The sequence below is a fragment of the Hibiscus syriacus genome, unplaced genomic scaffold, assembly GCF_006381635.1.
Source record: "Hibiscus syriacus cultivar Baekdansim isolate YM2019G1 unplaced genomic scaffold, ASM638163v2 tig00110163_pilon, whole genome shotgun sequence".
Lineage (NCBI taxonomy): Eukaryota > Viridiplantae > Streptophyta > Magnoliopsida > Malvales > Malvaceae > Hibiscus > Hibiscus syriacus.
The window spans coordinates 1,372,826-1,515,680 of NW_024062610.1; the positions used below are offsets into that span (position 1 = coordinate 1,372,826).

The 142,855-nt window shown below is 34.4% G+C and overlaps 14 protein-coding genes, 3 long non-coding RNA genes and 2 pseudogenes across 20 annotated transcripts; 9 read left to right on the top strand and 10 right to left on the bottom strand.

The window, feature by feature from the left end:
- Positions 1-7,268: 7,268 nt before the first annotated feature.
- On the top strand, positions 7,269-9,165 carry LOC120216694 (AP-2 complex subunit sigma). 2 transcript variants are annotated; one of them, XM_039214045.1, is made up of 6 exons: positions 7,269-7,397; positions 7,529-7,627; positions 7,748-7,798; positions 8,045-8,218; positions 8,534-8,593; positions 8,912-9,165. In XM_039214045.1, the coding sequence occupies exons 1-6, from the start codon at positions 7,395-7,397 to the stop codon at positions 8,951-8,953; spliced, it is 429 nt and encodes a 142-aa protein (XP_039069976.1). In that variant the 5' UTR covers positions 7,269-7,394; the 3' UTR covers positions 8,954-9,165. The 2 variants fall into 2 exon arrangements, with proteins under 2 accessions (XP_039069976.1, XP_039069977.1); XM_039214046.1 differs by lacking the exon at positions 7,748-7,798.
- A 189-nt stretch (positions 9,166-9,354) lies between these two features.
- On the bottom strand, positions 9,355-10,996 carry LOC120216779. The gene is made up of 5 exons (XM_039214111.1): positions 10,937-10,996; positions 10,718-10,828; positions 10,506-10,633; positions 10,278-10,452; positions 9,355-9,977 (listed from the first exon to the last, which is right to left on the bottom strand). The coding sequence occupies exons 1-5, from the start codon at positions 10,994-10,996 to the stop codon at positions 9,564-9,566; spliced, it is 888 nt and encodes a 295-aa protein (XP_039070042.1). The 3' UTR covers positions 9,355-9,563.
- A 12-nt stretch (positions 10,997-11,008) lies between these two features.
- Positions 11,009-11,457, bottom strand: LOC120216625. Its single transcript, XR_005525069.1, has 3 exons — positions 11,335-11,457; positions 11,182-11,236; positions 11,009-11,101 (listed from the first exon to the last, which is right to left on the bottom strand). It is a non-coding gene; the product is annotated as an uncharacterized LOC120216625 (long non-coding RNA).
- On the bottom strand, positions 11,458-12,907 carry LOC120216781. The gene is made up of 4 exons (XM_039214112.1): positions 12,641-12,907; positions 12,222-12,490; positions 12,067-12,124; positions 11,458-11,504 (listed from the first exon to the last, which is right to left on the bottom strand). Exons 1-4 carry the CDS (start codon positions 12,744-12,746, stop codon positions 11,458-11,460), a joined length of 480 nt encoding a protein of 159 aa, XP_039070043.1. The 5' UTR covers positions 12,747-12,907.
- A 10,975-nt stretch (positions 12,908-23,882) lies between these two features.
- Positions 23,883-44,134, top strand: LOC120216697 (ferredoxin--NADP reductase, leaf-type isozyme, chloroplastic-like). Its single transcript, XM_039214049.1, has 11 exons — positions 23,883-23,901; positions 41,830-41,952; positions 42,031-42,265; positions 42,355-42,488; positions 42,585-42,663; positions 43,089-43,180; positions 43,305-43,382; positions 43,459-43,521; positions 43,594-43,828; positions 43,896-43,962; positions 44,055-44,134. Coding segments are annotated over exons 2-11 (1,089 nt in total). The 5' UTR covers positions 23,883-23,901; positions 41,830-41,847; the 3' UTR covers positions 44,056-44,134.
- Positions 27,797-28,114, top strand: LOC120216699 (annotated as a pseudogene).
- Positions 36,064-40,436, top strand: LOC120216696 (protein PSK SIMULATOR 2-like). Its single transcript, XM_039214048.1, has 13 exons — positions 36,064-36,246; positions 36,559-36,856; positions 37,136-37,461; positions 37,558-37,650; positions 37,739-37,829; positions 38,097-38,190; positions 38,449-38,546; positions 38,845-38,908; positions 39,011-39,114; positions 39,202-39,318; positions 39,426-39,502; positions 39,605-39,649; positions 39,780-40,436. Exons 2-13 carry the CDS (start codon positions 36,605-36,607, stop codon positions 40,270-40,272), a joined length of 1,854 nt encoding a protein of 617 aa, XP_039069979.1. The 5' UTR covers positions 36,064-36,246; positions 36,559-36,604; the 3' UTR covers positions 40,273-40,436.
- On the bottom strand, positions 41,673-61,280 carry LOC120216701. Its single transcript, XR_005525075.1, has 3 exons — positions 61,270-61,280; positions 59,428-59,434; positions 41,673-41,807 (listed from the first exon to the last, which is right to left on the bottom strand). It is a non-coding gene; the product is annotated as an uncharacterized LOC120216701 (long non-coding RNA).
- Positions 49,543-50,838, bottom strand: LOC120216700. Its single transcript, XR_005525074.1, has 4 exons — positions 50,598-50,838; positions 50,453-50,490; positions 50,238-50,325; positions 49,543-49,877 (listed from the first exon to the last, which is right to left on the bottom strand). It is a non-coding gene; the product is annotated as an uncharacterized LOC120216700 (long non-coding RNA).
- On the top strand, positions 51,798-53,692 carry LOC120216698 (pathogenesis-related thaumatin-like protein 3.5). The gene is made up of 3 exons (XM_039214050.1): positions 51,798-51,982; positions 52,089-52,782; positions 53,420-53,692. The coding sequence occupies exons 1-3, from the start codon at positions 51,919-51,921 to the stop codon at positions 53,589-53,591; spliced, it is 930 nt and encodes a 309-aa protein (XP_039069981.1). The 5' UTR covers positions 51,798-51,918; the 3' UTR covers positions 53,592-53,692.
- An 8,600-nt stretch (positions 61,281-69,880) lies between the features above and the next one.
- On the bottom strand, positions 69,881-70,524 carry LOC120216782 (GDSL esterase/lipase At1g54790-like). The gene is made up of 2 exons (XM_039214113.1): positions 70,200-70,524; positions 69,881-70,119 (listed from the first exon to the last, which is right to left on the bottom strand). Exons 1-2 carry the CDS (start codon positions 70,522-70,524, stop codon positions 69,881-69,883), a joined length of 564 nt encoding a protein of 187 aa, XP_039070044.1.
- Positions 70,525-73,459: 2,935 nt separating this feature from the next.
- Positions 73,460-77,910, bottom strand: LOC120216695 (endoplasmin homolog). Its single transcript, XM_039214047.1, has 15 exons — positions 77,844-77,910; positions 77,651-77,762; positions 77,390-77,543; positions 77,228-77,308; positions 76,954-77,065; positions 76,728-76,854; positions 76,503-76,641; positions 76,192-76,309; positions 75,909-76,090; positions 75,597-75,812; positions 75,312-75,477; positions 75,037-75,178; positions 74,762-74,912; positions 74,223-74,627; positions 73,460-73,924 (listed from the first exon to the last, which is right to left on the bottom strand). The coding sequence occupies exons 1-15, from the start codon at positions 77,908-77,910 to the stop codon at positions 73,658-73,660; spliced, it is 2,439 nt and encodes an 812-aa protein (XP_039069978.1). The 3' UTR covers positions 73,460-73,657.
- A 4,614-nt stretch (positions 77,911-82,524) lies between these two features.
- On the top strand, positions 82,525-88,620 carry LOC120216702 (DEAD-box ATP-dependent RNA helicase 28-like). Its single transcript, XM_039214051.1, is given in 20 exon segments — positions 82,525-82,815; positions 82,898-83,077; positions 83,160-83,228; positions 83,325-83,431; positions 83,721-83,799; positions 84,172-84,345; positions 84,737-84,885; positions 84,975-85,070; positions 85,328-85,430; positions 85,572-85,634; positions 85,880-85,941; positions 86,083-86,093; positions 86,096-86,178; positions 86,510-86,628; positions 86,707-86,749; positions 86,957-87,058; positions 87,172-87,270; positions 87,354-87,437; positions 87,589-87,863; positions 88,305-88,620. Coding segments are annotated over 20 exon segments (2,205 nt in total). The 3' UTR covers positions 88,321-88,620.
- A 577-nt stretch (positions 88,621-89,197) lies between these two features.
- Positions 89,198-92,222, bottom strand: LOC120216783. The gene is made up of 2 exons (XM_039214114.1): positions 91,487-92,222; positions 89,198-91,452 (listed from the first exon to the last, which is right to left on the bottom strand). Exons 1-2 carry the CDS (start codon positions 92,220-92,222, stop codon positions 89,198-89,200), a joined length of 2,991 nt encoding a protein of 996 aa, XP_039070045.1.
- A 19,549-nt stretch (positions 92,223-111,771) lies between these two features.
- Positions 111,772-114,030, top strand: LOC120216628 (rac-like GTP-binding protein RAC1). Its single transcript, XM_039213983.1, has 7 exons — positions 111,772-112,175; positions 112,665-112,752; positions 112,843-112,952; positions 113,067-113,130; positions 113,315-113,379; positions 113,482-113,547; positions 113,634-114,030. Exons 1-7 carry the CDS (start codon positions 112,077-112,079, stop codon positions 113,727-113,729), a joined length of 588 nt encoding a protein of 195 aa, XP_039069914.1. The 5' UTR covers positions 111,772-112,076; the 3' UTR covers positions 113,730-114,030.
- A 4,444-nt stretch (positions 114,031-118,474) lies between these two features.
- LOC120216703 lies at positions 118,475-125,754 on the top strand (annotated as a pseudogene).
- A 6,053-nt stretch (positions 125,755-131,807) lies between these two features.
- Positions 131,808-132,920, top strand: LOC120216706 (SKP1-like protein 1A). The gene is made up of 2 exons (XM_039214056.1): positions 131,808-132,187; positions 132,280-132,920. The coding sequence occupies exons 1-2, from the start codon at positions 131,885-131,887 to the stop codon at positions 132,463-132,465; spliced, it is 489 nt and encodes a 162-aa protein (XP_039069987.1). The 5' UTR covers positions 131,808-131,884; the 3' UTR covers positions 132,466-132,920.
- Positions 132,657-135,998, bottom strand: LOC120216705 (CO(2)-response secreted protease-like). 3 transcript variants are annotated; one of them, XM_039214054.1, is made up of 9 exons: positions 135,727-135,998; positions 135,341-135,600; positions 135,087-135,198; positions 134,503-134,998; positions 134,330-134,430; positions 133,999-134,232; positions 133,805-133,913; positions 133,513-133,723; positions 132,657-133,432 (listed from the first exon to the last, which is right to left on the bottom strand). In XM_039214054.1, exons 1-9 carry the CDS (start codon positions 135,912-135,914, stop codon positions 132,852-132,854), a joined length of 2,292 nt encoding a protein of 763 aa, XP_039069985.1. In that variant the 5' UTR covers positions 135,915-135,998; the 3' UTR covers positions 132,657-132,851. The 3 variants fall into 3 exon arrangements, with proteins under 3 accessions (XP_039069985.1, XP_039069984.1, XP_039069983.1); XM_039214053.1 differs by having other exon boundaries at positions 133,999-134,241; positions 135,727-135,997; XM_039214052.1 differs by having other exon boundaries at positions 133,999-134,241; positions 134,330-134,998.
- A 3,488-nt stretch (positions 135,999-139,486) lies between these two features.
- LOC120216742 (protein FD-like) lies at positions 139,487-140,437 on the bottom strand. Its single transcript, XM_039214088.1, has 3 exons — positions 139,869-140,437; positions 139,664-139,741; positions 139,487-139,555 (listed from the first exon to the last, which is right to left on the bottom strand). Exons 1-3 carry the CDS (start codon positions 140,349-140,351, stop codon positions 139,487-139,489), a joined length of 630 nt encoding a protein of 209 aa, XP_039070019.1. The 5' UTR covers positions 140,352-140,437.
- Between the last annotated feature and the right edge of the window lie 2,418 nt (positions 140,438-142,855).

Here is a 142,855-nt window from a genome sequence, read left to right on the forward strand (position 1 = left end):
TAACACTTTTCGATGAATCCTTGCTGTAAGAATTGGCATTGTTGACTTCATTCTCCTTTTTCTGGTACGTAGGTCTTTTGGAACTAGACCCTTCATTTGATTCAATCTTGCCACTTTTCAAGACATTTTCAATGAGTTCTCCAGAAATGACCAAATCTGCAAAATTTCTGGTTGCATTCCCCATTAGATGATTTAAATAAGGAGCCTTCAAGGTATGAACAAATATTACTGTAGCCTCTTTTTCTGACAAAGGTGGTTGAACTTGGGCCGCAGTGTCACGCCATCTCTGGGCATACTGTCTGAATGTTTCGTTGTTCTTTTTCTCCAAATTTTGGAGAGTCCATCTATCAGGGACCATGTCTGTTACATGGCGATACTGCTCTAAAAATGCTTTAGCCAAATCTTTCCAGGATCTAATGTTGGCTTTGGTCAATTGAGTATACCATTTTAAAGCCGGTCCTGTCAAACTATCCTGGAAGCAATGAATTAACAATTTCTCGTCCTTCACATATCCTTCCATTCTTCGACAAAACATAGTAATGTGGGATGAAGGGCATGTAGTACCATCATATTTATCAAATTCGGGAGCCTTGAACTTAATGGGAAGGATTAAGTCTGGAACCAAACTCAACTCACTAGCATCAAACCCATAGAATGATTCAGTTATTTCTACAGATTTTATTCGTTCTTCTAAGCTCTTGATCTGTCTGGTCATTTTCACATCGGATATAATCGGATTTTGCTTGAAGATGCAGGATCCACTTGTTGATCCTCATGTGGTTTGACTTCTTGTAACGCAGATGTACAGCATTGATTGTATAGGGGTAGTACCAGAGTGATAAATTGGTTCTGGTGGAAAACCTAGAGGGTATATGGGTTCTTGGTCAAAAGATACAGGATTTTCATGCACTTTTCCACTGATAGCCTGCCTTTTAAACATGTCCTCTATCTTCTTCATCATACTGTCTTGTGAATTTGCAATGCTGGCTTCAATTTTTTCCAACTTCATTCTCATTTCTTCTTGTTCTTTATGATGATGTTCCTCAATACGCTGTATTTTATCCTCCATAATTCTCTTAGTAGCTTGTCTAGTACCGTAGTGATGTAGTATTTCTCTTTGGCCAGAGTAACTGCGATTGAAAAATCTTTAATATTATTTTTCAAATTTAATTAATGAATTTTAACTTATAAATAAAATAATATTCATAGCGAAATTATGAAATGAATGATGAATGTATGCAAAATGCTGTATGTAAAAACATTGATCCCAAAAAGTTAACTGTCATAGAACAACTTTCATCGGCATACAAAGTTTCTTTAATAGTTCATAACTACAGATAGGGCATAGCTTTCCTATTAAGCTCTATAATTTCTTTCATTAACCATGACACCTTCTTTCCACATCTAGAAACTGGATCAACTTGATGCTCAATTATTTGGCTTAACAGCTAGTTCCCCAACATATCTGGCAACTCGCTCATTTGAACCATGGCCTCGAACACCATATTGCTTCTTTCTTCACTTCTTTCAACTAAAACTCAGTTGACTTTTGCCACTGTTCATTATTTCTCCAAGAGTCTGCTCTAACTCAGTGATCCTGACTTGACATTGTGCAGAATTTTTCAAGATCTCTAATGCGTCTTCGCAGTGAAGCATTTTCTTCATTACTTTTTTGAGATCATTAGGCCCACGACCTTTTCTTGAAACAACGATTCCTCAGTTGCAAAATGTAAGCATTAAACTCTGAGTTTTCTTCCATCTTTTGGCCTTGACTTCAAGTTAGCAATCAACTGGTTCATTTCAGATTCAAATCCTTGAACATGATATTTTTCTCATCTTCAAACTTATTAAAGATGTTATTCTTCATCTCTTCTAAACTCTTTGGCTCGATCTCTTTCTCTTTGCATTTCATTCATGATCTCGCGGTGCTGCCCTTGTGTTTTATAATTCGCTCTCTCTGTCGACCTCAAATCTTCCATTTTGCTTTCCTTTTTCCAGGCTTTTGAGTAGACGGCTATTCTTTCCTTTCAGATCTTCAACTCGTCTTTTCTCGATGTTCAATCTGGTCATCTGTACCGTCGATTGGCTGGGTCCTGACGCTTTTCGGGATTTATATAACTCCTGGTAATTTTCTGTAAGGCTCTGTACTCATCCTCACCTTTTTCTTATCTTTTCTCAACATTGCACATTGTGATGAATGAAAGTCAATATCAACCCCCAACATAGCTTTATCTTGTCTCATTTGCTCTAACTCTTTCGACCAACCTCTCTTTCTGCTTCAAACTCTCAAGATTTCAATCTCTGATGGAACCACCTTAATGCGATCTTCCATAGAAATATCCTCGTTTTGATCTGGTAGAGGATATTTTCGTTTTTTCTGACAGATCTCCAATCTTCAAAGGAGGAGTAGCATTTCTTTTGCTGCTTTAGCTCGGATACAAAAAGTTGTTTCCAAGCTGTAACGGCTTCCATGATATTTTTTTATAATTTTTGCTGTGGAATGCGAACTCAGATGACTGTAATCCAGCAGTGACAGGTACAAATTGACGACCTTCATACTGTCTTATAACCAGAAGTGGTGCATATCCAATTCCTCCCCATAATTCGAGCAGCATTATCCAGTTGTAATCACCACACTGTAAAAGAATTCTTTGTATTTGCCACGGGGCTCGCCAAACAACGTCATTGCTTTGCAGATTTCGAAAGGCATTAATCCACATATCTTTCTTAATTTCTTTCGGCCATTCCTGCTCCAGAAATTCCTAATGGTGAATAATCCGTATTAAAGCGTCGGTATGAAACCTTTTCGTTCCCAGAAATGACTACGGATCCAAACATATAACAACTGGTACACCCTGAGAATCGTCCTCCTCCTAGCCTTCTGCAAGCATTTAACGATTGAAGGTCTCGCTAGAATTGAGAAGCAGGATTAATCTTTTTCGGTAGCTGTTCAAACAAATCTACCACTGCAGCTTCAACATATCCCAATACTTTTGGGAAGATGACCATACCATATATACCCAGAGCAAATAGATCAAATCGTACTTTAATATCTGGATGGCTTTGAATAAGTTCTCTGATGTTGGTCCAAGCTATGCCTTCGCTTTCGCCTTTTTGTTTGTACGGGATACTAATACTTTTGGGAAGATGACCATACCATATACCCAGAGCAAATAGATCAAATCGTACTTTAATATCTGGATGGCTTTGAATAAGTTCTCTGATGTTGGTCCAAGCTATGCCTTCGCTTTCGCCTTTTTGTTTTGTACGGGATACTACCCATTCTTCTCGTACCCCGGCAATCTTTGCTAATTTAACTCGAAAGGGTTGAGTTTTAATTGACTTTGAATATATTCGATTCTCCAAAGCACCTTCAAGATGTAACAAAGTTGTATATTCTTCAATAGTAGGGACCAAGTCCTCCTTATTGAAAGTGAAGCAATTGTACCCTGGATTCCAGAATTGAACTAGGGCTCTGAGTAATTCATCATCAACTTCAACATAGAGCAAATATGGGATGTCTCCGTAAGTCTGATAAAACTGCAATTTTTTGTTTGAATCCCAACTTTCCCAAATGCTTCGCAAATCTTGCATATCATTTCTTTTTAGTGAAACTGAAGCATAACTGGCCAAGTCAGATACATAATCATCCTGCAGACTGTCTCCTTCTTGTCTTTGTAAATCCTCAGCCCACTGTCTTACTTCCGAGTTTAGAATTATTTGACTTGAACACTTTTTATCCATAGATGAAGGCTTTCCAATGAGACAATTAACACAAGGATCAATGTCTTTTATCCTGTATGATGTAATGCAAACAGAAAAATAAAGAACACACAAAAAGAAAATAAATTAGTTTACATAATAAAGAAATTTAATAATAATATTTACATAAATATTCTTTATTTAAACATGCTTTTCTGAATTTAAATAATTTAAATAAACATGTAATTTAAACACTAAATAAATTAACAGGAAAGACAGAATTCATTTCTCCTGTGTGTACACCTATTTTGGACAAAATTTTGGCATGACTTCGGATCGGAAGAGTTTCTAAGGTTTTTTATATGCAAGGTTTCAGATCTAGGAGTAAAGGTACTCGAATTGTCCATGTTAGTGCCCCCTTAGGCTGCTAACCCTCAATCCTAGTCCATTACAGACTAAAGTAGATTGAGTTCAATTCGAGGGGATACATTTCTCTATGCCTGACACGGAGAATAAATTCTCACATAGAGCATATGAACCCCGAAAGTTACTTGCTAGGTCTGACACGGAGAATAAATTCTCACGAAGACGTCGCTTTCACTCCCACTTAAAAGGGACAACTCAATTATAGAGCTTTATGTTATGCAATGCAAGTATTGTGTGTGAGGAGAAATGTTCAAACCTATGACAAAATAAATAATGAAATAAAATACTTACAAATAAAATAAAACATGTAAATATTATGAAAATAATAAATAAAAAATTTGAAAAGAGATAATTAAAAATATAAATTTTAATTTTTAATTAATAGAGACAATTTATAATTGATTTTTAAAAATTTAACGATCCCCAGCGGAGTCGCCAAGCTGTCGTAACCGGTTTTCGTCCGGGCACGAATTTATTTGTTTGGCGGGAAAATTGATGTTAATAAATGGTTTTGAAAATAATTTGGGAGTCGCCATCGGCCTTTTGGGTCAGGTAGGTCGAATACCTAAAAAATATCTTTTAAAAGAGTTTTTAAGAAAACATTCGTTCTTTTTAATAATAAAAGGATTCGTAGTCGGTTACGTTTAGGGAAGGATAGCACCCCTACAACGCCCAAAATTGGTACTTTTTTTTATTTATAAATTGTCTCTATTATTAAAATTTAAAAATTTAAAATATATTTAATTTTTAATCTTTTATTTCAAAATATATTTATTTAAAATATCAGAAAAGAACTTCTAGGTGCCTTAAGACAGCTCTTTTCTTTGATATTGATAAATATTAATTTATATAATATTGTTTAATTTTTAATTTTAAAATATCAGATAGGACATCCAGTTGTATTAAGACTGTCCTTTTCTTCGATATTAAAATAAATATTTAAAGTTATTATTTATTATATATATTTATGAATATATATATAATATTTAAATATAATAAAAGAAAAATTCTACTAAAACATTTTTTAAAAATAATAAAATAAATTAAAACATATAAAATAATGACTAAATTATAGTAAAAATAAAATTAAAAATCTAATTCATAATTAATCAGAACTATAGGGATTAAATATGTTATTTTTTTTATTTTATTTAGTGACTAAAATAAAACTATCTAAAATTCAGATATTAGAATAAGATAAATTAAAAATATGAACCAGGGATTAAAATATTATTATTAAAAATAAGGACTAATCTGTCATTTATCCTAAATATTATTTTAATAAAAAAGACTAAAATGAATAAAATTAAATTCAAATACTGAATTAAATTATCATAAATTCAGTTTAATGACCAAAATAAAATTTACAAGTTGGGAGGACTACGGACGGGATTTAACTATTTTATATTTACGCGCATAGTCCTTCCCGAAACGACGTCGTTCGGGAAGGACTATATATGGTCCAAACCGGCTGGCCCGAAGGGCCAGCCATTTCATTTCTTTTCTTCCTTCTCTCTCTTCTCTGAGAGAGAGAGTTTCTCTCGCTTCTCTCTAAAATAGAGAGAAGCCCAGCCGGCCGGCAGCCGTTAGCCGGCGTTCATCCGCCGTCAACCGCCGCCGCCGGCCACCGTCTTCGGTGGCCGGAAAAAAAATTTTCACCCTAAATGTAGATCGGACCGTCCTAATGACGGTTCCGATGTTTTTTCGTTAAACGGCTCCCAATCGGAGCAGATCTAAAATAATACCTTCGGCTTTTCGAAATTTTTGGTGAGATCCGCGACGGTTGTGGTTCTCCGTTGACAGGGTAAGTCTTTCCTCTCTTTCTTTTTTTTTTCCTTGCTGCGTTGATGTTGACTGAGATCGTTGGTATATTTGTTTTTTTTTCCTTTCTCTGTTTTTTTTTTCTCCGTCTCTGTCTCTAGTTTCTGTCTCTCTCTGGTTTTTTCTTGCAGATGGGGTGGTGGCTTTTATAGCCACCACGTTGTAGCCGTCGGACGGTCCGAAGAAGGGCTCTCGGTGAGTCACCGGACTACCAGTGGTGACTCACCGAGTAGCCATGGCATGGACGGCTGGTATTCTGTCTTCTGGAGTCTTCGGTTGGGACGTGGCAGCGGCGGAGGCGGCGAGATAGCAACGGCGGCCGCGTGTCCTAGGGTATCAGACCCTAGGGTTTCCATCTGGGACAATCTGGTCCGTTGGATCTTGCCAGATCCAACGGCTGTGAGCTGAGGCGGCTGGGTAAATTAGGGTTAGGAAACCCTAACTGGAAACCCAAATATTTAGGGTTTCTGGTTGGATTTGGACCGGCTCTGGTTGGTTTGTAACTGGGCCGGTCCAGTTGTAATTGGGCCTGTAATTATATTTTTTTTATTATTTATTTATTTTTAATAATATTTATATGTATTTAATATATTTAATAATAATAATAATAATAGTAATAATAATAATAGTAATAATAATAATGATAATAGTAATAATAATAATAATAATAATAATAATATTAATAATAATAATAATATTAATAATAATAATATGGATAAAAAAAATTAGTATCTTCAAACTGAATTAATAAAAGTTGCTGCGCTTAGAATTCTCTAGTGCATGCTTTTCACATTGATAAGATTCCTTTTGTTTAATTTTATGCAACTAAATGAAGAAGTTTATACGTAGAGGGACAAAAAGAAAATGTAGGTGCTTAATAACAAAGCAAAGCAAAGGAGATGGGCTGGGGGAATAGTCCCTGCTCCTAACTTTTTTTTTAATTAATTTTGAATAAGTAGAAGATAATATTTGTTTAAAAATAATTTTTAATCATCTGACATTAAATGCTTAAACTTCTAGCGTTCTTGATGCTCAAATCTAAAACCTCAGAAAAATAACAATTATTTTACAAGTAAATTCGCTGGCTTGTATAATCTGCAAAAACCTACTTTTGTGAGCCGATTAATTAAAAGTTTATATACTCTCCAATAAATCTAAAACATGGAGCGGAAACCCCGTCTGTCTTTTAAGGCAGTAATGAACCCTGTTGTTTTGTTCTCAAACGTACGCCTTAGTAAAACGTATCGAACGCTGTAATCACAAGGCAACATACTAATCTACGTGTGCGTGACCACATCGTAGTTTCTCTCAGCATCTTGTTCGCGATCAACAGCCGATAAACGATAAAAAAAAAACTTGAAAATAGAACATCTTTTTGTACCATTTTGGAGCTCTAGATTTTCGATCTTTGCCTGTCAACTCCTCAGAATTCCTTGGCTCCAACAATGGTACGTACTTTACTGTTTAGTTTTTTTCTTGTTCATTCCCTAATTTGTCATTTGTTTACCTGATAGAAAAAAGCTGGAAATTCTTTGATCTAAGTCTCATATTGTTTTGGCCTTGGCCATGGTCATGGCAGATCCGATTTATTTTGTTGCAAAATAGGCAAGGCAAGACTCGTCTGGCCAAATACTATGTTCCCCTCGAGGATTCCGAGAAGCACAAAGTCGAATACGAGGTATTACAATTTTAATTTTTTATTGATTGTTTGGAAACCCCTATTTGCACCACCTAAGGTTTTGGTATTGGGTGAATTTCTTAGCTAGAGTAGTTGAATATTTTGATTATTCGTTTACAGGTTCATCGATTGGTGGTTAACAGAGACCCCAAATTTACTAATTTCGTGGAGGTTGGTAAAATCCCCTATTCTTTGTTTCTGTTTATCGTTTTTGGTTAATTCCTAATACTTCAATTCTTACTATGGGAATTTTCTAGTGAGGAAAGGAAAAGTTACATTTTAAATCAGGGTTTTGGAGAATACCCCGGAAGAACTTAACCAGAAAATTGAAGAAATACAAAAGTAGGGCAAGGCTTATACTTTAAGCAAGTAATTGCTGAATGTTTGATCGATTGTATGCATTTTTTTTTTTTGCAGTTCCGTACGCACAAGGTAATCTACAGGCGGTATGCTGGATTGTTTTTCTCATTGTGTGTTGACATAACAGATAATGAGTTGGCATATTTGGAGTCAATTCATTTATTTGTGGAGATATTGGACCACTTTTTCAGCAATGTTTGCGAGCTCGACTTAGTTTTTAATTTTCACAAGGTATGTTATTAGCAACTTTTGCATGAACATTGCTTGCTGGATTCAAGTTTTCTATCTAATTCCCATGAACCTGTAAATTCCATTAACCAAAAAGTTTTATTTCCCCCCTTTCATTTTGCTTTATTTCTACTTGAAATCGTGAATTTGTGATCTCAAGTCAACAATTGCTTATCTGCCATTTCCAATTACCTTTCACAATCTTTATCTAACTTGTGAATTGCTTTAATTCCATTCATTGGTCTAAACACGTGTATTGCCGTTGATTGTCATATTCCGCTGAGTTCACTTAACCTTTTTCCTTTGAAATTCATGAAGGTTTATCTGATACTCGATGAATTCATTCTTGCTGGAGAGCTTCAAGAAACAAGTAAAAAGGTTTGCTCCCCCCACCTTTTTCTAGAGATCATTTAGTTACTATTTCAAGTTGATGGTTTTTATTGGCATTGCAGCTTTTCTTCTCTTCCCATTTATCTTTTTTTACCCTTGGAATTGTTAGTTTTAGCAATGGTACTGTTATGTTTCTTCTTTTGGTGTAAAATATTAGCTGATACTATTGCTTTTTGCATGTCATTAGCACAATGGTCGTTACAGTCGTACTCTTTGAGAACATAATCATTCTTGTTATAAAGTGGCAATACAAATATTTGATGGCTTGGAAACCAGAACTGAGATTGTTATTGTTGCACGTTGCAGGCTATAATAGAGAGAATGGGGGAGCTGGAGAAACTAGATTAAATATGACTGCATGAAAGACAGATGGTGCAATTTGTGTCAAGTATTTCTCATATATATTTTTTTACCTTTTTTGCGCAGCCAAATCTTTATTGTGTTATTTGAAAACTGAAACACAAAGCATCCCCTTAAACCCTTCTCCCTTTTCCGAATGTAGTCGTTGTCATTGAACTTTGTTAAATTGGATAAATTTCTATTTGTTTTCCATTGGGTAAGTTTTGTTTAGAGGGAATGGATTTGCATGTTATTTTAACGTTTTAATCGAAAACATCAGCAGAGTGACAAAGCATAGATTTGACAAACCCTACAAAATTGAAGAATTAAGCAATATAATTCATGTTTATGTAGGGGGAAATTTGGACTAAAGATGCATTTGGGTTGGAAAAATAAAAGAGAAAACAAGGTGATAATGGACAATGGGCATTAAAATATCTTCTTGCTAAATATTAGTGTCTCATTATATTTCAAGCCCGAATCCGTAGGTCATTTAGATAAGCCTATCTCTTTCATCGTGCCAACCATGAGCACGGTCTATGATCTGCAGTTGAAAGAGCAAAACAATGTTTGCTGTGCGTCGCAAGTGGAAGGGACCTAATTCAAACTTCAGAGGCGTTCATAGCAGAGTAACTGCAAAGACTGTTCCACCATTGCGTATTCTACCATTCATTTTTTCGTACATGGATGGAAGATTGTGTTCTGAACTTTTTGCTCTGGTTGGGGGCAAATATGAAGAAATGGCCATTTTCAGCAGTTGATTCTGTGCTATATTATTCTTGGGACTCGGAACATCTAGACTTGAAAAGGGAGGAATGACCTTTTGAGCATAAGGAATCAATGTAAAAGACTCGGGTCTTCCATTTTGCCTGCTCTGAAATTGGGTCAAGACCGTGGAGGTTCCACCAGGCTTGTACTGAGCTTCTAGGTGAGCTGCCCAAAGTCGCTGATGTTGTTTTGTAATTCCGGAATGACTCATGTAAGGAGGGACACAAAAAGGTTTACTGGGATATTGAGGTATCTGCGGTTGGACCTGCAGTAAAGTACCACAAAATGAACATATAACTTCCATGACAAGAAGTCCCGACTAGCACAATATCCCTAAACAACCACAAGAAGATTCAACTGGGTGCTTGTTAAGAAATCATATTGATGGACCCGTACTGGTACTGGAACCTAAAAATGCAGCAACTTTATGGATGGCCTGACTTATTGGATGCAATTATGGGTAATAATGATCACACAAACAATGTTTTCATTTATTAGCATTAACATATTTTTGCAAGATGGGAAGGGAAAAAAAGGGGGTTGGGAGCAAAATAAAGAATTAAACCTGCTGTGTAGCTGTTTCCGTTGAAAGGTGATCTGTGTAACAAGTAGCGGGTATTGAGAAAGGCACAAGTGACCGGTGTTGTAATGAATGTCGATAAGGAACTTTTCCTTCAAATTGTGGTAGTGATTGAATAGCATTTCCAACTTTAATAGAGTGGTTATTATTAACTTCCATGCTAATGCCCCCCCGTCGACAAAGACAAAATCAAAAGTCTGCAGTAAACAGTACTGGATCAGGATAGTGAGAAGGAAATCACCACAAGCAATCCCAGTAGGTGACCTTACCTGCAGCTTATTTGAAGTGTTCTTACCAGATGCTGAAGCAACCTGTGGCTGTTCCTGATAGACCATCTTTGGCTGTAAAATACCATTTCTCGTTTAGTATTCATTTCTACTGGGAGCAGAGTTGCCAGAACAACTACTAGGTATATTTCCATTTACATCATTTCTCGAGTTACCGCTATCATTAGGATACAAGAGAGCTGTTTGCTTTAATCCTGTATGGGGTTTCAACTGAAGGAGCCGTTGAAGAATGCTGTCTTTGTTGTGCATCTGTAAATTACGAATGAGACAACTGATGTAGACATGGGTAACACACCTCTTCGTTGACTTCCTATTCATGGTGACTTTTGAACCTATAAATCTCATCATTTACCATACACTTGTTTTAGATGCTTTTAAGTGCAGAGAGATATTCCTGAATGCAGTGATAACAGGCATTTAAACATGCATACCTTTTCAGTCAAAGAACCACTTTCTAATGAACATGTCCTGGGGCCATAGATTGCAGCATCCAATGAAGCAGGAAACTTATTAGCAGATGATCTGATATATAGTAAAAACCCTAAAGGATGCCATAAACATGGTAATGAAAACAGATATTTATGCTGATAAAAGAGAATTACTTTGAAGATCCAAGGGTAATAGGACCAAGGGCCGAGCTTTGCCACAATGCAAGACCTATAGGACCAATATTATGTCGGCGTAAGGATATTAGCATCCAAACAGCAAAGAAACTAGCTATATACAGCAATGCAAGCTCCCAAGCTGGTATTTACCATTTTTTCTGAGCTCCTTGAGAATATGTTGCTGTGCCACTTGGCTTTCTGCAGCAGTAACCTACAAATGATCCAAAGCAACCATACGAGTTTAAGATTGACCAATGAAAGCAGCATTTGATTCTAACGTGTAATTGAAGAAATAGATTCGCGACTGCGCTTCTTCATGGCTGTGAATAAAATTCCAATACGTAAACATTAATACCATCAAACGCCTTCTTCTTTTTTATTCCTCTACAAGGATTCAAGTTTCAAATTCATTAAAAGCTGGCCGGTACCACCTTTGGAAAAGTAAATTTCAGTATGTACAAAGACGCAGAAACTCGATATAGTATAATTACTTGTAAAGAAGCAATGCACACCATAAAAGTGACAGCATCAATGATATTAAAGAATTAAGAAGCAAGAGAGCGAAAAGGATCTTGCGTCCATAGAAAGAAAAGAAAAGGCAAAAGGCCTTGGTCTCGCTTCAGTTCCAAACTTCTAATCCAAAAGCAAAAAACAAAAATGGAGAAACTTCCCACCAACTCCCCCATCAAATGCAAACTTAATTTAAAACGACAGGACAACTAGTTCATTAACCCTGAAAAAAACCAAAAGCAAAAGAAAGAAAGAGATAATTTCACAAAAAGGAAAAAAGAAAAAGAAAACCCTTTCCTTTTTCTTTTTTCAGAATAAATTATATTCACTGCAACAATCAATCTTCCTGTTATTCATTCGCAAGTTACACACCTGACCGTAGCTTCCGTGGAACATAGGCGTGATTAACGACATTGCAGTCATAAAAGAACTGCAGAGAAAAATAAATAAAATTTAGATCTTTCAAATTCAAAGACAGAAAAAAACTTCATTTTAGCTGGGAGTGATAGAAAAAAGAGAAGGCATGCCTTTTTGGGTATCTTAAACATATTGTTGGCAGAACTAGTGTTTGGAGAAGAAAAGGGTAGTGAATGTGAAGGGCAGTGATTTTCTCTATTATCAGAAGACAAATCACAGCAACAAGAGCTACCGATTTCAGTCTCACAGTGTGGGCAGCTATTGGGACCGGATCTTGGACTTTCTCTATGACCACTAAAGCAACTCAATCTTCTAATTTTCTCTTTCTTCGCTTTCTCTAAAGAAACGTAGTCTCCAGCACCAGCTACGCCAACGCCACCTTCAAAATCAATGGACAAAACACGACATTTATCAGTTACTTAGCTCTTCTTATCCAAAAAAAAAATGATAACAGTAATAAAAGGAAGAATATAATTATGGAATGATATGAAAAGGACAAGAGAAGGGATGGGTTTGGGAGTAAATTTACCAAAGGAAGTGTTGGGTCGAGATTGTTGTTGCTTCTTGTTGGTATTATTAATCTGTTGTTGCGAGAACCGAGTCATTCCACGCCTCACGTCTCGACTCTTGTCCATTTCTGTTGATACCAAATTAATGAAAACATTACGGAGATATAGCTATATCCCGTGGCGGCTCCTTCTCCAGAAAACGGCATTCACGGTTTCAAAATAAACGACTCAAAATCCAAACAAACTCATAAAAAGCTTCAAACCAGATCTTTCTTCTTCTCCTCCAGTACAAGTAAAGCTTCAAATCCAAATACGAGTAGCATAAAACAAAGCAAAGAGAAATACAAAATTTTATTTATTCTTTCACTTGGTATCTTTACACACAAATATATATTCGAACTAGATACAAGCAATCATCAATCATGATAATATCACGCCAACCAAAGAAAGAAAGAAAGGAAATCAAGTCATTAACTAATGACTTTAGCTTTACATATAGATAGGGACGTTCTTTTATTTATTCTCACATCATGCATGCATTAATTTAGGATAGAGTTCTACTATTCTTTAAACTCCTAAAGATAAGATCTATAAGCATTATAAATAGTCATTGTAACTCACTATTATAACACATTCGGAGAAGGATATACGAAATACCATGTAAAAAATTAACAACTCGTAGCCATTTTTCGAAGTATTTATATTTTGAAAGGTAAAGTTCATACCTTCACATGTTATTTTTCCTTACCCTTGTTGTGTTTTGATTCGAAAGAAAACTGAGAGAAGTGTTTTTGGCCGATGAACGGGGGCGTTTTCGAGATCTATTTTTGTAGATCTATTCCCCGAGGCTTGTGTTTTTGAAAAACTATTCGGATTTTTATAAACGGGTCATGTGGATCCGTGTGTTTTGTCGTTTTTTTTTTCTTCGATTGGCTTTTAGTTTTGACCCCTAATTCATTTTTTATTTTAATTTAACCCTTATTATTTATATGTATATATATATTTAATTATATTTTATTTATTTATTTATTATAATTTTTTTTCATTTTTCTTTGCGTTATATTATATTATTTTCCTATTATATATATATATATATATATTATATTATTTTTTATCTATGTTTACTTATTTACTATTTTTTTGCTATATTTCCTAACGTTATATATATATATTCTTACTTCATTTTATTTTATATTTCTATGATTACTATTTTTTAGTTAATATTATATGTATATTTATTTTTCATTTATTTATTAATATTGTTACTATTTAGTATTTTATTATATTATACATACATTTTTATATTTTTATATATATATTTTTTATTTTTTTATTTTATTTATACTATTTTTTTATTTTCATTATGTTTTTAGTTTCTTTGCTCTTATTATTATTTTTCTTTTTTTTAAAAACACTTTACATTTTTTATTCTTTTTTGTATATATATTTTTTTCTTCATTTATTTTATTTTAATCAATTTCATTTTTTTATATTTGTTTCATCCAATTATTTTATGTTTTATTATTATTGGTTTCATTTATTTCATTGGTTTACTCTTTAGTTTTGTTACTTTCTTTTATTATTATTATTTTATTTTAACATCTTATTTTAATTTTTAAGGGTATTTTCGTAAATTCATTAAGGGTAAGTAATTCGGATCAAATTTTACCTTTTAATTTAACTTGCAATTTTCTTAATCAAAGACAACTGGAAATTACGTAGTACCGAAAGGGCGGTTCAAGGGTGTTAATCTTTCCTTGACCGTAACCGACTCCCGAACCCGACACATCTTTGGAAAGACGCAGATCAGGTAAGAAATAGGGTATCCGATCAACCCATTTGTTTTAAATAAATGATCGGTGGTGACTCCCAATCTATATTTTTCAAGTCGAAACCCAATTTCGGGGCCTAACCGAAAGACGGTTACGACAGCTTGGCGACTCCGCTGGGGACACAAGTAAGTGAGTCAAGCTAAGGTAATTTCCAGTTGTCTTTTTAATGAAAAGGGTAAGTTTAAATTTTAAGGTAACATTTCGATCCTTATTACTTAATTTTGATTATATTTTCGAGTAAATAGTTGTATTGACCGTTTTTTAATGATTTCAGCCCTTAAAGATTTTTCATCCAAAGGCTCTATACCCGAGCTCCGAACCCGTTTTAAGTGGGGGTGAAAGCGACGCCTTCGTGTGAATTTATTCATCGTATGGGCCTAGCAAGTAACCTTCGGGATTCATGTACCTTATGCCTTCGTGTGAATTTATTCTCCGTATGGGCATAAGGGAATGTTTCTTCACGAGTTTAACTTAGTCCACACAAGCCTGTGATAGGTTTAGGACTAAGGGTCTGATAAGCCCAAGGGGGCACCGGCAATAAGAACTCGAGTACCTTTTTTTAGAACCTAAACCCGGAGACTACAAGGAGTTAGGGCCCACCCCAAAACCTCGTTTTAAACCCTAGAATGCCAAAATTATTTTTTGCTTTACTTTCTGTTCAAAACATGTGAACTAGAAATTTATGCGGTTAGGACTTGTTCAAAATCAACTTGCGGGATAGAGATCATGTCCGGGTAGGAATAATAAGTATGTGGGGTAGATATCATGTGGGGTAGGACTTTTATTTTCATGATTGCTTTGATTATTATCTTTACCTTACTAACTCTTTTCATTTTTTTCCTCTCTTTTATTTTATTTCCATCATCTGTATCATTCAAAAGAGGTGTTGATTCACCAAAAAAACGTGTTTGTTAACCATAAATAATCTGCATTAATGGACAAAGGTGTTGTAATACAGGAGATTAAAAACCCCGAGGTATGACTATGGTCCGAGAAGACTCAGAAAGAAAAGGGAGACAGTCTTCATGGAAGTTGTGTGTCAGAGCTTGTTAGTTATGCCTCTATCAGCCTAAAACAGAACAATATGCAAGAACTTCGAGACATCTGGGACAGTTGGAAGAATGATCGAAAACAGAAGTTCAGTCAGCGGTATGGTGACATTGCACTTTTGCTTCATGTTAAGACCAGTGAGCCCTTAATCAGAGCCTTGGTTCAATTCTGGAACCCATGATACAGTTGTTTCACTTTTAACCAAAAGGACATGGTACCTACCATCGAGGAGTATACTACATTATTGCACTGTGAAAGTATTAAACTAGAGCAAGCCTACATTAAACACATCAAGAGTCAGCCTTTCAAGAACAGACTGGCTAAGATTGCAGGAGTTGATGAAAAGTGGGTGACTGACCAACTCCGAAACAAAGGTAACGGGCAAGGAATTCAGTGGATCCACATAAGGAAACTAATGAATGACCACCCTGATGAATGGAAGACTATAGACCTTTTTTGCACTAGGTCTGTATGGCTTGATCATCTTTCCGAAGATTTTGGGATGCATTGACACAGCCGTGTGGAACTGTTTGAGGAACTTCCAAAACGAGTCAACCCAGCACCAACCATCTTAGTCGAGACCTTTCGATCTCTCAACCATTGCCGAAGAGCTAACGGAGGTAGATTCATTGGATGTGTTCAGCTCCTTCAAGTCTGGATTCACAGCCACTTCTGAAAGACTAATTGGGTTGTCTACCGCCGATTTAGCACTACGTATTCACCTTTGAGAGAGTTCATCACCATGAAATGGCATGAAGGAACTTCAAAAAAGAAGTGGATGAAAGTCTTCACTCATCTATCAAGACCGAGATATTACTTGGAGAGCCCCCTGGTTGTTCCTCAGTGACGTTCTTTTCCAATGTGGGGACTCTGACACTATGACCTTACCTGAACTTTGGGATCTAGTTGGGTATGTTCCATTGTTAACACTTAGACATTATGGGGCACGTCAGTTTGTCCCAGCAACATGCGGACTAGCTAAATCAGAGTTTGAGTATCACGGTGACAACTATAAGAAGATGATCAAGGAAACAGTCGATTCATGGAAGAAAGTATTCTGGATGGATGTGGTAACTACCAGAAACATGTTTGCTCCGGACTATGTGGAGTGGCAAAGATTGAGGAAAAATGACAATATTCCGGTGCCAGACTGTGAGGACACACGGACCATAGAGGAACATCTCAGGCCCGTCCCTTCTGGACTTAAGATAGCCAAAACAGAGTTTGAAGCTGTGAACAATGAGCTGGGGAAGAGGATAAAGGAACTTGAGGCTGAGCGCTATCAGTGGAATCTAGATGCTGACTCTCAGAAAGATCGAGCAGATAAACTTGAAAAAGAACAGAAAAAAGTCTGTTTTGAGCTCAAAGACTTGAGAAATGGGTATCAAGATAAAGTCAAGGATAACTCCAAGTTGAAAGTGGCTTCTGAATACTGGAAAGACGAAGCTCATAGCCTGAAAAGAAAGTTCGAAGGGCCTGATGAGAGAGCTTGGAAGGAACAGATGAAGACTGCCAAAAGGCGCTTAGCAGACAGTCAGCATCAAAAACCAATGCTTGAGAATCCAGATGGCTAATCAGGAGAAACAACATGAGAGAGATGACAAAACAATAGCTGAGTTAGAAGCTATTGTAGATAGGTTCAAGAAGAAAGTGAGTGAGCTTCAGATAGTGCTCTTCGACGGAGGTTTACAGTGGCGTTTCCGTTGGGAGCAAGCACAACAAAGGGTGAAGGCCAGAGACGCAGTCATCCGAGACTTCCTGGATCAAGTACAGAAGACAGTTCATCATCTACACGGCCTGGAAAGGGAAGCTGGAATGGTCCGACAAGGCATACAACCAGTGACAGATGAAGACAGAAGACTTGTTAATCTACTAGAAGTTGTTCAGGGTCTAGAGGATTTAGTCCGAATGTACCTTTGATCGTTTTTATGTCTCTTACAAGATAAAACATTTTTGTCTAAGTAAAGATTATTTATAATAATGGACACTTTTCTGGATCAATGCCTCGAACATTTCATGCATTTTGCATTTTTGCCTTTTTGCATCTTCATCTACATTTTCAAGCATTTTCACAAACATGAAATTAAGTCATGAAGGACTCGATGACTCTTACAAGATAAAACATTTTTGTCTAAGTAAAGATTATTTATAATAATGGACACTTTTCTAGATCAATGCCTCGAACATTTCATGCATTCTTGTATTTTGTATTTTTGCCTTTTTGCATCTTCATCTACATTTTCAAGCATTTTCACAAACATGAAATTAAGTCATGAAGGACTCGATGAAGTAGATTTAACCACATGGAAGCAAGATTGTAACATTAAAGAGCCTGATCAACTGATGGTAGGACAAAGTCGGCCAGAATAATCTAAGAAAAGAATCCCCATATCCTAAGGACTACGATGTTAAAGCTATTAAGTGTTACCACATAAGAAGCCCCAAACATTCCTCTGAGAACTATAGGCGCTGAAGCGCAAGATCTAAAACCTGATGGATTCAGGGGCATAAACGGCCGAAGAAGGGGGCATGGCATATACCATTTGCACTTAGAGGATTGTTTTGTTTAAATACGTCTCTAATCTTTCATCGATTGCTTAATCTTTTAAAGGATTGAATTTATGCTACTTTCTAAGGTGGAGCAATTGAACAAATTCTAATCTTTAGTTCTTCGAATATTAAATGAATTAAGGATTCTTTTAATTCTTCAAGAATTATAGATTTTTGACATATGGCAAGGTTAGACTTTTCTTATCCTGTCTCAAACCCCAAAACAAAATACCTTGATTCTTTACCCAAAATAACTCATGGTTATTACCAAAAAGACCAAATTTTGACATTACCTCCATTTGAAATTCTTGAACATTACCTTTATCTTTTTGATACACCCACACCTTTCTTTGAGTCAATAAGATCACACCACTGCCTTTTTTAGACTCAAAAATAACATTTCTTACCATTAAAACCCAAGGCATTGAGTTGTTCATTTTAACATGAGCATTCTTCTAAAGAACCAACTTGGGGTATCTCGCGGGGAGCCTAAACATTGAGACATCTGGAAAAAAAAAAGAAGAAAAATTCATTCGAAATAATTCTATCATGCATTAATTACACTATTTTCATGTGAATAGAATTAATCTTGAAAATCTATCCCCTTGGGGATACCTCTTCTGTGAAGATTTACATGTATGAAATGATGAACGGCTTTCTTTCTTTATCCCTTCACAACAGGAGAAAAAATATATCCCTTGTGCCCCCTTTTGAGCCTGTAGTATTTTTCTTCTGATTCAACCCTAACCAAGGATCACCCTCCACACTGGGGGGCAAGGTGGATGAAATATGCTCACATGAGTGAAGACATTGATTCAGATGAGATACCAAAAGGTGGATCAAATGGCAAGTGCGAATATCCAATCAAGAACAAAAAAGAAAAGAAGCAAAAAAGCAAAAAAAAACAAAGAAAAAATAGAAACAATAACAAAAAGAAAAAAGAAAAAGGGACAAAAAACACATGCAAAGATTCCCTAAAAAATGGCACATCAAGCTTCAAACTATGAGATTGATCAAGCACAATCATTCCCGAATCACTGAATCACTTCACTCGAAGATCATAGAGCATCAAGAGAGAGAAACATTTTGAGCAGGATTAAAGACACCATAATGAATTGATCCTTGGTTCAACACCCTAAAACACTTGTTTGAAATGGCACATCAAGCTTCAAACTATGAGATTGATCAAGCACAATCATTCCTGAATCACTGAATCACTTCACTCAAAGATCATAGAGCATCAAGAGAGAGACATTTTGAGCAGGACATGATTGAAGGCATCAGAATGAATTGATCCTTGGTTCAACACCCTGAAACACTTGTTTGGGCCTATTTATCCTTTTCTTTTATAACCATGAACCCTGACCTACATTACGTGCCTTAAAAGTCCCTTCTAATCATACATGGATTTCTAAACATAAGAGATTATCTTCAGATTTCATCCCGCCCATCAGGATTAATCTTTGTTTGCAAAAAACAATGTAATTAATACATGGTAGAGAAAAATAACAAAGGGGGTTCAAGACGTAAATCCTGAATAACGTCTTGAAACCAAATGAGGGTTCGAGTTGAAAACCTGAAAAGGCGGCTCGAATATAAAAATTGTGCAACTGAGGCGATCACACAAATTCCTTGATACGGCATCACACAACCCGAGTGTGACCATGAAGGTTGGGAGTCAAAGAACACTTCCAGTAGAGGAGCATGCAAGCTACCCCATCAAACCGTTGAGCATCAAATGCCAAACCTATGAGCATCAAATGCCAAACCTTTGAGCATCAAATGCTAAACCTTTGAGCATCAAATGCCAAACCTTTGGCCAAACATAATAACCTGAGATTTTTTTATCTTTTCCTTACTTAACCACTTCCCAAAAATAGCTTTGATCTTGGCACTTGTCAAATATCTATAATTCATTGAAGGATTAACAATATAATTAATTCTTTGATATCCGATGAACTCTAGTTTATGATTCGTCTCAATTGTAAAACCGTGAAAGTGACAATATTTTCAAAACTTTGGATCAAACATTTTTCAAAACTCTTTTAATTGATATTTTCATAACTTTGAAAATAAAAGAGAAAGAAAAACATTTTTTTCAAACAAGACAGTCTCTCTAGAGTGGATCTTGGTAAATGACATGTGACTTTTAGACACAAAACTCATGCTCAGAATCAATACTGAAGCAAGAAATGAGGAACATTTGGGGCATCTTTGAAGATTCAACATCAAATATTGGCGCATTCAACATCCTAATGCAAATTATCAGACCTTTTTCAAGAGATAAAATATAACCAATTCATGTTACATGCATCTTATGCATACATTTTAGAGCATCATATTTATCATTTTCCACATACATAATTTTTTGCAGCTTTTAGAGTCAAGTTTTTACTTAAAGACAAAGTATACTCGATTCAAAAGCACCTTTAAAGATTCATGTTGGTTGCTTAACTCAGCAGCAAGAAGCTACACTTCGACCAACTCGATAGATTGAAAGTTTCTCTCGAACTCACAATTTTCTCGAGAGTAGATTTTAACTTCACAACGAAGGATATCTAGCTCGAAGCCAAACAACCACGATATCGTGCCACTCAAGACAACACAAGTTCAACTTCACAATGAAGGGACCGCTGGTTGTCAACAAACAACTTCTCAATTTCAGAGTCAATTTCAACTTCACAACGAAGGATATTGGACTCCAGACAACGCAAGTTCAATTTCACGACGAAGGGACCGCTGGTTGTCAATAAACAATTTCTCAATTTCAGAGCCAATTTCAACTTCACAGCGAAGGATATTGGACTCCAGACAACGCAAGTTCAACTTCACAACGAAGGGACCGCTGGTTGTCAACAAACGACTTCTCAATTTCAGAGCCACTTTCAACTTCACAACGAAAGATATTGGACTCCAGACAACGCAAGTTCAACTTCACGACGAAGGAACCGCTGGTTGTCAATAAATAATTTCCCAATTTCAGAGCCAATTTCAACTTCACAGCGAAGGATATTGGACTCAAGACAACGCAAGTTCAACTTCACGACGAAGGGACCGCTGGTTGTCAATAAACAACTTCCCAATTTAAGAGTCAATTTTAACTTCACAGCGAAGTATATTGGACTCCAGACAACGCAAGTTCAACTTCACGACGAAGGGACCGCTGGTTGTCAACAAACAACTTCTCAATTTCAGAGCCAATTTCAACTTTACAACGAAGGATATTGGACTCCAGACAACGCAAGTTCAACTTCACGACGAAGGGACCGCTGGTTGTCAATAAACAATTTCCCAATTTCAGAGCCAATTTCAACTTCACATCGTAGGATATTGGACTCAAGACAACGCAAGTTCAACTTCACGACGAAGGGACCGCTGGTTGTCAATAAATAACTTCCCAATTTCAGAGCCAATTTCAACTTCACAACGAAGGATATTGGACTCCAGACAACGCAAGTTCAACTTCACGACGAAGGGACTGCTGGTTGTCAACAAACAACTTCTCAATTTCAGAGCCAATTTCAACTTCACAACGAAAGATATTGGACTCCAGACAACGCAAGTTCAACTTCACGATGAAGGGATCGCTGGTTGTCAACAAACAATTTCCCAATTTCAGAGCCAATTTCAACTTCACAGCGAAGGATATTGGACTCAAGACAACGCAAGTTCAACTTCACGACGAAGGGACTGCTGGTTGTCAATAAACAACTTCCCAATTTCAGAGCCAATTTCAAATTCACAGCGAAGGATATTGGACTCCAGACAATTCAAGTTCAACTTCACGACGAAGGGACCGCTGGTTGTCAACAAACAACTTCTCAATTTTAGAGCTAATTTCAATTTCACAATGAAGGATATTGGACTCCAGACAACGCAAGTTCAACTTCACGACGAAGGGACCACTGGTTGTCAATAAACAATTTCCCAATTTCAGAGTCAATTTCAACTTCACAGCGTAGGATATTGGACTCAAGACAACGCAAGTTCAATTTCACGACGAAGGGACCGCTGGTTGTCAACAAATAATTTCCCAATTTCGGAGCCAATTTCAACTTCACAACAAAGGATATTGGACTCGAGACAACACAAGTTCAACTTCACAACGAAGGGATGGCTGGTTGTCAACAAACAATTTCCCGATTCCAGAGCCAATTTTAACTTCACGACGGAGGATATTGGACTCGGAACAATGCTACTTACTTGGATTTTAACTTCACGACGAAGGATATCCAATTCAAGGCTCAACTTCACGACGAAGGGGTCACTCGCGGTTTCAAGTTCACGACGAAGGGAATCGTGCACACAAGCATCATCCATCTTTAGATTAGATTTCAACTTCACGACGAGTGATATCCAACTCAAAGAAGGATTATCTGTCAACAAAGACCTTCGAGTTCGACTATGCTCAGCTCCAAGGCACATCATTTACAGCATAACTCAAGTCTAGAAGGGTTATCTGCCATCAAAATTGTCGAGTTCGATTCCATTCAGCTCGATGACACATCAATCGCACTACTTTTTGGTTGTAGTCGAGGTTTTCAAGTCGAGAAGAGGATCTGGGTTAGTCGTGCCTGAGTGACAAGCAACCATTTTCAAGCAGCATAGCTTAAGTCAAGAAAAAGCTATCTGTCAATGAATATTTTTTAGTTCGATTCCGATCCAAGGTCTTTAAACCGAGAAGAAGACCGAAGGGCAACGGGAAGCCACGTACTGATTCAAATTCCGAACTACGGCTTCAATTTCATATCATTTCAAGATGAACTCGACTTCACGATGGAGGAGTCATCCGTAACTCAATTCGACAGGGAGTTATTGAAACATCAGAGTCAATTTTTAACTCCACTGAACGAAAAGTGTGTCTTTTAATCTTTGCCCTATCCCCGTTACACGACTATGGGCAAAGAGGGGCAGCTGTCAACACACCTTTTCGTCCTACTAGGATTCAAACTCCTAAAAATAGGATAGAATTTTGCTAGGATTCAAACTCCTAAAAATAGGATAGAGTTCTACTATTATTTAAACTCCTAAAGATAAGATCCACAAGCATTATAAATAGTCATTGTAACTCACTATTGTAACACATTCGGAGAAGGATATACGAAATACCAAGCAAAAAATTACAAGCAACTCGTAGCCATTTTTCGAAGCATTTATATTTTGAAAGGTAAAGTTCATACCTTCACATGTTATTTTTCCTTACCCTTGTTGTGTTTTGATTCGAAAGAAAACTGAGAGAAGTGTTTTTGGCCGATGAACGGGGGCGTTTTCGAGATCTAGTCCCCGAGGCTTGTGTTTTTGAAAAACTATTCGGATTTTTATAAACGGGTCATGTGGATCCGCGTGTTTTGTCGTTTTTTTTCTTCGATTAGATTTTAGTTTTGACCCCTAATTCATTTTTTATTTTAATTTAACCCTTATTATTTATATGTATATATATATTTAATTATATTTTATTTATTTATTTATTATAATTTTTTTCATTTTTCTTTGCGTTATATTATATTATTTTCCTATTATATATATATATATATATTGTTTTTTATCTTTGTTTACTTATTTACTATATTTTTTTACTATATTTTCCTAACGTTATATATATATATTCTTACTTCATTTTATTTTATATTTCTATGATTACTATTTTTTTAGTTAATATTATATGTATATTTATTTTTCATTTATTTATTATTATTGTTACTATTTAGTATTTTATTATATTATACATACATTTTTATATTTTTATATATATATATATATATATTTATTTTTTTATTTTATTTATACTATTTATTTATTTTCATTATGTTTTTAGTTTCTTTGCTCTTATTATTATTTTTCTTTTTTTAAAAAAATACTTTACCTTTTTTATTCTTTTTTGTATATATATTTTTTCTTCATTTATTTTATTTTAATCAATTTCATTTTTTTTATATTTGTTTCATCCAATTATTTTATGTTTATTATTATTGGTTTCATTTATTTCCTTGGTTTACTCTTTAGTTTTGTTACTTTCTTTTATTATTATTATTTTATTTTAACATCTTATTTTAATTTTTTAAGGGTATTTCCGTAAACTCATTAAGGGTAAGTAATTCGGATCAAATTTTACATTTTAATTTAACTTGCAATTTTCTTAATCAAAGACAACTGGAAATTACGTAGTACCGAAAGGGCGGTTCAAGGGTGTTAATCATTCCTTGACCGTAACTGACTCCCGAACCCGACACATCTTTGGAAAGACGCAGATCAGGTAAGAAATAGGGTATCTGATCAACCCATTTGTTTTAAATAAATGATCGATGGCAACTCCCAATCTACATTTTTCAAGTCGAAACCCAATTCCGGGGTCTAACCGAAAGACGGTTACGACAACCACAACTCATTAGTTATCATCAAATAAAGGAGAGATTGATTTCAACAAGTTGATATTAACTCGAGGGCACTTGCGTTTGCCACCGTGGGTGGTCAAGCTAGCATAGCAGGAGGCACATTTCTTGGTTTCCGGCAGTTCCTGGATGTACACAGTTGCAACGTGCGCAACATGTCCCGCATTCCCTCTTTCATAGATGTGGCCCCGATAATAACCGGCACCTGGCTGCACAAGCTCCACCACAGTCCGGAAAAGAAAACAAACAAACATTTATCAAAAAGGGTTTCAGCTACAAACAAGTAGTTTCGTATCTCCATATCATATTTAAAGTCGGTTTGCTTGGCTGAGTCTGAGAAACTTTACTGTCACGCAAAACAAGTATACATTATTCAAGTCACATTAACAAAACCTCCAATTAATGTAAATATTGGTGCATGCATTCCATAATGCCACTATTGTTCTAGTCGTTAGCATTGTTCAACGCCCAGTGAATTATAGATATAAAGTGTCCTTGTTTATATTAATGGACATGGTTTAGCTAAACCAAACTTTATGTAGTCCTTTCTATTTTTCATTTGCCTAAACTATTAGTTATACAATTATGATTGCTACCTGATATACACTTGATTGTATATGTTTACATACCAAACTTGGGAGAAATGGCGTGCAGAATATTAGAGGCATCGGAATGTAAAACAATCTTATTTTAGACCTATAGGCCGGTGGATGCACAGATGACTTCCATGAAAACTACTATATCATTGGGCAGTCTTTATTTATTTATTTATTTAGAAAATAGTGTTAGGTTATTATTTGTTTTGTGATGTAAGAATAATTCTATTTGGATCATTCGGTATTTAAATAAAATCTTTTTTATAAGATTTTATAATTGAAATTTAATTTAAATATTTTTGAAAAAAATACATTACCTCTTCTCTCGATTACTTATCGATAATTTCACATTCGTGTTAGAAAGCATTAATTAGAAACAAATGGTCCTGGGAAGACTTAAGTATATACTTGAAGGGCAGAGGGATTTCATTTTTGACTCTTTTTTTTCATTGGCAACTTAATGTTGTTTCACAGCTTATTCATTTTTTACTAAATGCTGCAAGTATTTGTCATGAGTCATGATAAAGGAAAAAAATGACTCAACGATGGTGAACAATTTATCTTTTTTTTTTAGTTTGGATGAAAAATCATATCGGATGAGAAAAGATCGTTGGTCGGTATTTTTGTATTATAGAGGACAGTCATGAGGAAGAAGAAGAAGATGAAAGGTGATTATAAAGGGTGAAAGTCCTTTTCTAAGCTATGCTCAAGGATATTTATATAAGAACAATATGATTATTTGTAGGTAGGTAACTTACACAAATATGATAGTCAAATTTTAGATTTTATTCTCGTAGATCATATGAAATTATCAGAAATTTTGTATAAGGGTTTTATCTATGCATTGTGGCTGATTCAAAAGCTTTTGTCGAAAAAGTTAGACTCTCGAGAAAACCTATTTGTTGACTAAAAATTAATAATTTCGAAAAGTCGTTCTCCAAAAATATAGCACAACAAAATTAAAAAGCTCCAAAATGTGAATATTAGTTCTGGATACAAGTACATGGTTTGGTGATAGGAGACGATTATACAGTCGTGGAAAATGGTCGGAGGAGGAGGGTAGGATCTAAAGGTGGTTTTAAAGTAAAACTGATAAATTTTTATGGGTAAATTACTTCAAATATTATTTCTCGGGATTATTTATGTCATTTATGTTTTAATTTTGTCAATTTTAACACTGACATTTAAATTTAACTGCAAATTTTGTTAAAGGCTTGTCTTTTTTGGCATAATTATTTTGATGCTCGAAAAATTCAAATCAACCTCGTTTTGTTATAGAGCCGTTTGATGCAAAATTACTTTCCATGGGATTCAAACCAAAGTTCTTCAATAACCAATTCTAACAATCCAACCACCAAGCTAACTTGAGAACTTATTGTATTTTTAACAAAATTAATATATATGTTAAATAGTAATTTGGATTAATATCATTTATTTAATATTTTTTTAAAATTATACTATTTTATAAATATTATTTCCCGTGGCGAAGCTCTAACAACACAAGCGCTTGAACTAAATTTCCTTCTTTACAATAGGCAGATATCAAGATATTAAAAGTAACAATATTGGGATCATCCAGTTCATTCATCAAGCTTCTGGCTCTCCCAACTTTTCCATTCATGCATAAAGTATAGATCAAGGTGTTATAAACCACAGCATTTGGCTTTACAGTGCTGGACTTGATGAGTTGCAGAAGCATAAAAGCATCGACAATTCTATTAGTCATTCAAAGACCCTTAATCAATATCTCAAAAGTATAATCATCACCTTAAACATCAGTCTGCACCATCTTCTTCCTATAAGACTTCCTAGCCAAATCAATATCTTCCTTAACAAGAATGTCAAGTATCGAATTGAAAATCTTCAAGGAAGGTTGGGTGTTGAACCTGGAAGCCAAATCAACAACCCTGATGACATCCCGGATCATCCGGGCACGTCCAAGTCCTCAAACAAAGGTGACGAGAGTGTCTTCATCTCTAGGAACCCCTATTGAGCTTGACATTGCGTCGAGCAGTTGATTGGCATCACTGAAGAGTAGGAAAGAAGAGCTTGTGGATCAAAGCACAGTACGTGGATTGAGAGTGGGTGAAATCTGGGACGTTTGAAGCCCATTGGAAGGTTCACATGGCTGTTCTGGTGAATTCTGGTGTAGTGTGAAAGAGGCAATATGGGACGACAAGGCCTGTGGATGACGAAGACGACGACGAAGGTAAATGCCTTGAATGAAGGTTGGGCAAAGTATACCACTACTATTTAACATACACATATTAGTTTTGTTAAAAATTTAATAAATTCTTAAGTTAGCTTGGTGGTTAGATGGTTTGTATTGGTTTATGAAGAACTTTGGTTCAAATCTTATATATAAAACAATTTTTCATCAAATAATGACTCTAAAAGTGAGTGATATTTGAAATAGTTTACTCTTTATTTATTTAAACGTCTTAAAAGGAGGCAAACATCACCATTATATTAGGAATACTCTTTCTTTAAATGTAAAAAAAATAAATAAAGTAAATATCATCATATTCGGAATACAAGGAACAGAGCTGACGAAGAAAAACACCGAAAGCCACACTATAGTAGCATATACCAAGGCAAAGGTTGCTGCTATTCTCAAAATTCATTAAGGTTCGTAGCTTCTAATTAACAAGCACATTTTAGTCCGCATCCAGCCCCCCTCCTCTTCCTCCTCCTCGTACTCGCCTTCATCATCCACGGTTGCATCCTGATATTGTTGATACTCTGCAACCAAGTCATTCATGTTACTCTCTGTTTCTGTGAACTCCATTTCATCCATCCCCTCACCAGTATACCAATGTAAAAAGGCCTTGCGACGAAACATTGCCGTGAATTGCTCGCTTACCCTTCTAAACATCTCCTGAATTGATGTCGAGTTCCCCACAAAAGTAGATGACATCTTCAGACCCTTGGGCGGAATATCACAAACACTGGACTTCACATTATTGGGAATCCACTCTACGAAGTAGGATGAATTTTTGTTCTGGACATTCATCATCTGTTCATCAACCTCTTTGGTGCTCATCTTACCTCGGAACATCATTGAAGCTGTCAGGTAGTGACCATGGCGAGGATTGGCAGCACACATCATGTTCTTGGCATCCCACATCTGCTGAGTCATCTCCAGGACGGTGAGACTGCTGCGAACCACAGGACGTACACATATAGTGCCCATACGGAAATTCATCCACTTAGTATGAATTTCTTAAGTTTACACATATAGTGCTCATATGGAAATTCATCCACTTAGTATGAATTTCTTAAGTTTTACACATATAGTGCTCATACGGAAATTCATCAACTTAGTATGAATTTCTTAAGTTTTTACACACTTAGTGCCATTTGCTAATCACCATACATACATCAATAAATCATACAACTATGACTACCGTAACATACACGTACATAATTAAATGCACTCACCTGGCTTGCCTCGCTTTGGTACCAAAACGCAAAAACTAATTACTGTAGAACTTGGCCTTTGCCTTTTTCTCTGTTTGACTCAGGAGCTTGATTTCGATCTATTCAATATTCATTAAATACATGTACAATATCGATTGTTAGTATATTTCCTAACAATTACACTTAAACATTACTCAATAGTACATATTATCAACTTTTCTACAACAATGTCAGCCTATCTTACAATTTCTGGCTCCTCAGTATCGATACTCATACCATGGTATTGATACTACCATACTATGGTACTGATACTATGTTATGGTATTGATACCATTTTTGCATTTTGTTTTGAATGTTATCGATACTTCCCCTTCGGTATTGATACTGATTGAATCAGTATCAATACTACTCAGCATATCCATTCCATTTTAGTCTATAGTATTGGTACTGTTCTATCAGTACCGATACCATTACCTAGTTTTCCATTTTTTAACCCGAAACATACCCAAATTTGGTCAAATTTCCTTATGTTTACTCCCAACAATACTATGTAACTCTTCTCTACTTATCCATACTAATTTTCCTTCATTTAGCTACTTAAAACATCTAGTATCCCTCAAGATCATTTGATTTTAAAAATCACACCACAATTTCTAACTTGTTTTTAAACTCATCCAATGATTCTAATATCTTATTTACCTCTTTGACAAGTCAATTCTACCAACAAACATCAATAAACACTCATATTTTAACATATCATTTCAAAACTCATTTTCTAAAATCACCATTATTTCCTCTATTTTATAGTTTTAATCACATCTAAACCTTCTTTAAGATTCTATCATACTCAAGACTTCAATAACCAACCAAAAACAAAAGGATAAACTAGCAATTTGAAAACTCACCTTTGAGCTATGGATGAGCTTCTCACGTGAAAGAAGAAGAAGAGTTGACTTAGCTAAACCCCTTTTCCCCTTATTTCTTTACTATATATAATATAAAGAATTAATTTTAATTTCATTTTAATCCAAATGACCAAAATTCCCTTTTAATCCTCCATTACTACAATTTAGTCTAAACTACTATTCCCAAATCATTCTCCTCTTTTATAAATTAATCAAATAGATTCACAAATTTTAAATCCTTTCAATAAAGTCCTTAATTCAATATTTGGGGCATTACAACATTAACACACTGCGAAAATGTACAAAATAGCCCATGAAATTGGCACGTACCTTGTAACACCCTAACCCGTATCCGAACCGAATACAAGTCCGAGATGTCACATTGACTTTTTAAAACGATATTCTTATAAAATATAAAAACATTTTAACTCATTTTAAGAAAATACAATAATATTATATTAAATTATGCTTCATTATAAAAATTTGAAAAAAAATATGTATTTATGAACAGTACTATACTGTATGAACAGTGAAAATATTTCGAAAGTAACTTTCGTAAAACGTTCATAAAACTCGTAAAAATTTAACTGTTCATTATTATACATTTGCCATTTACATAAACACGTTTAAAACATTACAGAACTCTATCATTTGATTTTAACAAAACTGATTAAAACATATCGTATTCAAACCTTTATTTACATGCCAACCACTATCATTATTACAAAATGCATACTATTTAATTCTCTTCTGATATGATCTTTGGAAAGAGAAACTGACATGTCTTGCATAACTTTTATCAATCTTCATCTTCTCTAAACCTACGTGTGAAACAATCACATGCTAAGTCGTTGACTTAGTGAGGCATATAAAACATATAATAAAAAAAATCCATTTCATATCTATATGAACATATCATCTACTCATTCAATCATGTCACATATGATTCCATGTAAATAATAATAGCATGATAACATATAATAATGCAAACACTTTTATACCTTTTTGTAAGCCCATATACATTATCGAGAACTTAAGGTATTTGAGTACATTGAGGTTGTGCACCACTATGATGTCACCACAGCTCGTATAAATGTCCCGAATGACCACTCCTTAAGAACCATATACATATTCCAATGGATCAAATATGTCTCAAAAGACCCTGTAAATGTTCCAAATGATACATATACGTCCCGAAGGACCACGTAGAACCCTCGACTCTTGACATGCCAACTATACCTATAGCTCTCGTATCATATACCATGGGCATTATTCTTGTGTTTCATATGTTCATGTACTCATGTCATTTCTCTTGTGATCACATATACATTTTCTATTGTCACATACCACATGTATGTGTAAACATTTATGTTATTTCATATAACATGTAATACATATTGTATATTCATGTAAGCATGTAGATCATGTAACATTTTCATATAGTCACATAGTTTATCTCATTTCACATTGGTCATGTCTCATAGCATATATCACATATGCATATAATCATGTATATATTATGTTTTATGCTCTTATGTTTATGCAGATCATGTAACATATATAATAACATATACCCATTTCATGTATTCATGCACATATAAGAATCACCAATCAAATAACATTTTAGGAGTCACTTCTTACCATAGTAACACCATCACTGGCTCATCGCAAGCCAATGTTCGTTCAATACCATAAGTACAATTAAAATTTGCACTCACCTATATCCCCTTGTCTTTACCTCGATCAATCCTACTTGTCAATTGTTCCGGAATTTGTTTAGACTCTGTATCTATATAAATATAATTTTTAAGAAAATTATCAGAAGCCTAATCCTTATACATCGATGTTATTAACTTAAATGAATTTAATAAACTCATATTCCTAATTTCCTTTAGGAGTGTACCGATACACTATGGGTGCATCGATACCCAAAATAGCTTCGAAATTTCCATGCATCGATGCACCTTCAAAATTTATCTTAGTGCATCGGTACACACTCTTAGTGCATCGATGCACCTACCCAGAATAGACTATTTCATCCGAAAATCATCAACACTTCACCCAAATTTTCATGTATGAAATCCTTATTATGCTACTAAATTCATCTATATCAACTTTAACCAATTCCTATCATTCCAACACCTTATAATCTTCCATATTTCATCCAAATTCTTAAGACTAAGAATCATACCAAATTTTCCATGTTATCCAAACTTTGATTTAACACTTATAACTTTCACACCTATGACAAGTCAAATTTTGTTTCAAATTCAACTTATCAACTCTATTCCAAAAACTCATTTAAAAACCCATTTTCTTTAATCTTTCATAACTTCTTCATCTTTTGATTATGAGATAACTTAAGCTTTCCTTAAGCTTAGTTATCATCTAATGATCAAAACTCAACCAAAAAATCAACAAATAATTAACTAACAAAGAAACTCACCTTTGAGCTTGGAGATACGGGAGGTGGAAGAAGAAGAAGAGAGTTTGTAGATAATTCTCCCCCCATCCCCACGTAATTTATTCTTATCTAGGGGGAAAATATATTTCCTTGTCAAATGACCATTTTTCTCTTTAATTCTTTTAATAATTACAAACAGCTTTCAGGAAATATCTCTACATAAATCATTGAGCTATTCAACTATTCTACTTTAATCACCAAATTCTGAAATTTTACAATTTAGTCACTAACACGTAGTTTGGGATGTTACATACCTTGTACGACACGATCGTTTTCATACGCCAGCACAATTTTTAGTTTGACAAACGTTCCCAGTATGTGTTTATTCATCAATTTTAGCAATGGCCGTAACTTTTTGTACAATTCTTCCCATTGGTCATACACTTTTTGTTAAGCATGATACCTAGCATACCATGTTTTATGGTAGTTAACTTTGTAGATGTATTGAGATGTAATTGCAACAATACAACTGGAAATTGTTATATGTGGATTTACTTTGACTAGTGGTATGAAGGCATCACAAAGCACGTGGACATCTAAGTTTGGATGATCCTGAGTGAGCCTGGTGGCGGTGCATGTATGAGGTTGGTCGTATTTTGTCAACTTTCATAGGTTGTTCATCCTATTCAAGCATGATACACGAACCCTCCAATTATATCACTCGAACTTGTGGACACATTCAGCCATGTACGTTACCGTGTCTATTTTTTTCACAGTCGATGTAACTGAGCGTCGTATAATATAGTTCTTAATGACAGCCATAGTGAGTTCTTTTGTTCTGGAAATCATTCTAATATAGAGCTCACCATCACCATGTTTGTTGTATTGATCAAGCCGTGGGAATTACAGAAAGTATGAAATGTTTAAAGGTTCTATCTTAACTATTGTGAAGTGGAATGGTGGTTGGTAATAAAAAACATGAGACACAACATCATTCGCTCCCTTCGGCATGTCAAGGTCCTCTTGTTCTTCATTGAAGGGCTCTACCTCGTCACCATCTGGGACGATCTCCCTTATCGATTATTCGTCAAAAATATCCCCTTAAACAAGAATAGTTCAACGTTGTCGACTACGAGAATAGAAGGAGTAGCAGTTATGCGTCGATCGTGAGACCGCTCACAAGAACAGTTACGAATCGTACTACCAAGATCAAAGTCGACAGCACCAATACAAGAATGTCTTCCCATAGATGCTGAGAAATCATCGAATGTGTTAAACCACTTCATGTTCTTGGAACCTTATTTCCAGCTGAGAATATGATGTATTCATGCCACTATTGTATAGATTGTACGTTGAAGGTAACAGATTCATGTCAAAGTCCAAGCTAGCGACGCAATAATGTCTTGACATCGAAAACGACGATGCACCCAAGTCATTGCCTCAAGCAGTAAACACTTAATAAGTTCATGTCATTACGTAAATTAGTTGTCAAACTATGAACATTAGGATCAAATTCAAAATCATTCTATCTCCAATATGAGACACCAGTAGTATCATTATCATATGATAAATTTGCATACAGCTCAAGTGGCCCTCCTAATAAATACTGCATGTGGAAATCGAGCATCATGTCCACATAACCATCATCCTCAACGTGTATATTGAGTAGGTTAGTGGTTCTAATGACGTGGGTAGTCGATACTTCAACAGTTCAAGTTTTTTTTTCGCGACCATATAGAACATTGTTATTGACTTTTTTCATTAACTTCTTGTAAGTTAATTTCTTCGATAATATTATCATCACAGTATGTGCGAAATTAAAGAGGATAACAAGATAATCATCACGCATCATTTTGCAATCATAGTATACCAAAGGAGTAACACTTCTTCTTGACATGTTTTGAAAATATATACGATCATGCAAAGAGAAATACAAAATATTCACGAAATTACAATACCTTCAACTATGTAATAATCGAGAAGCGTCAAATAAACTTACGAGTGAGCCTACTGATCACTTTGTGTGTATGGTTTGCTTGTTCACCTCAATTTACTTCAAATAAGGAATGGAATGAAAGTCTCGGTTTTCTAGTAGAATAGCTTCTTGATGAGATATGGAAGGGACATGGGCGACCTGCAGATAATATTCCTGGCGTTTCAATAAAGCTGCTGATCAGAATTATATTTTTCAGAACGTTTCGATGAAAAATTTCAGCATCATATCGTTGAATCAACTCGAGAATCACGAAATATATCTTGTTGCTAACAATCCTGAAGCATTATAGAGAAGGCATGTATAATTATTTTAGTGGAATAAATTTGAAGTTCGATCTACATTGTTTGAAGCAAGCAGCGGATAGAGGTAATATCAACGCCATATATGTCTATGGCCTTATTCTAATTTTTTCTGGAGGCTAATTAGGGGTTGAAAGACTTCAAATCGTGAGAGCTCTCGATCTCACAAAAATAAATTTAGAAGTTATTCGTCAATAGATGAATCCATTTTTATGGCTAATGATAACGCATCGTCACAACATTGTCTTCCTAGAACAAATCGAAGCTTGCAATTGTCCTACCGACTGTTCGCGTAATTCATACCACCATGGCAAAGATATTATAACAATCTATGTACACATTATGCTTCTTGTTTTTAGAACCATGAAGCAATTTTGTTTTGTAACATTTTATATAGAGGTTATGTTGACGATTAATATTGTTTATTTATAACAATCTAGTTTTTTATGTTATTTTATTAAATATTATGTAATAAAAATATTATGTTCAAATGTTATTTAATTCGAAAAGGAATACATACATCGTGCATTGGAAAACGTGAGATAGGTTAAATAACACTCGTGAAAAATTTCTCGGGACGTTTCAATATCTCAGGAATCTCGCGTTCTGTATAACGCAAGGTATTTAATACAAATATTAAATTATGTTATCTGAAAAGTGCATCCAAGTTGGACGAACATCGCACCTTGTGTAAAACGAAACTTTTCCTCGCTTTTCTTAGGACCATGTTAGTCTTATATGTGCAGTTTAAAGGTATTTTTTTAACAAATATGTTGAGGGTGGTTTTCAAAAAATGAAATTTTGAGGTTTTTTTATATAATAACGCCCATAAAAATGGGGGAAATGACACTGTCAAGTCATTCATCAACAAACGTCAAAATCCCAAGTCAACGTGGAATATGTTAAGTCGGTTGTAAAAATCTGGAATGGAATATCCCCATTGGTGGTAAGGTGTGATGGCAGCACGCGAAGAGGGACAACCAATGGAAAATACAAACGTTGAATTCATTGTTTATTAATATACTTCCCCCCCCAGATGGCACTGCCTCCTTCCTCCTCGTGTTGATTACCTATACGGACAACGCTGCCCCTTGATAGTTGACTTCAACCGTTCCTTCTCTCTTTAACTAACTTTTAAATTTTGAATAGAAAAGTCAGAATATAACACATCACACTGAAATTAAATAATGATTTGATTTTTTGGGCATAGTATTTTACAATGGATTACATGAAGATAGGACGAGTGAAGATGCCGTGAAGTTTTGAAAATGTCGTACTTAATATATAATATATTTTTAATTTATAATTACCATTATTTTAATATTTAAATTTATATTATTATACGATAAAAATATGATATTCAAAATTTAAATGCAAATCATGTTTTCTCAATTAAATATATTTAAGGAATGTTATAAAAAATATTATTTCTGTCTCATTAAATTTATCTACTGTTGACATTTTTTAGTTAATTTTTTTAGTTCGACTCATTATTATTTAAAATCTAGTATTGATAAAAATATGAATAAATATATTTTAAAAACTTCAAATCAAATAGTTTTCAAATATATATTTTATAAAATTTAGTTGTTTAAAATACTTAATTGGTCGCTTGATTTCAATTTTATTAATTGGTCGCTTGATTTCAATTAAATATTTTAAACAAACGACCCTCGAATCTGTTAGAACTGATTTCTTTTTTAATTTAACGGATATTTAATCTCTAATAATCTTAAATGTAATAAATTTAAAATAAAAAAAAAATCTCATAGAAAAAGCCGTATAGCAAATTTATAAATAAATTGGAAACGGAAAAGAAATAAACGAGGAATACAATTTGGGATTTTATTTATTTTAAACATGAGAGGGGCAAACCAGACAATTACTAAACAAACTACAAATCAAAGCCCAGACAGATACGGTTCGACTCAATGCTTTAGCCGATTGTATGTTTCATAGTAAAAGTCTAATCCCAAAAATCAATTCTCAGTCAAACAAATCTCTTCAAAAAAGCCACGACATTTCCATCCCTTTGCTTTGAAACTTATTTACGCGTCTTGTCGATCACAAGGAGCCTTCATTATTCGGAGCTTCGTCTATCAAAGTATTCCTTTTTCCTTCATCTTGCGATACAGAATTTTTTTTCTTTGGTATTTCTTCAAACTTGGGCAGTTTCTCCTCTGTTTAGCAGGTTTGTTATTATTGGTTTCGGAATTGTTTCATATCATCTTTGTTCTGGTTTTAGAATCGTATACTTGAAACGTATTTTTCCGTTTCCTTCTGCTTTGTTTCTGTTGATTGTCGAAGCTCGGTTGGTAAAAACCAATGGTTTTGATTGTTTATAATTATTTCTACAGATGAAAGAAAAAGGAATACTGATTTTAGCTTTTTTCGGGATTTTTGTTGGAAAATCATTAATTACAAAGTCCCCCCCCCCCAAGAGATCACACTAACAAACAGACTGAACTAATGATGGTTTTTCTTTTGCCCAGTTAAATTCTTTGCAGATATAAATTATAGAAAATCTAAGTGTTTGAAGAATAATGGGAGGTGTTTGTTCTGGTGGAACAAAAGAGCGTAATACAAAGCTTGAACGAAACACTACAAAAGGATTTTCAGGGAAGCTCAAGTTCAAAAGGAGCTTTGGTAAGCAAAAAGTGAATTCAGATTCACATTCCGATGCCAATGGCAGTGGTTTCGACAAAGTGCAACAGAGGCACGATTCTGGTGACTTGGGATTACAATTTTCCCTGGAATTGAAGCCATCAACGCCCTGCAGGATTTCTGCTTCCCTGGTATTGTTTGCTTTACACATTATTTCTGGTTGTAATGAGTTTCCAAGGTCGCCGATTCATGGACTGCAATGATGTCAATTTTGACCAAAAGAGATAAAATAAATGTTGGTTTACTTAATCCAAATTCATGTCAATCCATGGAATAGAAATATTCATGATGATCTGGTATTGGTCTACTGAATTGCCAGCTATTAAAGTTCTATTTATATTGTACTTTTATCTCTATGAATGCTTGTTTTCATAAAGAATAATGGCATTTATCTATTTTTCTTTCTGCAGGGTTCCCAGAGGAATTCATTTCTAGGAAGAGCTAGCATTGTAGGCCTGGAAAAGGCAATCGACGTTATCGATACATTTGGAAGTAGCATGTCAAATTTGAACGCTGGTACTGGCTTTGTTACCGGTCTGGCTTCAAGGGGGCATACTATATCTATATTGGCATTTGAAGTGGCTAACACAATAGCTAAAGGAGCCAATTTATTGCGGTCACTTTCAGACGAGAACATTCAGTTCCTGAAAAAGGAGGTCTTACAATCAGAAGGGGTGCAAAATCTAGTTTCTACAAACATGAAGGAGTTGCATAGTATTGCAGCAGCTGACAAGAGGTAGATTACTTTTAGAGAAAATGGTTGCCTTTCTCTATATATTAGTTCTCATTCTTTAATCTCTTTTTATAACACTCAATTCTTTGGCAACTCTAGGGAGGAATTGGATAGTTTTTCGCGTGAAGTAATCAGGTTCGGGGATTTATGTAAAGATCCACAATGGCACAACCTTGGCCGATATTTTTCAAGGTAAGGTTGCCAGGTAGTTCTCTTGGTAGCATTAGATTCAGTTTACAATGCTGATGTTTACTGATGGAGATACTGTCATTTCTGTCAGACTAGATGTAGAGACTTCACTTCATAAACAAGATAGAACTGATGCAGACCACACTATGCAAGAACTAACTTCTCTTGCTCAGCATACCTCTGTAAGTTTATCCTCCCTTAATTGTTTTCTTTGCCCCTCTATCTCTTATGTTTTCCCTCCTTCATACGTCAGGATTTTTGTTGTATGAACGGCATGGAATGCCATGATATATTCTAAACGAAAGGAACTTTAATTTTCTTTGCAATAAAGCTTAGCCACTTAAACTAAACCTTGAGAATTTCATTTTTAAGAATATATTTGCTCGTCCATGTGAATGATTTATAACTGTTTATTGGTTTCTGATTTTGATGGTTTCTTTACATATTAGGAATTGTACCATGAATTGAATGCTCAGGACAGATTTGATCAAGATGTTAGGCAAAAGCTGGAGGAATTGGAGTCCCTGAATCTCCCTAAAAAAGGTGCATGGACGATCCTTGAACATTGGCTTCTACTCTGATAGAGTGCTCCATTTACTTATCACTTCCGATATGGTGTCGCTATATGTTTCAGCATTTACTCAATTTAACTCTGGAAGAAACTTACTGTAGTTGAATTTCTCTTATTGACTCTTTCTAGTTGCTTGTTCCCAATTATTATTTCTGTGTATTTTATATCAGCTTGAGAGCTGCTAACCTGGACTAAAGCAATTTTATTAACTGGTCCTTTTTGAATTGCAGGAGAAAATCTCATGATTCTAAAAAGTGATTTAAAACAACAAAAGAAGCTTGTAAGGAGTTTGAAAAAGAAATCTCTTTGGTCTAGAACTTTGGAAGAGGTATATAACTGCTTGTTCACAACAATCAATTGTATAAAGATTTTGGCATTTCAATGAAGTAGTCTTTTACTCATACACCCTAATTTATACTGCTTTTTTAAATGCTGCTGAATGCTAATGGTTGATTTTTAAGACTGTCAACGCTCTCAATGGCTTGAAATATTGTGGAAGCTATTTTGTTCATGGAAAAAATTATTAACAGCTTTCAATTTGGCTTATGTACATGAAATAAATGTTTTTGTTGCCATAATCAACCATTATGTAACCCTTCTTGATTGTAAATTTTGTTACATTGCAGATCGTAGAGAAGTTTGTCGATCTTGTTACTTATATGCATCAAGCAATCTCTGATGCCTTTGGAGGTAATCATATATAGCCTCAACTCCTATCAAATTATTGTTGTAGGGAACCTTATTTGTTTCATTTGACTATGTCTTATCTATACAATTTTCAACTCATGGCAGACTCAGCATCAGTTGCAAAAGAGACTACTGAAAATAATAAAAAACTAGGCGTGGCTGGGCTTGCGTTACATTATGCTAATGTAATTCATCAGATTGACAAAATTGTGAGTCAATGTTCTTTTCCTCTTTTCTGCTTTATCATTTGCATGTTTGCCTAGCAGATTGGATTAAACTAAAGTTATATGTTATAGGTAGCTCGCCCGGCCTACCTTCCGCCTAATATCAGGGACACATTATACCGTGGATTGCCACCCAGTGTTAAGAAATCTCTAAGGTCACGATTACAGTCCACTGACACCAAGGAAGAGGTACCTTTTTCTCTAATAGACTTCGGTTTTCATTTCCTTAATCCATTGCTTTTATTCTTAAGCATCATATTTAACTTGAGGTAATTGCTTTTCGTTTTTCCCTGCAGCGCTCAGTTTCACAAGTTAAGGATGAGATGGAAAAGACACTACAGTGGCTTGTTCCAGTTGCCATGAACACAACCAAGTAGGTTAAACTACAATGATTGCAAAAACTTCTCTCTCTTTGATGCCCTTTCGTAAGTAAAGTCTTTTTTTTTACTTCCCCTTTTGATGCATTGTGCAACAGAGCACATCAAGGTTTTGGATGGGTTGGAGAATGGGCAAACACTGGGTTAGTCAAAGCTTCTCTATATCTCTCTTCGTACATAGTCGCATGCAATACTGGTCTGTGTAAACGTTCATCGACTTATTTTGGTATTACATCATAACAATGAGGTTTCATGGTTGTTCTTGTCTGACAGCAATGAATATGGAAGAAGTGGATCCACAAATAATACCCTGACACGCCTTCAGACACTGTACCACGCAAATAAACAGAAGACAGATGCATACATCCTTGAATTGGTGGCATGGCTTCATCAGTTGATCAGCTTAGCAAAACAAAGAGATTTTGAATTCAAGCCTAAGCCGGTTCGATCTCCGACCAGGAAAGGCTTCCTTTTCCACTCTAAGATGCAGCGATTTCTATCCCTCAAAGACCGAACTGAGCTCCACAGGATCGAACTTTGTGAAGAAGATAGAAACTTATTAAAAAAGGTGACTGCAAGGAGATTGATTCCAGGTGTTAGCAAAAGCCAGGAATTTCCTTTGGGGAGAAGCAAAAGGATCAAAGTTTGGGCTCTGAGTAGGAGTACTGGCAACTCTCCTGACAGGAGTTTTAGGGCAAGAAATTTACTGAAGCATGCTCAAACGAATAGACTGGATGTCATGGATGGTTTAGATCTAGCAACTTGAGAGTGACATTCACAAACTTTCAACCTAGCCTTTTGCCTATTTCTTAAGATTTTTCATGTGTCTGCTAACTCTTCCCATTCTATTGTATATATGATCTTGTGCTATTTTTTTTAGTGTGTTTATAGTCGGTAATAAATTGCAAAAAATGCACTTGTTCCTATTTCCTTAGCTTGATACAAGAAAGGTTTAGTATCATATGAAATAGTTAACTACTTAACTACTTTTGAATCGGTTAGGCTTGCTACTACAAAAATATTTTTTGAAGCTATGTTAAACAAATGTTAATAGAAAATTATAGTACGTTGACTTAAAATATTCTATCCCGAGCATATTATTAGTGACATGCGTTACAATCTAATTGGTGATTACATTTATTAAATTAAATTAAAATTAGAATTAAATTGATAGAATGCTTAAATATTAATGCTAAATATATAATAATACTAATTTTTTAACATTCACTTCACATTCTTCGGTAAATGTAAATCGTAAGTGGCATGATTGACAATGCTAAAATAATTAAATAATCCAATTGATAAAATTAAAAGATGAGTGATAAAAAAAAGTGACAATAGCTAGGTAGTTATAGGTATAAATTACCCATAATAATCTTATAAGATAATGTGGGGACAGATAATGATGAGAAGAGTGTTTTAAAAAATCGCTTTAATTGTAAAATTTAACTTATACCTTGGATTTAGTTTGATATTTAAACAAGTGAATTATAGGTCACTTAACTTATTTATGGGTGAGTGTTTGATCGAGTTAAGTTAAATATTTTGAGTTATTTAAAAGTTGACGAGTCTTATTTTATAAATCGAACTTTATTTGAAATGTTTTTCACTCGGGTCAAATTTAAAAAGTTCAATTCGAGTTGATTTGTTCGAGTTTATATTTAAATTTAATTATAAATATTTATAATATTATTATACTATTTGATTCTAATTTAAATATTTTTTATAACAATGTACAATACATATACATTTATCCATATTTTTTTTATATGTGATGTACATATATCATACAGAGTCGATGGATTTGACTCAAACTTGAAAACTAATATACTAATTAATAAAAATTTTGAATTATTCAAGTTCTATTTTGTAACTCGACTTGAATTTAAAATTTTGAGAGTCGATTCGAATCAAGTTTATGAAATTAAAAATCGAAATAAATTTGAGTCAAATTCTTTTTTATTTGATTCAAATTGAAAAAAAAATTAATCGAGTCGAATTTTATTCACCTACTAAATAGTGGTTAAGGGTAAGTCCATATAATTCACAATGGGCTTCATAAATATCTAACCTAAATGCTAACGGGCTTCATAAAATTGAGTGGTTCGCATTTGGAATCAGTAATAAATTTTTGGAGTCTCCCACAAACGATTAAGGCCTCTTTGACCACAAATCCATCTCCCAATAATCTAAACGACAATCCTTTCCAACCATAGACACTAAACTGCCACTGATTTCTCCACCTCTCTCATCCAACCAATCTGTAATCCTCTCCCAGATTTTTATCTCTCTTTTTGATCTCTTGTTCGTTCTTTTTTTTTCTTTTCGGTGCTAGTAAACAATGGCAATGACTGTAAATGCAGCTGTATCTCTCCCATCTTCCAAGTCATATTCTCTTTCATTTAAAAACTCAATCACTATACCTGAAAGACTCAACTTCAACAAGGTATGATTTCTTTAAGACGAAAGCATTTTTGCATTGACCACTTACTCTGATACTCATAAGTCTTAATTTCTTCTCCAGAGTATTTTGTACCCAAAGAATGTCAGTGTTGGTGGAAATGTGATTTCCATTAGAGCTCAGGTCACTACAGAAGCTCCTGCAAAAGCAGAAAAGATTTCCAAGAAAGATGATGAAGGTATCGTTGTTAACAAGTTCAAGCCAAAGGAACCCTACGTCGGAAAGTGCCTACTCAACACCAAAATCACCGGAGATGATGCTCCTGGAGAGACTTGGCACATGGTTTTCAGTACTGAAGGTGTGAAATTTTGACGATTTAGAAGCTTGTTTTAAACATTTGAAGACTTGGCACAAGCATTTTTTATCTTTTGAAGTTGGATGACACAGGGGAAGTACCATACAGAGAAGGACAGTCCATTGGTGTCCTTGCTGACGGTCTGGACAAGAACGGGAAACCCCACAAACTTCGATTGTACTCTATTGCTAGCAGTGCTTTGGGAGACTTCGGCAATTCTCAAACCGTAAGGATCTTATTCCTTCGGATAAGGACATAATGTTACGTACTTTTTAAGGTTTAAATTTGTTTATTCAGACTGATATCTAATCTGATCCCGCAGGTCTCCTTGTGTGTCAAAAGGCTTGTCTATACCAACGAACAAGGAGAGATAGTGAAAGGAGTTTGCTCAAATTTCTTGTGTAAGAATCTTAAAGTTCATTCTTTTTCAGTTTCCTATATACACATAAGTGGAAGTGTCAAGAAAGCCCCCACTTGGATTAATCTTGAACAAATATAAAAGAGACCACCTAGGATAGTAATCTGACTAATGATCTTCATCAACTGCTGATTGTTTAATATGCAGCATATTGGCTTCTTAGCACATGATCAACTTTGTCCCCTCTAACCATAAGAAATCATTTACTGGTTCAAGTTGAGGCATGACAAATAATTGTAATCTTTCCAGATTTCTTGTTGATACCTTTGTTATTGAAGCTTATGCAGCCTTGGGGGGAAAATCAGATTTAATTTAACACAAGCAACAGCAGTAGACATTTCCATTTTTTAATGAAAGCATTGGGGGAGTGTTTTTACATCATTTATGAGTTGTGATTGTCTCATTCAGGTGATTTGAAGCCTGGTGCTGACGTAAAGATCACGGGACCTGTTGGGAAAGAGATGCTTATGCCAAAAGATCCAAATGCCACCATCATAATGGTACCACCTACATTATATCAGCTCTTTCAAGAGTATCATATATAGAAAAAGACATGTTAGGTTAACCGTTGACCATTTGTATGTGCATTTAGTAACACAGTTATGCCTGGTTTCCTTGTTGCAGCTTGCAACTGGAACTGGAATTGCGCCTTTCCGTTCATTCTTATGGAAGATGTTCTTTGAAAAGCACGACGACTACAAGGTAGGTCTGATATCGAAATCTTTCGGAAAAGTTTAGTCAGTTATGGAAAGTACTTGACCTGTGGCATGAAATGCAGTTCAATGGATTGGCTTGGCTCTTCTTGGGTGTTCCCACCAGTAGCTCACTACTCTACCCAGAGGCAAGCTCTCGTAACTTTTTACCAGATTCTCTGTCTTGGTACATTGGCTTAAAAATGATAGTTTGAACCCAGGAGTTTGAGAAGATGAAGGAAAAGGAACCAAACAACTTCAGGGTGGATTATGCCATAAGCAGGGAACAAACAAATGAAAAGGGAGAGAAGATGTATATTCAAACACGAATGGCCCAATATGCTGAAGAGCTTTGGGGATTGCTCAAAAAAGACAACACCTATATCTACATGTGCGGGCTCAAGGGAATGGAAAAGGGAATCGATGATATCATGACTTCTTTGGCTGCCAAAGATGGTAATTTACTTCAACATTTGCACTACAATATGATTCCGGGCCAGCTTCTAACTTTTACTTGTTTCAGGCATTGACTGGATTGAATACAAGAGAGATTTGAAGAAAGCAGAACAATGGAACGTTGAAGTGTACTGATCTTGACTGGCTGCGTTATATTTGCCATACGGTCATTTCATCCCTTCTCTTCCTTTTTTCTAACTTGTTTGTTGTGCAAGTTGAATTGTCAATTCAACTAAAAAATTATTGCCTCAAAACAAGTTGTATAGTGCAAATTTGAAGGAGATGACTCATAAATTTCTTTCCCAATTGTTGTCTTTTTTAATGGGTAAACTAAACAAACGGTCACTAATATTTGAGTAAGTTTTTGTTTTTTCTACTGAAATTTTAAAAGTTATAAATTAATCACTAACGTTATGATTTATAACAAATCTATTAGACGTTAACGACCGTTACCGTACGTGATGGAAAGATGACGTGGCACGTTAAATCAGCAACCTGGCGTTGTTTTGTTTTGCCATATTAGACAGCCACACGTGCCGTTTGACTCCCAAAACTTTTGACTGTTAAAAAAGTTGAAGAAAAATTTTTCTTTTTCTGTTCTTCATCAAGCTCACTCTTCATTTTTATCCCCGTCTAAAGTCTTTCTCTTTCGTTGTTCTGCCACTGTCTCAACCTTCTACAGCCCATCTCCACCGTTCGGGTAATATAATTTTGACAGTAAATATTATATTTTGTTCTCTCTTTTTAACAGACAAGTTTCCTTTTTTCACAAGCGAAACTGCAAAATGGGATGTTACAAAAAATACACAAGTTAAAAGCATAATCTTTACGTGGGTTTTACTTTTGAGATTTTCCCCACTAAAAGGGAAGAACACAAGGCTATATGTTTCCTTTTTCAACTTTCTTTGCGGTCACACGATGGATTGGAGAGTGTATTTTTCCATTGCTCCATGCCAAGAATGCATCACCAGACATGACGAGGAACGCCGATCCAATCACCATCCTTTGTTTTTACCTGCAGACCTTCAACTTCGTTATCGTGAAGAATGGTCATGAAGCTCTTTTTAGTGTGATCGGGATATGCATCTATCTCATGTTCATCTTCATGTTATCATCATCCACATAATCAGCTTCTCCTTTCCTGTATACTACCATTTCAAAAACTTCAGACGCCGTCTTCTTTTTTGTTGCTTTAAGGCCATAGTAAGTAGTAACCTTGTAACGAGTTCATCGTCTTCTTTTCTTAGCGGGGCAAAAGGAAGGAATAACAAAGGGAGGGAAAGAAATAAGTATAATAATTCATCTCACTTTACACACATGATAAGAATTCTTATCATCATTTTTTCAATAGTGTACTTTTTGTCATCTAAAAGAGCAGGTTGCATTGAGATGCCCTCTGTCTTTGACTCATGCATGAACTTTATACTTTGTTCTACAGCAGCTGTAAGAGTTAATATATCGTTAGGTAAACGAACATTAACAGCAAAGCTCACAAGCAAAGCAAGATGATCACGTTCGGCTCCCATGGATTCAATAGCCTCCACGCATTGCGCATCTATTAATGTTGCTGCTGATTCCACGACCATGCCGGTCTTTGATTTCTTCTTTCTTTTTCTCTTTCATTTCCTTTAACCATCTCCCTACTGACTTTGTCCTAGTGGGTGTATTCACGCCATTGATAGCACTTGTGCGACATCCACCATTGAATAAAGGTTGTATGGAGCTTTAAGGAGATGGTGATTGTTGATATTGGTGGTAGTATGGTGTTGATTTTCCATCAGTCTTGATTGTTTTTGGCTATCAACTGTTGCACCGATGAACTCTGCAACACTCTTCGGTTAATGGTGGAGAAGAACGGATGAGAATAAAGCTTTTTTCTTCAACTTTTTTAGGGTGAGTTTGGTTCACGGAATGTAAGATTATCAATGGGAATAAAAGATTACAAGGGAATAGGATTACTGGGAATGTTGAATTTTGTGTTTGGTTGGCTTAGCAGGAATGTAAGATTATTGTGTTTGGTTAAAGGAATAAAATATTATTGGAATGTATATTTGACCAAATTGTCCTTATTATATATTTGTATAATATTACAAATTGTAAAATATTTATATATTTTCTTTAAAAAATTAAATTCATAATATTTATATAATTTTTTTACAAAATTAAAAATATAAAAAAATGTTTAATGAAAGGGTAAATTTTTTTTTAACACCTGAACTTCATATAGAATTTTAATTATAGATTTTTTTTTGTAAATCTAAAATAATTTAAGGATAAATTTGTAATTTAACCTTCGTAGAATTTTTATTATTCAACAGAAGAATGATATTTTTGGAAAAAAATAAAAATTTAAGGGTATTTTAGTCCAAAACATCGGTAATGTTACAATATTTAAGGGAAGTGAGGTAATGACATTCCCAGTAATATACCCAAAAAAATCTACTACTAGTAATAAAACATTACTGGAAATGAGATTCTCGGCCAACCAAACATGGGAATGTAGGATTCCCATCCCATGGGAATCCCACAATCCTTGAACCAAACACCCCCCTTAATGATCAAAATTGGGAGTCAAATTACGGGTATGTGTGGCTTTCTAATGTGGCAAAACAGTGCTAGGTTACTGATTTAACACTTCATGTCAACTTTCCGTCATTCAAGCAATGGCTGTTAACGTCGAGTTACTGATTCTTTATAAATTGATAACGTAAGTAATCAATTTGTAACTTTTGAAACTTCAGTGAGGAAAACACGAAAACTTATTTAAACATTAATGACCGTCTATATAGTTTACCCTTTTTTAATTTATATGTTACCACGGTGAGGCAAAATTGGCCCAACAGGTCCGGGGTGAAAAAATTAACCTATTAGACTATCTTGAAAATTAATTTGAGATCTACGTCAAATGTTAAAGTGCATGATAAAACTCATTACGTCGAAGTGACGAGTACTAATGAAATATATTTTTTTATTAAATTTTGTCGTGTCAGAGTAAAAATTTATAATAAAAAATATAGTTTATTAGAACTCTTCACTTCAATGTGATAAGCTCCAAATCATTATAGTAAATACAGTAGATCTTAAAATAAAAAAATCTGATGTAGTATTAGGCTAAATAATTAGTCGGGCTATAGTATTGGGCTAAAGTTACCCCCACAGTGATCCTAAACAAAACAAGCCCCACATCTAAAAGCACTAAATGGGTTTAAGCCCACTATGCGAGTAGAAACTGTTTCTAGATTCGAAAAATATTATCTTGAAAAACAAGTGTTTTGAAAAATCAAAGTTGTCATCGATGGTCTTGACTTAGTCAAAAATAAATACTCATTAAACCATTGTTTAAATTTCTTAAGGTTCTCTTAGAAAAATATGATTTTAAAATCATATATAAATTAAGGTTCGTTTGTCCATTACCTCGTTTTAATTCTCTCACCGGGACTGGCTTTTGCATGCAGCTGATGTGATTTGAAAGAGTTGCTTAAATATTCTTATCAACACTCACCAACTCCCATTGTTGGAATATTACGAATACTATGATGGCATCTCTTTTGAGTGCTCCTAATCTTCCCAAATAAAATTATAATATGATTTCAGCATATGACAGAAACATCCCATAAACGTCGACTTGCATTTAATACCTTACTGTTCCGACTAATTCATACCCGAAAAACCAACACCAATGATTTACACCTTCCTCGTGCTTCTACTCTTGGAACTCGAATCTCTTGATGACCCTTTTCTTTTGTTATCCAATATCAGCGATTCCCATGATCGAGCTGTCGTGTTTGTGTGTTGATAGTTAACAAAAAGTATTGATGGTTTTCTACGATGAGAATTTAACTATTTACCGAGGCCTGAACCGGTTTAGATTAATGATAGAGGGTAAATTAAAAATTTGATAACTGCATTTTACTCTCTCTCTTATTTTACACATTGAATTTTGGATTTTTTTTAATTTCATCAATGTACTTAATACATCAGGATTTTTTGGTTACTTGACCATTAAATGTTAAAATAGGTTATTGTATAAATGCAAAATGACACCGTTTTGATAAAAATTTTGTTTTTTTAAAACGGCATCTTTTTTAACTTCGTTAATTATTTAACGACAGAGTGATCAAAATACGAGATAATAAAGTTCAGTGATAAAAAAATCTAATATATTAAGCTCAGTGAGAAAATTGAAGTTCGGTGAGTAAAACAGGAGAGAAATAAAGTTTAGTGATGAAATTTGTAATTTACCCTAATGATAGATTACAACTGTTCACTGATGATCGTTGCGGTAATCAAAATGTCATTTTCGTTGCTGAGTGATGAATGTTATCCAATAAGCCAGCTGTTGAACACTTGTTGACATTAATTAAGAAAAAGAACGATGAGTGCTTTATATACTGTATTAATTTCACCCACTTAATTCGCGGTCCAAAATTTAATGAAGGATGATTATCTTGCTAACATTTATGCATACAGTTAATATTGTATAACATAATGTATAATGTATTTAGTTAAATGCTTAACTGAACAAATTTGTGTTGAACCAAACACCTTTCTTCTCTTTCTTAGGTAAGAATAAGATTAAATTTAAAATTTCTTAAAAAAATAAAATAAAAAAGTGTTGAAGTTATATTTTAGTTGTTGAATTTTTTTTATCAAATATTGTAAGAATTTCACATAATTATAATTTTAAAATTGAATCATTACTGTTAGTCAAAAAAAAGTCTTCACCTAATTAATTGTTTAACATGTATAAATTTTAATTATTTTTTCCCCTCAGCATAAGACTCTTAAAATCCTTAATTTTAAAAAATTATTAAAATCTCTAATTTTTCAAAAATATGACTTAAAATTCTTCAAATATTTAAATATGTTATACATTCATTAAGACACAATTCTTTTAAATGAAGTTAACAATTTAATATTTAAATAATAACAAAAAAAATTAAACAGATATTTTGATTAAAAAATTGAATATTTAAATAAAAAATATAATTTATTCACCTATTATTCCTTTTTTTGGAATAAATATGAGGTGTATGTAATATAATATATATTCAAAGACTCTCGATCATTTAACAATATGTTTTCAACCTCTGTATGTTTGAACCAAAAAGATAACTACAAATCCCTCACCTTAGTTAGTGCTTAGTTTGTTATTTAAATGTCAACTATTGCCTACAATGTTCTTTTTTAATTTTCTACCAAATACAAAGAAGAGTAGTATTTGGATTCTAACTCTATCGCTAATCACTATCATTTGACTTAAACCTCTTATCTAATTCTCTTGTATCCTAGTCATAACAGAATTTCATAAAGAACACAGATTCAGTGAATATCTCCTAAAATATTAATGATTTAGAAGTGGGGAAAATATGATGATGTCATCCAGTCATGTTAATTTTAGCACATTGGTGTCTTTGTTTGTTCGTATTTTATTTAAAAAAATTACGCATTAATATGAGAATAATACAGAAAACTAATAATAAATAAATGTCATTACAAAAATTAAAGAGATAAACGAGTTTATTATCTTAAGTTTGTTGACCGAAGAAATAATCTGAGATGAAATTTAAATATAAGAAAATTAAAAGAAAGAAATTAAATTTATTTAAAATAAAAGGAAACAAAAGAAATATAAAATACTTTTTGATTTTGATCTTCAAATCAGAAACAATTGAGACATGTCGCTACATAATTTTCTTAAGACATTTTCGACAACTCCTTTGGTTCTGAAGTTCGTTGGTTGTCTGTCTCTCAGGATACAACAACTTATGATCAACTATAATAACACAACAATAGAGATCACGAACTATCATTACCTTAAATTATAAGATATGAAAAACTTGTGAAACTTGAAATTTGTGTTTAACCTAACAAGTTAACACAATAATAGAGATCACTAATTATTTCAGCGACAACGACCACACCAAATAACATAAAAACTTATGAATTCCGACCGTATCTTAGTCTTCAAAGCTGGCGTGCGCAGTTTGCTAACTGCAAAATTCCAGCACAAATCTTGTTGTCTGGTCGTCTAAGCCGACGGCTGCGCCTGAAAATCTCAGAGTTCAGAACAACTTGTTATGTTCACTCCAAGGGGAAATTTCAGCATTTAAGGTTTGAGAAATGAGATATTTTAATTGAGATATTTTGAAATCAAAGATCTTCTTAAGCTGTTGTTTTCATGTCAGACCATTTGTGTTTCCCTAACATAATTATTTGAAGGGTATCGTTCTTCACTGAATTTTACTCTCTTTCTTATTTACTCTCTGAACTTTAAATTTTTTCAATTTACTTACTGAACTTTACCTATTGAATTATTTTACTCATTCTACCGTCATTCTTCTAACGGTGTTATGACGTAGATAAAATAAATGAAATTTTAAGACAAATAAAAAAATAATAAAAATACCAGAGTTTATGAGGAAATGTGCGAAATCGATGCTTCCCTTGGGGTTGAACTAGTTTGCTGACAAACAGAGAGAGTTTCATCTTAAAACCTTGCAAAAGTTTACAAAGTAGCATGTAGTCAGAACACAACCATTTGAAAAATCTAGTTGGAAATGAATAGCTATATTTATCATATAAAGAGCACGCAACAAAGAAAATTTTCATGGACAATCATACCTTTTATTGGCAAATATACGACGACCAAAGCAAGTGACCTGAAAGAAAAAGAAACAAACTTTACTTTCGGGTTCTCGATAGTGGTGACTCCGGTGGTCAGATGACGAATTCTAACGGTGAGGAGCACACGGGTGATGAGACTTACATATCTTCATTTGAGCTTTATTCGATGGTGAACGGCAGAAATCGGGAGAAGATAAATCAAAAGGTCTACCGCTACCCGTGGAGAGTTTGGGGCTTTTTCCAACCATACTATCAACATTTTTAACTATTTTCGAAAGGCTGATGGGGTGTGGTGGCTACCGGCATCGGCATGGTTAGTCCTCCTCAAAAGGCTATTGGGTATAGTCGGTGACCTTTGGTCATGGGGTTGGGTATGGCTAGCCTTCAAGGGAGGGATTAAACCTTTCATTATTTTTTGAACAGTCTTTTATCAATTAAAAAGTATTTATTTTTTCCATGTCATAACACCGTTAGAAAATTAAAGGTGGAGTGAGCAAAATAATTCAATCTGTAAAGTTCAATAAGTAAATTGAAAAAATGAAAGTTCAGTAAACAAAATAAGAAAGAGAGTAAAATTCGATGAAAAACGATATAATTTACCCTTATTTTGAAATTGACCCCTTCATGGTTCAACCAGTAAACGGCTCCCTGCTTTAATATGAAAATATAGTTCACGAATTAGATAGAATTAGATTAGGTCGATATTTTAACATATTTGTTTTATATCTGATTCAGCATATTATATTTATAAATTAAATTGTCTTTAAAAATAAAAAAAATTGATTATTTAAAATAAATGTGAAGATCTGAAACAAATTAAGGTATTGTTTCAAATTCTTGTTGCCAAGCCTTTTTTTTTCTTGTTTACTAAATACGAAAACCGTTCTAAGATGGTTAATGAAGGGGCAAACCAAATGAAGAAACAAGGAATGTAGCAAGCCGCATTTGGATTGGCGTTCTGCATCATCCTTGCCAATTATTTGGTTCTTTGCATAAATTTTTTTTGACCATTATGGAATAATCGAAAATTGATCTACATAGAGTTATTAATTTATTAAACAGCAGCAGAAAAGGAACTTGTTTCAGCATATTAACGTTATTTTTATTTCAATCCAATATTTGCATGTATCCACAGAATTTTGCTTCACATGCTAAAAAGCAAAAAATAGAAAAGAGAGGAAGGAAATAAATTCCCAACTAAACGCTGCAACTCATCTTCCCAATTGGTTGGGTGGATCACATAGCAACTTTCTTAGTTGGGCCCGCAGTCATCTTTCTGACTGTGTCTGACGTTCGTTTTTATAGCTCATCCTTCTATAAATACCCAATCTGTTTCGCCACTGCAGAACTCACACTTCCCCAACCACCATCTCCAAAGAAGAAGAAAAGTGCTGGATTTTGGCCATCCCCCAAGCTTACTCTTCTTCTTTCGCATTATAGAGAGAGCTCTTCTCGCAAACTTCATGGCCCAGCTTACATTTTTTGTTTCCATTTGTGTTCTTATTCTATCACATTCATTCATATCAGGTACTGATGGCGAACCACTGAATCATATTTTATTAATTCTAAAGTTAGTTTTTGGGGTTTGGAATCAAGATTGGGTTTGAACTGATTTTCATTGCATTTTAAACAGGATTGCAAGCAACAACTTTTACCATAGTAAACAAATGCGAGTATGTTGTATGGCCTGGAATTCTCACAAACGCAGGTGTTCCATCACTTCCCACGACAGGTTTCACTCTCCAAAGAGGTGAAACCAAGACCATCACCGCACCGACATCATGGGGTGGTCGTTTCTGGGGCAGAACCCATTGCTCCCAAGATTCCACCGGTAAATTTTCATGTTTGACCGGGGATTGTGGCTCCGACAAGCTCGAATGCTCAGGAAATGGCGCTGCTCCACCTGCCACTTTGGCTGAATTTACTTTAGATGGTGCTGGTGGTCTCGATTTTTTTGATGTGAGTTTGGTGGATGGTTACAACATCCCTATGTTGGTAGTTCCTCGGGGTGGCACAGGGCCGAATTGTACCTACACGGGCTGCCCCGTGGATATGAATGACTCGTGTCCTTCAGATCTCAAGGTGATGAGCACAGACGGCGGAGGTGGAGTCGCTTGCAAGAGCGCTTGCGAGGCCTTCGGTCAGCCTCAGTACTGTTGCAGCGGCGCGTATGCAACACCTGATACTTGCCAGCCTTCTTCGTACTCAAAGGTCTTTAAGACGGCTTGCCCACTCGCCTACAGCTACGCCTACGATGATAAAACCAGTACCTTCACATGTGCCAATGCTGATTACACAATTACCTTTTGCCCTTCGCCTAACACCAGGTAAATTTTACTTTACCAACCTTTCTTAACTTTTTGGTTTTGCACTTTTAATGTCAATGGTGTAATAGTAATTTTCATCATGAGAAAAACGTTCTGTCGACAAAAGCCGTTAATAATAAATGTAAACGTTAGCCTTCATTTGCCATCGTATATCTTCTTATGTCGGCTGCACCACATTTAAAATTTACCTACTGAGATGGCTTTTACAGTAAAAACATTGTCAAGGCTCGCTGTGTCGCTGCCTCCTTGATATGCTAGGTAGAGTGGTCGGGCATTGGTCATTTTAGGCGTTGTAGCTGAAATATAAATTGTGGGTTGTCACTTGTCACGACATGAATTGAATTTCGATGCATCTCCCGGAAGGCAATTATATTGCCGACGTATTTTATTATAACCGGTAGGCATTGCTTTTTGATACCGAACCCGCAAATTGGGGCCAATTGTGCTCTGCCAGACTGAACAGTGAACGCCCATCAAAATTCTATTACTGTTGTTGACGTGATAATACTCGTAACATAAATGCTTCCAGTCCCAAGGAAACACGTTTAATGTGAGCTGGAGACTGGAGTTCAATTTTATGTTTGTTTTTTAATGTCCAGGAGTTCTAACGTTTTGTTTTGGTACGTAAAATTTGCAGCCAGAAATCATCAAAAGGGCAGAACGAGGAACCAACGTCTCCTCTTGAAAACAGCACAATGGAATACGAAGGTGCCTTGGACGAAAGTGCAGCATCGCGGTCCTCGTGCACCAACGTTATTATCGGCATCGCAATGGTTATGGCGTTTTGGTGGTCATGGCAACTCTTCTAATTTGTCCACCGACTTCATTTGTAGGATAGCATATATACCATATAGGACCGTAAACTTAGGAAATAGATTTTAGCAATGAGAACCGCATCAAAATTTGGGCCATTTGGTTGGTTGGGCAGGAGGGACACTTGGTCAAAGTCTAGAATTTTTATAATGTATTATAAGGTTTAATTATTTAAAATATTTATTGTTATGGTTTCAATTTTTCTCTAATATTTATTATAGGTGTCTATTTTTATAATTTATTTCTTTTTAAAATTTATATAAATGTCCAATTTTTTTTAATATTTGTTATTAGAGATCCATTTTTTTCAATACTTATTATTATGAAGCTACACTTAAAATTTATTTTTTTCAGCATTTATTTTTATGAACAATTATTTAAATAAAAGTATGTAATCAAATGACTGTTATGCAATGATAACAACATCGTGAAAAATTACGATATCAACAATCGTTATATCCACAATAGTATATGTTATAAAAAAAATCCACAATCATGATGCCTGTAGTGACCACAATATCATTTTTTTATGTTTACAATAACGATAAACATAACGAAATCGAATACATAAATGTAAATTGTAATTTAAACCTCTTAATATAATTTTTTAGTTCGTCAGCCACCAAAATCTCATAAACTCATAAACGGGCTGGATATATCGGCTTTGTGACCCCTGTCGGTCCCATGGTGCTTGGTCAACAGTTATGTGGAATAGAGTCAAGACCTAAAAGCTCGCCCGTCAATTGAATTGGAGTTGTTTCCCTAGCAACTTGCCTTTTCAACATGCAACAAGTGGGTGGGGATGAAGGGCCTAATGCACGAAAGGGCGGCTTTTGTTTTATTTTAAAGGGGTTTTTTAGGTTGAATTTAATTTATATTATAAGGATGGGATTCTTTTGATTGTTAATGTCATGGAATGTATGAATTATATTAATATTAGATAAAATAACTTTAGAAGATCGAAAATGCCTTATAATATATGATTTTAACCAAATTTTTTGGATTTGCGAAAATGACCAACAAATTCGCAACGCGAACTCCAATTTCGCAATACAGTTTCCAAATTCGCAACATGGTCTTCCAAATTCGCAACACGAATTTATAATTCGCAAAACAAAAGTCGAATTCGCAAAGTGTGTTTATTTTCGCAACGTGAATTTTATTTTCGAATTCGAAACACATTATTAATTTCGCAACACAAATGTAAATAGTATAATCGCAACTTATAACCTAAAACCCAAAATCACAACTCAGTCACATCTCCATATCTCACTCTCTACGGCGACTTCCGTCCCCATCTCCGATGAAATTCATCCCCATCTCCGGCGAAATCTGTCCCCATCTCCGACGAAATCTATCTATCTCCATCTCTCAGAGCCACCCTCACAACCATTCACGGACAACCATTCACGGCCACAAATGGAAAATCAAACACCGAGGGTTAGTTTTTTTAATTATTTTTATTTTGAAATTTTTGTATTATTATTAGATTTTTCATATTTAAATTTATGATAAATTTACTGGTAATTTCAATATATATATTAACAATTTCACTTAGATTGCTTAGTACATTTATTCGGTTGCTGCTAATACAGCTAAACTGTTTAGTCTTTAACCCTGTGAAGTTGATATTTGTCTTTGTTTTGTCTTTTGGTTGAAGTAATGCAATTCATTTAAGTTTCAATTTGTAGAAGAATAGTTTTTGAAACTTAAATTCGCAACACGAAAATGAAATTCGCAACACGAAAATGAAATTCGCAACACGAAAATCGCAATGGGATTTTAGTTTCGCGTTGCGATTTTCATTTTCGCGTTACGAATTTAAGTTTCAGAAAATACTCTTCTTCTGCAAATTGAAACTTGAATGATTTGCATTACTTCAACCAAAAAACTATGATAGAATAATGACTTTGGTGAATACCGTGCTAGTTTGAAACATATTTGGCTTTGTTTTCACTGTTTAATATCATGTCTGTTTATAGTGTATGATTTGTAGTTTTTGGTATATCTAAATTGGTATGTTTATTGTTTTTGTTAGAAATTTTTTTCGGCTTCATTGACTCTAAGGAAAAAAATTAAGCCTAGCCACTACAATAGCGTCGACACTTACACCTGTATACAGAAAATTGTTTGAGTATACTTGCTTTAGGCCATGGCTGAAAGTACAACATCCAGGTGGAGATGCTTTGTTGACCTATTTGTTTCTTCAGACCATGACTAACGATCTACCCGAGAGGATATAACGTGGTGATGAAGATATATGGTTTCATTTTCCACCGACGTATACTTGTTTTGGACATGAGGATTTTTGCTTAATCACTCGTCTACGTTTCGGACACGATGAAGTAGGTCGGTACACTAGTCATATCGCCCGCCCATCATTGTTATCTCGGGTTTTTCTTGAGCTGGCAAAGGCGAAGCCCAGTTTACACGTTAACGACTTGAAAATATTACTTCTTAAAGATGGTTTTACTCAGATGGATGACCTTGATGTTGCCCGAGTATTCATTTTATTACTTTTGAATGCCGGCTTTTTAGGCAAAAAGGCCAGACAACCTATTTCTGAGGACCTGATACTATTGGTAGAGGACCTAAATGCATGGAACACGTTTCCCTGGGGTTCATATCTATGGAAAGCTACATGGAAAAGTTGTCGTATGCCTTTGAGAACCGTAGTCGTTTTCGTGGCGATGGTTCCAAATACACTTTGGTAGGCTTTATTTGGGCTTTTAAGCTAAGAATTTCTATATAATGTTTCCAAAATTATAATTAATTATTTAACAATTACTAATGTTTGTGTATTATATTGTTTGTAGATTTGGATATTTGAGGCTTTTCCCAGCATGCGGACATATGCAAGAAAAAATTCAAATGATATTCCTAGGGTTATTACCTGGAGGAGGATCCGACTGTTGGATTGGGAAGATTTATTACCATATACGACGATGAATGATGTAAGTTAACACAAATACTACCATATATAAACAAGTTATTACCAGTAGACGTTTAACTTTGTTTGAGCTTTTATATTGTTAGGAGGCCAACTATCCATTACAGAGGCTGACACCCACAGAGGTTGAGCTTGCCACTGATTGGTGGCAAGCTAGTAAGCGTTTTTTGATGAGATGGATGATGAGCACCCCCCACTTCGAGAGCCATCACCTGATCGAGTCGATTCTACAGTTCGACACCCAAAGTCATCACCTGATCGAGCTGATTATACACCTCCACAACGAGAGCCATCACCTATTCCATCACATCATCGAGCCTCTTTTCCACCATCACCTCATGATAGGCGACCGGCAAAGATGCCACGACATTTATCTCATTGTTCTCCACCTCCATGGGATGAGTTAGGGGTGTTACGTGATGAGATCAGTGCTTTGCGTGATGAGGTCAGTACTTTACGTCACGATAATGGCACATGGCACGATGAGGTACGATCTTTACGTAGTGAGGTAGATGTTTTACGCGACGACAATGGCGTTTTACGTGGTGAGGTATCTACTTTACGTGATGAGATAGCCGCTCTACGTGTGATTGTTTTATCGTTGTAGAATGAGGTTCATACTCTACGCAATAAGGTAAGTTTGTTTAATACTATACTAAAAATGCAAATAACCTTTTTTCAGTATTATTTAATTATTTATTTATTGATTTATGTATTAATTTATTTTTAGTGACCCGATAAGGTAGATTTTTTACGTTGGGTTTTTTTTGTACGATGGGGTTCACGCATCAGACATCGTGTAAGTGTCATTACGTCTCCTTTCACCCCAATAGTGCCAAGACTCCATAAGAAGAAGCCCGATTCACCTGTCATCGTTCAAGAGGCCCCTCTCATCGTTCAAGAGGCCACTCCCACCGTTCAAGAGGCCCCTGTCATCGTTCAAGAGGTCCCTCCCACCATTCAAGAGCCCGATTCATGTGGCATACTATGCCGACATATTGATAAACCCCCTCACGTGCTCGACATGATGGATGAGAGTTGGCTTTCGTATGAGTTACCGGCCAGTACCATTCCTCAGCAGGAGAGGAGAACACTACCAGACACAATTCTGGATAATACCCTTTGGGCTAAGATCGCAGTTGATTTTTATCTACATGAGTGGAGCCAGGGGTGCTATGCTGACATATGCCTAATCGACGATATGCATTTGTTTCTTGAGCGGTCTTGGTGGGGTGTTTTTATTAGGGGTTGAAGAAAATGACCTATTTCGAATTGGGGGTAAGTCTTATATTCTTCTTATATTGATTTTGATTATTTTTTTAAAAATTTAGTAAATTCACTAATATATGTATTTTTTTTATAAAACAACATATTGATGCATGGGTGTCACGTCTTCTGATTATAAGGAAATTGAAGAAAATAAAAAATACGCGATGGACTATTATGCCTTCGTCTTTTCATGCAGCTCACTTGAAGGATCAGAGAGACTCTTCATATGTGTTGGGTAATGGAAAAACCCGTCTTTATCCTGCGTGGTGGAAGGTCGATAAAGTTAGTATTTGATGTGCATATTTAAAGGTGTTCATAAATTTTATTTGATGTGTGCAATTGAATTATTATTTATGATTGCAGGTGTTTATCCCTGTTATGGAACATCGTCATTGGCTTCTCGTCGAGCTTCAGCTCCCATCCCTGAAGACGATAGTATATGACAGCATGTTGAATTACATACCATTGTCTGATTTAAAAGATATTATTTGTAAGGGATGGAGCGCTCATTTGGCTAAATACTTGTATGTGATTGATTATTAGACTAATTCTGGAAATAAGAAGCCAAAAAAGTTCAAAGTTACAATGATGAGAGATGAGACAACGCCACAACAAACGGCTGGAGCCAGAGGGGATTGTGGTCCTCTTGTCTGCATGTGCTTGGAACGTTTGACGACAGGAGGTAAATAGTTTCTACCTCCCACAGATAGAGATAGAGGTGCAATAGGGTTGTGGTTTCGTTATTTTATGGCTAGAGTGATATATTCCAGACGTTGCCTACTTGCATCCTCGTGTTGAAAGTGTGCATAAACAACCATTTGTTATTGGTAAGTTTGAGCAAGTGTTGTTAACATATATACTCTTTGTTTGTTTGAAAATGATTGGTTTAAGTACCTAGAATTCAATAATTTGTTGTTTGTTGGTTTTAGATATGTAGAAAGTGTTGTTTGAGCAAATGTTTGGTTTCTACAGGTTAATCCTGAAGTGAGCAGCGTGAATGTATTTAGATGTAAGCTCCTTATTGTTAGGAGCATTTGGATGTACTGTATGGGGTTGTATCAATGTGCAGTTGATTTGTTTTTTTAGATGTGTAAATAAGAATTGTTTTTTTTCTTGTTTAATTGATTTGTAAAATTTGATTTGTTGTTTAAGTCCATCTCTATCTGCATTATGATGAAGGCAAAAAAAGACCTGTTGAAGGTACACTTTCGCAACAATCGCAACACGAATTTGACTTTCGCAACAATCGCAACGTGAATTTGACTTTCGTAATGCGAATTCAAGGAAACCACCTTTAAAAAGATAATAGACAACAATTTGATAAGTGATAACAACTGAACAGATCATAGCAATGTTCAAACTCAAGTTACTAATGCATGTCTAACTAAAAATGTATGCATTCACACATAATACAACGTTTGCATTTAAAAATCACTTAAATTAATAAGTCCCAAAAGGTGAAGCCGGTTGTGATTGGGATTTTTTTTATTGCGATTTTGATTTCCTTTTGCTTGGCACCATATGAGCTTTGGATTTTGATGAGGATCCATATTTTGGTAGAGGAAAAGATGATTGTGATGGCACTGGTGATCCACATGTCAACCTACTATGACCACTTTTCTTGCACCGACTACATGTCGATATCATATTCTCTTCACCCTTAGACGGTATACGATCGTGATTTTTTGGTCGGCCAAGTAGCCTGCTGTCCATGACTGGTGGCAAAATTGTTTGTAAGTCATCTGGTATGTCTCACTCAGAAGAATGTGGAATAGGGTAGACAATCTCGGCATAAGTCTGTCGATATACTTCTGTAGTGTAGCAATCCATAGCGTATGCACTTGAATCATCTTGGTTTAGATGAAGAGCAACTTTTATAACATGACCACACGGATAACCCGATGTTTTTCATTTCATACAACTACACGTATTTGCATTTAGATCGACAAACCCATTTAAGTTATTATCCAATACTTCAAACAAAGTGTTTGAACATATTCAACTCTCCATGATGCTGACTTCACAACACGTTTCGTTATCTTTTTTTCAGTCCATGGTGTAACACGACGTTCCAATATTCCTGTAAATTTAAATAAATAATACTTAGTAAAATATATAAATATGATAAGTTACAAATTTAAAGAAATAATACATGCATGGTTTCTTTTCTTGTAGTATCACTGTTGAATAGAGGCTCGAAAAAACTCCATTAATTTTCGGGAATGACGACTTAGAGCGTTGATTGATTCTGCACTATTAGACGTCATAAAACCATGCATTGCTCTAAGTTAATGTACTCTTGACCATCTTTCAAACCCGACATCTTCTAGTGTTTGAGCACATTGAGGCAAAACACGCCTTAAACAATTTATATGCTTATTAAAATCCACTTCCCGATAAGCTTTTACAACCTTCCAATATATTCATTTGTGATTTTTTATACCAGCAGACCTTGATTTTAGATTTCTGTACAAATGAACACCACAAAGTCCATGAAAAGCATCTGGGAAACACCTTCTAACAACGTTGTCAATTGAGTTTGCTCTATCGAATATGATTGTCAGATTGCTGATATGACCTATGTAAACCCTAAGATACCCCATAAACCATGTCCATGAATCAGAGGTTTCAGATTTGCCAACCCCATAAGCTATTGGTAGTACCACATTATTAGCATCCATGGCTACTGCTTATAAGTTTACTCCAAGGTATCGACCTTTCAAATGTGCTTCTTCAACTATAATAATTGGGCCCATGCAAGTAATAAACGAATGAATCTACAAAATAATATACATAATAAATATAATCATTTAAATGTGAAATGCATATAACTAACAAAATTATATTGATTTACTAACCGCAGCACCAATGGCGATAAATAGCAACTCAAAGCATCCATCTCTATCTGTTTTGATATGAGTTACCAACCCAGGATTTTTTAGCTTTAAATTATGACAATAAGCCGACAGTTGGGCAAACGATGCTTCTGGGGACCCCCTCAACAATTCCAAGGCATAACATTTGGCTCTCCAAGCTTAAGAATATGAGATACTAATCTTGAACCGAGCATTCATGTCAGTCATAATTTCATATCCCCGATATACCCTGCCATTCAAAAACATTAACTCAGCCAGAAAACTACCCAATACCTTTTTGTTTGTCTGTCTATGGTGAGGAAAAACTTGGGTTCTTGAACATGTATGTTTATCAATAAAAGTCCGAACTTGAAACATTTCACAATCTTTTATCATCTTTGCAATCATACGTCACGTACAGTTTTTATCAATCATACACTTTGTTTCAAAACGATCTTTGCTTGATTTGTTAACTTTTAGTTGATAGCCATCTTCCAGACATTTTTTATACAAAGCTATCTTCAAGTCTTCCTTTGTATCAAAACAATCATCTTTCTTTATACAAATAACTTTTATGTAACAATCAACTGCTATCTTTACCAACTCTTCTTCCGGTATCTGAAGTAATTCTGGCATATTTCAGTTATACTCCCGTGACATTTTCTTCTTTTTCTTTTCTTCGGGGACTTATTCTTCTTTTTTTTTATTTTTCAGGGTTATATAAATTACAGAATGGATGTTCAACATGTTCATTCACAGTCGTAACTTCCTCCTCATTATTATCAATAATATCTTCCTCGGCAGCGGCTGTTTCATCATCAAAATTCTGGTATTGACCAATATCAAAATTATTACACGCAGGGTCTGTTTCTTCTTCTGAAACGTCTTCAAAATCTGAGTATTGACCAAGATCAAAGTTCGGGTATTGGCCAAGATCAAATTTCGAATACTGACTAGTACTCACAATTTTTTCTGTTGGCTCGTAATCGTCTAACTGATCAATACGAAAATCGAAATTTGGTGCTGAAAGTTTATTGGGATTTGGATTAGGAAAAGGTTGTGGGTTTTGAGATTGTATTTGGTATTGGAAATGTGGTGAAACAAAATTTTCTTGGTGATGAAATTGTGGTGGAACCATTAAATTTTGAGGTTCATAACAACGTTGTACATTGTGAGCACCATAAACTGGGGTTGAAGAACTTAGTTGATTACTACCCGCTACTGACCCAACTTCACTATTTCTAGGTTCAACAACATACAATGTAACATCATCTTCTTGCGAAACACTAATGTAAGCAATGAATCGTTTAACATCTTCATTGTCGGTTAACAAATAAACTTTACATTTTCTCTGATAAGATAGCCTAAATCCACTTAGAGGCTCTAAATTAAATTTCTTTGCAACACGTAATATTAGAGTTTCATAAGTTAACTTTTTTAATGACAGTTTTAGTTGAAGATTCATGGGTAAAGGCATATATTGTAAAACACCATGAATATTCTTCCATGACCCTCCAAAACACAAATCTATCCAAACATGATCAACATTAGATGGTTTTATTCTACAAATTGTAAATTAATTTACTAAACAAACGAGCTATAAACTACATATCATATCACTAACTTAGAGAAAAACATATCTTTATTAAGTTGATAGTTGATAATTTGGGAGAGAAATCATTGAAAAATTATATAGAAATAAAATTATGCAAAAAAAAATAGAGATGGGGAAGGATATCGTTGGATATAAGAACGGATATCTCTGGAGAGAGTGATAGATGGAGATGGAATGAGTTGAGATTTAGGGATTTAGGTTATGAGTTGTCGTTGCTGCGTAGTTATATATCCAAAACATTTGTGTTGCGAAAATAAAACCTAATGCGAAATTAAAATTCAGGTTGCGAATTCGAAAATCGAGTTGTGAAAACAAAATTCGCGTTGTGAATTCAGAAATCGAGATGCGAATTTGAAATTCAGTTTTACGAATTTGGAAAATCACGTTGCGAATTTGGAAACTGTGTTGCGAAATTGGAGTTCGTGTTGCGAATTTGTTGGTCATTTTCGCAAATCCAAAAAAAGTTTGTTAAAATCGTATATTATAAGGCATTTTCGGTCACTGAAGTTATTCTCTCTTAATATTATCACGTTCACTCTACCACAACTACAAATTTGAAGAGGAATTATATAAATTACTTTTATTTTTGTGTCGTATTCTTCATTGGAAATTTGATTAATATTTCTAGTGGCTTAAAAAAGATAAATTATGTATTTAGTACTTAAATTATCAGTTTTAGTATGTTTTAGTACTTAAAATTTTAATTTATTTAAAATCATATTTAACGTTTAGTTTTTGTTTCGTTTTAGTATGATTTGCACATGATATATTTTTATAGGTAAATTGCATCATTCATCACTCAACTATGTTCTTAATCTTATTTTGGTCACTAAACTTTTGTTTTTTTAATTTAATTACTTAACTTTCAAATTACTCCTAATTTAATCACTCTAACTTTCAAAAAAATTATTTTTAATTATATATTAATAAAATAATAATAATAATGTCACATCAAAAAAATATTAATAAAATAAATTAGAGTGATTAAATAGGAGCAATTTGAAAGTTGAGTAGTTATATTGAATTTGTTTAAAATTTTAGTACCAAAATAGGTGTGAGATGATATGTAAGTGATGAATGATGTAATTTACCCATAAAAATATAGTGCTTTTAAGTTTTTAATGACGATGTATTAAAATGAAACAAAATGTAAACATTAGGTATGATTTTTAAAAAATTAAAAGTTTAAGTACTAAAATATATCAAAATTGATAGTTTAATTACAAAACAAGTAATTTACTAAAAATATTGTCAATTACAAGTAATGATTGTTAAAGGCGTGCAGAGTGTGAAATAAACCAGCTACATAACAGTTGCCTTTAGAGGGCGGAATCATATATCCACTTTTAGTTTAGAAGCATTCCCATCAAGAGACAAATAAGTATTGTCAACAATGTTTTTCCCTCCTTACATTCCTTAGAATCTCATTCCCTTGCATATCTTATGTATTTAACAATTCCCGTCGAATAAGACAGAAATACCCTTAAAATAAAAGAAATAGTTCAAAACTTCCCTTTTTTTCTGATAAATCCCCAGTTTTACATTTTACTTTCTCTTCTTTCAAAACTACCCTTAAAATAACATAGCCCTTTTTCAACAATTAAGCAACCTATTTTATGGTTGTCATTTTAAGTTGCATCACATTTTAGGTTGCAACTCCTTTTTACATTTCAACCCTTTTTTTTATCGTGATGGGTTTCGACATAGTGGGACTCACACCCAACAATAAGTTTATAAATATTGTATAGATTTTCTTTATTATATTTTTTTATTAATTTTGTCAAATAATTTGATATGATATTTTGTACTACTCATACATGTAGGATAAAATATAATAAAAAAATGTAGCAATTAACACATACTTATACCGGTGTAATAAAAAAATATATAATAAATTATTTGTATATAAATTTTATTAAAAATATATATAAATTAGAAATAATAAAAAGTATATTTTCTATGAAATTTCATTTGTTAAAAAAGAAAATTATCTCAAGATAATTTGGTAAAATATATATTTTTCTTTATCTTATATTCATTCTTCCAAACATTGTAATCTTATATTTCTGTCAAATAAATCAAACAAGATAATATGATATTCCGAATAATGTGTTAAGTAATGTAATATTCTGATAATCTTATTTTCAATGATAATATTACATTTCGTGAATCAAGCGCATCCTTAGTTACGTTTTTCGAAATTGGAGCGGTCATAATTAACGTCAGGGCTTCAGCTATTTGTTGGATTTCCTAGTCAATTTCATCATATATTCCACTAACAATTTGATTCATTCCCTATTATTAGTTAACCGTGTTATCGACAACTAGCGTGCATAAAATGCAACATTTTTCTTTTCTGATCAAAGCAGTGTGGTTTTGAAGATAAGATCCAACAAAGAATTGTGGCTCAATAATTTCAATGTTTGTATGTGAACAGATACTCTAATTGGCTTCAACATGTTGACATGAATTAATCACAACCATTGATATTTAGTTGGTCGCATGCGCCTGCACACTTTATCCATTCTAGCAGGGCTAGGAAGTTGGAAGGCTCAATGGTTGTAGCCTGATCAATCACCATCTGAGTGCACTAATTAAAAGCACACAGATGATACGACTTAGTCTGCTAAGCTGGTGAGGGTATTGGCCCAAGAGATAAGCTAGAGAGGGATGGGAATCTCCATCTAGCTTTAGTGGGAATTCACGAGCTCTGTCGATATAATGCACATGCAAGTTCAAACAGACAGGGAAAAGGAAAGTGGTTAGACGTCAGCCTAACCGATAACATGTTGAATTTTTTGAAAACTGACTCGATATCCACTCTTTTGAAATGTATAAAATAAACACATGATGTAGGGGTTCTGAAGAAAAGATTTGGTGATCCAATGACAAAAAATGTGGTGGTCAAACTACGATTCTGTGAAGCAATAGTAATGGATAAGGTCACTTCAAACTACTACTGCTGCGTCTTTTAATCCCTCTAGTTCTTTATTACAACCTTGAAACAAAAGCTTCGCCTTTTTTTGACCAAGCAAAGGCTGCTCTACTACCATTTGAGAAAGTTGATTAGATAACGGGCTTAAAAATCTAACAACAGCAAAGGTGACTTTTACGATAATATAGAATATTGCATTTTAGCTTCAGCAGCTATTTTTGGTTAAATATATTTCATAAAAAAACTAGAGTTTTTTTTATTGTTGAAAAATTGGGTAAAAAAAACGAAAGAACACAAGAATTTTAACGAGGTTCAGCAATGTGCTTACGTCCTCGGTGCCTAGGCGGCGCTAGAAGTTTTAGTCAATGTCTCATAGGTTTAGGTTACATCTCTATTTATAATAGATAAACTTGGTACATAATTACAAAATTTGAGCCATACCTAACAGTTATAGTTTAGGTTAATTTGATGCAACGTTAATATAAATCATAAAATTTTATTCGGACATAATTTAAGAAACAGAAGAAACACAACTTAAATGTTGTCCCCAAGTTATTACACATAGTATAATGCATTTCGACTAATTTGATGCACCGTTAATAAATCATATAATTTTCTTTCAAAATTAATGTTTAAACTTGGTAACTTGGGGACAATGTTTAAACCATTTAGCAGATAATATGTGTCGGAACCGTCTTTCGGTTGGATCCGGAATTGGGCTTCGACTTGAATAATTGGGTTAGAGTCGCCTCCGACAATTTTAAAACGAATTTAGGTGGGTCGGACACCATCTTACTTGATCTGCGTTTCACCAGAAACGTGTCGGGTTCGGGAGTCGGTTACGGTCGAGGAAGGATTAGCACCCTTGAACCGCCCTTTCGGTACCAATTAATTTATCGGTTGTTTTAATTGCGAAAATTTGAAATTTAAATTAAAATTTAAAACATTCGATTCGAATTGTTTACCTTTGATCGGTTGGACTTTATCTAAAAAGAGATCGTTAGACAAAAAATGAATTAATAAATGAACAGATAAGAAATAAAACATATAAATATTAAATCAAGAGAGAAAAAAATAAAAAATATATATATAAAAAAATAATAATGAAAATAAATCAAAAAAAATAATAAATAAAAATTAAATAAAGCAAAAAACAAGAAAAGTGAGAGAAAGAAAAAGTCAAAGGAAAATAATAAAAAAAAGAAAAAAAATCAAAGAAAAGAAAAAATAAAAAATAAAAAATATTAAAAAATATTAAAAAATGTTATAATTTAAAAAGTAATAAAAAAAAGAAAAAAATCAAAAATAAAATAAAGTAACAACTTAGAGGATCAAATTGAGACAAATTGAAATTAATGGATTAGATTGATATTAAAATGAACTGCAAAAGAAAAAAAAAAGTTAGGTGCCAATTCCCAAAATATAAAAAAAAATATAAGCATGGACTAAATTGATTAAATTGGAAATATGGAGGTAAATTTACAGATGGTGACCAAATTAAAATGCGACTTAAATGTTCAGGGACGACGGAAAGGATTTAAAAATCCTTTATTTGCACTATGGCCCATTGTATATAAATGGGTCAAAACACCTCTTCCCCTCTCATTTCCCCTATTCTTCACTCACTCTTCTTCTTCACTAAACGAGAGAAGCTCCCAATCTCTCTCCCTTTGCAATTTTCGGCCACCGCTCCGGTGGCCTCTCGCTGCTCTGACCGCTGCGGCGGTCGGGAAAAACTAAACTAACCTGAAATGACCCCCTCGACCCCGCCTGCGTAGATCTAGGGAACAACCTTCGATTTTTACCTTTTTTGGCGACCGTTCGATATCTCGGTTGCTCCTTCTGCTCCGAGGCTTTGGTTGTTTACTGTTCTTTAATCTTTTTGCATGTGTGTTTTGAAATGGTTTGGTTCACTATTTTTTTTTTGTTGTTCGGTGTGGTTTTGTGGTTTTGATGATGGTTATGTGCTTGTGTACGATGGATCTTTGGTGGTTTTTATTGATCGATGTTGTGGTACTGACTGTTGTTCTTGGTGTTCTGTTGGCCGATGATGGTTTCTGGTGGGTTTTCTCCCTCTGTTGATGTTCTCGTGTGTATTCCTTGATGTCACCGTGGTGGGGTATTTATACCCACCCCACCGGTGGCTTGCTTCGATGATAACGGGGTTGTTCCCGTGTACTTTGTGCTAATCGTTGTTCACGTAGTCGGGAATCCCGGGATGGTGCAGTCCCGATTTTCCCGGTCGACCGGTGCACCGTTTGGCCCCCTGTGCGGTGCTGTTGATATGTTAGGGTTGCCAAACCCTAAACTCCCACGGGCTGGATCAGACCTGTTATTTAGACTATTGTTGGACCCTAAACAAAACATAAAAAGAAATTGATAAAAAGGAAATAAATAATAATAATAATAATAATAATAATAATAATATAATATATATATTTCAAAAATATATTTTTAAACTATATATTATATTTTAAAAAGTTTTCAAAACTATATATTATATAGTTTTCAAAATGTTTTAAAAATATTATAGAAGTTTTCAAAAAATGTTTTTAAAATTATATATTATATAATTTTTCAAAAATGTTTTTAAAATTATATATTATATAATTTTTCAAAAATATTTTTAAAACTATACATTATATAATTTTTTAAAAATGTTTTAAAAAACTATATACTATATAAGTTTTCAAAATATTTTAAAACTTATATAATATATAAATGTTTTCAAAATGTTTTCAAAAACTATATATTATATATATTTTAAAAATGTTTTCAAAAATTATATAATATATAAATTTTTAAAAATCATTTTCTAAAAATTATATATTATATTTTATCAAAAATATTTTCACAAATTATATTATTATATATATATATATATAAAATAATTCCGGACGAAATTGAATGTATCTCATATGAAAAGTCGAGAAACAAAAGGGGAAAGGCCAAAACCTATTTGCTTTCAGAGGGGTCTTCAGAATCAAATATAGGCTTCTATAGGATGACGCAAATCTTTTTCTAAAGTAATAGAAAGGCGAGACCGAGAGGAAAAAGGACATGACGGGGAAAATAAGTTTAAGTAATTATCCAAAATGGTACTTTACACGACCGATAACATGTCAAATGACACTCAAAGTCACATATGTAGATTCTTTATATATTCTCATGCTCTCTGGTTGTGACTTGACTTGAGCGAGTAATTCCTTTAAAGACAAGTTGCAAGGCTAGCTAGCTAACTAATTAAGGAAGTACACTAGCTCTAACATGTCATAAAAATGTTAGTTGGTGATAAAGCTTGATCATGGGTTTGTCGAGTTGAGGGATTGCTTACTTTCCCTCTGGTTATGAGAACATGGAAATTAGGTTAGCTGCAGAAATATTTGAACATGCAATATAGACATCCCACTTTTGCATGTCATTACGTTTATGACAAAGAGGATAAAAACAATTATAGGGTTAGCGGTGAATGCCCAACCGCTTGTTTAGGTAAAATACAGGAATAATATCCTAGTTAATATCGGCCACAAAAAAGGATAAGGTTCTTTCAGGACCACGAGAAGCCGACTTTGGAAGTGAAGATGTACTTATTCTGACTGTGCAATGCTCTCAATCGATAACCATTGAGCAAAAGTGCTTAATATTTGTTAATATATATATACGCGCACACACACATATTTCCTTGTTCTGATTTCTTAACGGTTAATCTTCATTAATTAATTTGCAAGCAACTTATTCCAGGATGTACTGATTTTAGATCATATACCTATAACATTTTAATCGCAATAGAAGTATTGGCACGAACAGATTTTGATAATATTTATTCTGCACTGTTGTGTGGGTGTAAATGGTATGAACTTTTGAACATGCAACGTAGGTGTTTTCACTTTAGCAAAACATCGGCATGTACTCTAATGATTCAAACCCTACTTTGGTGGCTGTTGCAGGCGCTGAAAAGAATCAAGGTGATGATGAATGACGGTGCGGGCGAGCAGTGGAGAGCTAACAATGATTCTAACTTCTAAGGTCCCACTTGCAAATTCCTTTAAGTGCAAATACGTATATATCGTCGTGGATTAGCATTAGCATTAGCATTAGCATCAGCAAAGTCTTTTACTCTAATTGCTAACGGGTTTTTTTTACGGGTAAAGTAGGGCACTCCACTTTTTATTTTAGAAAATACGGTATTTTTTTTTATGGTGTCAGTTAAAATTTCAGGGTGAGCACACATATATTAATTAATGAAGAAAACTTCGAGTTTAAAAGAAAAAAATTGAATCAAAGGAAATTTTAGGGTGGGCATGTATATAATTTTTTAATAGATCCGGATGAATGGACCACATATGGGTAGGGGTGTTCATTCGGTTAAAACGGTGGACGACCGAACCGAATTACCCTTAACCGAATTAATCGAACTTTTTTTTTTAACCGTTAACTGAACCGAACTTTTTTTTAAAAGTATTAACCGAACCGAATAAATTTCAGTTAATACGATTAATTTTCGACTTAACCGGATTTTTTTTAGAATTTTAGAATTTAATATTTTTTTTAATTAAAAAAATTACAATTAATTTAAATAATATCTAATTAATTTGATTAAAACATTTGCATTTAATATTTTAATTAATTTGAATCAAATATTTAATTAATTTAAATAATATCTAATTATTTTGATTTGAATCAGTGTAGTTTCCTGTTAGTATTTGATCTGCAACAAATCTATTCGCCGCTTCAGTGTAATGAGTACCATCCCAGTTTATGTGCTCAGCTGTATTGTTACATGGATTTGCCGTCACAATGGTCACGTTCAGATCCTTAGTCACACCGCAGGGTACCCAGTTGTCAAAATTCAACGGTGCTCCGCCATAGCCACAACATGCTGCTATTGGTTTATGGAATCCTGAGAGTGAAATCCGATTCGATTCGAATAAACTAGACGATGAACATGAAGAATGATTTTTAAGTATTAGGCTTGCTTACCGTATAGGGAAGAGTTTGAAATAAGGTTTAGCTTTATCGAGTATATGTCGACGTATGTTATGTTGGCTTCGGGAGATTGTGCCAAGAACTGAAGGCAGATATCTCTGAGTTTCTGGTTGAAAATGGTGGCAGCTCTGTTGTGCAAGACAATGCAGCCATGTTCATCGATGTTGGACGGGTCTTTTCCGAATGTAGCGATAATTCTGGGCAAGCATCCGAGGGGGCCTGTGTTGTGAACCCAGAAATTCCTTGCGCCTGCATCATATAGTTTCTGTAAAGGGGGGAAGCATAAAATAGCAGGAAGCCAACAAATGCGTAGCCCCATGCTGCTGCCTCACCCATGTTCCGCTATATACTTTTGCCCATGCTCCACTTGTTCATCTCGTGCCCATACCGAACACAAATCAAGGCATAAAAGAATTAATAACCGAAGAGCACATAAAGAAAGTGGGGACAGCATATTATGGGGTGGAAAAATATTAAAAAATATTTAAGGATTAATTCAATTAATTAACTGATTTTGAATCGAATTAACCATTAACCGAATATCTAAAAAATCATTAACCGTGAACCGACCGAACTAATTTGGTGGCCGACCGAATTAACCGAACTAATTCGGTTCGGTCAGTTAATTCGGTTAATTCGAAGAAATGAACACCCCTACATGCGGGACATTAATTTATTGTAATTAATAGAACTCGTCACCTCTCACCACCACCAATTCATTTAAAAAAATATTTTTAAAAATTATAAACATAATTTAAATTTTAAACATTAAAAAAAGTGACGAGTTCCTTCTAATTCAAAAAATGTAGTCGTTTATAGTCGCTGATCAACGGGCAACACCAACAAATACTTGGGCAACAATCATCATGGAACTCGTCACAACTGGATTAAGTTTTAAAAAATTAATTACAAAGTAAATTAATAATTGTATTAGAAAAATAAATTGTTTCTTACAAATAAAATTTATTTATATTTTTTATGTTCTTGAATATGCTGAAGAGTGGTCAAATGATAATGGCGTGAGGCTTGTCGAGTACGCTAAGGTCATCAGCCTTGATCGTTGTTGTCGCCGTCGTCGTGTTCAACTTTGTTTCGTTGTTTAAAAGGAGGTGTACTTATCACATTCTGAGATTCATCTTCAAAAATAAAATTATTTTGAGTATTTATTATTTGAGGTGAAAAGTTTGAAAAATGACTTACGAAAAATCAGACCGTAAGTCATTTTCCAGAAAACACAAAGGAAATTTTGTTTACCAGAAAAATGTTTTACGTTGATCAACCAGTTTTCTTCCAACCAAACACTGTAAAATGATAAAAACATTTTCCGAAAAATGTTTTACGTGAAACAAACAAACCCTAAGATGTGAAAAACATAACATGTTTACTAACTATTTATAGGAGATTTTCAAGAGATTTAATCTAACCAAATATCTTTTAATATTCGACATTAAACAGATATCAATATCTTTTAATTTAAAATATTCAAAAGATAAAACTTCTTTTACCATTCAAACTTAAATATGTATTATTTTAATTTCAAATATACAAAAATATATAATTATCTTTAATATTCAAATTAAAAAAAGTAATAAATATCTTTTTAAATTGACATATTCAAAGAATAATTATCTTACTAATATTCAAATTAAATAATATATTTAATTTACGATGGTCAAAAGGTAAATTCTTGTTACTATTCAAGCTTAATAAGATATTATTTTAATTTGAAATATACAAAAGTACATAACTATATTTTAATATTCAAAATTAAAAAGATAAGAAATACTTTTTTAAATTAACTTATTAAAAGAGTAATTATCTTACTAATATTTAAATTAAAAATTATCTTTTTAAATTGCAGTAGCCAAAGGACTATGAATTTAAATTCATCAATTAAATTCACCTATTTTTTTTACACAGTGCGTTTATCTTGTGGCATATACTTCTTTTCTCATGCTGTAATTTTATTTTATAGAGTCAAAAAACTGCAAGCAGTGCGGCCCCAACAACAACAGGACGAGAAATACAACATATGGATCCATTACGGGGTCATCGAGACAAGTTCCAACAGACGAAAATAGTTCATGGTTACCAAGTTTTCTTACAGGAGAACCCTACAGGACTCTTTCTTCCGACGTTTTCCACACCACATTGTTGGCTTCAGCGATTTCTTTTATATGCCTCTTTAGATTCCATTCATAATCTCACCGATCTTCAAACGCAACACAGCTTATTAATTGACTTCCTAAATGGAAATTTTATTCGGGATTCTTCTGCTTTATGGGGATTGGGGAGCACTGCTGTTGAAGATCAGATTGTAAACGCCCGAATTTTGTTTTTTCTTCGTAACTTAGTTTTGGAAGAGTTGTAGACCAAAAGCAACAGATTAAAAAAAAAGGGAAGATCTTTAATCATTATTTTTAATTGATCAAGACTGCATTTGAAGTGTCAGTTTACTGTGAATCTGAGCGACCTGGTTGGGTTGTTGATAAAGGAAGCCCCCTCCCCTTTGCTGGAATTGCAAGCCTGGTAGTTCGACTATTTATGTTAGCCGCAATGTAGTTTTGCAATTGTGGTGACAATGGAAATGTCCATTTTTTTCATTTAAAATATAACCTCATATAGTTTTGATACTACTTTCTATATTATATTTATATTCAAAGTTGTACATTTGTAGAACATATTAATGTATTAGCAATTCAAAAATATAGATTAATTTTAAAACATTGATGCAATGACATCTTGTTTGTATTTCTTTTTGTCTATTTTATATTTATTATCCCCTCTCGTCTGGTAAAAGTGCAAAAACTTGATTAAAAATATAGACTTGCTTTTTATTTATATGGAGGGAAGGTTCTTGTATTTAACAGGTAACGATTAGATGTAATCGGTTATTGTAGTAATGCCTTGCATGCTTCACGAGAGGAGCCCCACATATTTTAGGCCAATAAGACAAAATGGTTCCCTTTTAAGCTCTCTTTTGGTAGCGCTGCTATTATTATTCGTACAAGCAAATTTGTCATTCACAAATTGCAATATACTAAACATGTTGAATATTCTTCGTCAAAAGCTCCAGTACCGTATTAAATGTTAATATCTTTTCCCCAATAATTTTTGTTTTTAAGTTCTTTTTGATAAATAATTTTGCTTATTATATTTAGGATCATTAGCCCGTGCCAGTTGACATTTGATCAAACGAAGTTAATAAGAAACATCCATCACTACTAATAGTGAAAACAAAGCTTTTCCATGCATTAGCAGAAATGAAAAGTGCACACAGCTTAATTAATTTCAGCACCTCAACAACCACTTGGATGCTAATGACAAAATTCCTGGCAACTACTGTAACATTTCAACTCCGCTGTCTAATGTTTTCTTTTAGTTTCAAACTTAGATAATGCATGATTACTAAGGGTAAAACTCAACAACGCTGTATCCCAAGGCTTCACAATCTACAACTCATCCTTCAGATCAGAAGGCTCTGCATTTGCATCATCTTTAGCAATTTCAGCTTCACCCTTCGCACCACCTGCATCTTCTGTCTCAGTTTCTTCTACATCATCTTCCTCCTCTACTGTTGCATCAGGACTGATATCTAGGCTAGATCTAACTGAGCTGTAGATGCGTGAGGCGAATTCCTTGGGGTCCGGTAGATTGAAGCCACTCTCCATCAAAGCCGTCTGGTAGATAAGCTGAGCTGTTTGCTTGACACCCTCATCCTGAAGATCCAGCAAATGGTTTCATCAAAAAAAAAAGAGCAGAAGAATAATATACCGATTACTACATTTTAGTTAATGACTAATAAGTGAATGCAGAGAGAGAGAAATCATCCCGGTTTCGGATTCACCAGTGTGAGCATCATTTTGTGGCACATACAACCACCACTTAATGATGAATTGTTTCTACATACAAACGACATATTCATGCTAGATCATTATAATGCTTGGAACAAGATTTTGAAAGGAAAATTATTCATACAAACTACATATGCATGTTTACTCTTGAATATGAACGTACCTCAGGGTCCTTAACAACTCTCTCACGAAGCTCCTTGATGATCGGGTGCCTTGGGTTGATCTCAAGTACCCTCTTGCCACGCATGTATGCTTGCTTGCTAGCATCTGATAGGGTTTGAGATTGCATGATCCTCTCCATATTAGCGCTCCATCCAAACTTCGATGTAACAACTACACAAGGAGTGTTGTCCAAACGGTTGCTAATTTTCACCTCATCAACATTCTCTCCTTCAAGTGCACCCTTCCACCATTTGGTAAGTTCCTTAAATGACTCCTTGAGTTCTTTGTTCTTAGGGTCTTTTCCAATTTTTAGGCCTTCCTTGGATACATTTTGGAATTGTTTTCCATCATAATCCATCAGGTACTGCATCAGGTATTCATCAACAGGGTCTGTGAAGAAAATAACCTGGAAGCAAACAAAGGCCATTAAAAACAAACGGAAATAAAACACACACATAGATCAGGAGGAATAAAATAAGTAGAAGAAAGATGTGAAACAAGGTTTAAAACTCCAGTTAACAGCAAATGTTTTTGCAATACCTCATAATTTTTCTTCTTGAGCCTCTCCAAGAATGGAGATTTTTCCAACTGCTCCTTGCTGGTTCCTGTAATGTAGAAGATATCCTTCTGTCCCGATTTCATTCTTGAGATGTACTGATCTAGTGAAGTCAATTTACCATCTGATTTGGTGCTGCATGGAAATTTTTACTAATATTTAGTCATGACTGGTAATGAGGGTAGAGTCATTTTCAAAGAAACTAAAGATTGCCACAGAACTATATACGAAGGGTTAAAACACATATAAGATCAGATACCTCTCAAACCGTAGGAGTTTTGCCAAGCGGTTTCTGTTGGTTGCATCCTCAATGATACCAAGTTTAATGGATTTTCCAAATTCATTCCAAAACTTGGTATATTGACCTTTTTTCTCATCATCATCACCAGATTTTTCAACTTCTGCATAATACCATATTCAGTACAATCAGTAACACATATATAAAGGTTATAACCCAAGATGAAAGAGTTTCATTTTGAAAGGCTGAACTGTTTGTAAATTATTTTCAAAGAACTAAAAGCAATCATAACATGCCTTTATCATCTTTGCCACTGGACTCATCAGGATCCTCCTCAGCTATTTTACGAATCATATCAAGGGCTTTCCTAATGAGTTTCTTCTTGATTGTTTTCAAACTGCTGTGGGCTTGCAACATCTCTCTTGAAACATTGAGTGGCAGTGTATCAGAATCAACAAGACCCTGCTCAACAGGTTATCCACAAAAGGAGAAAAAAAAACAATCAGGTTCAAAGAAAACAATTCAGAAACCTCACGACTGCAGATTCCAAGAACCATAGGACTTTTTATATCTTCAGTTACCTTCAAAAAGCTCAAATACTTTGGCAAAAGCTCATCAAATTCATCAGAGATAAAAACTCGTCTAACATACAACTTCAAGTTCGCTTTATTGGTGTTGTAGTAACTCTCATAGAGATCATGAGGAGCCTTAGGAGGCACAAACAAAACGGACTTGAACTCGACATCACCTTCAGCAGTGAAGTGGCTCCAGGCCATGGGCTTCTCATCAGAAAAATCCTGCAAAGCATGAAAAATAACATTTAGAAGAATAAAAGTTAGAAACTTCTCCATAGTATTTTAAGAATTCAGAAGCTAGGAAATATGAAAAATTACCTTTGCCAAAGACTGATAGAACTTCGTGTATTCTTCGTCTGTCACCTCCTTTGGACTGCGCAACCATATGGCCTTAACATCATTCAGAAGCTCCCATTCATAAGTAGTTTCCTTCACCTTCTTTGTCTTTGGTTTCTTTTCGGCATCTTCATCTTCTCCTTCCTCGGAAGAGCTGGTATCAGCTGTTTGGAACAATAAAAGACCAACAGCAATCAGAAAGAGCACACTTGGCATCAGAAAGTCATATATAAATATAAACATGCTAGTTTCCAATAATACATACCGTTCTCCTCCTCATCACTTGAATCATCTTCATCTGCAGGTACCTCAACATCGACCTCTTTGCTTGCCCAGATATAAATGGGGAAGTTAATGAATTCAGAATATTTCTTCACCAACTCCTGCAGATGAAAACATAAAATTTATCCTTAGCATATTTTCAAAAGACCAAGCATAATCAATACATCAAACTACAAGTTTATTTATGAAGATAACAATACAACGGACGACATGATGGGTCATATAAAACCCAGACAAAATCATATGCTTAAAATAAAGTTTAATGTAAACAAACAAGACTTGAGCTACACTAACCTTCAATTTGCTTTCTTCCAAGTACTCCTGAGCTTCATCCCTAAGATGCAATCTAATCTCAGTTCCACGTCCCAATGGTTCATTCCAAGTATCCTCAGAAATAGCAAATGCCCCATCAGCCTTTGATTCCCATACATACCTGAAAAGCAAAGCAAATTCATTAAACAATCAGGTAACAATGATTCAAACACTTCTATAATAATTGCATTAAGCTATAATACTTACTGTTTGTCATCATTGTGTTTACTAATAACTTCAACATAGTCGGCTACCAAATATACAGAGTAGAAACCAACCCCAAACTGCCCAATCAGGTTAAGGTCTCCACTGCTCTGCATTTTCTCAACAAAAGCTGCATCAAGAAAAGAAACAAACAAGCAATTTAAGAAATTAATCTTAATTCTGACTAAAAAAATGACACTTGAAGAAAATAAATCTAAAATTTATTTACCAGAAGTTCCAGATTTTGCAATTGTTCCCAAGTTCTTGATTAAATCTTCTTTTGTCATTCCAATACCTCTGTCGCGAAGTGAAAGTATTTTCTTCTCTTTGTCCAACTTAATCTGCAATTTCATCAGGTTTATAAAGCCGATAAATACTGATTCAGAGATTCCACATGCACATTCTCATCAGCTCATGCCCGTTTAGTAACATTTCTAGATAATGGCGACTAGAGCTTCCTGCATCGATTTCCCTAAAATAAAGTTCTAACGTGCAGCACTAACCTGGATCTCCAACTTGGAAGTGTCACCTTCACCCAAAACTTCTTTGTCTGTGAGTGAAAGGAACCTAATCTTGTCCAACGCCTAAAATCAAAAGAAGTTTCCATTCAGATCTAGAGCTAAAAAAAACACAATCACAAAATAAAAGAAGGGATGAAAACTTACATCAGAAGCATTTGAGATCAACTCCCGGAGGAAAATATCCTTGTTGCTATAAAGAGAATTTATAATAATGTCCATAAGCCGAGACACCTCAGCTTGGAACTCAAATTTCTCCGCATTATTGCGAAGCGATCTAGAAGAAATCGACTCAGTTTCCCTGAAAACAAAAGCAAAAGAAAATCAAATTACATTTTCGGATCCAAAACATAACAGATAAAGGCAAAAAGGTAAGTAAGAGATTATTCTTAGCAAAATTATGCAAACCTTTTAACGACATCAGAATCAGTTTGTAAACCGGTAGGCACAGCGCCGATATTTTCCTCAACTTTTGGAGGATCTACGACTCCTTCCTCGGCATTTGCCTGTACTTTTCTACCTGAAACAACCGTAAATCCAGATTCAAGACAGCGAACAATAAGAAAATGTAAGGAAAATCGTAGTAAGCCGAGTAGCTGACCTTGATCTGAGAGTAGACTGAGAAGGCAAAGAAGAATCAAAGCGGAAGGGATCGCCCACTTCCTCATTGTGTTGCTTCAAAGCTGCTTTGTTCGTATAATTAATCAGTAAAGAGATCTCTACCTATTTGTTTGAAGTGTTGAGTCGGTTTAGCGAGGTTTTATATATTGGAGATTTTAGAGAGGGGAGGAGCTTTAGATCTTGATTAGATTGAACCTTAAGGATTGTCTCTCGATTGGTTATTGGTGCCAGCGTGGATGATCTAACGGTTGATGATTTAACTCCTGACACGTGTAATCATGTTATTGGTTTTGCTTTGTTTGTTCGACGTGGAGAACTCTGCGTTATGACCGGCTCCACACGAGACGACTCCAAGTTCTAAGTCACTTGACCAACTGATAAATAATCCAACGGTTTTACTTCGAGGAACGTGGCATAATTTTATTGGGTGTTGGTCTCCGGCTTGACGTGGATGAAGACACTTTTCTAGATAGTTCTATGTGGGAGCTTGACTCGGAAATACTACAAGCAAAGTTGACTGCCTTTCAATTATAGGTTCCAGTTTCCACATAAAGTCTTTAATTTTTTATAATTAGACCTCGTCAGCAAATTTTTGTTATTAAAGTTGGCTTTCTTTTATTATTTTCTTCTTAAATTCATTGTATTCTTTTTATTTCAATTATTTTCCTTCTTAATATGTTAATTTTTGCTAAGTATAGTTGACATGTTCCCATTTAATAACTTCTTTTATATAAGAAGAATTGTCCGTCCAGCTCAGTTGGTAGAGTGCAAGACTCTTAATCTTGTGGTCGTAGGATCGAGTCATACGATGGGCAATTCATAATTCTGACTGCCGAAGGTTTTCTACAGAAACTGCTCTCAACTTGACATTAAAGTCAACCTACTATCTTACCTCCCCTCATCCCACTACGTATTTTTTTTATGTAAGATGAGCAACTTACAAAATGAGGGTAGTTTTATCATACAACCTGAAACTTAAACTTAAAAAAGGGTAAACTACATGAATGATCATTAATATTTGAATAAATTTTTATTTTTTTCACTAAACTTATAAAATTTACAAATTGATCACTAATATTATTGATTTATCAATTTATAACAAAATGATAACTCAATATTAACTGCAGTTAAACTATGTGACAAAAAGTTGAATTGGACCGTTAAATTATTAACTAAGACATTGACTGGTCTTTAATAACTATGCTAGGTATCTCCTCCTTCACAACTCACTCTTCCTTCTACTTCTCCTTCACTGTATTCATCTTCCATCTTAATTTCATTTCTTAACAATTTTTCACAAAAATCAAAATCTTTAGTCAACTTAAGTGATCTGCGTCTGCCTTCTAATAACTCGAAATTGTTTACTCAAATTTTAATAACGATCCATCTTCAAATATTCCTCCCACTTTACATTTTTTTTCATAATTGTGTTTATTTTAAGCGTTTGCATTTGACTGCATAACATTTTAGCTTCTCTCTCATTTTCCATAATTCAGGGCATTCACTTTCTTGTTAAACAAAACTTCTCTATTCTTTTTTAATTCCGCCACTTTCCTCCTGCCTCTTGATTCTCTCCACAAAAGGAAAAAGAAAAAGAAAGGTAAGGGGAAAAAACTCATTCTTTTTTTCCTCCTTTATTCCATTATGCCTTCCTGGATATCTATAATTGTAGTTGAAAATTTTGATCTTTGATTCAAGAAAATGGGGTTTTCAAGGAAGCCAAAGGTAAACGACGGCTTAAAAACAAAGGCCAAAAGTAGGTCTTAGCCATGATTCCCATACGAGCTTCATTGATGCCTATATACACAAAATCAAGTCTCTCCGTTGAAGAAAGATAAAGAAAGAATAGAAAACGATGACGATGAAGAATCATCGTGTTCGAAGACTCCCACTGGAAAAGAAGCCAGGATTCGAACTCTATTCACGTTTACATCGCCTGCTCCGAGGAAGCCAAAAGCTTCACCCAAGTGTAATAACTATAGAAGAACATGTGTTGGAGAGTTCTTCACTGACCAATTTGCAGACTGTGTTTATAAGAGAAAGGGCTAATTAATTTACTAATTTTTCGTCGAACCCAAGCTTGCTTTCCTCTTTAATTTATGGATAAACATGATAAAAATGAGGATATGATTTTGGATCTAAAACTATGATGAAAGCTGAAAGCGTTGAAAAAGAATAAGAAAGAGAGTGAAGAGTGAGCTATGAAGAAGATACCCAACGTAACTATTAAGGACCGGTCAACGGCCAAGTAAGTAAGCGTTTAGCGATCCAATTCAGTTTTCCGTCATCAAGTTAACGGCTGTTAACATCGGTTTATTATTTTGTTACAAATCGTTAACGTTAGTGACAGATTTGTAACTTTTGAAAGTTTAGTAGGAAAAAACAGACACTTACTCATACTTTAATGACTATTCCTTTAGTTTACCCTTAAAAATGATATAAATAAGGCATGATCCAAAATATTATAAAGAAACATAATATTTTAAGGTGAAACAATCTAAAATATTAGCTTATTTATAAAATTTTATATTTTGTCCAACTTAAAATATTACGATTTTTATAATATTTTCGATTAACAATCGAAAATGTATGACCTAAAATGTTAAGAATAATATAAAATTTTCAATTACATCCAACTTAAAATGTTATAACTTTTTTATAATATTTTCAATCGTATTCAATTTTTGTTATTTTTAATTTTATATTACTGACTTTTTAGATTTTTGCACAAAATGATAAATTTCTTAACACATTAAATATCATCCATTGTTAGTGCAAGTCTCTAGGTAGTTTAAGTAATGTTAGATTTGTTACGAGTACTTTATATTATGGGTAAATTATTAAATTAATTTATATATTTTAATTTGATAAAAATGTATTTTTTTATATTTTAAAATTTCAATTGTAATTCAATATTATTAAATTATAAGCAATAAAAGTGACCAAAAGAGAAATATAGATTAAATTTATAAAATAAGTGTAAAATGAAAATTAATAATAAAATTCTACATAACAATAATAACAATCATTTATATTTAAATCAAAATTTTAAATTAAAAATATAAAGATTTAAAATATAAAATTTAAATTTATGGTAGTGCAACAACTAATAGAAAAAATAATCTAATATTAGTTTATAATAATGAATGTCATTTTATAAATTTATTATGACAAATGCTATTTATCAGGTAGATACATGTTTATCTCGAAATTTAAAATTTATTCGATAATTATATATTTTAATAATTGTATCTATCTTGAAGTTTTAATTGTGACTACTATATATAAAAATTTTATGCGGTTAATATATAAGTGTTTCCATCATGAAAAATAATTTTGTATCTGTCATTGTCACTAAGGATAGGGGTGAGCAAAGCTCGACTCGACTTGAAAAAATGACTCGACTCGAGATAACTCAACTCGAATAACTCAAATTTTTTAGTAATTTAGTGATTTAATTTTTAAGTTTGAGTCGAGTCCCCGAATTTGTATAATACATGTATATCACATATGAAATAATATGAAATAATATACGTGAATTGTATATGGTTATATAAAAATATTTAAATTATAATCAAATAATATCATAAATATTTATAATTAAATTCAAATAGAAACTCGAAAATTCGACTCGAAAAAATTTCAAGTCAACTTTAAATTGTAAAATAAAATTTATCAACTCGAATAACTAAAATTCTTTTAACTCGATTTAAATAGAAGGCTCACCCCTAATTAAGAAAATCCAACTTATACAATCATAATCTTAAGCCGGACCAAAGTCACGAGATCAATGAATAAGTTTAGACATGTAAGACTAACAAATATGTGTAAGATTGAGCCAAGAAATAAAAATAAATTAAAAAATCATAAATCGGAGTTGACATAAATAATTTGTAATTTATTAATTTTAATTCATATTTTTGTAATTTAACAAATATCTTTATATTTTTAAATAATAAATATATTTTTAAAATAGTGTATAAAATATTAACTATTTTTATTTATTTATTTAAAAACATTTATAAGGGTCAGCCACGGAGGACATTTCATATTTTGGAGGTCTCCTACGGAAGCTGTTCTTAACCTGATGTTGGGAACATTCTACTATCTTACTTCCCCTTATCCCTTATCCCATTACATATGGAATAATGATCAACTAATTTTTTTATATACCCTGCCCCTTTTTGGTTATGACCTCATTCTATTTATGAAATTAATTTTGCAGCAAACAAAGAGAGTTCGGTAGATTTATTCTTGATGACAGTGATATTCGTTTAAGAGTTAAGTTGGTAAAATTTTAAAATATTAAAATTAAAGTTTATAAAATATATAAGTTTTAAAAATTACAAGTATTATATTAAATTAGAAAAAAATATTATTATTAATTATTTATATAAAAATAGTATAATGATTAAAATAGAATAAATATAATTGTATGGTGATCAAAAGTGTAATTCACCCTAAAATAAAGTACGTTTTTTTCTGCGTAATCCCCCCTTTTTTCCTCTTCCCTTCCTTCCCTCTTCTACAATTGCCTTCGACATCAACTAGGGTTTATGGGTTTTAAGCATTAACCTTTGAGCACACTTTTGCGCCTCTTATGGTATTGGGTTTTATTGTTAAACGTTATACATACACAAACTCTCTTGGTTCCGAACTCCATGGCTCCTTTCATCTTCGAAGCCCCCAGTGACGAAGAACCGGAACTTTCAGAATCCAACGAGGAAGAAAATGAAGAAGCAGAAGAAGGAGATGAAGCAGGAGACAAATCTTCTAAACCGAAACGCAAATCTCAGTCTGCTTGGGACTTTGCTTCTTACTCTGAATCCGTGGCAGAGGAACACGCTCGCCGTGGCACCACCTCCGTTGATTTCAAAATCACTAAAATCCTCCAACAAAGCTCTGCTACAGCTCAGCAAGACGAGACCTCCGATTCCGAATCCGATAAACAAGTAATTATTTCTTATTGCTCTGTTTTTTTTATTCTAAATAACGTTTTTTAATTAGTAATCCTTTTTGTTTTCAATATATCAGGTTGATTATAGATCAGAAGATGAAGATGAGGAAACAAATAATGCAGCAGACAGTAAATCGTTCTTTGCGCCATCTGAAGGAACTTCATTTCATGCGAACTCTTTCATGGAGCTCAATCTCTCGCGTCCTTTGCTTCGAGCTTGTGAAACACTGGGTTACAACAAGCCTACTCCTATTCAGGTCTTTATTTTACTTGGTTTCATAATTTTTGCTTCATTAATCGAGTTTTCATCATTGAGCTTTTGGGTAATTTGTTTTATAGGCTGCATGTATACCCTTAGCCTTGACTGGACGCGATATATGTGGGAGTGCAGTTACTGGTTCTGGGAAGGTATATTTCTTTTGTTCTTCATCTCTTTCTGTGCCTTTAATTTGCTATTGAATATTTGATTTTTATAGAATTGCTTTAAATTTTCCCATGATTCAGACTGCTGCGTATGCCTTACCTACACTGGAAAGGCTGTTATACCGTCCCAAAAGGGTTTCAGCTATACGAGTGCTAATCCTTACACCTGCTAGAGAGTTGGCCGTTCAGTAAGTGCTAAAAAGTGTTTTAAACATTTTCCGCTTTCTATCACAGATTTATTCAGGATTTTGCTTTCTTTGCTCTGGTTTAGTGTAAGAGAACAAATGATTTTTTATAATGGAATTATGTTATCATAAACTACTTAACTGGTTTTTGCATTTTACTACTTTGATAGTTTGTTGGAAATATTTATAAGGCAGTCTGTTCGATAGTTTGTTGAAGACTATAATTATCTTTCATGTGTATTTTTGGAGATTCGTTTAGGTTTAAACCTTATTATACATTCATTTGTTGCAGGGTTCACAGTATGATTGAGAAACTTGCTCAGTATACTGATATTCGATGTTGTCTGATTGTTGGCGGGCTTTCAATAAAGGTTTGACCTATTGAATTCCATACTTAGCTGGGTTAATACAGGCAAAAATTATGTCTGATCCTTTCAGCACTCTTTTTAAATGTTTCTTTAACTCACTTGAAACTTCCTCCACTGTTATAAAAAAGCTATGATCACCCTTTTCCATTTTCTTAAACGTTTGACTGGTTTATGGAACTTTTATCATTGATCCTCTCAGGATTACTAATAAAATCACTCTTTTTTTCAGATGAATCCACTATGCTTCTTATCAAAAAAAAATCCACTATGCTTCTTTGAGAGCCTGTTTATTCGGAAGTTGATGTTAACAGTTTGTCGAATTATTTGAATTCCTATGCTTACATTGTCTTCTTTTATCTCATGTCGTCTTTATAGGCACAAGAGACAGCTTTGAGATTAATGCCTGACATTGTTGTGGCTACTCCTGGACGCATGATAGATCATTTACGGAATACAATGTCTGTGGATTTGGATGATCTTGCAGTTTTGATCCTTGATGAGGCAGATCGTCTTCTGGAGCTCGGATTCAGCGCTGAAATTCATGAGTTGGTAACTTCCCCCAATCAAGTCTCTTTTTATATGAGTTGTTTTTGTAAGTGATTCTCTGAATTTCTTAGATGACGGGGAAGGGTAGTTTGTTCACGACTTCTGACTTGATGGATTTTGTCTAATTCTTATGAGGTAGTAGGATGCGGAGGTAAAACATAACTGTTTTCCATATTGGAAACAGTTGTAATTTATAATGAATTTATATCTTTATCAATAGGTGAAATGTTTACCAAAGTTGGATCAAAGATGAATTTTAACTAGTAGATACACATAATTGAGTTCCCTTTTATAGTAATAGTTTCACTTCCTAACGTACCAAGTTATATTTTCTGCATTGAATTGTTATCTGTTTCTGTGGATTTTTATGTTATCTAATGCAACTTATATATAGGTTCGTCTTTGTCCTAAAAGGAGACAGACTATGCTGTTTTCAGCTACAATGACTGAAGAAGTTGATGAGCTTGTCAAGCTTTCTTTGACCAGACCCTTACGTCTTTCAGCTGACCCTTCAGCTAAACGGCCATCAACATTGACTGAGGAGTAATTTCTTATAATTTCATTGTCTATTTTGCTTGCTTATTTCCCATTTTGTGTGTTTTGACTATGTTATCTTTGTTATTTCTTGTTAGGGTTGTAAGAATACGCCGAATGCGTGAAGTAAATCAAGAAGCAGTCCTTCTGTCTTTGTGTTCAAGGACTTTCACGTCCAAAGTGATTATCTTCAGGTTATTGTTACACATGTAGATGGCTGTACTGATTTAATATATCGATAGTATACGCAGATGTTTGGATAGTATCATATTTCTCAAATCAGTACACTTGTTCCGAGGGAAAAAAAGATCCATAGAGAAAATATGATATGTTTCTCTGCTGTTTCAGTTTAATTTATACCAGGTTTTTTTACTAACCAGTTTTATGTCACTCCCATATTAGTGGGCAAACGCTTAGGACTTTAGAAATGACATTCCATCTCATTTGGCAGTGGAACCAAGCAAGCTGCGCATAGATTGAAGATTTTATTTCAGTTGGCTGCTCTTCAAGCAGCTGAGCTTCATGGAGATCTTACTCAAGTTCAGCGCCTGGATGTAAGTAAATGCAATTGTTGTTCTTTAATTCCTGCTCTTTCTTTTAATCATTATTATTAATATTAGACACAAGTTCAGCACCTTGATATGAGTACGTTATATTGTTCTTTTAACCATTCTAACCAATTATTGTTTGTTTAGGCTTTGGAACGTTTTAGGAAGCAGGAAGTTGATTTTTTAATTGCCACTGATGTGGCAGCTCGTGTAAGTAGCTGCACTGAACTCATCCCTTGCCCTTATGCCTCAGAAGTTTGTAAATTTCCACGTGCTTTAGTTTGATAGATTAGGTCATTGAAAGGAGTCAGCTTTACATGATATATGTTAGATGATCAATGCATCTACTCTCCACATGTACATGCATACATCTACTCTCCACATGTACATGCATACATCTAAGCAGCAGCAATTTTGTTTTCTAACACATGCTTCTGAATGGTTGCAATGTGTAGGGACTTGATATAATTGGTGTTGAGACCGTCATTAATTATGCTTGTCCTCGAGATATTACAAGGTAGATCCACATTCTTCGAATTATGTTTTGACCGGCATGCATCATTATTCTGTTATCATTAATAATTTGTGGTACATATATATTTTATGTGCACTGTGCTTTATTGCAATGGTTTGGCTCTATTGTTTCTTCTTTATGCAGTTATGTTCACCGATGGGTCGTACTGCTAGAGCTGGTAGAGAAGGATATGCTGTTACATTTCTTACTGACAATGACCGATCTCTATTAAAAGCTATTGTAAGTGATGGTATTCTAGTCTGCCTAATTTTCCCAGCCTAGAATAGACATTCAGGATTGAAATTTTTGTGAAAGTGATTATGCATGTTAATACTGGTTCTGATCGTGGTAAAGAATCATGCTGGGCTTAATAAGAGGTAAGATTAATCATGAAACTTTGAATTGCAAAGGTGCTTTATTTCCAAATAAGTCGTTATTGCTCCAATACCTTCTTAAACTTCAATTTCATAAAAAATCTGAAACAGTTTGCCCAATTGGAGTATCTGGACGTTTCCTGTCAGAAATTTGAAAATTCTTTCTTTTAACTCTATATGGTGGTTTATACCGATAGGCAAAGAGGGTAGGTTCTAAGTTGAAGAGCCGGATTGTTGCGGAGCAGTCTATCGCTAAGTGGTCTCAGAAACTAGAGGTGATGGAAGAGAAAGTCACTGAAGTTATTGAAGAGGAGAGGTTTGGTTTGTTTCATTTTCAAGGTTATTTCTTTCTCTTTATACAACTATTATAGCTTCTGATTTTGGATTTTGTCAGGGCTGAGCGAGCGATAAGAAAGGCGGAAATGGAAGCTACAAAGGTGTGTTCTTCACATTTTCATGCTATTTGTACCTAGGTGTCCAAACTGTATAGTTCTGAAGTACTGATTCTGCTCTATGTTATCACTTGTCTTTATTTAATTGTTCAATGGCTTTCTGCAGTACCATTTTCAGATCCTGGTGAACTTTTTATTTATTTTGAGGATTCATGCTTTAGTATGTTTAACCTTATGTGCTTGTGTTGCAAGGCTGAAAATATGATTGCACATAAGGATGAAATTTATGCACGGCCTAAAAGAACCTGGTTTATGACTGAAAAGGAGAAAAAGCTTGTAGCAAAGGAAGCAAAGGTGAAATTTTGATTTTCATGTATTGCTGTAACTATTCTATAAGCTACTGGAATTTTTATTAAACCCCACTTTTGTGTTTAGCTACCGTGATGTAAAATTATCTATTTGAATAGGCATCTGTGGAGAAGGAAAAAGATTACGCCAATGCAATCATCAGTGCACAACAAGCTGAGGACCTTAAGATGAAGGAAAGGAGGAAACGGGAGCGTGAGGTTGTAAATATTGTTCATTTCAAAACTTGCTTTTAGAACTTTTGCATTGTGCACGTTGCTAAATGCTAAGATCTACTGAACAGAAAAATTTACCTCGAAAGAAACGTCGAAAACTGGAAGCTGCCAGAGAAATGTTGGAGGATCAAAGTGAAATTAATGAATCACATGTAAGTATCTCTTTCTTTTTGGAATTCTTATCCAACTTTGTTGTTGGCAAACCATTTTAGACTCTTTCCCTTCTTAACTGTCAAAATCAGTCAATGTCATGGGCTAGGAAGTTCTTTATTTCTACGAAATGCTAATATATGGGAATCGCAGGGTAGTGGGAAAAATAAGAAAGAGAAGGAAGGTATATCTTTGGTTGACTTGGCTTACCGGCGAGCAAAAGCAGCAAAAGCAGTGAAGAAGGCAGTAGATTCTGGCAAAATTGTTAAGAAATCCGACAAAATGTCAAAGCAACCTAAACAAAGAACTCAATCGAGGACAGAAGAGATGCGGGAATTATTTCAAAATGACATGAGTGAGAGGAGGCAGAAAAACTCAAGTAATGCTGGAAGGAAAAAGTCCAAGAGTTCATTCAAGAGCAAATCACGGTATGAAGCATGATATATTGCTATAATTTCCTGCCTTGTTTCTTTATAGATCTATATTAACTGTTTCTTGGTTCAAAATTAAGCGGGAGAACTTGGTTGCGTATTAAACCATTAATTCTTTCGTTTTCAAATTTGTCTTTGGCAATGTTTGCACAAATGTATTTTAAAAAAATTAGCACACATGCTTCAGCACAATTTTTTAGACTCCGCCTTATGATGAACTTTGATTTTACAGATCGCATTAGCATCTTAGTTCTTTCCGTCGTTATGCTAGCAAGTTCTCCAAGTAGATTCTACACCTGCTATTTCTGAATAACTTTAAGGGAGATGTTTTGCTTAGTACAATCATTTTCCTATTCTCAAGAATGTCTTGATTTTATTGTTCTCTGCACGGTAGAATACTTTTTTCCCTTTTACCAAAGTTTCCTTTTTGTTTTCCAGTTACAAGCGTAGGTAGCCGGTAGCGTTAGTATGCTCCATTTGCTCTTGGGTGATATTGATGGGGGAGTAAGCCCCGTGGGTCAACATAATACTTTTTATTAGACACTTTTTCATTGAGAGGGAGAGCTAGCTGTAACAAGATGGGATTACGTACAACAATGGTCAGGATCTGCCAGTCGGAAGGGACAATACATGCCTGTAGTTTCTACAGCAACTGTAACTTTAGTATTAGTATTCAAGTATTGCTAGCTTCTGCTGATGTTTACTGTTGACTAAATTACCGACTATATATCCAATCAAGTCAATTTTGTTGAAATTGTTATTTTTTTTTAATTCGTGCTGTCGCCCTCCACCTGATGATGTTGGTAATGATCCCGGGCCGCTTAATACATTGTTCTAGGAGTCTTCACTGAATCGGGATTTATATAAATGGTGTTTTTCGTAGGCTACGCAAACAGGCAAAAGATGAAAAATAATATATTAATTTCTACCTGTCAATAACTGAAATCAGTAATGATGAATAACCAAAATTGTTCTCTCTAAAAAGAAAAGAAAAGATAAGAAAAGCACAGTTTCCTTATCTTTCTCTGACATAAAAGGAAATAAGTTGCACCTACATGTACCAAGCCTTCGGTTGCAATGGCCTTCTATGGAACGCAGAAAATGAAAACATGAAAATAAGGCAAAACTAAAACAATTAAAATCTAATTCCCCCAACTTTGGCAGTCAACCTCATGAATCATATTACATTCGTCATTTCCCTGTTTTATTCAGCTCAACTCTCCTCCCTCGATGGGCTCTTTGATTTTCCAGGCATCTTTGGCAGTGCAAGCATCAATTAACTTGGACTTATGAGATGATCCAGAGGGAGGAAGGAGCAACGTAATATGAACTTACTGTTTCCATGGGAATTGCTGCTGTCTGTAGTTAAATGTGTATGGATCCCATCCACCCTCAGGTTCCTTCCTTTTCATGGCAACCCCAGAACTAGAGGAGGCTTGTGTGTTTGCCCTAAAATGTTCTTCTATTGACCTACCTTGAGCAGGCATGAAAGGGTGCCTTAAGCCCATGGACTCTGTATTTCCTCCCTCAATTGCTAATCCAAAATTCAGATCGAAATTAGGCCGTGAGGGGCCTGAACCATTTAAACCAGCACTCGCATTGCTCATGCCCATTATGAACTGTGCTTGAGAGTAAGCTATTGGAACAGCTGGTGCAGAGCCCATAAGTTGAGGCACAACAGGTGCACCTGAATCAACGATATAAGGTATTGAACCACTAGCCCCATAAATGGCAGAAGAGAAGGGCATCTTTGGCGCCAAAGGCAGTCCATTAGCACTAAAAGCAGGCGAGTGTGTATATGACGCAGTGGGAACCAACCCCATAAACCCTGCAGTCCTTGAGATACTTCCATCAGTTGCAGGCTCAAGAGCCTTGCCATTTGGAAAGGATACGATCTGAGAAAGAAAGTCATTCCTATTGACTTCCACTCTAGCACCCATTATAGAAATGACAGGATCATTTGGTTTAGGCCCTCCATGGGCAAGAGCATTTCGAGAAGATCTACCAGGATATGGCCCTAGTTCTAAAGCATTATTTTGACTATATGGTCTGTCATTCAAATCGAAATTCCTCAGAGAAGACTGCATTGGTGATGATGAAGAAACAGGTGATTGGCTACAATGGCCATTCCTGTCATAAAAAAGTTGTTGCTCCACTCTTGAATCTAATGCTGGAGCATCACCATCATCGCTGATACAATTTAAATCCAGCTCAAATCGCTCGGATTTTCTATGGTTTTCTTCTGAAGGTTCAGCAGAATGGAGGCCTGGTGAGACTGCAACCTGTTTTCCGGACATTAGTTCAGCACCTTGTTCATTAAGGGCTCCAGCAACATTAAGATCAAAATCAAGGCAATCCAGTCTCTGTTTTGCGCTATTGCTTGTTCCACCAAGGGATAGAGTCTTATCACCATCACAGTTTCGGCGAGGTGATGCTGGGCGAAAAGCACTTGTAGCAGCAGATCCTTTCCATCTAAGAGCCCCCTCAAATTGTAGAGGAGCCGCGGGTAAGCAACGCACTGCAGCCGCCCTTGAAGCAGAAACCACCGAAACGGGGGTGGAGATGGAAGTCGCAGCACGTTCCATATCATCAGAACATACTTCTTGGTTCAGATCAAAATCATAAAGACCTTTCTCTGTGTTAGGCTCAGGATCTTGAGCTACAGTCACCTGAGATGACTCCATGTCATGCAACTTATTTTTTGGTTCATTGTCTGCATCATCTGAATTAATAAGCTCACCCCCCTCAGTTTGCACTCCAGCAGACTGAGTGGGTCCAGTCGACACCTCCTTTGGCAAGGCCTTGCTGGGTAGATCTTGCTTTCCATTTATGGATCCTAGGGCATTAGGTTCCCTAATACCACCTTCCGAAATCTTCTCTGAAGAGCTGCTGGAAAGCTCTCTGTCATCTACGACTTCTCGTTCCACTTCTTGAGCAACTATACGGGCAACTTCTAGAGCATCAACTATACCATACTCGAGCTCAATGTCAGATGTTGAATTGATCACAACTGGAGTACCGGTAAACCTAGAACCACCCCTCAAATTCTCAAATCCAATATTCTCCTTATCTTCATTTGCTATTCCAATATCCGACTTCCTGGAAAACCTACTCTCCAGATTCCCAGGCTTCTTATACATGAGCTGATACTCGGAGGAGCTCCGCAACATGCTCAAATGAGACTCAATGTCTTTGCCTGCAATCTTGAATAGCTGTGAACTATTTTCGGAATGATTCATTACTTCCAGATCACCCACTGCTTTCTTTGGCTCAGATCCATGTGTCTTCTCATCAGCAAGATTGACAGATTTTAGGACATAAATCCTATTGGCCTCAGAATCATTTTGGGAATTGGGTTCTGTTGTAATCTCCAGAGCACTTCCAACGCCAGCATGCTCCACAGTACTAGAGTTTGAAGCTGTCACATCAAACAATTTTTCATCATTTGATAATCCATTCAACTTCTGAGCATCCAAAACTTCAATATCTTCTTGCTTTGAATCTGGTAAACTGCAGGCCTCATGGGATGCAGTCTCTTCCACAGGTTTTGCAGGAAGCTCTTCCTTTTTGGGCGAATTCTCTTGAACTGTATTGACACAACAGAGGAGACCATATGAGACGGAGATCTGTTTCCATGTCCGAATGGTCTGAATTTATGTGGGGCTGGAGCTCATCATTAGTAGTTTCAGTGGGTAAATCTTTGGTGCTTTCTGGTTGAACACAATCTTGGCTTGAAGGAAGGTTTTCACTTTTTGCTGCATCTGCTCCATCATTTTCCTCATGGGAGCTTCCTCTTGAAACAGAACCATCTTTGGCAGAACATTGTCGCCCATTATTTTCTCCAGTAACAGTAGCAGTACCCAAAATCTCATACTCACGTCCACTACAGTCAACGTGATCAGTAACTCTACCTTGTTTCCAGCTTTCAAAGAGCAACCTAGCACTTTCCTGAACTCGTGAGCTATTGTGGCCAAGAAGATTCTTGACCAGAGTCCAGATCTCTGAAGAAACAGACATCTCCCTATTTCTATGCAACTTTTCAAGAGCTCGTAAGAGTGCATTAATTGATTCTTCCACAAAACTATCACTCGAGTCATTACCAAATTCCTGAGCATCCTTCAGCCATCTGTCAAGAAACAAGAGTCCGTCTAGTTGAATAAAAAGATCAAGACAATCTTTATTCTCGGTGGCCGCAATTGTGCTTGCAACAGAAGTCCACTGCCTGGTCACATCGCTGACATTTTTAACAACACATTCTTTCTCCTCCTTCATTACAGTTACTAGCTCCTCAACTCGTGAAGGGACTGTAAGCCCATCTTTCATCTCAGTCAGTGTAAAAAAATCCTCCAGCGTCATGGTGCTTTAGATGCAAACCACTAAACAAAGAGAACTTTGTAATATACCGAAAATTTTTGTTCCATCTAGATCGGGAGGTGAAGCTTCAAGGTGAGATATCTAAAAAGAAGCCTGTAAAATGGCATGACACAATGGTTAATCACGTAGATCCTCATCCCTAATAAAGTTCTCTGTAAAATTGCATGACATAAATTGCCAATCAATTAATTCATTGGTATCGAATTAAAAGGAAAAGAAACATTGACAATTATCAATATATCATCAAAATAAAAAATGACAAAATGAGCTAAAACAGCCGTATTATACCTTCCAAGCAATCTGATCATGTAAAATCATATTAATTGTCAGCAAAAGATTAGACAAACATAAATGTTGACACTCCTCAAAACCTGACATAAAAGAATTAACTAAAAGCTCAAGCTTTTAAAATTATCAGAACTAACAGAAACTTGTTTGATTTTGAGATAAATTGAATTTCAGTTCTAAAATAGAATTAACCCCAAAACAAAATAACAGACAAAAAACTACCCTTAAAAGTTAAACCAACTGAAACCCCTAAGAAACAATTAAATAGGCCCTTCCAGTTTCCTCTAAAACGGTAAACGGGGCAACGGAATATCAATTACCAAAGTGTACAGTGAAGATCTAAACCTAGAAATCAAAGCTCAGAAGGAACATCGTTACAAAACCCTAGCTTCACAGCTATACACCTTGAAGAGTGATGTGAATTTAATTAAGATTATCTTACTTAATGCCGAGATACAGCAGACTCTAATAACGCCAATCCCCAATGTGCAAACAAAATTGATAAAAACACGTTTCCTTTTTTTTTTAAAAAAGAAACAATATATCGACATAATTACAAGCGTTATGCGTAGTTACCTTCATAGAAAACCTTCAAAAAAAAAAGCAAAGAAAAATGAAAACCCTAGCTCTGAAGCTGAGATCCAATAGAGAGACGACACCGCACCTTTTTTGTCCCTGATAATGAAAAAAAAACACGAAATCGCTCTCAAGTTTTTTTCGACCCTTTGGTTTTGAGCTTTCCCCAACCAGAGAGAGAGAGAGAGAGAGAGAGAGAGAGAGAGAGAGAGAGACGTTTATTCCTCGAAATAATAATTTTCTTTTTTAATTTTTGGTTTAGGCTAATTTTGATTTTTACACTGTCAATTCTTGTGGTGGGTTTCGGTTTTAGTTTCGCAGTTAAGAGAAATGGCACGTGCAGTGTGTGCGAAATGATGTCCCGGTCGGCTCGATTCGTGAAGAAAACAAAACCCGAGTGAATCGGCCGAAGATTTGCACCCGACCCGAGAAACAGTCAATCCGATTATTTTTGTTGGTGGGGATTTCTATTTTATATTTGGCTTAATACCAAAATTAAGTATCCAAACTATACACATTTTTTTAAATAGGTACATAAACTAATTTTCGTCTCATCCATGTGCCTAACATTACAACTGTTACCAGTTTAGGTGTCTGGGCCGTCAACGACATTAATTTCTCCCGTTAAGTGACACGTGACACAATCTGGTGATTTTGAAATTTATTTTTTAAAATAAAATATTAAAAATAGTATGATATTTATAAAAAAAACAACTTTTCTTATATTATAAAGCAACCCCAAAATCTCAAATTCTAACTTTAATCCACAGTCGTCACCCTTTCCGACCACGACCACCGCCATCAACGTAGTCCATATCATCCTCCTACTCATACACTATCGTATTTTCCGCTGATTGGCCATCGAAATCGTGATTTTAATCCTAGGGTTCGGACTGTTTAAAACATTGATTCATAGTCGATCATCCGTCGATCGATCACGATTTCATTGGGGTTTTGATCGTCAGGGGAGGGGAGGTCGAATGGAGCTTCGTCGACAGTAAAAGGAGGCGGCCAACATGGGTTTAGGGTTGAAATGAAGATTTTTAAAGTTTTGGGTTTATTTTAAAATTTGTATTTTCTGTTTTTTTAATATTTTTAAATTTTAAATAAAAATTTTAACATTACCAGATTGTGAAACATATCATTTAACGAGAAAATTAACACTGTTACCGGCCCAGACACGTAAATGGGTAACGTTTGTAACGTTAGGCACCTGGATGAGACGAAAATTAGTTTAGGCACCTATTTGAGAAAATGGGTATAATTTGAATACTTATTTTGATATTAAGCCTTTATATTTAGTTTATGATGAATTTCAATTGGGTTTATAAGTAGAGGAGGGTAGACTTGACATGGTCTAACCCCTTGAAAATGAGAGGGATTTCCATACATAGATTGTTAACAAAATTCAATTAAATTTTAATACAATTTTAAACTTTAATTTTGTAATATTTTTAAAAGTCGGTTAAAACACGATTGATTTTTATTTTAAAATATATTCTCCAACTTCGAATCCGGTTTATTTAGTTAATATTATTGTTTTTTCCCTATGTGAAATGATTGATAAGCTAAACACCTGATACCCTTATTAAAATTGGATTGTATGTGTATCCATTAGAAGTTATTATCGAACGAATCGATCACGAGTTGGATAGTAGTCGACTCGTGTTTGTTAAAAAAATTTGTTATTCGACTAGACTCGTTCGTTAAGGTAGTTAAAATTTTGTTCAACTTGTGCTCATTAAAAGCCTTGTTGCTTAACTCGACTTGTTGCTCAACTCGACTTGTTGCTCAACATGAATCATTGCTTGTTAAGCTCGTTGCTCGTTAAATTTACTATAAATTTTACCTTATTTTTTAGCTCTAGGTTAAATCTATTAGTATTATATAGAGCTCAATATAAACATAAATTAGCAAGATTAACGAAAAAAATTATCAAAAGAGTGTATAAAAGAATTTTAAAGTTTAAACTCCAAAGTAACAATCTACCTATACACCAAACTAACATCTTAAAACTAAGGTAACAATCTACAAATGCATTAAACAAACATATTAAAAAATATTTTTGAAAAAAAAAGTTCAATGATACGACAAATTATAAAAAAAAAAGGAAACCAACGTCTCTTCACCTCATTCATTGTTACTTACAATCACTAAATTACTATAAAATTATTTAAAAAAATAACAAGTTGCTCGTGAACTTATCGAATAGAATTTAAATTTAATCGACTCAACTCATTAAGGTCTCGAGTCGAACTCGAATTCAAGTCGAATCAACCCAAATCAAACTTTGATCGAGTCGGATTTGAGCAGCTCGTGGCATCCCTAGTATCCATCATTGATTATACCAGATAAAGTTTGGTTATACTGCAAGAGGGGTAGAGTAACAAAGGCACGGCGGTGAGCCAACAGTCAACAAAGCTTTGTTAACGGAGAGAGTGGCTATGAGAGGGAAAAAGGGACAGGGCAATCATCGTAGACATCGGGTGCGGTCATAACATTTGTTATTTCATGCATCTCACTCTCCATCGGTTGTAATGAAAACTTGTAAAAGGAAACTAGAATTGTGACAGCTTGACAAATTAGTATTTAATTAGAAATAGTTGATTTCGATCTATGAAAGGATAAAAAGCTAATACTGTTCCAAATGCTTATTGTCACAGGCGAATTATTGTGATAACCTTTTCTGGCACCCCCTAACTTTAATTAAGATAATAAATAGTGAATCCATAATCATGCACTCGTTTCTTGTGAAATAAAGGACAGCAATGCTAGGCCTTTAGAGATTTTTAGCTATAACCCCCACCCAAAACAAAATAAAAAAAAATTGCCCCCATCTGTACAAAAAGAGCAAGCTTCAAGTGAAACAATAAAAGGTGTTAAATTAGAGATGGAGATTATTCTTAAGTAAGCGTATGAGAGAAATGCTGCCCTGAGTTCTTTGCCTCTCCGAAGCAGCCAAGTTCTTCCCACCACCATGTTGAAAGTATTAAAATGGTTTTCAAGTTTGGTAACCAACTTTGAAAAAATGATTTTCAAAGTTTGGTAAATGTTTCTTTAAAAAATAGTTTTTCAAAGTTTGGTAGATGTTTGTTGAAAAATGATAATGGGATAATCACAATTAATCCCTAGATTTTAGGGTATTTACAAGATTAAGTCCTTAAGTTTCAACTATAAATACCCTAGCTCATTTAGCTTCAAAACCATCCCAAAAATCATTTCTTTCTCCCAATACTAGAGAATTTTCTTGTGAGTAGTGAGTGTTTTGTAAACACCTGTAAATTTTCTCTCTTAGTAAAAGATTTGCAGCAGTCCGGAGACGTAAGCACAATTGGCTGAACTCCGTTATCAATTTTGGGTATTATTTTTCCACTTTTATTTTGCATTCTCACTAATCTGGTTATAGGGAAATTACTTGTACTTGGTTTATTTCCCAACAACTGGTATCAGAGCTTTTGGGTTGTGAATTTTGTCAATTTTTTGCGAGGTTACTATTCAGGTTACTATTCACGTGAATAGTGAATTTCGTGAATAGTGAAATTCGGTCGGTGATACGAGTTTGTCGACGGAGGTGTTCTAATACACGGCGGTTCACAAAAATTGTCAGAAACGATCCAAACGAAGCCAGATTCGAGTGGGAGCGATGGCTGCAGACGAAGGGAATGTGAAAATTGAAAAGTTCGATGGTGCGGACTTTGGATTTTGGAAGATGCAAATTGAAGATTTTCTATACCAGAAAAATCTATATCAACCCCTCTCAGGAAAACAACCAGAGGGCATGAAGAATGAAGACTGGGCTCTTCTCGACAGATAAGCCCTCGGAGTTATCCGACTAACGTTATCCCGCAATGTTGCTTTCAATATAGCAAAGGAAAAGACTACGGCGGGTCTTATGACGGCTCTCTCCAATATGTATGAGAAGCCATCGGCCTCAAACAAAGTTCATTTGATGAGGCGATTATTCAATTTGCGGATGACGGAATGGGCATCGATGGCACAACACCTAAATGAACTCAACACAATCACAACCCAGTTGAGTTCAGTGGAAATTGAATTTGATGATGAAGTTCGAGCTTTAATTCTCTTATCATCTTTACCAGACAGTTGGAATGCTACTGTTACAGCAGTCAGCAGTCAGCAGTTTGTCGGGAAACAACAAATTAAAATTCGACGATGTTCGGGATCTGATACTGAGCGAAGAAATTCGACGGAGAGAATCGGGTGAAGCATCAACCTCCTCAGCCTTGCACACGGAGTCCAGAGGGAGAACTTCATAAAGAAATTCAAATCGTGACAGATCGAAATCCAGAAGGGGAAAATCAAGAACATGAAATAAAGATTTTACCTGTTATAATTGCGGCAAGAAGGGCCACTTCAAAAGAGATTGTCGAGCACCGAAGAAAAATACCGGCGCACAGGAATCTGCCAACATGACGGATGAGACAGGTGATGCCATGATTTTAAGCGTCAACAGTCCGATTGAATCATGGATTTTGGATTCAGGGGCATCTTTCCACTCCACGCCATGCTAAGAAATCATGGAGAACTATGTCAGTGGTGATTTTGGAAGGTTCATCTTGCTGATGATGAAAACCTTGAAGATCGTCGGAAAATGAGACATCCGACTAAAGTTGCCAAACCAGACCACCTGGAAGCTGACAGGAGTGAGATATATTCATGGTCTCAAAAGAAATTTGATTTCTGTAGGACACTGATGGAGAAGGATACAATACAACCTTTCAGTTGTGAATGGAGATTACCAAATGAGCACTTGTCATTGCTCGTGGTAAGAAGACTGGTACTCTCTATGTAACCTTAAATTTAGAGAATATCATTGCAGTAGCAGATGTTAATGGAAAATCAAACCTATGGCACCAAAGGCTTGGCCATATGAGCGAGAAAGGAATGAAAATACTTCTGTCAAAAGGGAAGCTGCCGGATCTAAAGAATGTAGATGTCGGACTATGCAAGGATTGCATCTTTGGCAAACAAAAGAAAGTCAGTTTTGCAAAGATTGGCAAGACACCCAAGGCAGAAAGGTTAGAATTGGTTCATACTGATGTATGGGGACCATCCCCAGTTCCATCTCTTGCAGGCTCACTATATTATGTCACCTTCATCGATGATTCAACAAGGCAGGTGTGGGTTTATTTTCTGAAGAAGAAATCAGAAGTCTTCGATACCTTCAGAAAATGGAAGGCCATGGTGGAAAATGAGACTGGTTTAAAAGTCAAGCGGTTGAGGTCTGGCAATGGAGGAGAGTACAGAGATAATAGATTCAGAGATTTCTGCGTAAATAATGGGATCAAGATGGAGACAACAGTTCCCATAACACCGCAACAGAATGGCGTAGCAGAGCGCATGAACAGAACTCTGAATGAACGTGCCAGAAGCATGAGGATACATGTCGGATTGCCCAAATTTCTATGGGCTGAAGCTATCAACACTGCAGCTTACCTGATCAACCGTGGGCCCTCAGTTCCTTTGGATGGCAGAATACCAGAGGAAGTTTGGAGCAAGAAAGAAATAAACCTTTCACACTTAAGAGTGTTTGGTTGTATTTCTTATGTACACATAGACTCTGCTGAAAGAAGTAAACTTGATGCTAAGTCCAACAAATGTGCCTTTGTTGGTTACGGTGGTGATGAGTTTGGTTATCGGTTTTGGGACTACAAAAATCGGAAGATCATTAGAAGCAGAGACGTCATTTTCAATGAAAATGTGATGTACAAAGAAGGTCAACCGCAGAATCAAGTAATACCGAAGCTGAAACAAAGGAATTTGTTGGTTATCGGTTTTGGACTACAAAAATCGGAAGATCATTAGAAGCAGAGACGTCATTTTCAATGAAAATGTGATGTACAAAGACAGGTCAACCGCAGAATCAAGTAATACCGAAGCTGAAACAAAGGAATTTGCTGAGTTCGAGGAGATTTCTGGAAATGATGTTCAGATCAGTCCTGAATCAGTTCAAGAGGAAGAACCAGGCACACCAGAACTGAGACGCTCATCCAGAATTCCTAAACCAACCCAACGGTATTCTCCTTCTTTGCACTACTTGTTGCTGACTGACAATGGTGAACCAGAGTGCTATGAATGCAAGTGGAGGATTCAGTCAAGTGGGAGTATTCCATGAAAGATGAGATGGACTCGCTTTTGTCAAATCAGACGTGGGAATTAGCTGAATTACCACCAGGCAAGAAAGCACTTCACAACAAGTGGATTTACAGGATCAAAGAAGAGCACGATGGGAGCAAACGCTATAAACCAAGATTGGTTGTCAAAGGTTTTCAACAAAAAGAAGGTATTGACTACAATGAAATTTTCTCTCCAGTCGTGAAATCTACAATCAGACTGGTGTTGAAAATTGTAGCTGCAGAGAATTTACATCTTGAGCAGTTAGATGTAAAGACAGCTTTCCTTCATGGTGATTTGGAGGAAGAAATCTATATGAAGCAGCCAGAAGGCTTCATAGAGGCAGACAAGAAAAATCTGGTATGCAGGTTGAAGAAGAGCTTGTATGGTTTAAAACAAGCTCCTAGACAGTGGTACAAGAAGTTCGATAGTTTCATGAGTAGCCGTGGTTTTACCAGATGCCAAGCAGATCATTTTTGCTACATCAAGAGGTTCGACAATAGCTTCATTATTTTATTGTTGTACGTTGATGACATGCTCGTTGCTGGCTCAGACATGCAAGAGATTATAAACTTGAAGCAAAAATTGTCAAAGTAGTTTTCCATGAAGGATCTGGGCGCTGCAAAGAAGATTCTTGGGATGAGGATCAAGAGAGACACAAAGTCAGGGACTTTGATATTATCACAGGCTGAGTACATCAACAAAGTACTCTCCAGGTTCAACATGCAAGATGCTAAACCAATAAGTACACCTTTAGGTGTTCATTTCAGACTCTCCAAAGAACAGTCACCAAAGACGGAGGAAGAACGTGCACACATGGTGAAGGTGTCGTACGCCTCAGCAATTGGAAGTCTGATGTATGCCATGGTTTGTACCAGACCAGATATTGCTCAAACAGTGGGAACTATTAGCAGGAACATGAATAATCCGGGCAAGGTACACTGGGAAGCAGTCAAATGGATCCTCAGATATCTGTGGGGTACCACAAACAAAGCACTTTGTTTCAAAGGTGGAGATACGATACTGACAGGCTATGTAGATGCTGACTTAGCCAGAAATGTTGACATCAGAAGGAGTACTACAGGGTATGTCTATACTCTAGGAGGAACCGCAGTGAGTTGGGTTTCTCAACTACAGAAGATAGTTGCTCTCTCCACAACTGAAGCAGAATATGTCGTTGTTACGGAAGCTAGCAAGGAGATGGTTTGACTCCAAAGTTTCTTGGAAGAGTTAGACAAGAAACAAGAAAACAATGTCTTGTATTGCGACAGTCAAAGTGCTATACATCTAGCAAAGAATCCATCTTTTCATTCCAGGACAAAGCACATACAATTGCGATATCATTTTATCCGGTCTCTTCTGGAAGATGAGATTTTGAAACTTGAAAAGATCAGTGGAGCTCAAAATCCGGCAGATATGTTGACAAAGACGGTGACTACAGACAAACTGAAGTTGTGTTCAACTTCAGTTGGCATGCTAGAGTAACAAGACTAGAAAAGCTGTTGCATAGATCGAGGTGTGAAGACAGATTAAAATCAGTCTTCAAGTGGGAGATTGTTGAAAGTATTAAAATGGTTTTCAAGTTTGGTAACCAACTTTGAAAAAATGATTTTCAAAGTTTGGTAAATGTTTCTTTGAAAAATAGTTTTTCAAAGTTTGGTAGATGTTTGTTGAAAAATGATAATGGGATAATCACAATTAATCCCTAGGTTTTAGGGTATTTACAAGATTAAGTCCTTAAGTTTCAACTATAAATACCCTAGCTCATTTAGCTTCAAAACCATCCCAAAAATCATTTCTTTCTCCCAATACTAGAGAGTTTTCTTGTGAGTAGTGAGTGTTTTGTAAACACCTGTAAATTTTCTCTCTTAGTAAAAGATCTGCAGCAGTCCGGAGACGTAAGCACAATTGGCTGAACTCCGTTATCAATTTTGGGTATTATTTTTCCGCTTTTATTTTGCATTCTCACTAATCTGGTTATAGGGAAATTACTTGTACTTGGTTTATTTCCCAACACACCATTTCCCTGCACAAAAGATTCAAGGAGATATGTTTCTTCATGGGAGTGAATTGTATCAGTTTATTTCTTTACAAACAACAATATTAAGCATCATATTCCATGTGAAAGTGCATTTAGATTACGATGAAAACTTCAAAGCAATAGATCACGAGAATTATCAACTAAACTTTGGTTTTTCACTGACTAGAATCAATGATTTTGGCAGAAGTCTCCTGTTTGTTCAATGTATATATATAGCAAGGGCCCGAGGGGAGTTCAAAAGAAAAAAATGTACATGAGCAAACAATGATGTAAAGCATGATAGGTACCGACACTAACAAGAAGTCAGACAATGACGGTGATCCAAAATCCACCCAACTAACTTTCTTTGAAGAGTTGCAAGAGGTATTAGGTCCTACCCCACTCTCAGGATCGTCAACAAGATCTTGCTGCTGAGTTGTTCAATATACTTACGTGATACCAGCAGATCCAGTGAGTCCTACAGAGGGCAATAAATGTTGTCAAAGGATAAAAAACTAATGGTCACTTTTTGACATTAATGCAGAATGTGGAAAGACAACCTCGTTTTCACCCAAACTGTAGACATGGTTGTACAGATGTACTATTTTCATCGCCTGAAAGTCTGACTGCAAATTGCAAAACGTTAATGCTTAAAACTATCAGTCGTAGGTGATACAATAGCCTGTAAGAGAAGGAAATAAAAGAAACAACCAACAAATCAACGGAACATATATGATAGGCGGTTATGTAGTTTGCAAACACAGGAGAAATGGTAACAAGAGTCCAGTAAGATGTACTATGATTCATGATCGTGGTCTCTAATATAAAAGTCAGAGTATTGAAACCAGACCTGTTTCATGTGAATTAGGATCAAGATGCTCAGCAACCAAAATTATTTGACTTACTTGGATCCTCTTGAATATTTCCAGTCCCAGGAAAGTTTTTGTCAAAGCCATCCCAAATAAATATGCATGGCATATATATAAATCTTACAAGCCCGATCCAAAAAATTGATGATACTCGTACGTGACAACTCTGATAGTTTTCATTTGAAACACGCTCAGAGAACTAGCATCTTATGAATTTCTTACCTGACCACCCAAGGAAACAAAAATCCATCTTAGGAAATATTAGAAAAATGAAGAAAAAGTTCTCTCCACCAATTGCAGTTCCTCCAAAAAGAATCTACCAGAAAAAAAATAGTGTACCCACCATGGTTTCGTTCTCTTTCTTATCGTCAATGCATTCAGGCCCACTCAAGTTGAAGGAATGTTTTGATTTTGTATCTTATATACAACCAAATATAAGTTATAGATTGGATAAAGCTAAAAAAATACTATGAACTTTTTACAGTTATGTGTGATGACAAGAAATACGAAAAGTGCCACTATAATTATACAGCTTAATCCCCACAAGACAAGGTATAATCAATTTTAACAAGAAGCAAGAACCAGAGTACCAGACTATTGGGAGCATGTTATTTGACAAGAGAAAAATGACCTTAAATAAGGCAACTTATGCAATGGAAAGAGCGTGAATATAGAGAACAACAAGGTCGGATTAATATTAAGCATTAATGTTGATGAAACGAGTTTGTCTTGTTGGCCGTCGACGATTTACCCCTTCTGGTTTGGATGAAGAGCCACGGCCAATGAGATAGCGCCATTAACCAATGTTTTCTTGTGAGAAGGATTAAGGCATTAGGAGAAGAAGGTTATTTATGAAGAAGATGGTATAAAGGATTACCTATCGATTGTGGTTGAGGGATATTTATAGTGATCTCACCTATTATATAAGACATAGGATAATTAGGATTTCTACTTGTATGACAGCATGCTAAATAGATATGTGGTCATATCACAGATTTCACTCTGGTAAGTCACATGAGTTTGTTGGAGGTATTGTCAATGCACCGTAGCTTACTCAGAGGTTATGATACTCGTGTGCTAAGAGGAAATAAATTCCTTGGTGTAGATTATAGATAAGATTATTGATACAGAGTATTGTTAATAACTGAAAATGTGATCAAGCATGTGATACGTGTGTGGACTCTTTTTTCGAAAGGTTTAATTTACTGGTTCAACAAAGGGGAAGGGTCATTAGATGTATTGAAACAAGGCATATGTTGCAGAATTTATGAGCTGTTTGGTTGCAAACTGGAATCTTGTAGGTAGAATGAGTGCAAGCCTATATATTAAAAAGAGGTAGTGCCATGAATGCACATGTGAAATCATGGCATAACTGAACCTGGAAGAAATTGATGATGAAAAGACTTTGATTCTTTTGATTCGGGGGTTTACTAGTACTTTTAAAACTAGCAAAGTTTGGAAGTTCTTGTGGCATAAGCAACCTAAGGTGTCACCGAGTAAACTCAGTTGGGACAATCCTTCATTAATTCCAAGACATGCATGTCAATTTATTGCATGTGCTTTTAAAACTAGCAAAGTTTGAAAGTTCTTGAGGCATATGCTTTTCTTGCATGGCTTGTTCATGATAGAAGTTCAATGTAATATAAAGTTCTTAGGGTCTTCAAATTGATCTTATTTTGTATTTTATGCAATGTAAATTTTGAGGATGAACACTTAATTCATTTATCGCCCATATTCTATAGAATTATGGAGGAAAATCTTCATATAGGGTGTCTGGAATGCATAATACGTGCTAGGATACACTATTTGTTGCAAAAGGAAAGTAAGGGGAAGTCGGTAGTGTCTAAAATTCCTCGGTTGGCCTAAAATACCTTCATCTACAGGGCCTGGGATGTAAGAAACCAAAGACTTCATGCTACGAGGATGGGTCAAGGCAGCCCATCAAAATTATAAATTCTCATATAATTTGAATATTTTATGTGTATTTTATATTTATAATATATTTTTATCCGTAAAACTTTATAAGTTCATCTTTTATAACAATTGGAAGCTTATCAACAACACATACAATTTATTATTCAAAAGTATTAAAATCAATTTAATATATTAAACTTTTACCAAGAACATAACTATATAGGAAGTGGGGGCTCTTGTCCCATCCCAAAATTTTTGGTTTAATAGCATTTTAGGTCATTACCAGTTTAAATTTAAGTAAAATTAGACTTTTGTCCCATCCCCAAATTTTTACATTAAATATATAATAAGTCCTTATTATTTTAAAATTATATATTTTTGCCTCAATACGCCCTGTCCCTGTCGATAATTATAAAATTATACATAATATAAGCTTTAAAAACACTGCAGATTTCATAGAAGTTTAAAAGAAGACAAAAATTTGTTCAACGTTATCACAAAAAAATAAATTATTGACTTTATTATATGTTACATAGAAGATGAGAGGGTAAGTAACAAGGAATATAAATTATTTTATTAAAATTTTATAATTTGTAAACAGATTTAAATTATAATTTGATAAATAAACTATAGATTTTTATATATTCTTTTTTTAAAAACTATTTTATTTTATTTTTCAAAATTAATATTTAAATATAGAAAAATTTAACTACAATTAAGATTAAATAATTTAATATATATCATGTTTTTTATAAAATAAACTAACGACAACTAATTATACATAGAGTAGAATTCAATTACAAGTAATATAAAATTAAAAGTTCGAAAAAAAGTAAAAGTTAATACTAAATAATAAAATTAACAATAAAAATATAAAGATATTTATCAAAGGAAAATAAAATTAATCTTAAAATTTAATATTTTTCATCTAACTATTATAAAAATGTGTAATTATTTCTTTTATGCGTATTTACTCTGTACTCCAATTAGTCCAAAGTATTCACCTAGACGGCCCCACGAATTAAGTTGATTCGATCTCGAAGGGATGTCATATTGTAATCGAAGAAACCAAAATATTTAAATGCAGCCTAGAATCTAAAAATGACCAATGACCAATGACCAAACCCCAGGCTTTAAAATATATGGTCGGTGCATTTTAATGGTTTAAACTCACGTCAGCGCCTACAATACAATTATAAAATATTTAGGAGACACAGTGGATTGACAGGGAGATGGGTGTACCACTCATTTTTGGTTCATATACAAGTAAAATATCACCTAGAATATATTAAACACGATATTTATAGAATTAAATCATAATTGTTAATTGTTTTTTCCAATTATTGTCTTGACACTGTTCCTTTTGCGCAAAGATGCTTTGCAAATGGTTTTCAATTCATCACCACAGCTTTTATTTATTTTTTCCTTTTTTTATTTATTCTAATCATTCTCAATCATTTGATAATAAACGCTCAATCAACCTATTACAGTCGTTGGTGCTTGAACTCGTGAAATCTAAAAACAATAGCAATTCCATTAATCACTAAAATAAATTGATTCGTGCAAAGTCACCTTTCTTAATATCATTAGTTATTACCTCCAATTTAAAAACCCGAAGTTAAGAGTTAAATTAAATACAACCTTGCACTTTATATTGCATTTAAGTTTTTTGAATATATAAACTAAGTTGGTGTTTCGTTCATTGGTGGATCAAATCGATAAACTAATTATAGTATAGCTGTATAGGTAAAAACAAAAACAAAATGATATCCTTTATGAGATGTTTTCATATATTGTATTTTCAACTATAATTAAATTGTCTTACAAGGTTGAATGAATAAAGTTATATTTGTGTTTGTTTGTTTATTTATAAAATGTTAATATTTGATTCATGTTGATTTAAATGTTTAAAATAAAAAATAAATAAGTTTGTCTATAAACATAAAAGAACAAGTAGATAAATGAGATTATTCATGAACATAAATAAACCAAACACACCTTTATTTATGTTGTTTATCAAATGAATATAAAAAATTGTTGATATTCATTTATTTAACTTAATAAATGAACATAAATAAACTTTATATAAATAATTTATGAATAAGAAAAAAAACTCACCAATGTTCTGTACATTGATACTAGACGCAAATGCACTAAATCCCGTAGGAGCAAAATGCATCTCATTATTTTAGAAAAATAGTTAAATTTAACTTAATGTGTTAAAAAAATTAAAAAATTAATTTTTTTGTATACCCATTTTTTTAAAAAAATTAAAATTTTAGACCATATTCTTAATTTTTTTTGATCCGCTACTGATTGATATACTTAAATATGTTGCATGCATGATGACAGGTAGGCAAATGTGAAAGTGTAAGACTACTATTTTATCAATTAAATTAAGATTAAATAAAAAAAATTAAAAGATTTACGTTGATAATTAACATGTAAATGTTCTATGGCGAATAGTAATTTTTCTTTTGCAAAATTCATAGCCTTACGGACCCAAATCTCAGTAGCCCCGTTACACATTAATCAAGAAGAAAGAAGGTCACGTGCGCATGACACCGACCAAATCAATCATGGGATGAAAAATCTCATCAAGAGATCTGCCACGTGCTCGAATCGCAGAAGGTGTGGCTCTGTGTTATTGTAGGACTCAATTCATCATACTTATCATGGTTGTGCTCCAAAAAGGATAATAGTTTTTTTAATAAATAAATGCGTTGCCCGCGCTCATTCCCTGTGCGTGAGGTAAAATAAAATACCCGCCCGCGGGTCCCACCAAGTGGAGCACGTGTGTGGCTAAGATTTTATCAAGTCCCTTTCGTAGCGGACCAACCTTGAAGAACCCCCGAGGAACAGATCAACGGCTAGTATCCCCTCAACGGCTACATCAAACAATTGGATCCAACAGTCAAAATCGAATCGGCGGCTGCCGCCCAAACGTTGTCTCCCGGGTGTTGTCGGTAAATTAGGAGTAACTTGAGTAATACTTTAATCATAAAAATAAAATAGCCGTTGGAGACTTCGGTGGCTAAATGGCCTCTATAAAAGCAGGCACAGAGTTTAACGCTCTTGAAAGTTTGTAGTTTTGCACAGAAAAATAATTACAAAGAAAATTGCAAAGCTGTTTTCTATAAACATCCCTCAGATCCGTTTGGGAAGATTTCTAATCAATTCTTTGTTATCTTTTCTCGTAGATTTTGTATATGTAGTATTTTTAAACATTTCTTTTTCCCCCCTCTTGAGAGAATCCGTAAAGATTAATTTTCTCTGTGAAATATAGATTTTTCTAAAGATTTTGATTTTAGGCTTTTGATCATATTATTTCAAAGATCATCGCCTGTTTTCTTTGTAATATATAAAAAAGATCCTTTTTTTCTCCAAATTTCAGTCAGTAAGGTGTAAAAGAAATAAAAAACAATCTCATGGCTGCAATTTTTATGTCATCTTCAGCTGAGAAACCATTTTCTCCTTACAAGCAACTCAGAAATGTCCCAAAGAGCAATATGGGAGCCAACTTCGTTCCAAAATCAAATGAAAACTTAGTTCCGACAAACACCCTAAATGGAACAGGAGGCGGCGGCTTCATGTTTGCTCCACCGCTGTTCCTCTCTTTCTCTTATCCTCCTTCGACTGCTCTTCACAATCCAATATTCTATCCAAATCATCAGCAGATGCAGCAGCAGCCGCCTCTCCTTCCACTTCCAACCCCCGATAATCCCCTCCCTTCTCGGACCCGGAGCCTTTCTTCTTCTCCTTCAAACGGGAAAAATAACAACAAAGCTAGAGACCAATCTCTCACTCCAAAGAGATCGAAATCAAAACAGCCCATCATCTGCGGCAGAGTAGAGGATCAGCCGAATAAAGATCATTTGAAGCCAACAGAAGCAACAAAAACACAGGCCATGATTAAGCCCTCAGTCATGGCATCAGTTAACCCTATAGGACCCGACCCGAATGATCTCCCCAGGGTTCTAGCATCGTCTTACGTAGCAACAGGTAACGTTGCCAAAGATTTGGAGAAGTTTTCAGGTTCTGTCTTTACACTCTCTCCACCACCTAGCAGCTTGCCTTTTCCCAAGTTTTCACTTAGACCCAAACTCAGTTGTATCGCTGAAGCCGCCGAGGTCGATATCGGAGCCACTGACAATCTCCGACGGCTCCTGCGTCTCCGTTGAATAAACGAACAAGATTGTCTCCGTGCGTTGTGCAGTTTGAAGACGGCCTTACTACGTATGGGTATGCTCTCCTTGATCGATTAGTAACTTCCTATATTTCGTTTTCTCGCGTCTCCCCTTGATATTCTAATTTCATGGGAAAGTAATGTGATCACCTCCTGTTTTTTCCTGAAATGAGGTGCGCGCAAAATAAGAAGAAGAAGAAGAAGGTCCTCGTCATAGATTGTACATGCATGTTTTTCTCTTCTTTTCTATATCATACATAGTGTGTAATATGTTTGTAATTAAGATCCGTATGCAACGATATTGTGATCACTACCTTGTTCGAGCACAATTATACGGCTTTGGCGCTTTGCCATTTCTTTTGTTTGATAATGTATGGTTGATTTCCAGCATAAAATTGCCAAAAATACTTTTTCTTTTGAAAAAAAAGAAAGAAAGAAAATCCTACCAGTGATGTAAATCCTTATAGAATTAACTAAAATGGAAAGCTTGTTGAAAATTTTTAGGATAAACTACATGTTAAGTAACTAAACTATTAAATTTGTTTTATTTTAGTACTTAAAACTTTTCTAAAATCACATCTAACATTTAGTTTAGATTTTATTTTGGTTTATTTCAACTTTAAAATTTCAACATAGTTTCTATAAATCCCCTCATGATCACTCTTACCTATCTCTATAACCTGCCGCTTCCTTTTTTTATTTAAACCATATATTAATAAAGTATAATTAAAAGACTTCATGTCATAGAAAATAAGTTAGAGGGATTAAAATAAGAATAATTTTAAAATTAAGTGATTAAATTTAAAAAATAAAATTTAATAATTAAAATAAAAGTGAGAAGATAAATGAGTAATAAATGACATAATTTACCCATAACAATATTGTACAACAATTCCATTAAATCTTTAACGATGTGGTAATAAAATGAAACTTAAACTAAACATTAATTATGATTTTGAAAATAAAATTTAGATACTAAAATAGAACAAAGATAATATTTAAGGTACTAAACGTGCAATTTGTGCAATTTTTTATGTTGGATTTAAAGCTGAAAATAGTCTCTCTTTTTTTTTTATGTCCTGTTCGACAATGCTGTTTAAAAGCACTTTTAGTTGAGAAGTTCGTTTTGACAGCAAAATTAATGTCAAACGAGTAAAAATTGATAAATAAATTTGATATGAAAAACGATGATTTCAAACCAACGGTAAAAGCTAGAATTTCCAGGTTTTTCATTCTAACTTTACATTTAGAAAAAAATTATATTTTACCCTTACTAATACATGAGTTCCACTCAATTATGTATTTACGTTTTATTTCAATAATTTAATACAAACATCCTTAAAACACAATTTATTATGATTTATATATTAAAATATTACAAGTGAGTTATATAAAATATATTTTTATTATAATTATATTTTTTATTTGTATTTTTATTATAGTTTAAATTGATATAATTCATATATAAATGTAAATATAATTTAAATACTATATTTTTAATTTACATCATAATATTTATAATAGACTTTTTATTTTTTAAACTCAATCTTTAACAGCAATATTAAACAATTAAATTTTAAACTATAATTTTGAACAACACTTTTAAATTTTGGTTTCTATAATACTTCTAAAGTAACTTTTAAAAAATAACGTAAAACTGACCTTAGATAAAGATGAAAAGGTGATTTAGAATTAAGCCCTTATTTTTCATTTTCGTTTTCATTTGTAATGTAAAAAATGGAGTTGACTACGATATCTCATTTAGCTGGACACCATGATTCCGGTAATAAAGGTGGAATAATTCGGTAGAATTCATAAAGGTAGAATAAATCTTGGAATTAAGTGGCCGAAAGCAATCCAATTTAGCAAGATCCTCATTCCACAGTGCTTTAGGTATAAAAGCAGCGAACCTTGCCGCCGTTGCTAAAAGCCGTGCAGGCACGCTGCCGCCAATATCTTAAGCATGATCGAAGCAAGACACCGAAGCTCTCAAAGCCGCAAAGGCACATTCGTCCAAGAACTGCCAGATAGTTATAAAAACACAGGTGCGTTCTCCAAACAGCCCTGGCATTTTACAAGAATTCAGTTAATTAAAAGTGGCTTCTTTTTTTCTTTTGATGATATCAAAGTTCGTTCCTTAATTAGGAAAGAGCATCCGTCTAGGATGGTCCCATTTCAAATTTTGCCCATATCTAACTTTTTTCTACAGATTTGTGGCCAATCCTCTAGTGATGCCTTTAACAGGTTGTTGAATTTAGGTTGGAGGGGGACTGTCTGGGGAGCAGAAACATAGAATTGCTATCGGAATAAGCCTAAGGCAGTGCTTCTTGATGAGGCCAACAAGTGCACTTGATGCAGATTCAGATCTCATAGTTCAGCAGGCACTAGACAAGATGGTGTCAAATCGAACAACAATTGTTGTGGCACATGGACTATCCACTATTAGAGACGTAATCGTTTTGAAGAAGGGTCTGGTTGTTGACAGTGGAAGCCACATGGATTTGATATCTAAGAAAGGATAATATGCCACTCTTGTCTTGTGAGATTGCAGTATCAGAAAACATTTCAAATTTAACCCCTATATGTCATTTTTGAAGTTCCTGGAAGTTCTAGCTTTTGGAGAACTCTCAACATTCAAAATCCCAGGGCAGGTTTCAAGGTCAATTACAGCAAAAGAATTGCTTTGAAGTGATCAAAACTTTTCTCAGGGGGAAAAAAAGACTTTGCTGCCAGTCCATCCAATTTCTAAACTAAGCATGGCACTAAGCACTGCTTGGCTCGGTTGGTGCTAGTCCACAAGGCATGGAAGCTCTATAATTTGCCTTTGCAATCGCGCATGTCTCGACTGCTGGTTGGTTGATGAGATTTTAAATTTAGAACAGTGATTCAATTCACTGTGCAGAAAGCAGAGAGCCTGATTCGAGATTAGGAGTGTAAAGCTTTGATTTTGGGGAGCTGTCTTGTCCTGTTGCGCTCCTATCATCTCTTGTAATTTGGCTTTTGCCTTCGGGGCCAGTCACCGCTATATTCAAATATAAATGACGTTGTTTGTTAATTTGAAAATAACTGTGTAACTACCAGGTACCAACTAATTTTACTTTCTGGAGTTCATTTATAATATATCTTTGGCTTACTAACGTATATATATATATACATATTTATGCTATTTCTTAACATTATTTTACTTAAAATATTAAAATTAGGATTTAAATGTGTATTCACTTTAAAAAATACATACCAGGTATATATTTATTTTATATGTTTCAAGATTCAGTTTTTATTAAAAAAAATTCAACCATCTACATAGTTATTGTATCGTGATCTAGTATTATATAATATGAAGTTATATTATATTTATATTATTGATTGTGGGATTAATTATTGGTGAGGACAAATTGTTTGTTCTCAAAGGCAACAGAAAAAGAAGAAGAGGGAGAGAGAAAGTCCCAAGTGGCATTTCCCCCCCCCCCCAGAAATAATAATAAAAAAGGAAAAAAATGATATTAGTACGTGGAAAGTGAGGTGAGGCATAGGTGGCGAGGTCAGCTTAACATTCAGTTCAAACTTGAACCGCATTTGTTTCCCCATCTCCTCTCATTTTGCCATTTTCCCTTTTCTTTCTCCATTTTCTCTGTCTTCCACTTGCCTCCACTCTCCCATCAATCTGTTCCTTAGGATTTGATTCGAGGAGACAACAGATGAAGCCTGTGGATCTCATTCTACGTTTAACAGCGACGACGATTACAAGAAGTGCGTGAAGCAAATCTGTGAAAGAAAAGCCCCAAATTATTGGGAAAAAAACGATTTCAATATCTGTTACTTTTTAATTCTAACGGCGACGGAGGAAAATGAGCGCCTCGAGGTTCATAAAGTGCGTCACTGTCGGCGATGGCGCCGTCGGAAAGACCTGCTTGCTGATTTCCTACACCAGCAACACGTTCCCCACGGTGAGCCTTTTCCATTATCCTTCCTTAATTTTTGGATCTTTGATGAAAGATGTCCCATGAATTATCAGCACCTCCTCTTTTTTTGAAAAAATAAAATAAAATTCTGCATGGATTATCGGCATTTTTTTAAAATTTTCTGTTTGGTTCCCAGATAGGTGAAGAAAATTAAAAATACAACCTGAATATCTCAGTAACTTGTTTTCGGATAAATGATTGAAGCATTGTCTATAATTTTTTTATATTCAAGCGAGCTTTGTTCTATATTTCTATGACGTCGAAATTTCTATAGAAAGTTTTGTTGTCTTTCATAAATGCCGTTAAGATTGGGCTCAATGCCGTATTATGTAGATAGATCAGCTACAACCAGATATTTTCATGGTGAACTGAAATCAAAATTGGGGCGATTGCTATGTCAGGGTCTGATCATCTTTATTACAGATTTTCATATTGGTATCTTTATTTTTATTTTTTACAATTTCTGTGGAACAGGACTATGTGCCAACTGTTTTCGACAATTTCAGTGCAAATGTTGTAGTGGATGGCAGCACTGTCAACTTAGGCTTATGGGATACTGCTGGTAAATTAGAAATGGCTTCTGAAATTGTTTTTCCTGTTAGTAAATGCGATTTCTTTCTAGCTTTTATTTGAAATTATTGCCTTGAAACAGGTCAAGAGGACTACAATAGATTACGACCATTGAGCTATCGTGGGGCTGATGTCTTTATTCTTGCATTTTCTCTCATCAGCAAGGCCAGTTATGAAAATGTTGCCAAGAAGGTTTCGCCTTTTGAATGATATTGTCTTTAGAGATAAAAATTTGTTTAGCATGGGTTGAGATATCTGTAATTTCTTGTGCATGTTGATCATGTGTTTTCTTGGTTTTTATTTCAGTGGATTCCTGAATTAAAGCATTATGCACCTGGTGTTCCAATAATTCTTGTCGGAACTAAGCTTGGTATGATACTTTCTCCCCAGATAATGATACGCTTGCCATGGTTGCCTTGTGAATTGTTTTTGAGTAATTCCCCAAGCGGCTGGAAAATTTCTCAAATAAGAAAGAGTATCCTTTATATTAATGTTTAAGAAACCCTTTCTATTTTATGAAAAATTCTTATGTTTCCTACTCTTTGATGCTGCAGATCTCCGTGATGATCAACAATTCTTAAATGACCATCCTAACGCAGTTCCCATTTCTGCAGCTCAAGTACTTATCTACAGATTATTATTATTCTCGTTATTTCTTTCAAGGAGAATACATTCCTCTCATTTTAAAAATATTTTTCTTGCATATATTCTTTTTCTTAAGGGAGAGGAATTAAAGAAACAGATTGGGGCTCCTGCATACATCGAGTGTAGCTCAAAAACACAGCAGGTTAAACATCATCCATATATTCTTCATTTTGAACCTGAAATTTGTGTTGAATTCAAATGGAATCTCGTGCAATGGCTTTAATGCAGAATGTGAAGGCAGTCTTTGATGCAGCCATTAAGGTAGTGCTCCAGCCTCCGAATAAAAACAAGAAGAAAAAGTCAGGTGGTTGCTCTATATTGTGAACAGAGGAAGAGTCGAGTCTGGAAAAGATGGATCTACCTGTCAGCTTCTTGTTGTCAGTACCTCTATCACTGTCACTTTCTTTTCCAATTCAGGGAAACAGCAAGCCACCATGTTCAAGTCTTAACCTGACTTTCTATGGATTCCTGTGAAAGCATCAGGTGAATTTGTTTCGTGTTTTACCTAGTCTATCTATGATTTTGATGACAAGCATTTCTTGTTAATATGCGCGTCTCTTTTGCTTTTAATGTTTAAACTTTTTTTTTTTTTGCATTATGTTTAAATTTAAAGCCATTTTATTTACGTATGGATATTATTAATTTCCTTGAGTCGCAGAATTTAGATTCAGTGTCTTGTGATTTTTAATATAGAGAATTCCATTTACACACTTTAGCCTTGCACACCTTCAAAATTATGAATGGAAAATAGGGATTGCATCTATAGAGGTTCCGCCCGCATTTTACTTATTTATGTTTAATTTAAATCGTACAAGCATTAATCCAAAAAAATCGTACAAGCAACAGAACTTCATCTTGATAAAATTAGAGCACAATAATCAGCCACTGATCAAATTAAACACATATTTAAGTACTGTATAAACGTATCAATAAAGCATAATAATCAGAGAAGAGGTCAGCATTATTACTCCTGTGGTCTTGTGTGTTAATGTATAGCGGTTATCGACGCCTAATAAAGTCATCCTCTGGAGAGCCTGGAATTATCGGAAGAATTGCTGTCAATTGAGCTTTGGAGTTGTAAGAGCAACAAAAAACATTCAACACAAATTACAAGCCAAACGCCACTGATTTCATGTCCTTTCTTTTAAATCGAAATATTAGCTGATGACCGAGCAGTTGCCGCTATTTCTTCTTCAAGCAATACAAACGTTTGATTGAAAAATTCATAAGCAACATGCTCGAGATCACGGTCATTAGCTGCCCGATAGTCAGCAGGAAACAGACGAAGCACAAAGGTACCAAGGTCCAGAGGGAGCCTTGGCACCTCCAAAGTGTCGGAAAATTTGCTTTATACCCTTAAAATGTTTTTGAAATTTTAATTAGCCTCCTTGAAAATTTTAGAAATTCTCATGAAGTCTTAAAATTTTCGAATATTTTTAATTAATCCCCCTCAAAATTGTTAAAAAATTATTAAGCCTCCCAATTTTTTTGAAAATTTCAATTAGACCCTCACATTTTAAAAAAAAAATCTCACTAAGTCCCTCAAAATTTTGATTAGTCCTCCAAAAATTTTAAGAAGTTTGATTAGGCCCCTCAAAATATACCACCAAGATCCGCCACACCAATAACAACGAGAGATATTAGCATCTAAAACAAAAAGGGTAAACTACTTGAATGACCATCCGGCTATGACTGTGGTATCAAAATAACCACTATTTTCAAATTTTCGTCAATATGACCATTGAACTATTTAAGTGATATCATTTAAGTCCCATGTCGTTAAAATCTAGTGGAGGAGGCATGGCAGTTAACAAAAATTTATATAATTACATTTTTTATCCTCAATACTTGTATATCATATTAATTTAGTCCTAATTTAAATTTATTAATTTAAATTCATTTAATTAAATTTATTTTATATCCAATCATACAGTAACACATGTCATCTTTGCATGGAAAGAAAATAAAAAGGTGATAACTTGAATTTGGGTGGGGGAGCTTGAATTTGTGTTCTCCAAGATAGAAATGGGGGCCTAAACCATTGGGCCAAGTACTGGAATTTACACCAACATTTAGTTATCTCATAATATTATTAGTAATATAAAAATAAAGAAATTAAAATATTCAAATTATATTTAACTTTTAATATTTTTATATTTTTAAAATAAATAAAAATAAATTAATATTTTATTTTTAAAATCAAATTTAATATTTTTTATATTTCTAGACAAAATCTATGGAATAAATCATATAATATAAAATAAAAATATTTTTATAAATTTTTAAAAATAAATTTTATAATTTTATATTTTAAAATAATTGAATTTAATGTAAAATTTATTAGTAATATAAAAATAAATAAATTAAAATATTCAAATGATATTTAACTTTTAATATTTTTATATTTTTAACATAAATAAATAAAAATAAATTAATATTTTATTTTTAAAATCAAATATAATATTTTTATAATTCTAGACAAAATATATGGGATAAATCATATAATATAAAATAAAAATATTTTTATAAATTTTAAAAAATAAATTTTATAATTTTATATTTAAAAATAATTGAATTTAATGTAAAATTTATAATTACAATTAATTTCTTATTTTTAATTTTTAAAAGAATTAATATTTAATTTAGATCGTGTATTAAATATAAAAATGAAAATATTTTTATATATTACATGACTACATCCATAAACTTTGTTTAAAATTTATTTTTTTCTATTTTCTATGAAATATTTTTAATTTTTTTAAAATGAAATTAAGAAATTAATTTTCTTTTTAATTCTAAATTTTACATTAACTTTAATTATTAAATATAAAAATATAAAATTTATTTTTTAAAATTTATAAAAAATATTTTTTTATAATACATGATTTCTTCCATTAGTTTTGTTTAAAAATATAAATAAATATTGAATTTGGTTTTAAAAATAAAATATTGAACTTATTTTGATTTGTTCTAAAAATATAAAAGTATTGAAAGTTAAATATCATTTGAATATTTTTATTTCTTTATTTTTATATCACTGATAATAATATGAAGTAAATAAATGTTGGTGTAATTATCAAACAATATGCAGCAATTGGCTCAATGGTTAGGGCACCCCATTTTCATCCTACCCAAGTTCAACCCCACTCAAATTCAAGTTATCATCTATTTATTTTCAAATAATAATCTAAAATTCCTCCAATTAGGTGATGACAAGTGGCACTAATGACATGTGTCATGACCATATATTGATACGTGTCACCTTCTGATTGAAGGGTTAACTTATAAAAATAAATTTAAATTAGACTAAATTAATAGGATATAGAAGTATTTAGGATCAAATGTGTAATTATACAAATTTTGGTTATCTGCCACTTCAACCCTCTGTTAGATTTTATCGGTAGTTGGCTTACATTTAAATAGTTCAATAGTTATATTGATGCAAATTTAAAAACAGTGATAATTTTGACACCAACCCCATAGTTCAGTGGTCATTTAAGTAATTTACCCAAAAAAATAATAATCCATAATTCATGGAATCGAGATATGGTGCGCGGTGTGCCTTTTCCCTAATACCAAGTAGCTCAAAATTAAATATTTCATTATTTATTGGATAAATTACGTATTTAATCATCTATTTGTTTTTTTGTTTTTGTTTTGACCATCTAATTATTTTTCCTTTAAAATATTATGTTTTTGTTTTAATCACCCACAATTAAAAATTTAACAGTAATATTATTGTAGTATTTTTAATTTTTATGTCATAGGACCTTATTCAAGTCACTACTTTTGTGAATAAAATCAAATAAATTTTCAAGTGTTGATAGAAGGAATCGAACCTATACTATATTGTCACCACAAAATAAAACGAGTTTCGCTTAATCTAGGCTTCTACCTTAGACACTTCACATAAACAGATTCTTAGCCACTAAGCTAGATTAAGAATCTGTTTATGTTTCATTAAAATTAATATTTAACTTATATAACTGTTAAATTAAAGATTAAATCATTTATCTATTTATTTGAAAATAAGAAAACAATTAAACAACTATTATATAATTTTATAAAATTAATATTAAATTATTTTAAATATTAAATTTATAATAAAATATACATTTTAATAATTTATAAATAAATAAATATTATAAAAATCAATTATATAATATATAATTTAAACTTTATACTTTAATTAATTATTTAAAATAACTAGAAATTTGATGGAATACTAAATAGGTAGTTTATCTTTTAATTAATTACATAATGTCAGAAAAAATCTTTAATATTTAACTGAATAGTCACTTTGACTTATATTCTTTATTTGAAGTATTTTGATCATAATGTTTCAATTCAGGGAGGGGGGAATATCCATAATATTTGATTAAATAATCACCTTCACCTTTATTTTTCTTGGAAAACATTTTGACCTCTAATATTTCTTTTTAGGCAAAAAGATCTCTATTTTGGATCGTCAACCATCTATAGAAGCATTTTTTTACCTTAAAATGAAACATTAAATGCCAAAATGCTATAGAAAAATAATAGGGACCAAAGTGACTACTTAATCAAACTTTAAAAATATTCTTTTAACAACGTGCCTTATTTATTTACACCATTATAAAGTTAGAATCAAAGTCTACGTCTAAATTTACTTATATTTCCTTCAAGTTCTCTCACCTTGTTTAGATGAACTCAAGCACCATTGGGTGATTTGTGATTCTCCTCGTTCTCTATAAAGATTATCGAGTTAAAAGGTATATCGTTATTTTTAAATAATTAAATAAATATAAATGCTAAACTATTTATAAACATGTTGAGGGCAAGCATTTAGGCTTCAGTAATTAGCAGCTTCATTATTTCATTAGGCCCAACATTGTCTGCATCTTATCATCCAACGGTTGGCCACCACCTCACCCGTCTAGGATCCTTCCACGCGTCTAGCTTCAAATACATCGATGCGCATCTGATTTCCCCACTTCCGTCCGACTCCCCGTCGACTTTGACTCTGCAGCCAATACAAGATAGGAATCGGAAAAAGAAAAGGCAAAATAAAAACCTAGCCAAATTTTCCATCGGCAAACACTGAAGAATTTCCGATAGATCAGCGATGCAACAAGGAGATTTTAGCTCCTATTATCAATATCCTTACCATTCAAACCCTAACCCGAACCTCAATACATTACCAGCCGAATTTCAACCACCACCTTACGCGTCTGCACCACCCTTTAACTCCGGCTACGCCTCCTCGTCCGATTACTCCGGTTATCCTTCAAATTACCCTCCATATTCCCAAAATATTGATGCTGTCCCTCACGCTGCTCCCTCTTATACACCTCCACCGTCAGCCGCAACGATCCCACCGGTTCCGGAAATAACTCCACAATCTTCTTTCAATCAACAACCCCTTGCGCCACCATCAGCGACCGCAGCTCCTTTCCCGCCTTATGATTCACATGTTCCCTATCAGCCACCGACCTCCCAGTCGTATGATCAGCATCAGACGGCTTCCAGTTATGGCCCTGCTCTGCCAAACCCTAGCTCCACGCCTAATCCACCTTACTATTCAAATCCGTATGGCCAAGTAGGATCGCCGGTATCGTCTGTTCCTCCCGCATATGAAAATACATACAATAATTCAATGAGATATGATACCGGCGATGGTAGTTATTTCGAAAATAAATTTGGAGGAGGTTATAACCCAGGAAAATCCGATTTTGGATCCGATCTCTATGTTAAGCAATCGGATAGCTATTCAAGATATGATGATGATGGTGGTTACGGTGATGGGGTTTATGCTTACCAAGGAGGAAAGGTGGAGCCTTATGGGGCACGTGGCACTGCTCCAAAATCGTCGACTTCGGTTCAATTTGATGATTATGGGAGGTCTATTAATTTCCCTTCTGGAAAGGACTCGTCTGGTGGGTCAGGTTCTTCTGCCGGTAAGATTTTGAGGGCGGTAGCGGTACCTAAGACTGAGACCAAGCAAGATGAAAATAGTGGTGTCCAGAAGTTTCGCGTTAAGTTGTTTTCTGAAAGTGGAGCACATGGCCCCATGGATGTACTTTGCCAGGTAAACTCTAATTAAATATCATTGGTATTGATTTACATTTGGTTTCAGGGATGATGTTTCTGGGCATTTGAGTAATCTATGTTGTTTATATTATTGAATTATGCGGGGATTTAAACTGGATAGCTAAATCGCTTTGTAAGGTTCTTCAAATTTTAGCCTGAAACGTCCTATAATTCTGTATGATGTATCAACATTGTACGTCATATCAATATGACAATTATTACTAATGGATAATTGTGTTTGCTGGCCCTTTTATTTATTTGTTTGTTTGTTTATCTTGCTCATGATATGGCTTATTTTTGGTGTCAGATTGGTTTAGATGGTATTCGCATGCTTGAGCCTAGCAGCGGTCGAATATTGAGAATATATCCTCTCGAGAACATCACAAGATGTGAAGTGAGTTGCTTAGTACTTTTATTTTCTTCCTCCCTCGTGCTCTTGCATCAATGTTTTTCTTTGGGGTTTTCTTTCTTTGAATGATATGGGCATTGTAATAAAAAGGTATATTTTCTTCTAACGTAGGTGTTGGACTCATCTACCTTGGCATTCTGGTCCAAGAGCTCTGTTGACATTGAACCAAGGCGAATCAGGTTGCAATCAAGCAGTTACACTACAAACACCCTTTTGGATATTATAAATTTATAACAGCTGCTACTGTACAGGTCAGTGTCATAGAGTTTCAATTTTCTTATTTTCTTTTTAGAATTAACTGTTTAATTTGTACGACTTCATACTGTCATTGTTGTCTACTTTTTTTCTGTTCTTGTGGCTAGTGTATTCTTGAAGCATTCCTAAAGTATTTCAACTCTTAAGTTAGAAGAGTTGTTGCCCTGTATAGTGGAGTTGTTTTTATGATTCTTAGTGTGGTATGTAGAATCATACTTTGATGGATTCAACGTGTGTGCACAAAATACATATACTTAACGACTCAATGCAGACTTGGTTATTAATTTACTTATTTGCAGACATATATGTGCAAAATCAGCTAATATGTGTTCAGGAACCAGGTGATTTTATGTTTGACTTTACTGATTTACTTTCCAATTTTGATACGTGTAGTGAACTTGTGCATAACTTACTATCCGTCGTTTTAAAGTCAATTTTATATTTAGGAGGGTTTGAAAGGTGAACTTAGTGAAGTAGCATTGAGCATTATTTGCTATAGCTTAAGAAAATAATCTGGAAGAAAAAAATTGTTTCTCTTAATATGGCCATTACGATTGAAGTGTCTTCAGAAGAGAGTGCAATGGCAAAATACATATCTTGTCTGGAGAACTCAAATTTTTTAATGATAAGCCTTTTAGTCATTTAAAAGAGACAGAAGCTTGTCATTCTGCTGTTATCGTGTTCCTGTGGGCTGTAAGCATACGTGCATTTAATGTGTTTAAGGATCAATCTTTTTCTTCTGAGACTTTGTTGGTAAATTACCTCGACCTTGTACATGCATTAATTGATTATTTTTCTTGTCTAGTCCACTTGTTGGTACATCAAACGCGTTTATAGCTTTGCGTATGTATGTTTGTCTTGATGACTTTACTCTTTCACATCAATCGCGTATATAGCTTTGCATATGTGTGTTTGTCTCGATGACTTTACTCTTTCACATTTTCATTGCAGATCAAGGAGATGGATTGGAAAAGTCGGCCTGCTGAACCTCTAAAGACTACTGAACAACATGCAAAGAAGAAGAGAGGATTTACTGATTGGATGAACATTATAAAGCCTGGCGTTGAGGAGAAAGATCATTGGGTAAAAATTAGAGTTCCAAAGATGTTTTTCCCCTTTCACCCGGATATTGCAGGCAAGTAAAAGCATTTTTAAGAAAGCTAATATTGTGCTTATCTCTACGTTCTTTTTCTCGCTAGGTCCCTGATGAAGCTGTTTCAAAGTGCACTGCATGTGCAACAGATTTTGGGGCCTTTGTGCGGAAGGTATGTCAACTCCTCTGTTTTTGGAAAAGATCCCCTGCTTGTGTTCTTTTACAATTTAAGCTTAACACATTTCCTTCTCTCTCTCTCTCTCTCTCTCTTTTATTTTTTTTATTTCAGCACCACTGCAGGAATTGCGGGGATATTTTCTGTGACAAGTGTACCCAAGGCCGGACTGCTCTAACTGCTGATGAAAATGCCCAACCAGTTAGGGTTTGCGATCGATGCATGGTAGGCTTATCAATCAGTTTCTCACCCCTATTCTTGTGCAGCAAAATAGTTTCTGTGGTTATTTATGATGTTTATGGTCTTTTCTGTTTTCACAACTTAGCATGGCAATTGGGCATTGGTACGTGATAAGAATCCTGGTTGAAAATGAAATATTATATAGATTGCAAGCAAACTTTGTTTAACATGTTGAGTATTTGTATTTCTTTAGTGTCCTTGTTTTGAGGTCTATCCTTAGGTACTGATCAATGGAAGAGTCATGAAGGATGTCTAGGATCTGTTTTCTTGTGGTTTAACCGTGAAATGTTATTCTCTGCCCGTGAAAGCTTTTCTTTGAAGTGATTAGGCAGTTCAAGGGAAGGTTGACGCAGGGAAGAATGAACATTTTGTTCATTTTTGTTTGCTGAATGATGAAAGAACTTTCAATTGTTCATAGATCCTTTCGGTTTTTTTTAATTCTTAGCAAAAGATCGTCGTATGTAGAATACCCATCAGTTTTGGTTCTTTTTGTTCTGTTGTAGGCTGAAGTGACTCGGAGGCTGAGTAATGCTAAGGAAGCAGCAAGTAAATCCACTGGATTTCAGAGTCATGAGGATCTTGCTAGGAAGCTTCAGGTATGCATCATTTTGGAACTTTATGATTTTAATATTAATTGTAATTAGTAAATTAACTTATGATAATCTAGCTGAAGTACTTATGTGAACTGTCCTATGGTGATGACTTATGACAGGAGGAGATGGGAAAAAGGCGCAGTGCGTTATCAGGTAATTTCTAGTACCCTTATGTCATGTTTGGTGCAGTAGTAATAACATAAGGAAATAGCTTAATTAGCACATGAGTTTTAAATAGTTTGTCATAAGATAAAAGAAGAACTAGTACAAGCTTTAAGTTTAGAAAGATGAGTGAAAACTGGAGTAAAAAATAACACTATTCAAAATAAGTAATATATACTCATTCTCTTTGTTCAATCTGTAAGTTATGTGAGTGGCTAAAAATCAAGAGAAATTACTTTATTACTAATTCATGCACTAAAGCATAACTAATAAATAACACTCCAACTAAACGTAGCATCAGTATTGTATGATACTTGTCGAAACGATTTTTTTTTAAATTGAAAATTTTGAAAATCACACTGATTTTTAATTTACCTCTTTCAATTGATTTTTAATTTAAAAACAAATGCGGTTTTAAAAAACCTCTCGTTTCGAAAAATTTTGGATTTTTTTTACGATCGGAAAAAAATACGGTTCAAAGAGTCGCCACCAATATTTGGTTAGGGTGTGATTGGGCACCAAAAAATATTTGTTATTTTAAATAAAAATAAATTTTAATTAAAAGAACAAATTAAGGTCTGCGTTACCAAAATGAGTTCGGGAGTCGGTTACGTGTAGGGAAGGATTAGCATCCCCACAACGCCCTAAATCGGTACTTAGTCGATTAATTAATATCTTTGCAATGAACTTTACAAATTCGAATTTAATTTAATTTTTGCACCCATAAAACAAATATGTAAATTTAAAAACATTCAAAAGCACTCAAATAAATTAAATTAAAATTATCAAGTCGTTTTAGAAAGGTAAAAAATGTTCGATTATTTATAAATATCGAGACCAGATCTTAAAGTTATAACAATCTTTTCTCGATAAATTTAAATAAATGAACATTTTCTTTTCTTTCGTTCCCAAATTTTAAGTGACGAATCAATTTTTTTTGTTTCACTTTTGGGATATACTTTTAATTTAAAATAGTCAAAACGGCTCTCTAATCAGTTAAGACAAGTCATTCAAGAGATAATTTTAAATTAAAAAAGTATTACCCTTAGTCCGATTATGTATTTATAAGTCGAGTTATGCACATGAGAGTATAATACAAATTATGCAAAAAAAAAGATGTCATGTCAAAATTAATTAAATAAAATTAAAAATATTATACAACATGACATACAAAAAATTACATACATGTATTTAAATTAAAGATCATAAGCCATGCATATTAACATATAATTTACAAATATGATCTAAATATAAAAATAGAAACACGACATGATAAACTGTAAACTTTTAAAATATATATATATATATATATATATATATAAAGTAATGAATAAAATTGCATACATGTAAAATTAAACATGCTAATTAAAAATTAAAACAGAGACTTAAAGAACAACAAGCACAAATATCATGGATTTAAACCTAAATAATTTTAAAAAAATAATTAAAACCTAAATCTGAAAAACGACAAAATCAGGACAACAAAAGACTAAATTCAAAAACAGTACTGAAAGTGACTAGGGTGTTAAAACGCTAAACCTATAAGGACCAAAGACCAAATCTTACCCTTAAGTATCGGTGACTAAAAGTTAATTAACCAAAATTATTACAATGACTAAATCCTGATTTAACCAAAAATTTTACTATTTAACTTAACAAAAAAAAAATAATAATAATAAGTAATTTGTTAAAACATAAGTGCGCCTCACTTTCCCTCTCCAGTCTCCCATCTTCTATCTCGCTAACCCACACAATTGAAACCCATGACCAGAAGCAACAAAGCTCCTCTCGTTTTAGACCCTAACAAATGAGACCTCAACTCTTCTTCTCCAATCCCCCACTCATCTCGCACATGGCCAAGACTTCATTACCTCGACGAGAACCCGACCTAGCAAGGTAACGAACTAACCCCTTTATTTTACTTTCAATCGAAGATATACACTTGTGGAAAATCTATAATACGAAAGTAGAAAATGAAAGACTCTTGAAATTTTTTGTTTTGATGTAATTTCTGTCACGAGAAGTAGAAATGGGAAAGAGTTGGTTCTGTTTATATTTGTTGCTTGGTTCTGTCGAAATAGAGATGGGAACAAAGAATGGAGAAATGACTAGTATTGCTTTGATGAAAAGAACGTGGAAGGGATTCCATTACAAATTAGTGTTATGAATTTTATAGGAACCTTAATAATTTTTTTTAGTCTAATTATTACAGTATAAAATCCAAACCTAAAGCTGATCCCATTTAGTTTCTCCAAATGATATAAACATACACAAAAGAAATTGGAAACAAAGACAAATCCCAGAAGAGTACCTCGAAAATACTTGCAGTTCTAATGCTTTCCTGAAAAACGAGTCTGTTACACTGCTTGATCTCTGAATCCCTGACTGTTGTTTACAGAGCTTCTGTTTTTCTATTTGTTCTGGTGTGTATATAAAAACAAAACAAAAAATCTGGTCTCCGTTCTCTCTTTTCTTTCGTATTTTTTGTGATAGTTGATAATATGATTCCCCCTTTTCTGATGATGAGATTAAAACTGACCCTCCACGTAAAAAAACTGCTCATTTCAGTTTTTATCACCTCAAAGAAAAAATAAAAAATGGCCTCCACGTTTTTTCTGGTTTTTAACCCCCAAAACTGTTTTCATTTGCAAGTGATATATGGGCCCCGGACAAATCAAGCATCTACAATACTGAAAGAACTTACCACAGACATGCACATTATCTGATTAGTAAAATAAAATGGGAGAGCTTATAAATGTGTCGAGCACAGGGTTTTGCTTGAATAATAGAGGCACAGATTTAACTCCCATGACTGATGTGGCAGGGTGCAAAGTCAGGGAAGGCAATTTTGTAGCGCGCACGTAATAAAATAGGGAAATTTAAAATTATGCTGACCTTTCTTTAAACGTTTTCATTTTGGTAGGCTCCAAGTCTGATGGATCTGGTAGGGCGGATGAAGGAAGTTGCATGTCCTACCTGCACCGTCCATTTGCCGGTCTGTAGTCCATTTGCCAACACCATTTCAGGATTGCAGGCTTATTGTTAATTGTTACTATAGTTTTTGGCTGAATTTGAGAATGTTTTACAGGTACAAATTCCCAGCTCAGGTTCTGAGACCATTGAATGTGGGGTGTGCCAGCATCCTTTCCTTGTTAGTGCCCATTGATCGTGAGCTTGTCACCAGCGAAGGCTCTTAATTTTCTCAATTAATATCTTGTTGAGGTTGTGATTATGTTAAACTAATATGGATTAGCTTTTCTATGTTCTCATTTATTTGTTTAAAAACCTGGCGGACCCTTTGGTCTTCTGTTCAAGTTATTGTGCATATGAAAGTTGCTTTTTAATCTTGAATCGTCTTGTTTATAAAATTTACAAGAGTGCTTCATGGTGAGACGGTTGCGCTTTGTTTTTGGGTTTTGTACTTTGTCAATTGTCTTTGGGTAAATTACAAATTTCGTCACCCAACTTTATCCCCACTCTTAATTTGGTCATTGAATTTCTGAATCTCTCCTATTTTCAATTAAGGGGACAGGCGGCATTAAAACGATGTAGTTTTGAAAAAGTTTAATTTATGTTAAAACTATGCAGTTTTGAAAGAGTTTAATTTATATTAGAACATCATTCTTTTTGTATCTTTATAAAAAAAAGTTCTTTCTGTCGAGTTTTTTTTGTGATCGACAATTGGTGGATGAATCTAAAAAAATCCCAGTAAACCTATTTTATTATTTTAAATGTAAATTTAATGTTTACTCAGTTGAAAAAATATTTTAAACTGTCCAAATTTAATAAAAATTACCAAAAATCGTTATTAAAATTGTGCTCCCGTCTAAATGGAAGACCCCAAGTTCAAGCTTTCAAGGCGTGTTACTTTTGTAAATTTACCTTTGGGCCAAATTAGTTTTCTGTTGGTTAATATTTAAACTTGTAATCCATGATTTCTTGTGTATGGAAAACTCTTTTCCCCATTAAAACTTCAATAGTCCTTAAAACATTATAAAAAATTTGAAGCCAAGAACAAAGATTATGAACATCAGCAACCTAGAATTTGAACCTTGTAATAAATGTTGGACTATACACTTCAAATATGGTATGTAAGAGTGCTTAGCAACTTATTCTAGTTGAAAGTTGAGAAGTGGATATGAGGGTTTTCCACAATTTAGAAGCCTCCAAAGGAAATTCAAATTTGAAAGTTGATTGGCATTGTTGCAAGATACGTGTATGCTGCATGTGGCTGTGGATTCGCTAAAATGTCACCTTCTCTCAACTTCCACTCTACGTCATATCTTTAGATTATTCAAAGATTTCTCCATTAGCGACATTAACTTCCATCTTCCTTCACGTAATAGTTTGGTTGACCTTTATCATAAAGATGAGCAGGTGGGACGATTTGTTGGTTCCGTTGATGTCAACCCAATCTTTATATTATTTCTCTTCAATCGCAGAATTGCATTCCCTCTTCACCATTAATGGCCACGGACAATCCTTATTCGCTTACAACAAATCTGGCTGGTTTGATGATCAGATTCATTGTTTAGTTTGTGATACATTATTTAAGCAACCTCTACTAATGCTGCAAGCAATCTCACATTAATTTTCACACCGATAATGCAACGGAAGAATATATATTAACACACAATAATTTTTTAGATGGAAACTTTGTTACCTGATAGTCATATGAATTTTAATTACATGTCCAACTAGATTTAACTCTTGAATAAGAGGATCTGTTTTCAATACTATTTTTTCCATCTACAAAATCTGATAAAACCGGCAATTTTGGCACCAGAAAGATTCAGACACCCGAACTTTAAATTTGTTTGATACAGATTCTGTTCGTCTGATAAAACCCTAAAAAATATGGTAACTAAAACCCTGCCTTTTGGACCCTATAATATGTTTGTTTGTTTTTCCTTCGAAAATGACATTTTAATTGTTGCAAACAGAGGGTGCTGTGGAACAGGAAACATCGAGGTGGCAGTTTTGTGATATAAATTGAGTCCGTCTACTTGTCCAGATGTCCCCAAGTATATATTTTGGAACAGTTATCATCCAACCGAGAAGGAATTGCGACAATGTAGGCTCTGCAAGTCTGACGTATTATGTAATTTTCACTCACTATATTAAGAAAATGCTATGATTTATGTATTTTACTCCTCCTTTGCAATTCTATAGGTAACTGAAAAATTAAAATTAATGCAAGCTATTTGCCCATTCAAAAAGGAAAGGGCAGACCAAGTAAGACATTCTTGCTCTCACGACTCTTGTTCCGATCCATCACGGGCCTACACTAAGACTTTCCACTCCCAGCTCAAGTCCCCATCAAATAAACACATATAAGCTATTAATTTCAACATCTAAAACATGTCATGAACATGCAATTATTATTTGAAAATCGAAAATGGACCGTCAAGAAAATCATTTTTTTCCTACTCTTTATACAGAAATCCGTGTAACTATCGGTACTGATTCGTTGCATTTCATAGTCTAGTATGATTTATAGTGCCAGCACTAAAAATGGAACAATAATAGAAAAAAGGCAAATCAATTTGATTTTGGATAGGCATCCATTATTATTTTTTTTATTAAACTAAAGTGATTACAAAGTAGTAGTAACTGTTCTAAATACTCTCAACCAAAACGTTCAATAATCACATTGCCGTAAACGCTAGTGCTCGAACCCATGACATTTAGGAATAACAACAATTCATTTAACCATTGAGGCAAATTGGTTCGTGTAGGCATCCATTATTATTTCACTAGCTAACTGTACTTGATCATGATGGAACCAATCATGCATTTATTATTATTTTAATATTTAAAGTTAATAGGATTTGGTTCTTGGTATTTGCAATTTGTTAATATATACGTAAAATCATTTGCTTTTTATGATTAGATTACAATTGCATTTTGAACAAATCTTTTATGTTTGAGAATATGGAGTTGAAATTTTGATTTATTTGTTATTATGGTCAGCTTTATTCGAGGTCAATCTGATATGTTTTTGGAGTGGTATCTATATTTGGATTTGATCAAAATCGAATCAATCTTACATTTTATTTTTAAGATAAGAATATTATTACATTTTGAACAAAACATTTTCACTTGGTTTATCAATTTAGATAAATGTGAAACCATCTTTGCTTATACCATTACAAAATGGCTAGAAAGAGCTTGTATTCATTAATGTGTCTAAAAATATTTATGAGGTATCTGGGAACATTCGTCTGTGAGTTACATATGTAGTTATATTGGTGAAAAGAATCTGCATTTACTTATTTTAATGTGGGATATTATCAATTATCCATCCAGTGGGAATCAAGGACGTATTGCCATCATATTTGGACCCAAGATTGTAGCCTCAAGATTTACTCACGGGTGTAAGCTTTGCCTCTGGGGGTCAGCATATGATCCATTTAACTTCAAATTTTCAGGTCTGGACACTTATCATATCCCCAAAACAAAGATATTGTTCTAAATTTTCAGGTCTGGACACTTTTCATTTCCTCAAGATTGATGTTTTAACTGATAAATCCCATAATCCCTTCAACAATAATACCAACAGCTTTTTCTAAGTTTTTTTTTTTGTTAACGAGTATTGCTTAATATTAATTTTTAAGTTATTTTTTTAGGTTCAAGAACTAATAATGGTTGTATCTAGCTATTCAGTTTTGGGTAGCTTTCATAACCCAAAAAAACAGTAAACGTTATTTGTTTTGAATGTTTTTTTATGGAAGTGCATTGTTCATAACTCTCAGGCCTACCCGGCCATATAAATTAATATGCCAAAGCCAGAATCTCAAATGCAAAAACCTGTTCAAAAGTAACATCATAAGTCATTAGAAACTGAAGTTTCTGTGTGTGGAAATGCCTCGTGCTGCCTCAAATATTATGCTGGCATTATGTGTTGTTCTTTCTTTATATAGCACAAGAGGGGGTGCGGTCTCTGCTGCAGGCCTTCCTGGATCATATCCTGCTATTTTAGCATTCGGAGACTCAATTCTGGATTCAGGAAACAACATTCTTATAGGTACCTTAACAAAATGTAATTACCCTCCTTATGGAAGAGACTTTCCCGGAGGAATATCGACCGGTAGATTCGGAAATGGAAAAGTTTTCTCCGACTTGATAGGTACATTTTCTACGTTAAAAAGAATTGGAAATTAGGACAACTTATTTTATCCATATTTCCTCGTACAGCTGAACGATCGGGAATTAAAGCTATACTGACAGCATTTCTAGACCCAAACCTTAAAGACGAAGATCTTGTGACAGGCGTATGCTTTGCTTCAGGTGGTTCAGGATTGGACCAACAAACAGCCAACTTACAGGTTACTCACACAGTTTCCCTGGAAATAAAATTGATTTTGGTCTCTTTGTATTAATTCTAGTGGTGCGTATCAGAATGTATTATCAATCACGGCTCAGTTCAATCTCTTCAAACAATACGTTGGAAAGCTAGAAGGGTACGTTGGAACAGAGAAAGCCCAAGGCATCATATCTCAAAGCTTGTACCTCGTGTCATCCGGCAACAACGATATTTGCCATCAGATATTTTTCGATTCTGAGGAACGACTTCGATGCATACACAACACAACTGGTTCAATGGGCATCCGCTTTCATACAAGTAAAGAGAATCGTGTATCCTTTGACCAATTTTTTTCTTTAAAATCATATTAACTGTTGGTTTTTCAAATGGTGTTTAAGGATATGTATGGGTTGGGAGCAAGGAAGTTTGCATATCTAACAACTCTGCCTTTGGGGTGCCTGCCATCAGCCAGAATTACGGCGGGAGGAATTTTAGGAAATTGTTTTGAAATGGAAAATCAAGCTGCAGCTTTGTTCAATTCAAAGCTGGAAGCTGAAGTAACCGATCTTAACAATAACCTTCCTGGAGCTGACATTTTCTTACTAGACATCTACAGCCCTTTGCTTGAAATCATTCAGAATCCCGACAAATATGGTAGACCCTGAATCGTGTAAAACATGTAATTGAATTTAGTATTTGTACTGAACTATTTTTTTAATGTTATTTTAGGATTCATTGATTCCACACATGGCTGCTGTGGCTCGGGAACATTTATATGCACTTAGAGGGATCCATCGACATGTCCGGTTACTTCTACCCATGTGTTTTGGGACGCTGTTCATCCTTCAGAAAAAGCATACCGAGCTATTATCTCACAAATCCTTGGATAAAATTCCGCACCAGCTTTTGGTTATACAGTTTTACTAGAGTTACTACTAATCTTGACCCTTCATTAGTTTCATATAATACATTAACAACTTTGTTTCGATTATTTTGTCATTAGCTCACTTAATGAATGTACTATGTTAAAACGATCAATTATAAATTAATCCTCTCTTTATATATTAAAATTATGTGATTGGTGAACCCATTAAACAACTTCAATGAATAAAAAAAATGTTATTACTCTTAGTAATTTCGAATTCAAGCATCCACGAGTGTAAGCATATTGTAAATGAGTAAAAATTCTGAACAAATACCCATTTTAGAAACAAATAAAAGATTTAAAAACTAATATTATAATTGAAACATATAGCAAGGAGACGCTATCCTTTGTTGAGAACCAGAGCTTCGAGATGCCTCGGGTGTTGAAAATTAAACCAACTTTCGGTGGAAAGTTAGATTTAATTAATCCACCGAATGACAAATGTCAAAAGTGGATTTGTGTTGAAAATTAACAATGGTAGAAATGTACTTTTAGTCATTGTAATTTAGGGTATTTATAAATTAGTCCTTAAGCTTCAACTATAAATACCCTAGCTCATTAGTTTCAAAACCATCCCAAAGCATTCTAGCTTTCTTCCAATACTAGAGAGAATTTCGAGAGTTTCTTGAGAGTTGTTTTCTCCTTTTTATCAAGAGAGAATTATCATTGTTTTCTCCTTGGTAGATCGAGAGAGGTTGTAATTCTATTTTCTCATAGTGAAATTCTTCTACCGTTGCCCGTGGGTTTTACCCTATTTTATTTAGGGGTTTTCACTTAAATTTTGTGTCTTCTTTATCTTCATTTTTATTTTCTCAAATTATCAATTGTATTTTTACTCTATCAGATAGCATTCTTCCGCAACATCGAGATGTCTCCACATTTGGAATTTTGGATGCTCTCTCTCTTGTTATTAAAAAAAAAAACTAATATTTCTAAGAGACAAAACTAATATATATATATATATATATAAGCCAGAAGTAGCTATTGTAACAGAAAATTCCAAAGCCATCGTATCTATTATCGAATACCTCGATTCTCGTATGAGCTGAGAAACGACATGACATTCAGATCACCTATTTTATTGTCCTGAAATCACTCTAGTCAAAGTTTGACCTTTTTAAAGTTTTACAAATTTCGTTTTCCAAACGTTAAATATTTTAGTTAGATCGGGTCAATCTCCGCTTCCTTCTCTTCCTTTTTCACCTTTCATGTATAGGACTTCCGAAACCTCCCAAATGGATGAATCATCATCATGTCATCGATGGGTAGGATAATCACGTTGAGGAGCTCGGACGGCGAAACCTTCGAGGTGGACGAGGCGGTGGCTCTCGAATTGCAAACGATCAAGCACATGATCGAGGACGATTGCGTTGAAAACGGCATCCCTTTACCCAACGTCACCAGCAAGATCCTCTCTAAAATTATCGAGTACTGCAAGAAACACGTGCAAGCAGCTAACTCCGACGATCGTTCTGTCTCCATCGACGATGAGCTCAAGTCTTGGGACGCGGATTTCGTCAAAGTCGATCAAGCCACCCTCTTCCATCTAATCCTGGTACGCATGCCTTTCTTTGATGACCTTCATAAAGATTTAAAGTTTAACTTAAAATTTATTTATATCTAAGGATTTTTTTTCCTAATGAACAGGCTGCTAATTATTTGAACATCAAGAGCTTGTTGGACCTGATATGCCAAACAGTGGCTGATGTGATAAAGGGAAAAACACCAGAGGAGATCCGTAAAACATTTAATATTAAGAACGATTTTACTCCTGAAGAAGAAGAGGAAGTTCGTCGCGAGAATCAGTGGGCCTTAATGACCCTAATTTTTTAATGCGTATGAGAACATGGGGTAGTTTTTTTCTCTGTTTTTTACTAGTCTTTTAACTGTCATGTTTCGATCATTCTAACGTTAATATATGCCGTTCTTTATTAATCATCACTATCAGCCTGTTTTCGGGATTCGCTTTAGCTACATTCAAGTGGAACCGGTAGGAAAACAAAAATGATTCTGCTAAAGCCAGGTTAAATTAAAAAGCTCCGATTCATGCTTATTATAGTGGAACTTATGAGAGGTACGGACACAAGATTTGATTTTATGTTTGGGGGAAACTCCTAAAATTTTAGGAGATGAGAACTTATAAAATTCTAAGGGCAAAAACATATCAAATTTTGTGAGAAAACGTGGATCCTGCTATTTTGTTGTAGATGTTGTACACCTTACTCGAATGCTAAGCCACCATTTTTACTGCTTATAGCAAACGGACTTCTGACTTTGTATTTTCCATTAGACCACGTTATGGATCCAAATACATCTTTCTTGAGCGGATTTCCGATAGAGAAGCTCACTTGATACGATGATTTGTCACCAAATTTAGTGAATTCCAGGTTATCCGGGACCACTTGAACATAAAGACCTGTAGGTGCATCAACGCTAACGTTGTACACTGTTTTTGCATCTCCGGCGACATTTGTAAGGGTTCTGATCACTTTCCTGCCTGCTTTCTCATCGAAATAGGGAATCGATATCGATGGATAATTGATGTTGGATATAAGATCAATGCTCGACTCCTTCGGGCATGTAAACCCATGCGGGATAGTGTAGGCCATAATTTTTATTGTAGATGTATTATAACCATGGTAGCATAGGAAATTCAAGTAGTCAATGGTAGTAGTCTCATAAACCAGGCCAGGCTGTAATGGTCCCGTGGTGCTTACTTCTCCGGCACCGAAATCATAAGGTGTAGCTGCTGTACTTTTCTCAGTCATAATTGGCGCCTTATTATTATTTATTTGGGCCGCTGTAAATTGTTTGGAAGCAGTCATAGGTTAGGCAAAAATTTCAGACTGTACCGTGTAGATTTGCGTTTTAGTTCTTCACCTGTTGTCATGATGGCTGACCTGATTGCGGAGGGGCTCCATTCAGGGTTTCTTGATTTGACTGTAGCAGCAATCCCGGAGACATGTGGAGATGACATGGAAGTTCCTGAGAGCAGATTATACAGTGGCGGCTCTTTGCCTTCTGGAGTCTCAGCTGTATCGTTTCCTATCCATGCTGCAAGAATGTTCACTCCGGGTGCTGCGATATCGGGCTGCAACACATTCAGTATAGCTTTACTATGTTAGCCTTGGAAGAAACTAAGTTCTATATAACAAAATAGAAGACTATTTGCCTTGAGGATGTTCTTTGGGATGTTTGAAGGGCCTCTAGATGAGAAATATGGTATTGTAGGTGCTGGCTTAGAATTTGTCGACGATGGCAAGATCACGGCAACTGGATTTCTACAAATCTCAAAACAGATAAATGGTAAATATTTTCAAACATTGAATTAATTCAGAATCCTGAGTTACATTTGGGATGTATTACTTTATTGAGTTGATGTAGGAGAGAACCTTTGCACCATCTTTTGAACTGATCACACTTGTGGGAAATGCACCAAAATTGAATTCAACCTCTCTTAATTCATCATCGATCAGGATTACCCCAATACCTCCAAGTTTCTTCACTTCATTTTGCTTATTTATATATGGAAACAATGAATCTTCATTGTCACAAACAACGATCTTTCCTTTGATAAGTTCTTGTTCCATGGAATCTGGCCTGCAGTTCCTGAACAACAGAAATCATGGAATAACCGATCATTTAGGGTGCATATCGCTTTAACAAAATTGCCACAATTTACTCTATTCTTAATCACCTTGTTGCATTTTCGGCTACTCCACTTTTCCTGGCTGATTTTGCGTACATAATTGGGTACACAGGAGATGCTTGAATGTTGGCGAAATTAATACCTTCGCCCTGCATATCAGTTAGAAGACGCGTGAGAAAATCTGACAAGAACGGAAAAGGGTCAAAGAAGAGCATCATTACCTTAATTACTTCATAGTTCCCCAGGACAACATTGGATTCAAACCCTCGGTCAATCGTGCTTGCGGCGACGGTCAAAATCCAAGGTGCAGAGTTCACAACTGAACCAGGGTTCGGTCCATCATTTCCCGCGGAACAGACCACAGTAATATTATTCTGCACAGCGTGGAATGCCCCAATGGCAATTGGATCTTTTATAAATTCTTGTTGCAGAATGGAGGATGATCCGAAGGACAGTGATAGCACATCAACCCCATCGGCAATCGCATCATCAAATGCAGCTAATACAGTGGATCCACGGCCTCTGTTTTGAGAGGAAAACACATCATATATAGCTAATCTAGACCCTGGCGCTCCACCCCTGGCGGTCCCTGATGCCAGCCCGTAGTAAGATGCACCATGGACCTCAGCCCCAGCTGCGGTTGACGCCACATGAGTGCCGTGCCCAATCACGTCTCTCGGCAAACTTTCGCCATACGATCTTGCCCCTATTATCTTTCTGTTGCAAAACAAAGCTTACCACTTATTTACGAGATCAAAATATTCTATGATTATATTTTAATCATATCTATAAGAGGTAAGGATACCTGTTGCAATTGAAGGTGCTGGAATCCCGTCCTTTTGCGCAGATACCACCCCATTTTTTAGGAATTTCACCCATTTCCTTGTCGTTAAAACTCTCCGACTCTGGCCAAATTCCTATGTCCTCGAATTCGGAAAAATAAAAATAAAAATCGCCATTCGAATTGCATGATATACTTGCAGAAAATATCATAACAACAAAATGAGTAAAAGACACTGACGTCTGACGTGATTATGTACATAGGTGAATAAGTTTCACCTGAATCCATGATGCCAATGATGACATCTGAACCATGATCTGTTAAGTTCGAGTCTGAGCTGGGGTTTGATTCCATCATCACTGACGTTCCATACTTCAAGAAATCCCATGATCGGGTAGTGTGGAGTTCCAACACAGGGTCGGGGAAGACTGACACAACTCCAGGACTCTCAGCAATTGAATTAGCCTCTTCAGCAGATAAAAGCACTGCAAACCCAGAGAAGCTTTTTTTGTAGTTGTGTACCAGGGCATCCTTTTTCCTGCCCACGTGAAAGTTTTCAACTTCACAACAGATTTCTCTATGAATTGAAGCATCAAAGGCAAAGGGCATGGGATTCGTAACCAACTCAAATATAAAGTGAAAAAAATAATAAAAATGTATTCACCGTTTTAACAAAGAATCTAGAAGTTGGGTATGATCATCCCTTAATGAACCCTTACTCGAAGCCGGTGCACCCATGTAAACAATATAAACGCCATCCTCATCTGCAGCAGCTCCTCCGGGTTCCAGAAACATTGAGACAAGGAATAAAAAGGATGTAAAACTGAAAATAAAGCTAATAAGGGCCTGCATGGCGTTAACCGAGGCTCTGAAAAGTGCTTCAAATGGCTTTGATTAAAGCAAGCTTCCAGTCTACTAAACGATGTAAATAGAAGAATGAAGTGTGAGAAGTTGTACAATATTCTTATATATAGCGAGAGTGCGGTTATACCAAATGGCTTAGGTAAGGTGGTGTTGATTAAAGACTTATGCCAGACGTTAGATTCAAAAAGACGATGTTGAACGTGTAGTTTTGTGTATGGAAGTTGTATTGTGTAGTGCCGTGGCGTAACTTCTTTCTGTATTAGTCTTTTTCAAAAAGACATATGATATAGTTAGGTTAGAAGTGAGTTAACTGGTGATTCTTAGCTTCAAAGGGTGTCCACAGGTCAACCTAAGGTAAGCTTCTCCTTCCCCACCAACATCTGAATTTCTAAAAGGTATAATTCCTTCCTTGGTCCCCTGATTTGGTCTGCAAACTGAATTTACCATTTCTACTCTCTATTGGGCTTAATCATAGCCCAACACCATTTCAACTTAGGTCAAAATTTCCTATAACCTAAGAAAAAACAAGGCCCATCTTGAGTTAACCCAAAACTTTCAACTCGGGATATGGGGTGGTACATTTAATATGGTTTAGTTGTTAGTGTGACATTGGGCTAGTAAGCTTAGCATTTGGAATTTGTTTCCTTAAGCAGGTTAGTAGGAGGAGCTTCGAGGAGCCATTTTGAGCAGTCGAGATCCAGACCGAGTTCAGAGCAGAGTCCGTCTCTAGTTATTTCTCTAGAGGGCATGTATATTTATAGACCCTATTTGTATATTCGATTCGTAACTTTATTTTGAAAAGTTGTGTTGTATATTTTTGATACACTTCTACTTTTGGGAGCTCCCCTGTTTAACTTATTGTATATATTTATGGTTGATTTATTTGATAAAAAAAAGTATTTTAAATCATTGTTTAAATGATTAATTAAAAGAAAAAAATTGGTTAGCTACTTTAGTGGTCTCGTGTGGCATTATAAACGGTAGACTGTGTGTCGAATCGGTTTAGGGTGTTACATTAGGGATTTGAGAATTTTAGGTTTTGAGATGATATTAAGAGTTGTAATCGATTAGTGGGTAATGGGTGGCCGGAGATGACCCACTGTTGGAGTAAATGAGACTAAAATAAGAGATTTTAAGAGTTTAGATTTTTTTGGTATTTTAAAAAATGGGGGTTTCACAAATAAAATATTTTTAAGTTTTTTTAAATAACATTTTAAGATTACTAGATTGTGACACATGTCATTTAACAGGGTTTTTAACAATCGTTAACACTGAGACACCCAAAGTGGTAACGTTTGTAACGTCAGACACTCAAAGTGATAATGTTTATAACTTTAGGCACCTGGATGAGCCGAAAAATACTTTAGACACCTGTTCAGAAAAAATAGTATAATTTGGACACTTATTTTATACTTAAGCCTAAAATAAACAATTAATATAAAAAGTTAGAATTCACGGAGGGCACACTTAATAAATGAATAATTTATAAATATTTTATAAATTCTAAATCTATATACATTTTAAGATAAATTATAAGTTTAATAATTAAATTATTATTTTATTCTGTTTTGGTACCTAAACTTTAATTTTTTTCCAAATTATATCTAATATTTAGTTTATGTTCCATTTTGGTACCCTTAAGTTAAAAACTTAATGAATTTGTATTTTGTGGGTAAAATACATCATTCATCACTTAACTATCTTCTCACTCCTATTTTGGTCACTAAGTTTAAAAATTTTCAATTTAACTACTCAAATTTCAAATTGTTCATGTTTTAATTGCACTAATTTATTTTATTAATATTTTTATGACATGACACTTTTATTGTTATTTTATTAATATATAAATAAAATAAAAAATAATTGAAATTATACTCAAAACAAAAAATGATACCGCAAAACTTAAATCACAAATCCCTCCGTCTCACTCTTATTGGCCTCTCTAACCCACTCATTTCTTTTTGTTAATTATATATTACCGTTGGACTTCATATAATATTTTAATTATAGATTTTTTTTACAAATCTAAAATATTTAAGGATAAATTTGTAATTTAACCTTCGTAGAATTTTTATTATTTAATGACAGAATAAGGATATTTTTGAAAGAAAAAAAAATTAAGGGCATTTTAGTCCTAAACGCAGGTAATCCAACAATACCTAAGGAAAGGAAGGTAATGACATTCCCGGTAATATACCCAAAAAATCTACTATTGATAATGTAAGATTACCGAGAATAATATTCCCGGCCAATCAAACGAGAAATATGTATTTCATTCTCATAAAAATCTTACATTCCTCCAACCAAACACAACTCCAAAATAATGTGTCAGAAATATAAATCTAAAACCTAATCAGTAGCCTCACGGGCGGTGAAGCTTTGGTCAACCGTCTCACTGGATTTATTAGCCACTGACCCCCAACGCACTCTGTGCCGCTCCTTTCAAACGACGCTACTGTTCTGTTGGCCAATTTTGATTGGACTCGGTATGGTGGAGATTAGGGTTAGAAAAATATATATGACAATCACTGATACCTTCTAAAGATATTAGCTATAGTTTAAAGATCTAAAACGACCCGATTAAGATAGAGATAAAAAAAATACATAAATAATCGTCTGATTATAAAATATATTTTATTAAATCTTTTAATTATTAAAAAGTTATAAAATTATTATTGGATTTTAAAACAATAAATTGATTTTTAAATTAAAAATTAACAAAAAAATGTAGAATTAATTTTATTATTGTTATTGTATCAATTTATTAATTTTCACGTTATTTAAATAAAAATTTATCTAAATATTGTTTTTAGATAGAATGATCATCTCGGTACGGACACAAGATTCTATGTTAGAGAACGATATTAAATTTAAGGAGCGAATTTGAATTTATAAAATTTCGGAATACGAAAATATACTTTCAATAGGAAATACATAGAAAAAATATAAAATTATTTTTAAAGTTCCATTTTTTAAACTATGCCTAAAATTTAATTTTTGTTTTATTTTAGTACACCGTTCAAAATTTAACGTTAATTTTGAAAAAAAAAATTAAAAGTTTAAATACTAAAATGGATAAAAAATGATAGTATAAATACTATATACATTAAGTTTTTAACAGTAAAATACTAAAACAAAACAAAAACTAAATGTTATGTATAATTTTTTAAAAAAAATTATAAATTTAAATATTAAAATAAAGTACAATAAATCATTTAAGTACTAAATATATAGTTTATAAAAAAATTATGGTGAGAAAGCCAAGTAATAACCAATCATGTCGCATATTATAGACCTACGCTCTTTCCCTTTAAATGCCTTTTCAAGCCATTGGTAGCAGAGAAAGCAGACATAAGCGGAAAAAGACAGAGGATGGATTCCATTTGAAATGATTTTTTAAAGGCAATTTATTATGGGATCGAGGGAGTAAAAAAGAAAAGGGTACAGCAAAACAAAACACCACCGTTGGCCAAATTAGTTTGGCAGCTTCAGATCTAAAATAGTCTTTATTTTACATAAGACTCGAGGGAAATGGGTGCCTTCTAGCTCCACAGCTCTCCTCAAAAAGGAGCAGTTAAAGTTCTACTTAGAGTAGTCTTTTTTGGCGGCTGATCTGGAGCTGACAACAACTGCAAAACAAGAGCCCAAATACATCCACTATATGATATCATGATCAACCAGCTGGATATCTCCCGATCAGCGAACTATAATTACCACTACATTTGTAAATACATCACCTTATCTTGCTGCCCTTTAAGCTTAGAATTCTCTTCCTTTAAATGAGCAACTTCAAGCTCCAACTCAGTTGTGTAAGCCTTGGTTAATCAAACATCAAAGGAACTCACAAACCATGTCATAAAAAATATATTACATACCGGTTTAATTTCCTCGCATAGTAATGTGTACGTGCATGGGGAAAAAAAGAGTCGAATAGATTCACACCTGTTTTCTAGCTCTTGACCGAGCAGCTGACTCTCTGTTCTTCATCATGCGCTTATGCCGCCTATCGTTGGAGTTGGATTTTTCATTACTTTCTGGAGCCCTTTTTCTTCCAAAAGGAGGGAAGACTGCCAAAGAACCAAAACCATGAAAAGTAGTGTTGTGAGAAGAACCAAAAGCTGGAGCCGCTGCAACACTTATAGGAGTGTTGAGTGTTGGGTTCGACGACCTCAAAGGGCCACCGCTGTCGACGTACCACAAGTCCGAGCAGGAATTCAAGTTCAAAGCTGTGGCGGCAGTGGGTGGTCGAGAAGTGTCATTGGAGACATGTGATGTTCCTAGAGTTGGAGTTTGTTTATTATAGATGGGTCCGGCAAAAAGGTCCAGAAGGATGATGCCGGGAAAGTTAGGGTTGTTGGGTCTGGTGGAGAGAGGAGGGAGGTCTTTTAGGGAGGGGAGACTAATATCTTTCCACATTTCCTCCATGGATCTTATGGCTAATTAATTGGTCAAGGCCAAGGACAATCGAAGACGATGCAGGAAAAGGAAGAGTTAGAAGGTGAAGAAGTGGAGAGAACCGTGGAGTTGCTATTATTGTTGTTTTTTACCTGGTAAGATTAAAAGGGCGGAGAATCTGGGGATAAGAAATTCAGACTGAAGGCATTATTGTGTACCACTTTTCAGACATGTATGGTTTTTAGGAGAAAATTACGTATTTAGCACCTAAATTATTAATTTTGATTCGTTTTAGATCTAAATTTTTAATTTTTTTTCAAAATCATATCTAATATTTTATTTTTATTTTATTTTAGTACCTGGTCGTTTAAAACTTAATGGGTGATTTGCGCATGGCACTTTTTTTATGGATAAATTGTATCATTCATCATCCAACTATCTTCTCACTCATATTTTGGTCATTAAAGTTTTAGTTTTTTTCAATTTAATTAGTGGACTTTCAAACTAATCCTAATTTAACCACTCTAACTTTCAAAAAAAATATTTTAATTATATATTAATAAAATAATAATGAAAAACATCATGCAACAAAAATTATTAATAAAATAAATTAGAGTACTAAAATAATAATGTACCATTTTTGTTTCTCATGCACCACCTCTGCCACCGTCCGTCTCGGATTGTGCTCAAGGTCAAGGTTTGTTTGAATTCTATAATTTTAGAGTGTAACAGTTGATTAAATGACTGTATGTATTGATTTCTGAAATAATAATTCAAACGGCCAGTTTTTAATATTAATCAGAGAAACGTTTGGATGAATCTAGACATGCTGAGGGCCAGGTTCATTGTGTTATTTCAGTAGTTTCATATGATTAATATAAGGAGTTACAGAGGTTTAAATTTTTTGAATTAAATCAGAATTTTAATTATGATTTTTCTTGAACGTTTTTACTCATACACATCCTATAAATAGAGAGCTCATTTCACTCTCAACTCATATACAATTCACTCAAACATTTCTCAACTCTCTCAAAACTTTCTAAGCTTCTGAGTCTTTCCGACGATCAGAGGAGCAGTACCATCAGCAGTCCACTCTGATTCCGGGCGTACGAAATTTGGAACGACCGTGCTAACCTCGGGGGACGATACGCCTATTGGAGCGGTTACACATATCGGGGCGAATTCGTTTGTAAGACAATTGTTTTTACCACGATACGATTTTAGTTAATTCAAATTATTTATTTATTTATTTTCCAATCAGTGTTAATGGTATGATTTTGTAATCAATATTACCAACAAATGTTATATGTAACCCATTGGAGATGGGATCTTAGACATTCACATTGTATTGGATCGACCCCTTTATTTATTTTTGGATAAAACGTATATTTTATATCCAAAAGCAACCCCTTTATTTACCTAAAGGGTTAATGTTAATTTAGTTCAAACAAATTGGAATTCCAGATAGCTCAAATCCGATTTCCGAAATGAAAAGCTAGTTCATCTAAATTAATGTGAAGTTAATAACAAAAATGCCAATTGATTTGATATTTTCTTTTGTGTGTATTACTCTCTCTGTGTGGAAAAGGTCTGACCTAGTGATAAGGTATCTTTACTGTATCTGTACGTGCTAGCGTGACCACAATTTGTCCACAACTGATGGTACATTATTTTTTCCCCAATCATCAACTGCCTCTTCATTTTATAGGGTAAACTACAAAAATAATCATTAATATTTGAGTAATTTTCTTTATTTTTCTCAATAAAGTTTCAAAACTAACAAATTGATCATTAATATTGTCAATTTATAACAAATCAATGACAAACATTACCGATTTATAATAAATTACCTACAAGTAGTTAACAACCATTAACATGGATGGTGAAATGCTGTTTGTGGCACTTTATAAACAAGTTGACCACTTTTTGACTTCAAAAAAATATTTTTTTAAATAAACCCTATCTCCTTTCCACCTTTCCACCTTTCTTTTCTTCTTTTTTGTCTTTCTTCATCTTCCTTAACAATGGAAGACCCTGCATGGTTAAGGGATCCATTTGACTGTTATATACTGTCGTTAGTTGAACCTAAGATGCTGATACATCTTTTTGTTTTCAGAAAGATGCTATCAGGTTTGTATATAATTATTCTTGATATAATACGAAGGTAGTTTTCTTAGCTTAGATTGTGCTTCTCATGCTCCCTCATAATATATATTTTTCTATATCTTGCATGATTTTCTATATTCAAACCGATATACTAGAGGAGAGGATCACAGCTCGGACATGAACCGGTAAGTGTCTAGCTACTCCATGTATTAATAAGCAATTATATTTTCTTGTTCTATCATAAACTGCATTGTTTTTTTAAGGTCAAGTAGAAATGGACTTGGCAGAAAGAGAATATCATTTGTCGAAAAACTTAGTCGGGGTATTGTAAGGTGTCATGCAAAATCCTTAGGTTAGTCGGAATGCTAAACGAATAAGAGATTATGGACGAATGTATCAAACTGTATCAACAGAATCTCAGCCTATTA

Bases quoted from the DNA above. Each gene is read 5' to 3' on its own strand.
- LOC120216696 (XM_039214048.1), top strand. From the start codon at position 36,605: ATGGGAGGTGTTTGTTCTGGTGGAACAAAAGAGCGTAATACAAAGCTT. The intron at 36,857-37,135 runs GTATTGTTTGCT...TTCTTTCTGCAG, and splicing joins GCAGGATTTCTGCTTCCCTG to GGTTCCCAGAGGAATTCATT. The intron at 38,909-39,010 runs GTAATCATATAT...AACTCATGGCAG, and splicing joins AATCTCTGATGCCTTTGGAG to ACTCAGCATCAGTTGCAAAA.
- LOC120216742 (XM_039214088.1), bottom strand. From the start codon at position 140,351: ATGGAGGAAATGTGGAAAGATATTAGTCTCCCCTCCCTAAAAGACCTC. The intron at 139,742-139,868 runs GTGTGAATCTAT...TGATTAACCAAG, and splicing joins GGTCAAGAGCTAGAAAACAG to GCTTACACAACTGAGTTGGA. The intron at 139,556-139,663 runs GTGATGTATTTA...CTTGTTTTGCAG, and splicing joins TTAAAGGGCAGCAAGATAAG to TTGTTGTCAGCTCCAGATCA.
- LOC120216706 (XM_039214056.1), top strand. From the start codon at position 131,885: ATGTCATCGATGGGTAGGATAATCACGTTGAGGAGCTCGGACGGCGAA. The intron at 132,188-132,279 runs GTACGCATGCCT...CCTAATGAACAG, and splicing joins CCCTCTTCCATCTAATCCTG to GCTGCTAATTATTTGAACAT.
- LOC120216698 (XM_039214050.1), top strand. From the start codon at position 51,919: ATGGCCCAGCTTACATTTTTTGTTTCCATTTGTGTTCTTATTCTATCA. The intron at 51,983-52,088 runs GTACTGATGGCG...CATTTTAAACAG, and splicing joins ATCACATTCATTCATATCAG to GATTGCAAGCAACAACTTTT. The intron at 52,783-53,419 runs GTAAATTTTACT...TAAAATTTGCAG, and splicing joins TGCCCTTCGCCTAACACCAG to CCAGAAATCATCAAAAGGGC.
- LOC120216705 (XM_039214052.1), bottom strand. From the start codon at position 135,914: ATGCAGGCCCTTATTAGCTTTATTTTCAGTTTTACATCCTTTTTATTC. The intron at 135,199-135,340 runs GTGAAACTTATT...TCGAGGACATAG, and splicing joins CATTGGCATCATGGATTCAG to GAATTTGGCCAGAGTCGGAG. The intron at 133,433-133,512 runs GTGAAGAACTAA...AACAATTTACAG, and splicing joins GTCAGCCATCATGACAACAG to CGGCCCAAATAAATAATAAT.
- LOC120216781 (XM_039214112.1), bottom strand. From the start codon at position 12,746: ATGGACAAGAGTCGAGACGTGAGGCGTGGAATGACTCGGTTCTCGCAA. The intron at 12,491-12,640 runs GTAAATTTACTC...TTGATTTTGAAG, and splicing joins TCGACCCAACACTTCCTTTG to GTGGCGTTGGCGTAGCTGGT. The intron at 11,505-12,066 runs GTGTGTAACTTG...TTTTATTCACAG, and splicing joins TCCACGGAAGCTACGGTCAG to CCATGAAGAAGCGCAGTCGC.
- LOC120216695 (XM_039214047.1), bottom strand. From the start codon at position 77,910: ATGAGGAAGTGGGCGATCCCTTCCGCTTTGATTCTTCTTTGCCTTCTC. The intron at 76,642-76,727 runs GTAAGTATTATA...TTTGCTTTTCAG, and splicing joins AAACACAATGATGACAAACA to GTATGTATGGGAATCAAAGG. The intron at 75,813-75,908 runs GTAATTTTTCAT...CATGCTTTGCAG, and splicing joins TCTATCAGTCTTTGGCAAAG to GATTTTTCTGATGAGAAGCC.
- LOC120216694 (XM_039214045.1), top strand. The intron at 7,628-7,747 runs GTATTACAATTT...ATTCGTTTACAG, and splicing joins AGCACAAAGTCGAATACGAG to GTTCATCGATTGGTGGTTAA. The intron at 8,594-8,911 runs GTTTGCTCCCCC...TGCACGTTGCAG, and splicing joins TTCAAGAAACAAGTAAAAAG to GCTATAATAGAGAGAATGGG.
- LOC120216782 (XM_039214113.1), bottom strand. From the start codon at position 70,524: ATGGGGCTACGCATTTGTTGGCTTCCTGCTATTTTATGCTTCCCCCCT. The intron at 70,120-70,199 runs GTAAGCAAGCCT...TTTCACTCTCAG, and splicing joins TTCAAACTCTTCCCTATACG to GATTCCATAAACCAATAGCA.
- LOC120216697 (XM_039214049.1), top strand. From the start codon at position 41,848: ATGGCAATGACTGTAAATGCAGCTGTATCTCTCCCATCTTCCAAGTCA. The intron at 43,522-43,593 runs GCAAGCTCTCGT...GTTTGAACCCAG, and splicing joins GCTCACTACTCTACCCAGAG to GAGTTTGAGAAGATGAAGGA. The intron at 43,829-43,895 runs GTAATTTACTTC...TACTTGTTTCAG, and splicing joins TTCTTTGGCTGCCAAAGATG to GCATTGACTGGATTGAATAC.
- LOC120216628 (XM_039213983.1), top strand. From the start codon at position 112,077: ATGAGCGCCTCGAGGTTCATAAAGTGCGTCACTGTCGGCGATGGCGCC. The intron at 112,176-112,664 runs GTGAGCCTTTTC...TCTGTGGAACAG, and splicing joins CCAGCAACACGTTCCCCACG to GACTATGTGCCAACTGTTTT. The intron at 112,953-113,066 runs GTTTCGCCTTTT...TTTTTATTTCAG, and splicing joins ATGAAAATGTTGCCAAGAAG to TGGATTCCTGAATTAAAGCA.
- LOC120216783 (XM_039214114.1), bottom strand. From the start codon at position 92,222: ATGACGCTGGAGGATTTTTTTACACTGACTGAGATGAAAGATGGGCTT. The intron at 91,453-91,486 runs GTCTCATATGGT...GTGTCAATACAG, and splicing joins GGACATGGAAACAGATCTCC to TTCAAGAGAATTCGCCCAAA.
- LOC120216779 (XM_039214111.1), bottom strand. From the start codon at position 10,996: ATGCCTGTTATCACTGCATTCAGGAATATCTCTCTGCACTTAAAAGCA. The intron at 10,829-10,936 runs GTATGGTAAATG...CGTAATTTACAG, and splicing joins TAAAAGCATCTAAAACAAGT to ATGCACAACAAAGACAGCAT. The intron at 10,453-10,505 runs GTACTGTTTACT...GGGGGGCATTAG, and splicing joins CTTCTCACTATCCTGATCCA to CATGGAAGTTAATAATAACC.